This window comes from Lynx canadensis, chromosome A2 (assembly GCF_007474595.2).
Source record: "Lynx canadensis isolate LIC74 chromosome A2, mLynCan4.pri.v2, whole genome shotgun sequence".
Lineage (NCBI taxonomy): Eukaryota > Metazoa > Chordata > Mammalia > Carnivora > Felidae > Lynx > Lynx canadensis.
This window is the reverse complement of record NC_044304.2, coordinates 9529659-9666316: the sequence shown is the minus strand read 5'-3', so window position 1 is coordinate 9666316 and position 136658 is coordinate 9529659. Positions and strand designations below refer to the sequence as shown.

The following is a 136658-nucleotide window of genomic DNA, read 5'->3' as shown; positions in this document are numbered from 1 at the left end:
AGGTCACGATCTCGCGGTCCGGGAGTTCGAGCCCCGCATCAGGCTCTGGACTGATGGCTCAGAGCCTGGAGCCCGTTTCCGATTCTGTGTCTCCCTCTCTCTCTGCCCCTCCCCCGTTCATGCTCTGTCTCTCTCTGTCCCAAAAATAAACGTTGAAAAAAAAAATTTAAAAAAGGCAACAGCCCCTCCCCGACCAGTGGTTCCCACCTTTCCATGCCCCTTTTACGCCTCCCTCACTTAGCCAAATTCGACGTGAATTGGAGTTTGCAGGTGTGATTCATCATGAAGCAACCCAGGTCTCCCCCCTTCAACTATGACTTCCACGAGGTCCAGGCTGTCGGTCGGCCTCTTTCACTGCTGCGTCCCCAGCACCAGACCAGATCCTTTTTATACGCTCAGAGAAGTTAAGCTACTTGCCTAAGGTCACACAGCAATAAAAACCAGCTTCTAATTATTAAGCAACTTCTCTTGGCCAGTGCCTAACTCGTTGAACCCTCAAAGCCAAAGCTGGGAGGCAGGTCCCTTTATTCTGGCCATTTGGTGAGGGAGGAAAGAGAGGCTCAGAGAGGGAAAGTGACTGCTTTAGGGTCACACAGCAAGGAAATGCACAACCTGGAATCAAAGAAAGGGCTTGAGAGTGGGGGGAGGGGTCCTCTCAACTGAGTATGCTGGGACCTGACTGGCCACCCTTCCAAAGCCTCAGTTTCCCCACGTCAGCCGGTTGTACTCACTACTTCTGGCTCTGGAGGTGCAGCGTGGAGGGGGCTGCCAGATCCCCAAGAGGTCCCCACGAGCAGTTCAAGTCGCCCAAGGGTCCAACTCCATAGCACTGCAGTGGCCCGGGACTTCCTGGAGAGGGAGGTGGGAGGGTCCCAGGGAAGAGGGTCAATTCTCCCAGCCGCCTGCACATCCCGGAACCTGAACTTCCCCCGGACTTCTGCCAACTGGGGAGGGCGATCCAGGGTCCCTGCCGGAGGCGAGCAGTAGGAAGGGGGCGCTGGATACCCCTCCCCAGGCTTTGGGCATAACTACTCCACTCCCTCTGCCAGCCACATCCTGTTGCCACCCCAAGAGCCTCCACCCCACCCCCGGGCCTCGGGCTCCCACCTCGCTGCCGACCCCCGTTCCCCAGCTGCCCTCTTGGCGCGGTCCCCGCCCCAGGAGGTGCAGAGAGGCGGCGGTCGTTCCGCAAACTTGCGGTGCACCCGGAGGCTTTGCGCCCCCGGGGCGAGCGCGGCGCCAGAGCGCCCGACACGAGCGCGCTCCAGAACTCACCCTGGGGTCGACTCCGGTGGCACAGCAGCGACAACAGAGGCAGCAGCACCAGCTCCGGCCGCGGCCGGAAGGGAGCGGCCCGGGCCCCTCGCATGGCGCTCCCCCTACCGCGCCCCGAGTCCGGCCGGCCCTGCCCGGCGCGGCAGCGCCGCTCGCCTCGCTCTCCGGGTCCGGCACCCAGGCGGCCACGGGAAGCGCCCCTCCCCTCCCAGCCGCCTCCGCACCTTGCGCTCCGGGTCCCCGCCCCTTCCCGGTGGCGGAAAGTCCCCAGCGGCGCAGGCTGGGGCTGTCGAGAGGGAGGGGAAAACGGCCTGGGGCGTCTGGCGGGTGCTGAGCGCCTCGCCGAGCTCGTGTGAAACCCGTGCCCTCCCCACCGCGCAACAACGCACACGCCGCAAAGTCCTTTGGAACTTTTATTATTGGGGTCGAAGAAGGTTCCGATCGGTCCCCCCCACCGAGCCTCCCACCCCAGGATGGGTGAAGGGAGCCCAGGGGTCCCCACCATTATTCTAGGGTCCACAGCTCTAGAACCCCAGCCGGTGGAGTTGGAGGAGGAGGGGCTGGAAGGCAGGGAGAAGGCACCGAGCAAAGGCTGGAATGGAGCGGGGGCGTAATTTGGAAGAGTGGCCACAGTTGGGGCAAGAGAGAATCACAGTTTGGGCAAAGGTCTCAGCGTGGCCGGTTTCAGTACAATAGGGGCGCCACTGCGGCAGGGAACGGTATAGGCCAGGCAAAGGCATGATAGGACCTAAGGAGAGGTCAGGGGTCAGGATCAGAGGTTCCCATTTGGCCAGGTAGGGAAAGTTTGCTGGGGTTTAGGAGAGGCTGGTCAAAGGTCAGGGTCATTGGGTGGGGGTGGGGGGCGGCGTGTCCAAGTGCACAGTGCCTGACCCCTGACTTGCGGATGAATGAACGCATGAGGGGCCAGAGTCAGGTGCCCAGCTGGCCCCTGGGCCCCTGGCCACCCGGTCGCTGGTCTAGCAGAGGCTGCTGATTTCACTCTTACTGCACCCCCACTTGCAGCAGTTGCTGGAGAGGCCATCCAGGACATCACGGACAGCGCGCGGAGCCCCTGGAGTTCCCTGCCAGCCAGGTCGGTCTGCATACAAAGCCCGGGGGTACTTGGTCAGGGCCAGCCACTCGCTGGAGGCTACTGCCCCGTCCAGCTCGCTGTCTGTGTCAGAGTCTGTGTCTGGGAAGGTGAAGGATGAAAAGAGTTAGTGCTTGGGGCTCAGCTGCGATCACACCCAGAGGCTGTCTCAGCTACTTCTATTCTTGTGATGCAGCTTCATGGTCAAAAGTTTTATCCCATTCAGGCCTACCTTCCAGTTTTTGTTTTTTTTTTTTTAATTTTTTTTTTTTTCAACGTTTATTTATTTTTGGGACAGAGAGAGACAGAGCATGAACAGGGGAGGGGCAGAGAGAGAGGGAGACACAGAATCGGAAACAGGCTCCAGGCTCTGAGCCATCAGCCCAGAGCCTGACGCGGGGCTCGAACTCACGGACCGCGAGATCGTGACCTGGCTGAAGTCGGACGCCCAACCGACTGCGCCACCCAGGCGCCCCTACCTTCCAGTTTTGACAGGCAGATTATTCAACCTCACAGAGCTTGACTGTCCTCTCTTGTCATTTCTTTTCTCCTACTCTTTATTCACTGAGGACCTGATGGTTAAGAACACGTGTTTGGGAGCCTCTCTGAGTTATACTCTCGAGCACATGAATGTACTTCTCCGACCCTTGGTTTCCTTGTGTGCAAAGTGGGGATAATAATAATGCCTACCTTCTAGGGTTTTACGTGGAGTAGATGACAGAATTAATACCCATGGAAAAGCTTAGAACAGAGTCTGGCACACGAGAAGCACTCACCATATACTTACCATGTGCCAGCCACTGTGTTGTTGTTGGTTTTTTTTTAATGTTTGTTTAGTTTTCACGGAGAGAGAGAGAAAGAAAAAGCAGGGGAAGGGCAGCGAGAAAGACAGAGGATCCAAAGTGGGCTCTGTACCGACAACAGAGCACCTGATGTGGGGCTCGAACTCACAAACTGTGAGATCGTGACCTGAGCTGAAGTCACACACTTAACCGACTGAGCCGCCCAGGCACCCTCTGCCAAACGCTGTTTTAAAGGATTTAGTGGGCTAACTCCTTTATTCCTCACAATGACAACCCCATGAGGTGGGGGCACCTATTACCATGCCCATTTGCCAGAGGAGAATACCGAGGCACGGTTTCGTAAACCAACTTGCACAAGAACACGCAGCCATTAAGTTGTAGGTCTCCTACTTGAACCCAGGCAGCGTGTCTTCCAAGTCCACCTTTATATCATCACCATCATGAAAACTTCTGTTTAATTTTTTCGCCAGGCTCCTGCCCTTCATGAAACCAGGCCCCATGCCCCCCGCTTGAGCCCAGACTGAGCCCCCTGCCCACCGTCCTGATCTGCTTTGACTCAGTGTTGCCACTTAGCCATCCTGGGAGATTCAGGGACTGTGCCTCTCATTTGCAGATAAGGAGGCTCAGAGAGGGTAAGCAACTTGCCAGGAGGGTCACCAGCTAGGTGGCAAAATCTGGCCTTGTATACACCACACCCCTCACACTACCTTCCGCAGAGGGTTGAAAAGCGGTTCAGTGTCAGTTTCTCAATGGCGTCCCATCTCCCACCCGACCCCCCATCCTTAAGGGCAGGCTCATACACAGCAGGTGCTCCAAAAACAGCGGCCAGTTCTCTCACGACTCGGCAGGTCTGCTAACCGGCTCCTCCCTGCCTCGGCACAGCTCTGAGGCCTGGGCCAGTTTCCCCAGCTGTCCCCTAGGACAGGGACTCTCCTGCCCCAGCCCTTCATCTCATCTCCATCCCTGGCTCCTTAGACCATCCCATGTCCCATCCATTGTCCACCCCTCCCCGCCACACTACACCCCCCCCCCAGCCGCACCCCCCCAGCCTCACCCGTAGCTTCATGGGCCAGGATGTCTGACCGCCTCCATCGGGAGCCCCCGCAGGTGAAGATGACGGCCCGGATGAATTCCCGGCCGCAAAGCTTCACTCCGTAGGGTGATGCCCGGGCCTCGGTGCTCAGCCACAGCTCCCCAGCCAGCACCCACACGGCCAGCAGCAGCAGCAGCAGCGAGCGCTTGGCCATGCTGGACAGGAACACCTGGGACGCTGGGGCACAGCGACGCAACCTCCCTGGGAGTCTGTGTCTCTGCTGCCTCCTGGCCCCCCATTTATACACCCCGGGTTCCCCCCACCTGTCACGGAGAAGGCAAGTGACCTCCTTTATCTCCTCCAGCAGAGGGGAGGCTGGCATGCCCCCCCCCCAACCCCGACCTTTCCCGTTTCCAGGAGCAAGTGATAACCTTTAACCAGGGACGGAGTGACGTGCTCCAGCTCACCCTCATCTTCATCTAGAAGGGCGAGAAGGTCTCGATTCAGCAGAGACCGGGGACCCAGACCCCACCAGACCCGAAGAGAGGGCACAGCCAAATACAACCCCCGCATAGGGCCGGATCTCCTCTAGGATAACAATGATAATGAGCGTTTCTGCTTCCGCAGTGTGGGCTAGGCTACAAGGCCAGGCACTGCTCTAAGTATTTTGCATCTGTTTCATCCTCCCAGTGACCTATGATAATGGTTCTCAAATTTGAGCAAGCCTCAGTATCTCCCAGAGGGCTCGTTAAAACACAGATTCCCGGGCCCTATTTACAGAGCATCTGAGAATCTGCATTTGCAACAAATCTCCAGGCCGTGCTATTGCTGCGTTGCTCCAGAAACGGCACTTTTCTTTCTTTCTTTCTTTCTTTCTTTCTTTCTTTCTTTCTTTCTTTCTTTCTTTCTTTCTTTCTTTCTTTCTTTCTTTTTTACATTTATTTATTTTTGAGAAAGGGGATGGGGAGGGGCAGAGAGAAGGAGACAGAGGATCTGTCGCAGGCTCCTCGCTGTGACCGCAGAACCCGATGAGGGGCTCGAACTCACGAACGTGAGACCGTGACCTGAGCCAAAATCAAGAGTCAGCTGCTCAACCGGCTGTCACCCAAGGCACCCCAGAAACCACACTATTGAGACCCACTGGACTATGAGATTAGGACTAAGATTATGCCCATATTACAGATAAGGGGATATGGAGAAAAGGGCAGAAGGGTACGTCGCTGGAGAGTCGCTGAGAGAAGAGGAGGTGGGGGGAGCATTTTATTCATCAGCCCTTTCAAAGCAGTACAATCAGATATGACTCCTGATTACAGATAAGGAAACTGAGGCACAGAGTGGTGACAGAAGGGGCCCAAGCTTGGCTAGTAAGTGGGGGCGGGGATGGGGATTCAAGCAGAGCCACCTGACTCCAAAATCCATGCTCTCCAAGGGAAAATCTTAAAGATCACAAAGAATATATTATGGGTACAGGGTTGCAGTTTTGCAAGGTGAAAAGAGCGCTGGAGACAGATGAACTGGACACGTAAAAGCGACGAAGATGATCAATTTTATGCGTATTTTACCACCATTAAAAAATAACTTTAAAATGTTTAATTAAGGGGCGCCTGGGTGGCGCAGTCGGTTGAGCGGCCGACTTCAGCCAGGTCACAATCTCGAGGTCCGGGAGTTCGAGCCCCGCGTCGGGCTCTGGGCTGACGGCTCAGAGCCTGGAGCCTGTTTCCGGTTCTGTGTCTCCCTCTCTCTCTGCCCCTCCCCCGTTCATGCTCTGTCTCTCTCTGTCCCAAAAATAAATAAACGTTGAAAAAAAAAATTAAAAAAAAATGTTTAATTAAGATAACATACATCAAGAAACTGGGATGTGCTGGGAAGCGTTTACCAATGAGTTCTCCAGAAGAAAGAAAAAAAAAAAAAAAAAGAAATTAAAAAGACCCTGGTTTGTAGCAGCTGTTGGTTTCCGGCCAATTTCAAGCTACCAATATGACGTCTGCGTGGTCAGCAGAGTCCTGAAGAGTCAACCATCAGGTCTCACAAGCGAGTGTCAGCTGACTCGGCCAGAAGTGCAGTTGAAAGAATCATAAACAAGACACCCATGTTGTTACCGCTCAGGTCAGGAAATGGGACTGTGCCAGCAGCATAGACATCCCCCGCTGCATAATCCTGTCACAGGCCCTCCCACCCCCTAGGGGTAGCTTTAGTTGTCGCTTCTTTGTATTTTGTTGCGATTCTAACCCCAACATGTGCATTTCTGGGACAGATAGTTCTGTTTCCTTCTTTCCTTGTGCATTTCTCTTGCCTTCTTTGTTATTTTTTATTTTAGAGGGAGAGAGAACAGGAGGTGGGGAGAGGTGCAGAGGGAGAGGGAGAATCTCAAGCAAGCTTTATGCTCAGCACGGAACCCAACATGGGGCTAGCCCCCGTGACCCTGGGATCATGACCTCAGCCAAAACCAAGAGTCCGACGCTCAACCGAGCCACCCAGGAGCCCCATCAATTGAACTTTTGATAAGTATGACACACTTAAGGAAGAGCAAACAGATCATTCGTGGACACCCGGAAGAATTTTCACAGACCAAACATACCGCGTAACTATGACTCGGGTCCAGAAACACCCCTTCCAACCACCCCCCAAGATAGAGGAACGAAGCTCCACCTTTTGGGAAGGGAGAATTTGGAAGGATTTGTGGACATACGTCAAAAGTACAGTAGTTGAGGGGCGCCTGGGTGGCTTGGTCGTTTACGCGCCGACTTCAGCTCGGGTCATGATCTCGTGGTTCGTGGGTTCAAGCCCCGCATCGGGCTCTGTGCTGGCAGCTCAGAGCCTGGAGCCCGCTTCGGATTCTGTGTCTCCCCCTCTCTCTGCCCCTCCCCCACTCATGCTCTGTCTCTCAAACATGAATAAACGTTAAAAAAAATTCTTTTTTTACAGTACAGTAGTTGAGATACGCTTTGGATGAAACACTTTGAGGCTCTGCAAAGATCTTGTTTCCCAGTTTACCCACTCGCGCTAGCATTCTGGGTAGATTGTGTGCATAGAAGTGTTACTGTGGTGTTTGTTTATTAGTAATCTTTCACGTACCTCATCCCTTCCACATTTACTATTACTTATTATTTGGAATTCTGGAGGAAGAGTTGTTCTGTCTCCAGTTATTTGTTCATTCATTTATTTATACCAATATGGACTCGTGAACGGTTATTTCAGTCTTTGGGTTGTAACCCGACACTATTGTTATTTATTTTGTTCCTCAAACTGTTCCAGCTGTGGCCATTGGGAGCTCTTTCAGTTGGCTCCTGCTCTAAGCATTTTATTTCAGGCGCTGTTCTTTCGCCGTGACTCCGTATTTTTTGTTGGCTTGTTTTTGTTTTTTTAGCACTTCTTATTTCCTGGCACCTCAAGAAACGCGGGGCTTGCCTCGTGTTTTCCCTGCCCCAGTCCTAAAATCAGACGCTTTCCTAAGGAGTCAGGATTCCCTTTTATTGGAGTATCACAATGGGAAGTCAAGACCTGGGCACTGGGTGTGTCCATCACTACTGGGGGTGGGGGTGGGACGGGTATGTCATTGCTGCTAGGTCCTCTCAGCTGAGAGTCTTCCTTTTTTAATTTTTATTGATTTATTTTACTTTTTTAATGTTTACTTTTGGGAGAGAGAAAGAGAGAGAGAGAGCAGGGGAGGGGCAGAGGGTGAGGGAGACACAGAATCCGAAGCAGGCTCCAGGCTCCGAGCTGTCAGCACAGAGCCCGACGCGGGGCTCAAACCCACAAACTGTGAGATCATGGCCTGAGCCAAAGTCAGACGCGTAACCGACCAAGCCCCCCAGGCGTCCGGCATTCATTTTTTTAAAATACTGGGTAAAATTCATAGAGGTAAAATTAACCATTTCGGTGTTACATGTACATGTTTGTTGATAGCACTATTCACACAAACAGCAGGAACAACCCGTCAACAGATGTATGGATAGACAAAATGTGGTAGATCCATACAATGGAATATTATTCGGTCATAAAAAGAAATGAGGTTCGGATACACGTTACAGCGTGGTTGAACCTTGAAAACATTACAGCGAGTGAAAGAAGCCAGACCCACAAGGTCACATATTATAGGATTGCGTTGATCCGAAATACCCAAAATAAGCACATCCCTGGAGACAGAAAGCGGACTAGTGGGTTGCCAGGGGCTGGGAGGAGGACAGAGTGGGGAGTGATCACTACTGGGTATCCCTTTGTGGGGGTGAAAATGTTTTGCACAGAGGTAGTGGTCGCAGAACATTGTGACTATCCTATCTGCCGCTGAATTGTTCACTTTAACATAGTTTTGTGTCACGTCAATTTCACCTCGATTTAAATAAACAATACTAGGGGCTCCCGTGATGGGCTGAGCTGCGTTGGAATCCCACCCTTGCCTCTTTCCTGCTGTGTGACCATAGTAGGCAAGGAAGGCATTTAACCTCTCTGTACCTTAGTTTTCTCACCTGTAAAACAAGGAAGATTCAATGCGCGCATCTTAAAACATCCCGGGGCCGGCGGGCAGCGCTGTGTACTTCTGTTATTTCTACTTGACACATTCTCTCTGGATCCGAACTTTATCCCTTTGTCCTTTTCTTCATGACAAACTCCTGGCCTCTGTTGCCCCCTGTGGTGTCTTGGGCCCAGGCAATGCTCCAGGAAGCGGGAGTCATATCTGATTGTACTGCTTTGAAAGGGCTGATGAATAAAATGCTCCCCCCACCTCCTCTTCTCTCAGCGACTCTCCAGGGACGTACCCTTCTGCCCTTTTCTCCATATCCCCAGTGCCTGGCTCAAGGGCTGGCAAAGAACAAACTCGCTGGGAAATAATTGCTGTCTGTCTGAGTTTGACTGCCTGGCCCATAACCAGAAGGCTCTTTTGTGCTTCACACAGAATCAGAGTTTTGAGCCCAATATAGCTGCATTCAAATTCCAGTTCCTATGTGAACTTGAGAAAGGCCTTACACCTCTCTGAATTCATTGGGAAGACGGAGTTAATTGTCATATTTCCTGGGGCGCCTGGGTGGCTCAGTCGGTTGAGCCTCTGACTTCAGCTCGAGTCATGATCTCGAGGTTCGCGAGTTTGAGCCCCATGTCGGGCTCTGTGCTGACAGCGGTCCCCCATTCTCTCTGCGACTCCCCCGTTCACACACTCTCTCTCTAAAATGAATAAACATTAAAAAAAAAAAAAGGAAATTAAAAAAATAGGCCTATTTCCTTCCTGGAGCTGTTTGGGGACTTGGGTGAAATTCTGTAAAGTGCTGAGCACCACGCACAGCACACGGTAAGTGCGGTGGGTTGGGTGTGACCCTGCACAAAGATACCTCCCCGCGTCCTAACCCTCCGGAACTCTGAACCTGATATTATTTGCGGAAAGGGTCTTTGCATACGTAATTAAGGCCTTTGAGATGAGATGGTCCTGGATTATCCGGTTGGACCCTAGACCCAATGACACAGGAGAGATAAGGCCATGTGAAGACAGAGGCAGAGGTTAGAGTGATATACACGAAGAAACCAAATCATGTCTGGAGCCACCAGAAGCTGGAAGAGACACGGAAGGACCTTCCCCCAGAGTCTTTGGAGGGAGCATGGCCTTGCGGACCTTGATCTCAGCCTTCTGGCCTCTAGAACCGTGAGAGAATACATTTCTGCTTTTGTAAGCCCCCCAGTTTGTGGCAACTATCAAAGCAGCCACAGGAAACGAATACGTAAGAATTAGGAAAGCCCGCCTGCTACCAACATCATTATTATTTTCATTACCATTATTATTTTTGGTCAGCATACAAATGCACCCAAAGTTTACCAATCCTAAATAAAACCACTCTCTCCAAACTTAACTAATCCTATTTCTGGATGGTCGGTACAGCCTGGTGCATCAGGAAATAAAAAGTATAAGATCGGCTGCGGTATCTCCCTCCCAATCTCAGCCCCCACTTTCCCCTACAGGTAACTCACTGCTCTTAGTCTCCTGAGTATCTTTCCAGAATTTCTGTGCACCTGTACAAACATGTGAATATAGGTTCTTATTCTCCCCCCACCCCCCCACATACACACACCTACTTTTACATGAAAGGTAGCATTTAAAATTGTTTAATTGTGGTGGGGCGCCTGGGTGGCTCAGTCAGTTAAGCATCCGGCTTCGGTTGAGGTCATGATCTCGCGGTTCGTGGGTTTGAGCCCTGCGTCGGGCTCTGTGCGGACAGCTCGGAGCCTGGAGCCTGCTTCGGATTCTGTGTCTCCCTCTCTCTGCTCCTCCTTGGCTCGCTCTCAAAAATAAACAAACATTGGGGCGCCTGGGTGGCTCAGTCGGTTAAGCGTCCGACTTCAGCTCAGGTCGCGATCTCGCGGTCTGCGAGTTCGAGCCCCGCGTCGGGCTCTGGGGTGATGGCTCAGAGCCTGGAGCCTGCTTCCGATTCTGTGTCTCCCTCTCTCCCTGCCCCTCCCCCATTCATGCTGTGTCTCTCTCTGTCTCAAAAATAAATAAACGTTAAAAAAAATTAAAAAAAAATAAACAAACATTAAAAAAATGTTTTTAATTGTTTATTGTGGTAAAATATACATAACATACAATATGTCATTTTAACCATTTTAAGTGTCCTGTTCAGCAGCATTAAATACGTCGCATTGTTGTACAGCCGTCCCCACCATCCATGTTTACCACCCCTATATTTTTAAATCTTCTCAGATGTTTTTAAATTTTATTTTTAAAATTTATTTATTTTGAGAGAGAGCGAGGGAGCATGCACACACGTGCACAATAGGGGAGGGGCCGAGAGACAGAGAGAGAAAAAAAGAGAGGGAGAATCCCAAGCAGACTCCACGATGTCAGCACAGAACCCGACCTGGGGCTCAATCCCACGAACCCTGAGATCACGACCTGAGCCGGTATCAAGAGTCTGACGCTTAACCCACTGAGCCACCCAGGCGCTCCTCTTCAGAACTCTTTCATTTTCCCAAACTGAAACTCTGTCCCCATGAGACACTAATCTCTCACTTCCCCCCTTCCACTCAGGCACCCATCATTCCCCCTTTTGGTCTCTATGGATTTGCCCATTCCAGGTACCTCGTGTGAGTAAACTCCTATGACGTTTGTCGTTTTGTGTCTGGCTTCTTGAACTTGGCACAATGTTTTCTTTTCTTTTCTTTAATTTTTAAGTCTATTTCTTTATTTTGGGAAAGAGAGGGGGTGGGTAGGGGCACAGAGAGAGGGAGAGAGACTTCCAAGCAGGCTCTGAGCTGACACAGCGCAGAGCCTGATGCGGGGGCTCGAACTCACAAACCGTGAGATCACTGTGTTGAGCGGAAATCAAGAGTTGGAACCTTAACTGACTGAGCCACCCAGACGTCCCTCTTTTCCTTTTTTTTTAAGTTAATTTATTTATTTTGAGAGAGAGAGAGAGAGAGAACAAGGGAGTGTGTGCATGAGCAGGGGAGGGGCAGAGAGAGAGAGAGGGAAACAGAGAATCCCAAGCAGGCTCCACGCTGTCAAGTGCAGAGCCTGATGTGGGGCTTGAACTCACAAACCACGAGGCCATGACCTGAGCTGTAATCAAGAGTCAGATGCTGGACCAGCTGAGCCACCCAGGTGCCCCAGGCACGACGTTTTCAAGTTCATCCATGTTGTAGCATGTGTCAAAACTTCAATTCAGGGTGGCACGTTTTATACATTCTGCTACACCTTGCTCCCCCCCCCACCTCACTTAACAACAAATGCCAAAGATCTCCCCATATTGAAACTCTCTTCACACACCTTGTTGTTGCTCTACAGCTAGGTAATATTCTGCTGTGTGGATGTCCCATAGTTAATTTCACTCCCAGAGATGGGCGACATTTTTCATCCGTTTGTTCTTGAGCTAACACTGCAGTGAAAAACCTTGTAGAAATGTCATTTCGCACATATGCAAGTGTATCAGTAGAAAAATTCCCCAAAGTGAGATTTCTGGCTCGAACAATATGCGCATTTGTGCTTTTTATAGATATTGCCAAATTTCCCCTTTGGGGGATAGATTAATCCACACTGCCTCCAGCAATTAATGAGTGTTCTGCTCCTCTATGGCCTCACCCACAGAGTGTGTCAACCTTTGGATTTTTGCCAGCATAACAGGTGAAAAATGGTATCTCGGAATAGAGAAAATTTACACTTCCCTTCCATAAGTACAGTGGGACATACTCCATGTGTTCAAGAGCTATTACAGTTTTCTCTTTCCTCTCTGGTCACCTTCGTTGCCCGTTATTTTTTAGGTTGTTGATCTTTTTCTTCTTGATTTCTAGGGGTTCTTTATATATTAAGGAGATCTCTTATCTGGTTATCCGATGGGGGATAAATATTTTCTCCCAGGTTGCCGTTTCTCCAAACTTTTAAATTAATGAACACTGACATTTATTGAGAATTTGATGGACGCCTGGTCTTGTGCGGTGCTTTAAACACCCTAGTCAACCTGACTGACATCATTTTTCGTCTCTAAATACTACGTATAACATGCATCTCTAGAAAATAAGGATATTTATACACTGACAAATATACAATCATTCTTCGGTATCATCTTACGCCGAACACATATTCAAATTTCCCTGAGTCTGTGAAATGTCTTTTCAGAGTTGATTTACAGCCCAGACCAACAGAACTTTCTACGATGGTGGGAGTGTTCTATATCTGTGCTTTCCACGATGGTGGCCACCAGCTGGCTACTGAGCGCTTGAAATGTGTCCAATAGCGATGAGGAACTAAGTTGTTCGTTGTATTTTATTTTAGTGACTTTTATTTTTTTTTAAGGGTATTTATTTATTTTGAGAGAGACAGCGTGTGTTAGAGAGTGGGGAAGGGGCCGAGGAGGAGACAGAATCCCAAGAAGACTGCACTGTCAGTACAGAGCCCGACGCCAGGCTCGAACTCATGAACTGTGAGATCATGACCTGAGCTGAGATCAAGAGTCCGGCGCTTAGTTGACTGAGCTACCCAGGCATCCCAAGTTACTTTGAATTTTAACAGCATGTGGGAAATTACTAGTCAGGATCCCCGATGCACGTAGGTGCAAAAACCCTCAACAAAATATTAGCAAACTGAATTCAACAATACATTAAAAGGATCACACACCACGATCAAGTGGGATTTATTCCGGGGATGCAAGGACGGCTCAGTATCCGCAAATCAGTGTAATACGCTAGCAAAATGAAGGACAAAAATCATAAATGATCATCTCAAGAGATGCAGAAGAGCATTCGACAAAATCCAACATCCTTTCGTAACGGAAACTCTCAACAAACTGGGCATAGAGGAGAAGTAGTTCGAGGTAATAAAGGCCACGTACGACAAGCCCACAACTAACATCATAATAGTATAACACTGAAAGCTTTTCCTCTAAGACAGGAACGAGACAAGGGTACCCGTTCCCACTACTTTTATTCAACACAGTACCGCGAGTCCCAGCCAGAGCAATTTGGCAGAAAAAGGAATAGAAGGTAGGGGCGACTGGGTGGCTCAGTCTGTTTAGAGTTCAACTTCTGCTCGGGTCATGATCTCACGGTTCATGAGTTCGAGTCCCGCGTCGGGCTCTGTGCTGACAGTGCAGAGCCCGCTTCAGATCCTCTGTCCCCCTCTCTCCTTGCTCCACCCCCAGCCCTCGAGCCCTCTCAAAAACGAATAAACGTTTCAAAAAAATTAAAAAAATAAATAAAAGGTATCCCTTCCTCTGCCCCCCCCGCCCCCAGCAGCCACCATATTAGTGCAGATTTCAAATCTGTCTTCCTGACCCAAATACATCTAACCTACATTCACTGTCTCCATTCACCTCCCAATTGGCCCTCAGCCGTTTGCCATCTGCTATATGCTCCCCAAATGCCAGTGAACCTAGGTCTCACCCAGTCCCATCTCTCCCCAGACACTATCACGCCCTCACTGGTCCAGGCAAAGCGCCCACTGGTGTAATTTCATCCCAGATAACCAATTTCTTGCTCTTCCCAAACCACTGCCAGAATCTCTAAGACATTTGCCCTGTGTTCCTGAACAGGTACATAACCTCGAGCAATAGGATGTAGCACTGTGTATGTTTATATGCTCACTTTGTATGTGTGTGCAAGTATGTTGTGACTGGCACAACGGGACTGTGTACTAGATTTGCATCTGTACCCTTTCAGCTCAGTGATATATTGCATTTTTGTTAAGAGAGTCAAAGCGGGGGGCGCCTGGGTGGCGCAGTCGGTTAAGCGTCCGACTTCAGCCAGGTCACGATCTCGCGGTCCGTGAGTTCGAGCCCCGCGTCAGGCTCTGGGCTGATGGCTCGGAGCCTGGAGCCTGTTTCCGATTCTGTGTCTCCCTCTCTCTCTGCCCCTCCCCCGTTCATGCTCTGTCTCTCTCTGTCCCAAAAATAAATAAAAACGTTGGAAAAAAACAAAAAAAATAATAAAAAAAAAGAGAGTCAAAGCGGTTATTAACTTATTTCCTTCGGCCTCTCCCCACCAAAAATTGTCTTACCACTCGGTGGGGGGTGGGAATAGGTTGACACAAGTTCATGTGGATACGTGTGTGTCCCAAGCATTTTCTCTCAAAGCCCAAGTATTTAGGGGATCACCTCTCAGATTTTTAAAAAAGTTTTTATTTTGAAAGACTGGGGGGGACGACATGTGCCAGAGAGAGCAGGGGAGGGGCAGAGAGACAGGGAGAGAGAGAGAACCCCAAGCAGGCTCTGTGCGGTCAGCACAGAGCCTTACGTGGGGCTTGAACTCACAAACCTCAAGATCATGACCTGAGCTGAAATCAAGAGTCAGAGGCTTAACCAGCTGAGCCACCCAAGCGTCCCTCACATCTCAGATTTTTGTTTTTTAATTTTGTATTTATTTTAATTTTTTTTAATGTTTATTTATTTTTGAGAGAGAGAGAGAAAGAGCGTGAGCAGGGGAGAGTGAGACACAGACACAGAATCCGAAGCAGGCTCCGGGCTCTGAGCTGTCAGCACAGAGCCCGATGCGGGGCTTGAACCCACGAACCGTGAGATCATGACCTGAGCTGAGGTCAGATGCTTAACCGCCTGAGCCACCCAGGCGCCCCTGTTATTTTGTAAATCTCAGTTCATTCCTTTTTTTTCCCCCCAACTTTTCCTTCCGCTCGATGATGCAATACCTTCAACAATATTTTCCCAAGATCACCTTAACTCATCAAAACCCTGCTTGCAACATAGTTCCCCAAACCTGTTGGACTGGGCGTCCTCTGACACTAGATTCCATTTCATCCATGGCTACATCTGCACAGTATTCACACATTTATGATATTTTTTTTTCTCTTACCCCATTGTGTGGCTTGAAAAGTTAGAACTAGCCTGCTAAGCATAACACTTAATAATAAGCAGAAATGCACCGGCTTTGATGATGATTTGCCAGTGTAACAGGAGGATGTCTCGTTTGCATTCCAATGCACCGAGGGTCAGATTCTCCTTAGTAGCTGGCACATTCGTAGAGAGTTTTAAATTTCTTCTTTCTCTCCCTTTTAGCAAAACTCCACGGAGATCTCTTTCTCCCGCCGCTTGGGGGAGGAACAGGGTTGCGGGGTCTTAAAATGCTATGGTGTCTGGGTTTCACGCCCATTAGCACGATACTTTGTAAGCTACTTTTTGCTGCCGGGCTACTTGGCTGAGGAGTCTGGATCATGCGGCTTTCTTAGTTCATCTTGCTAGAAAAATGGACATGTACGTTGCCTCCAGTGACCCACCTCAGTGAGTATGCTCACCCGGTGCAAAACTTTCAATGAATACAAAAATTTGGAACAGAACCACCGAGGCGCGGTTCCCTTGGTTTAACAGAGACCTGATGACTGGCTTAAATGCGAGAGAAGGTTGGTCTCTGCTGGTGGATAGCTGGGAAGCCCGTGCCCTTCTGTCCCTTGATGTACCATCCTCTAGGGTAGTATCTCCAAGGACGTTTGTCTAGAGCCATCTTTGTGTCATACCTGGCTGGGGGAGGAGGCTACTGGCATCTAGTGGGTGGCGGCCAGGGGCACTGCTTAATATCATAAAACACACAGGACAGTTTCCCACCACAAAGAACAATTTGGCCCCAAGTGTCGACGGTGCCGCCTGCCCTAGAAAAGTCCCCAGTCCCTTTTTTTCATGACTGACTTATTGAAGACACAGGGACAGTTGTCATGTGGTACACCCCCCCCCCCCCCCGCCCCAACGCTGGATTTGTCTGTCTGTCGCTTCCTGATATTGTCATTTAACTTGTTTCTCTACCCTTTCCATTTCCTGCAAACTGGATGTGAGGTTGAGAGACTTCATCAGTCAGGTTTAACGTTTTGGCAAGACGTGTCCTAGGGGAAGCTGTGAACTTCCTTTCGCATCACATCGGGAGGCCCAGGGCCCTTTACTGTGCTGCTGAGCTGCCTGGCAGCTAATGCCGGTGACAGCCAGGCCTCCGTGATCAAGTCCACACCCCTGGGCTCCAGGAGCCATCCGGCACCCTGTGCCTAGTCTGTTCCCCGTCATTCTCTCACCTGCTGCTTTATGATGCCCATCGACGATCATTGCCCTGATCAAGGATTTCCTTGGCTTTTGCAAAACGGCAAATTTTCTTTTTCTTTTTCTAAGTTCATTTATTTTGAGAGAGAGAGGAAGAGGGAAGGAGGGGCAGAGAGAGAAAAGGAGAGCGTGAATCCCAAGCAAGATCTGCACTGTCAGCACAGAGCCCAACATGGGGCTCAAACTCACCAGACCATGAGGTCATGACTTGAACCAAAATCAAGAGCTGGATGCCCAAGCCCCAAAATGGCATTTTTTCTAATTCTTTCATTCTTTCTGCATTAAAAAAAAAAAAAAAAAGTTTATTTATTTTGAGAGTGAGCAAGCGGGAGAGGGAAAGAGACAGAGGGAGAGAGAGCATCCCAAGCAGGCTCTGTGCCATTATCGAGGAGCCCGTCATGGGGCCTGATCCCACGAACTGTGAGATCATAATCTGAGCTGAAATCAAGAAATGAATGCTTAATGGACTGAGCTACCCAGGCCCCCCTAATTACCAATGTTTCAGAAAGGAGTTGGTCAAGAGTGTAACTTGACTTCCAATGGTGTATATATAACGTGTGTTTTTAAGTTTCAAATTGGGGTATAACATACATAAAGGACATAGATTTCGAATGGAGAGGTCAGGGAATTTTTTATATCTATAAACCCATGCAAACACTATTAAAAAAAAATAGAACATTTCTAGCCCACACTGCCTTCCCTGCCACAAAGGCTTATAATGAATATTTGCGATTGAAGAAATGATTTCCAGGCTTGGCTGTGCTCACTGGGGGGTTAGGGACTTCAGGGAGGTGGGGAAGTGGGTGGGAGGTGGCAATAGGGCTTCTAGTCCCCCCCGTGGCCCCCATGCACACAGGGCTGGCCCTGGGACCTCCACCTGTCTCACAGACGCAGCTGCAGGGGCTGACTGGCTCTGCGGGCTGGGATTTATCCTGGCCACCTTATGCCTGCAAGTCGCATTCATTCTTGGGTGGACTTATCAGGGCTGGGGCTCTGCGAGCATTTCCAGGCTGATTGAAACTGCTGCTGATTTTCCTCTACCGTGTAGGGTCACACCCAGGGGCATCAAAGCACATCGGAAAGGCCCAGAAAAGGAGACAGGCTGTCTGGGCTCTGCTGCCTCCCAGCTGCGTGATCCCGGAAGAATCTCCTTCTACCTCTGAGACTCTATTTGCTTTTTTGCTTTACCCGTCTAGTGGGGCGGTGGGGGGGGGGGTGGATATTCCACTTTGCGGGGCTGTTGGGAGGTGGAGGGTTTCTGGGGAATCACCTGGCTGCCTTTGCTTCTCTGACCTCACCTCCTGACGCTTTCCTCTTTGCTCATTCTGCCCCAGCCTGATGTTTATCTCCCGCCTCCCCTCCTCCCCGCCGTTCCCTCCACCTGGGTTTTATGGAGTTGGCTTCTTTTCACAACTCAGGACTGCAGGACCCCTCCCTCAAGTGACACAGGCCACTGCATCCTGTCACTCCTCTCCCACCCCCTCCCATGTCACTCTTACAGCCCCTTAAAAACCTATCTTATGTAGTCATTTCACTAGTAAAGGTGTCTCTCTTTTTTTTTTTTTAATTTTTTTTTTTCAACGTTTATTTATTTTTGGGACAGAGAGAGACAGAGCATGAACGGGGGAGGCGCAGAGAGAGAGGGAGACACAGAATCGGAAGCAGGCTCCAAGCTCTGAGCCATCAGCCCAGAGCCCGACGCGGGGCTCGAACTCACGGACCGCGAGATCGTGACCTGGCTGAAGTCGGACGCTTAACCGACTGCGCCACCCAGGCGCCCCAAGGTGTCTCTCTTAATAAAATGCAAAGCCTGAGGTTTTGTCTGCTTTCTTTACTTTTACAGCCTGGGCCTTGCACACAAGAGGGGTGAAGTTGGTTGAACCAGGAAACAGCAGCTCAGAGACAGAGCGGCTTCGTCACACTGTCACACAGCAGGACTACAAGTAGAACCGTGGGCTCTGAGCTTTTTCGTTCATTTTCCTGTCTCTGGTGGAGACCACGGCGCAAAACTGAAGGGGGTGGCGGGGCAGGCGGGGGTGGGGGGGGGGGGGGGGGGAGGGCAAAAAACTCATTTATCAAGATAATTACTATTTTGAGAAATCAAAATTAATGCAAAAAAATTTGAGGATTAAAATATGTTTTTGAAAAAGTAAAAGACAAGATCCGATCCAGCACTTGCGTGACTCACTTCATCTTGATCCCACTCCTGGCAGGATCCTATCTTTATTTAAAATTTTGGTAGTTTGGTCATCAGGGATTTATTTTTTCCCCATTAATTTTGATACTTAAAAAATATTGGATAGAATGTCATTTATCTTGATGATTGAGTTTCTGCGCCCTCAACCTAGTCTCGACCCGCTTCTGTCTCTTCTCTCCTGGAGAAACTGAGGCAAGGAGGACGGTGAGGGGGCGGCGCGACGGAGGGGGAAGAGCATCGGGGTGCGGTGTGGAGCCTTGGTGAGCAGCCCGCACTCCCCTGGGGGTGCTGGGCGCCGACCTTTGCTTATCGCCCGCTCTAGAAGCCTCTAATTAAGTCCTCCGCTTGCAGGAGACCTTTCCCAGGGCTGTCCGCACCGCCTGCGGGGCGGAGATAGCCGCGGTTGTCCCGGCAGCGGTGACCTTTTCCGGCCCGATAGGAGGGGGAGGCGGGAGCCCTCGCGGAGGCCGGGTCTAGGCGGAGGTGGCGGGGGAAGTTTGCTCGAGGGATGGGACCCGGGATCGAACCCAGCCTTCACATCCCACGACCATCTTACCAACGTAGGGCAATAGGGGGGAGGGGAAGAGCGCCCAGTGACGTCACTGAATCCCTAGCCCAGCTCCGCCGCTGACGTCACAGACGAGCCGCGCGCGTCACTGCATTCCTCCCGTGACGTAAGCGCGCGAGGCGAGGAACTGACCCACCGGGGCAGGAAGAAGTCTGAAGGAAGAGAGCTTTCCTTTCTCGCCTTTTATAGTTGGTAAGGTTTTTAAAGTACGCTGAGCGGACTACCACTCCCAGCTGGCTTTGCGTGCTGCGCATGCGCACGGTTCCCAGCTGGAGAGCGCGGCAAACCTTTGGAATGGATTGACATCCCTTTAGCTGAACCATAAGGCAGGTTTTACAGCCGCAAGCCAATCCCAACCTCACAGACCCCACCCCTTTATTCTTAGGCCGCTGCTTCCTTGCGGGAGTGACGGGTTCTTCTGCCTTTGAGGGTTCAATTTCCTTTGATGGACATTCACACCGATGAATCAGAGCGCCGAGAAGTCGAGAGGGTGTTGAAAAGCGTGACTTAGGACCAATAGCTTAGCAGCAGGACCTAGCGCCATCCAATCACTTCTCCTGGCGCCGCCAATCACCCGGGACTCCGCCCCCGCTCATGACGTGTGTAGGGTGGGTAGCAACAGTTGCCCCGGTGAGGGAAACGGAGGCGCCATAGCCACGGTAGTCGTGGCGACCAAGCAACCCGGCAACGCGAGTCAACAACAACAACCGCCCGGCCGACCCCCACCCCCACCCCCCCCTGCCCGGCCCGGGGACCCCGGCACGTTCCGTCCCCCTCCCAACATCGCCTCCGAGACCTCTGGAAAGCCCTTCTGCGGACAGAAGTAGGAAGAAGCCGAGGTAACCCGGGCGGCCCTGGGGTGGCGGGCCCGGCCAGGGAGGGCGGCGGGGCCCGGGCGGCGGGTGTCGCTGTAATCATAGTCCGGGGGGAAGGGGCGGGCGGTCAAAATGGCGGCGGCGACTGTCGGGGCCGTGGGGGAGGGGGCCGGGGCCCGGCTGGGGCGACACCACCCGCCCCTGGGGTCCGGGGCCCAGCCCCCGCGAGGGGCGGGCGCTAGCAGGCCGGCGGCGAGTGGAGGTCGGTTGGACGGGGCGGGGGGCTTTTATATGTTGGGAGGCGCGGAGAGGCGGGCCTGGGGAGGCTGGGCCAATGGGAGCGAGGGAGGGGCGAGGCGGGGCGGAGGTGAATGGGCGGGGCCAGGTCGTAAGGTGTGGGCGGGGCCGGCGGGTGCCGGTGGCGGGGGAACCGGGTGGGGCAGTTGCCGCCAGGGCCTTACAGCCTCCCAAAGGGATGGAGAGCCACCTGTGCTGCGTCGCTTTAGAACCCACCCCACCCCAGTCATTCCCAGCACTCCGTGTCTGCCACATCTGAGGCCTCAGTTTTCCATTCTGTAAAGTGGGGAGAATCATTGCCATCGTCCCTTTTCTACATTTCAGCGATTTCTGACTCCTTTCAGGAATTTCTCTAGGCCTCATCTTTGAACTTTTACTGCTATGTGCTATTTTTGAATATGGTTTGATAGAACTGTTAGCTAATCTTGATTTCCACACTGCCGTCTGTTCCTAAATCTCCCTTATTCTCGGAGAGAAAGCAAAGGAAAACAAAGTTTCATGGCGAAACTGTGGGCTAGGAATATGGCTTCAGCCGGAAGGATTGGTTTGCAGAAGTCGAAGCCCATGGCAGGGGAGGAGTGATCTGGGGTGACTGAGGTAGTCGAACAGAAACTTGATTGCTTCTCTGTGCACTGCTCTCTTAGACCTCGTATCGTCCCTGGCCAGAGGACTTGTTTCTGGAGATGGGACGATTTCTAACCTTCTTGCCCATCAAGGTCTGCCTTTCTGGGAATGGGAAGCAAATGGCGCCTGGAGAAGTTTCTTAGATTTCTTAAGCTGCTTCTCTTGGCCAGACACATGTTTTTGTGTCAATCAAGTTGGTGTCAGCTGGGTCACATGTCACTGAGGAGGTACCAGCCTCCAGAGCCACGTGGGCAGGAGCGGCACATCAAGATTAGAGGAAAGGGGAAGTGTTCCATGTTGGTTACAGGAGAATCTGAGCGACTGCTTTGGCGGGCAACAGGATCTACCTGCTTGGGGAAGGATTTATTTTTTTCAGATAGCCAGCTGGGCCAAGTCCACTTTGCTTGTTCTCTGTCTTGCTTTGGAGCTCGGCATCAGCAGAGCTGAGTGGCGGTGTGCAAACTGTAGCCCTTTTCTTTTAAAGTCAATCAACTTCGAGGAAAAGGATCTCAGGCTCTCCTAAGGCTTTCCGTCAAGAATTTGAGACAAGGGGGGAGGGGTGGGGGGGGGTCTCACTTCTCGGGGACTTTTTCTAGACCCGTTCCTCTTTGAGAGGTGACAGGACCCCTTGAAAGTTCAGAAAGGCAGAGATTAATTTTCCGAGCCAGACTGGAAATACCAAGTCGCCAGAAAGGTCATCACCACCTGTTGGAAAGGCAAACTTTGAGCAGAAGGCGATGTTAGCAGTTATCTAGGCTTGTTAACTGCCCCCTCCCCCCCCATAACTTTTACATTTGAAGGGCCCAAGCCCAGAGGGGTCTTGTGACTAGGGTTGAGGGCACTGGTTTAGTTTGCTTGTGGAAGCAATCAGCTGCTTTCTCGCAATCAACTGTCGCTGTGTGCCCTTCGATGAGTTACTGTACTTCTCTAACCTCAGTTTCCTTTTGTCCAAGCGAGGGACAGTGGCCATTGGTAATACTCTTAATCTCATATTCCTGTGTTATGGACCCGATAAAAGAATCCATGTTGAACATCAAATACATAGTAATTGCTCAAACTGTGTTAGCGGCTACCCTTATTATCATGATTGTCCTTTCCTGCTCAGCCCTCCGAATTACACCGCTTGTATTTATTTTTATCATTTTGAATTGGGTGAGAGCCTAGTGGCTTTAAAGGTTGACTCACTTGTTGGGCTGTGTGGGCAGATGACAGAGATGACAGAGATCCCGGGAAGCTGGATACCAGGACTCGTTTCTAGTGGGAAAGTGTTATTCCCCTCGCTCCTGAATAGTCCTTCTCCCGCTTCAGGAGAGCAGCCAAACAGAAAAAATTCTCCTGGGCCTGGGCCCAGACTCAGCCCCAAGGCTTCCAGGAGGCAGCTGGGTGAGCCAGAGATGTGGGTGTCGTGGGAATGGTGTCCCTGGAGCTGAAGTCCTTGCCCTCCCCTCCCCATACACGTCTCAACATCTCGGGGATGGGCCAGGCAGACTTCCCCGGGGATGCAGCCTGCAGATAGCAACGGCACACTGCATGCTCTTCTTGGGCTGGGCAGCCCGTTCTGGACCAGGGGGCATTGCCCAGCCCTGCTGCACAAGCCTGCTGCTGGCAGGCAGAGGCAGGAGGCAGTAACTCTTTCACAAGGTCTCGTCCGTTGGTAGATTCACAGTGACCTTTGACACCCATTAACAGTGTGTTCCTGGCATGTGGACACTCACTTGACAGTAAAAGTTGAGTCCCTACTACGTGCCCGTCAGTGTTCTGGACCCGGAGGTCAGTGATGGGCAAGGCGGGCCAGGTCTCGGCCCTGGGAGAGCTTGCGTTTCTGGTCATGGAAGGAAGAGGAACTATGGATAAGAAAATGGGGGGGGCGGCGCCTGGGTGGCTCAGCCGGCTAAGCGGCTGACTCTTAACTTTGGCTCAGGTCATGATCTCACGGTTCGTGAGTTCGGGCCCCGTATTGGGCTCTGTGCTCACAGAGCAGAGTCTGCTTCGTATCCTCTGTCTCCCCCTTTCTGCCCTTTCCCTGCTCTCGCGCTCTCTCTCTCTCTCTCTCTCTCTCTCTCTCTCAAAAATAAAATAAATGTTTAAAAAAAGAAAAAAGAAGCAAATAAGGAAATAGAGGTCCAGGAAGAAAATAAAACAGGAGTCTGTGCTTCAGAGTACTTGGGGTGGGAGGCACACTTGAGACCCAAGAAGGTGACATATAAGCTGAGACCTGAATGATATGAGGCAGCCAGCAGTGGAGAATGGGAGTAGAGGTGAGGAGAGGATGTCAGTCAGGTGGAAGAGTTGGTGCAAAGGTCCTGAGGCAGGAGGAGGCATGGAACATTCTCGGAGCAAGAGCCAGTTTGACTAGAACATTCAAAGTGAGAAGGAGAGACTTGAGGGGCTAGATGCCTCAAGGCCCCAGAGGTCTTGGGACGGGCTCTGGATTTTATTTAATTTCTGTGATAGGAGCCTTGGAACCTCCTGAATACAAGAGTGACAAGATAGGATTTGTGTTTTCAAAGGATCTTTTTTTTATTTTTTATTTTTTAGACCTTTTTTTTTTTTTTTTTCAACGTTTATTTATTTTTGGGACAGAGAGAGACAGAGCATGAACGGGGGAGGGGCAGAGAGAGAGGGAGACACAGAATCGGAAACAGGCTCCAGGCTCTGAGCCATCAGCCCAGAGCCTGACGCGGGGCTCGAACTCCCGGACCGCGAGATCGTGACCTGGCTGAAGTCGGACGCTTAACCGACTGCGCCACCCAGGCGCCCCATGTGTTTTCAAAGGATCTTAAAGACTATAGAGGCGAGACTGGAGCTAGGAGCCAGTAATGAGAGTGTTGTGGGGGTCTGACAACTGAGATTGGCTGATGAAAGTGGAGAGAAGTGTCCAGCCTTAGGATCTGTTTTGGAGGAATTACAGAGAAGTCTTAAAAACTAACTGGCTATAGAGGATCAAGGAAACGCACATCATGATATTTAAATTCCCTGTTCCCCTGCAAGTTCCCCATTGAAGCCATTCTACGGATGAGGAAAGTGAGCTTTCTTTCCATTTCCTTCGGAGGGCCTTGTCCAAGATATAAACCATCTGGTTGTGGAATCTGGCATCCAGAACAGAGGTCGGCAAACTTTGACTGCCGCCTGGTTTTGTGTGGCCTGTGAACAAAGAATGATTTTTACACTTTTCAGAGATTGGGGGTGAAAAATCAAAAAGGAGAATATTGTGTGGCATGAATAAAATGTCCTGACGTGATAGGATATGAAATTCAAATTTCAGTGTCTATAAATAAAGTTTTATTAGCACATAGCTGCGTTCATTTGTTTACATATTATCTATGGCTGCTTTCACTGCAAGGGCAGAGTTGAGTAGTTGCAATAGAGGCTGCCTGCCCACAGATTGATTGATTCAATGATTGATGCAAACATTCTCCAAAAACAGATACTGACTTTGAAAGATAGATACAGCCATTGGTGACTTTCTTGGCAGTCTCATTGCCAAGGAACAGGTTTGCTGAGTGATTCCCTTGTTCTGTGTGCCCTGCTCTGTAAAGAACGGGGTCTCATGCCGTATAAATATTCGTGACTTATTTCTCTCTAGGGAGCACCTTGCAGAACAGTGCTTAACCTACTCATCCACGAATGGAAAGAAAAGGGCTTCCTGGTCACACAATTGTGGGAAACTTGGGATCCTGTATGGCCCTTCCTGGAGACTGATGGCAATGACAGTTGCCAATAGAGAAGTTGGTTTAACTGTTTCACTAATCTCCCCTTCTTTTAAAAAAAAAAATTAATGTTTATTTATTTTTAAGAGAGACAGAGAGAGAGAGACAGACTCCGAGTGGGGGAGGGGCAGAGAGCGGGAGACACAGAATCTGAAGCAGGCTGTAGGCTCTAAGCTGTCAGCACAGAGCCTGATGCGGGGCTCCAACTCACAAACAGTGAGATCGTGACCTGAGCCGAAGTCAGACACTTCACAGGCTGAGCCACCCAGGCGCCCCTCCCCTCCTCCTTTTCAATTTCGCTGTTCAGCCTTCATTGTCCCTTCCTTCCCCTGCCCCTGAGTGGAAGGAATGAGGCCTTCGGGCTTTGCACCTCAAGGAGGAGAAAGCACCTGCAAGTGTGGAGCTTTTAAAGTTCTTTCCTTGTGGGAGGTACCCCAGGAGCAAGCCGTGCTGGGGCTCAGAAAAGCCCGGGCCAGGGTTTCTCACAGACGTCCCCCAGAGCCACCTGCCTCGAATCATCTGGTGGAGAGTTAGCTCAAACAGCAGACTCTGGGGCCATCCCAGACTCTGGGCAGTGGGGCCCAGGAGCCTGCATTTAACTAGCTCCGTAGGTGATGCTGATGAACAAACACCAGGGTTGGAGTCCCCCTGGGCACCTCTTTCTAAGACCTCTTTCCCCTTCCCCCTCCATCTCTACGTGGCACAGATACTTGTTCAGTGAGAAGGAGAATAGTGTTTTCCACCTCTCAGGGCTTACTGGGTGCTGGGCTTGTCTCGTCGGACCTTTACACCAGCCCTATGCATCGGTGTCCTCCTCATCCCCAGGTACAGATGGGGAAACTGAGGCCCAGCGGAAGGTCAGTAACGTGTTCATGAATTAAGAGACCAGTCAGGGTTCGCGTCGAGGTGGCTCTGACCCCAAACAGACGGACACTGATCAGCAGCCGTGACTCGAGCCCCTGAGCTCGGCCAGAGTTTGGACCTGATGGTGTGAGGAGCCCCCATAAGGCAGCCCCTCTGATGCTGGCACGAAGACTTTGGGAGGGCAGGGGCTGCAGGATGATGACATCTTCTTGCGCGTGGCAGGTGTTTAATCTCTGTGCGTGGGGCTCAGGTGTCCCCATCTGGAAAACAGGGAACACGCTATGTACTGATTGAGAGAAGTAAGTGAGCCCTGCGCCTGGCTCCCGGGGTGGGGCTAGCAGTTAAGAGCACACATCTGGAGCTCAGAGAGACCTGGGTTCAAATCCTCTTCTTACCAGTTGCTGGGTACCCTTGGCGTGGTTTTGCTCATCTGTAAAATGGCCATGGTGGCTCCTCCGTCATGGGGCTGCTGTGCAGAGGTGATCGCAGCCAGGGCTCCTGGGGCTTCCGGTCAACCAAGAGTTGTCCCCACCCCCCCACCCCCCCCCCCACCCCCTGCGTCCTTCCCCTTGCAAATCCCACTCCTCGTCACCAGTGGCCGGAGGGCTGCCTGTTGGCGTGCGATGGCACACAGGTGCTCAAGGGTTAGCACAGGAGAGCCTCTGGTTCAGCGGCCAGCGGGGCCTGGAGTGCCCACGGGTGTCACAGGCGACTACGGGCAGGGCTGTCAAACTCAAATACTTCCCTGGGCTGGCAGGGGCCGCGAAGATACGGGGGCTGGAGCTTCTGTTAACCACCCCAGTGTTTGTTCCGCTGTCCTCAGATGTTCAGGGGCTGGGGATGGCACCCGTTAGTGTGGGCGGCGGCGGCCACCGGGGGAACCGTTTGCCCATCTTCTGGGCTTGGTGAGAGGGAGGTGGGGCTTGCGGGGGTGGGGCTTAGCACTGGGAGGGGCGCGGTCAGCTAGAAGGGACTGGGCTCATCAGGAGGGGCGGGGCGGGTGCCTAGCCCAGTACCTGGGAGCGGGACCCACGACCCCTCAGCAGCCAGAAAGGCTGCCTCTGCCTGGTTGGGCCGGCCCCGTTCTGAGGTCAGCGGTGACTGCTGAGCCTGCCCTGTGGCCGGGGCCTGCTCCCAGCCCGGTGCCCCTAGACTCGGAAGGGCACTCTTCCTGTGATGAGCTCACATCTGCTATGGTAACCCATTACGGTCCATTCAAGGGCCTGAAAGCCTCTGTGGCCACAAGCTGCTCTAAGAGCTTTTTGGACTCAAAAACACTCTTCCCTTGTCTGGCATCCCACTGGGAATGATACCCAGCCAAGAATCCAAGCCCAAATAGCAGGCATGTAGGGAACTGGGGCAGGCTGGCTGCGAGACAGCTTTCCCCACGACCTTACCTTCCAACAATTAGCCAGCTACTCAGGTGCTCAGAGTGCCCAGGACTCAGCCTCAGCCTGCTGTGTGGCCTGGGGCAAGCTCCTTAACCTCTCTGAGCCTCAGCTCCTCATCCGGCAGGAGCAAACCCAAACCCAGGCGTGGTTGTTGCAAAGTTTAAAATGAAATAATGGGGAGAAAGCACTCAGCACATTGCCCAGTCTGCAGGAGCCCTCAGGAGAAGTGTACTATTTGTCTCTGGGTGAGGGCCCAAGACCCCACCCTCCCTCACCCTCCTTTGACACAGGGGTCCCCCAGGCAGCCGAGGCTGGGAAGGAAGAAGGCAGAAGCCCTGGACAGGGGTGAGTGGAAGAAGCGTGGGCCAGCCCCAGTCCATAACCAGTTCCCCTGCAGTGATGGGTTGGTTGTCTCTGGCCACCAGCCTCAGGATTTAATTAAGTTAGCGATGAACCTAACCGTGTCTCTAGGGAGCCAGGAGCTGCCCCTGGTTTCCTCCGCCTGTAGATTAATTCTTGTTTTTCCTTCTTTTTTTTTTTTTTTTTTTTTTTCCCCCCCCTCCCCTTCTTCCCAAGGAAGAAAAGAAAAAAAAAAAGCCTTATTTATTATCATTTCCCCCACTGTTGGCATGGCAACACCAGCGTACGTTACTGAGCTCCAGGCAGCCCCACAACCATCCCAGCCACCACAGGCCCAGCCCCAGCCACCACCGCCGCCAGCAGCGGCGCCCCAGCCCCCCCAGCCGCCTGCCGCCGCGGCTACCCCCCAGCCCCAATATGTCACTGAGTTGCAGAGCCCCCAGCCCCAGGCACAGCCACCAGGCAGCCAGAAGCAGTATGTGACGGAGCTCCCGGCCACCCCCACGCCCTCGCAGCCGGCTGGCGCCCCCACCCCGACCCCGGCGTCCCAGCAGTACATCGTGGTCACCGTCTCTGGTAAGTGGACATGTCCTCGGAGCCGGGGGTGCTCTGAGAACGACTCGGACAGGACTTTGGGGAGCCCTGCATCCTGGATGGAGGGGGGCACAGGGACGCCCTCCCTCTGTCACTGTGCCTGTCAACAGCACGGCAGCTTTCAAACTTGCTGGGGTCCCCGGCGGGGGACGTGGTGGGGGGCATTTCTGGGGAAGGAGGGGTCAGGCCAAGCAACGAGGCTTCTGTGCGCCTGAACTCCTTTCCACCAGGGCGGCCCTTACAGCTGTTTCTGTCTCTGTCCCCAAGTAAACTGCCACTTGAGGAAAGGACTGGGCGGGGGACTTAAAGTTTGCAAACGTCTGTTGGAGACGGAGGGCGAACGGCCTGCCCTCATTTCATGCGAGGCATTCGTGGGGGCACTTTGGGGAGGTCAGCCGGGAGGCCTCCCCAGAGGTGCACCCTTTTTGTTTCTGGCAGGACCCAGGGGCCGAGGGAGGCTGTTGGTTGGGCAGTTTCTTGATCGCGTGGCCAAGGACCCCTGTTTCTCACTGCAGTCTCCCCTGTGGCTCTAGAGAAAGTGGCCGGGAAGCTTGAGTCGTGGTGTCCGTGATTCCTGCCTGGACCATCTTTCCCACGTCCTAGAGATGGGCCCAGCAGGAGGGACTGGGAGCAGAGGGTCAGGACAGGGAGTCACGCCCCTGAGGAGGCAGAGCTCAGACCAGGACTGGGCATCTTCAGTGGTTTCCAGTGTGCACCGAGGGGTGGGGTGGGGGTAGGACAGGGGGAGAATGCCTTGAAGCCCCTCAATCCTTCCAGAATGGAAAGGGAAGGAGGGGGAATCGCAAAGCCATCCTGGGAGGCTGTGGAAGGGGCAGGTCAAGGCCGGGTTTAGGAAGATAGGACAATATAGAGTGATACGTGGCAACTGACATGGCCCCAGGGGACCAGAGCGGATGTAGCCGGAGCCCCAAGCAGCATCCTTTAGGCTCCTGGCAGTGTCGGGGTCTCCAGAGAGGGGTGGGGGTGGGGGCAAGCAGGGGCTCAAAGTGGTGACTCTTTACCACAGGGACTGGCCTGGAGGGATGTCATGTGAGAGCCATGCTGAGAGCACCAGCCATGGACATGGCCAGGGTCCCCAGGTCGCAGATCTCCAGCAGGTTCCCAGCACTGCCCAGTTATCCTGCTGGGTTTTCTCACCAGCATACCCCACCTCCCAACTCTGCGAGAAGCCGACCCTCACCTCCATCATCTCATCTCACTCCTCCCTCCTGATCCCTGACCCTGCTGCCTACCTCACTGGGGACTGGGGACAGGCGCCATCACTTATCAAGAAGGACCCCATCTCCCCTGAGCTGGCCTCACAGCTCTCAGGGTGGGTCTGTGCCCACCAGCTCTGAAAATCCCAGGCCAGCCCCTCCAGGGCCTCGTGGCTCAGTCCCTCTCTTGCACATCTTTCCCACCAGCCTGCAAAAGTGAAACAGCTCCCATTTTAACCAGAAACCCCAGTTCCTGCACCCCTCCAGCTGCTGCCCACGGCTTCACTTCCTTTTAAGTTCAAATTCCTTGAAGGGTTCCCCCTCCCTTCCTTAACTCGTTTTCTCTCCTCTGCTGGCCTGTGCTTTTCCCCCACCCCCCGCCCAGGGCCCCAGGTGGGAGTCGCCCACAGCTCCACCTTGTCTGTCTGCTGGTCTGCTTCCTTGGTCCCTGGGAGCCACCTGACACACTGGTCCCCTTCCTCCCAGAAGCACCCTCCTGCCCTGGTCTCTGCCCACTTCCTGCCTCCCTTCTCAGCCCCCTTTGCTGTTTTCCTCCTCCCGTCCCTTCAGGGTGGCCTTGTCCAGTGTGTCCACTTTCACTCCCACCTCGGTGCTAACAGCACTCCGTGGGCCATGGCCTTGAACCCCAGCCACCTGTGACCCATCCATTCAGGGTTGAACAGGCCTCCCAAGCCAGCATGGCCAGATGGAACTCTGGATGTTTTCCCCTCATCCAGTCCGCCCTCTCCTGAGACTTCCTCGTCCTAATAAATACCACACCCGGGCCCAGGCCAGCCTGGATTCCCGTCCTACCCATCCCTGAGCAAGACCTCTTGGCCCCACCTCCTAAATGCTGCCAGCACCCACCATCTCTCCCACCTCCACGGCCCCCACCCTCATCCAGCCCCTGCCCTCACCCACCACCGTCCACCCCCACAGCGCCCAAGAGGGAGCCTGATGGCAACTATTGATTAATCGCATCACAACTCAGTTCAACCCAGATGATTCGGAGGCAGGTGGCCCTGGGAACCCTCTCTGAGAAACCCTGACCTTGGCTTTCTCACCTGAGGAGAGCCGGCCCCCTGTGGCCTCTCCCACAAGGAAAGGGCTTTCAAAGCTCCGCCCTTCCTGCATCCCCTGCCGACAATTGCCTAGCGTTCCAACTCTAGCTGGGAGATCTGCCAGCCTCCCAGCCCCACCTGGTCCCACCTGCCCCCTCCCACATCTGCTCCAGCCCTACTGGCCTTCCTGCGGCTCTAAAAACCCACAAGGCTCAGTCTGACCTCCAGGTCTTTGCGCTCTCGGCGCCTTCTGCCTGGAGCGCTGCTCATCCCAAACCTTCCCATGGCTTGTCCTCTCTGTTCTGGTGTCTGCTCAGATGCCACCTCCCTGACGCCCACACCTCCCCACCCTCCACGGCTCGCTCCGTCTCCTGACTTTGCTTTATTTTTCTTCTTAACACTCATCGTCACCTGAAGTGATGACGCCCATCCCCTTATCCCTGAGGGCGGGGCTCTGTCCCCTGGGTCTTTGTGGAATGATTGGTGAGCACCCGCGTGAGTGCCAGCCTGACCCATCACAGCCTTCACGTTCGGTCAGCCCTGGGCAGCCGAGAGCAGGCGGGAGGCCTCGCCTGTCACTGCTGGAGGACTTCGCTCAGCATACAGGGCATCTGATTGGCCCTGGACTTCCTGGGTGCTGGTTTTTGCTGCTTTGGGGGTCCAGGGCCCTCAAGGCAAGGGTTTGGAAAGGGCACATGGCTCCAGGCCCTAGGGTACCCCCAACTCCTGGCATGTTCCTCTCTCCCCGCCCCCAGCCTCTCCTGTGCTCCCTGATGCATGCCCAGGGAGCAAGCCCCTGGTGCTTAGAGGTCAGGCCTTTGCTCCCACTCCCCTGGTCCCCCATTATACCGTGGGGGCACTCTATGCTGGTGGGCTGCAGTGAATGGGCCGCGGGGGTGACACTAGGGATTCCTTCTTTGGTCTGTCTTTCACGGTGGTGCTGGGGGCTTTCTGTTCCTCGCTGCTCCCTGTTCCGGTGGCGGGGAGCCCGTCCCCCAGAGGGTTACTGGGTGATGCTTCCTTCGTCTGTTCTGAGGAAGAGGAGGTTGGCTGTACCTTGTCATTCCACTTGCTGCTCCATTGGCCCCTCCCCCATCCCTCGCAGTGATTTCCCAGGGTTCCTCCATGACCCTCTCCTGGGTTAGTGTCTCTTTTCATCTAAGGGTGGCCTCTGGGTCACGTGAGCCCATCCCAGGCGCGGCGGCGGGGGTAGGGGAGGTAACTGACACCAGTCAAGGCTGCGGCAAGGTGCCAGGGGCTCCTTCAGAGCCAGAGCAATCTGAGCTGACCAGGGACCCAGGGGGACGCAGGGAGGAGGCGGGGGGGGGGGGGGGGGGGGGGGGGGCCAGATCCAACCTGGAGCCCAGGCTGGAAGCCCAACTGAGAGCAACACCACACGCCAGACTTTATGGGCTCTGCCCGAAGGTGTCTTTGGAGGTGATGGGAAGGAAACTCGTTTCCCTGCTCAGGACCAGCCCTCTAGATCCATAAGTGCCTGTCCTCACAGGCTGCCAGCCTCTTGCCCGAAACTCGAGGTGGAAGGAGGGCACTGCGGGCCCTGGCTGCCGTGGCAGGAAGGTGAAACTGAGCCGGCCTGCAGGAGACAGGGCTGGGCTGAAGGAGGGTCTGCGGCCAGCCTGTCTTCCCTGCTTAGCTCACACTTGGAGTCCTTGGGAGTCCGGGAAGACCTGTGTCCGAAAGAGAGCTTTACAGACGGGGAAGCCAAGGTCAGGGCAGACGAGGGACCCAGGACCCACAGGCCGCTCCAAGAGCGCCTGACGGAAGTCATTTCAGGATCAAAGGATCGGGAGGGAGAGAGCCAGACTGCCCTGTCTGTCGTCCGTGAGGACGACAGCTTGTCATCAAGCCTCTGGGGCTTCCCTCAGTCTTCCCCCCTCATAGCTCGTGGTCCTGGAGATGTGAGTCGGTCTCAATGGGGAAGTTGCAGGGCCCGGGGAGGAAGTGATGCTCATCAGATTGAGGGACAGGAAACCAGCTGCCACTTCCTGACTATAGACTTGAGGCTGCAGGGCCCTCCCTGGTCTCATGCACATGCCCAGAATGGAGAAAGCAGACAGACAGATGCAGAGGCCCCAACACACACACACACACACACACACACACACACACACACACACACACACGAAGCCCCTCATCCAAATATTAGACTCTGGAATCTCACCTGCTTACTTCATGGTGCAGCCTGGCACCCCCTCCTGGCCTGGCAGATCCGGGGCTCCCAGCCTTGAGGACCATCCCAGACTGTTTCCTGGGGCTTCCCCATCCCCTGGTCTCAGCAGGTCCCCAGGCCTCCCAGCTGCTGAGGGTCCCGCTGAAGGTCCCACTGAAGGCGTTTTCATTGGAGGCCCCGGGCCTAGGAGGTAGCTGGGGCCAGCCCTCCGCTCAGTGGCCCACCATGAACTAGACAAAACCTGTCAGAGGCCTCTTCGGTTGGGTGCCATTCCTTGGGCTGGGCCTGGCTCCCCGTGTCCCACGGACGGCCAGGTGTGCCAGGCCCCTCACGTGACTCAGGGCTTTCTCAGGTTTCTCCCGGGGGCCCATCTCAGTGATGGCTGCCTCCCTCACTGCTCAGGGAAGCCTAAGTGGATACGAGGGAGGACTCTAGCCGGATCTAGGGATTGGTGTCTCCTGGAACTGGCTGCAGAGGCAGCTGGCCAAGCAGGCCTGAGGTTGTCCCAATGTGTGTCCCACGTGTGGCCAATGAGAGGCCTCCCCCAACAACCACCTCCCACATCTGGCCACCACTCCCCCTCCCCCCAATGCATAACACGTTCCTGAGCTCTGCTCCAGACTTGGTCCCTGAGGTTCTCGCTGCTCCCTGGCACTGCCCTTCTGCCCTGGCCAGGCTCTTCTCCCAAGCCTGCGTCCCCACATAGCCAAGGCCCGGTTCCCGATGCTCTGGTCCTTCTGGGGTTCCTGTTGACCGCCCCCCCTCACTGTTTACCACGGCCCTTGGGGTGTCAGCCCAAGCATGACCCGAGACTCTGGATTCTACGCACAATGTGAGGTTTATGTGGGCACAGATCTGGGCCAGCATCCTGTCTTGCCACTTCCCATCTGGGTGACCTTAAGCAGGTCATTTCCTCTTTCCCTGTCGCTTGCCTTATCTAACAACAGGGGTGATAAAAGTTCTTTCTGTCTCCAGCTACCCGGGAAGACTGTAGCGCAACACTTGGGGCACTAGAAGCACTATAGGTACCCCTCCTCCTTGCCCACCACCCTCCAGTCCTGCCAGGGACCCCCCGGGGAGGTGGCACTGGCAGCTTAGCTCCTGGTAGCACTTTGGAGGAAGGCAGGCACATATGCGCCCCACCACCCTACCCTGGCTTCTGGAACTGCTGGGACCAAGCCAGGCCACAGGGAGGGGGCAGGATGGGTGGTATCCTGACTGGGGCGGGGGGCTCCCAGCCAGCATCCCTCAAGGACAGTTGCCCCCCGTGCCCCTCCCCTTCTCAGCTCCCTTGTTAATCACTCAGCGAGATGTGCATGAAACTCGACCTGCGCCTGCCCGATAGCATCTCCGGGTACCAGCCTCCCTCCTGACTTCATAGCAAGGCCCCGGCCCAGAGAAGGCCCTGCTTGGGCCGTGTCTGCTGGGAGGAGAGTGTTTATTCTAAGAGGGCAGCCGGGAGCTCTGCATCCACCGGGAGGGATTAGCTCCCCAAGGTTGTGGGTAGAAAGCTGCCCACGCACCCTGCTGTTCCCAAAGAGGTGGGCAAGGAGTGAGGACCGTGGGGCAGGTTCCCCTGGATGGACGGGGGCAGGGGCAGGGCGGGGACAGGTGGGCACCATGTTCTACGACTGCCTCTTCTCGGCTGCCTGTCAGCGTGAGTACCTGCCTGCCCACCTCCAAGCCCCCCCGCTGCCCCCGCCCCACCGAGGACAGGGAGGCTGGGACAGTGGAGGGGGGGTGGTGCTTGGCCACAGGCTGGCAAGGCCTTCTGAGCTCACTCCTGACCATCTCCCATTCCTGGGAAGCCAAGAGTCCTCTTGAGGAAGGTGGCCCCAGCACCTTGGTCCTTCCAGGGCTGCTGAGACCCTGGGGAAGGGGGTCAGTCACTGGCTGTCCACAAGTCCTATCTGTTGGGGAAAGGGATCCAGCCCTCTGGGCCTGAGCATCACGGCTCCTCAGTCACCCCTCCTGGTCTAGCGTTGGGACGAGGAGGGGTGGGGTGGGATGGGGCTGCTTCTGCATGTCAAGGGCCACAGGTCCTTAAGGCTTATCCCAATGTGCACTGTCAGGGCCTGCCAGGAGACAGGCAGGATCTTGGAGAGACCCCGCTCTGTCAGAGGATCAGCTTCAAGCCACTTCGTCCCCTCCTGATGGGCTCAGGCTCAGGCTCAGGGTTGACAGGGACAGCAGGCGGAGCTGACCCAGTGACCCTTCCTCACAGAAGGCGCCATGCGGGCCAGTGAGACTGTATCAGAAGCCAGCCCGGGCTCCACAGCCAGCCAGACCGGAGTCCCCACTCAGGTGGTTCAGCAGGTGCAGGGCACCCAGCAGGTAGGACGTACTCCCCTCCCCCCCCAGGGGGCAGGGTGGGAGGGCACACGAGAGGGGCATTGGTGACGGTGGCCACAGGTACTTGGCCTCCCCTCCCACCCTGCTGCCAGAGCCATCTGCTCACCTGTTCTTAGCAAGATGTTCGCTTCAGCCACCACCCCCACCCCGCCCTGGGGAAGCCCGCATGGCTCAGGTCCTTACTCCCTGCCCCTACAGCATCTGCTGGTCCAGACAAGCGTGCAGGCCAAGCCGGGCCACGTGTCTCCCCTCCAGCTCACCAACATCTCAGTGCCCCAGCAGGTAAGGCTGCCACACCAGGCCCGGCCTCCCCCTGGGTTGCAGAGCCAGTTCCTGGTGGCCTGCTCGGATGTGCCTTCACCAGCATCAAGGACCTAGGCCCCATCCAGGGGGATGACCGCCGCCTCCGGCCAGTGAGACGGTGGCAGTCAGGGCCCGTTGGGGAAGGAGTTGCTGCAGAGGACATCTTAATAGACAGCCGAGGAGTAGCAGTAAGGAAGGTGGCTTTCAGGCCCGGCCCCGATATCTCAAAGCAGAGAACCCAATGCCAGTTAGGAGCCAAGAGCCCGTAGCCAGCACGGGGACCGTGAGTACATGGTGGCCTGTCCCCCAGAAGGCTGCCGGCGGTGTGATGGGGCTCCGCCCAGAACGGGCGGGCTTCAAGGGTGAGAGCATATTGCGCATGGCCTGTGGAGCCGGGCTCCCTAGACGTCAACCCTGGCTCGGCCACTTACCGGTTCCAGGGCCTCAGGCGAGCGCTTTCGCCGTCCCAAGCCTCGCTGTCACCCTGTGTGCGGTGGGGGTAGTAACAGTGCTGCCCGGGGGCCGTCGGGGCAGTTTTGTGAGCTGACGGGTGAGCACCACCAGGACATCGCCTGGTGTGGCGCAGATGCTCGCGGGAACCGGACGGGCTGTTGTGAGTGAACTGTGGTCCTTTTTCCTCCTGGTTCTAGGCTCTCCCCACGCAGCGTCTGGTGGTGCAGAGCACGGCCCCAGGCGGCAAGGGTGGCCAGGTTTCCCTGACAGTGCATGGCACCCAGCAGGTGCACTCGCCTCCTGAGGTAGGTGGTGGCCCCATCAGTTGCCCTCTCTGTACCTCTCTCCCCGGGTTGGGCATGTACCCCCAGAGTATACTTGGAGGGGTCCCTGCGCCCCCAAGCCCACTCGCTCCTCCAAAGTCCTTATTGAGCCTGGGTCGGGTGGCTTGGCTGCCTGACTCGTGGCCCTGCCAGCTCTGAGCTGCTTCCCACCCCAGGCTGAGATGGGCCTCGCAGCTCCACATCAGGACCCCGCGTCCCAGGAAGCAAAGCGGGTCCCCCTGCGCCCCTCAGGGCTGGTAGAGGCTCTTCCCCAGACTACAGGGTGGATTCTGGGGACCCCCTAAGCACTAATGAGTGTGTTGGAGGCAGGCAGACCACGGGTGGCTGGGAGCATAGGTGGCAGCATCAGGAGCTTGGGGTCAGACCCCCAGCTCAGCCATTTTTCCTGGGGGACTCTGGCCAGGCCCCTGGAGCCTCCTGAGCCCAGTGTTTTCTGTGTAAAACAGCTAATAATACCAAGTGCCGTCAGCTCCGTGTGGCCACAGCATGGCCCAGAGCTAACAGGGACTCTGTCACCAATCTGCCTGGGGTCAGTGCCCGGTGCCACCACTCAGCTGTGTGGCCTTGGGACATCCCTTCCCATCTGGAAAGTGGGGCTTGCCTCACCTACCCCTCCTCACCTCAAGGCGGCAGTCCCTCTGATTTCGGAGGCATAGGTGTCCTCTGAGCTGAGGCCATCTGGGCTGCAGAGGGTGGGTCCCCCCACCAGCACCTCTGAGCCGAACCCCTAGCCTTGCCTGGGAGTGAGCGGGGCTACGGCAGGGACTAGGCATTTGGATTCATGAAACGCGGCCAGTTACCGGCCTAGGAGACTGAGACCTCTGTAGACTGCCACCCTCCCCAAGTAGCTCTTGGGACAGCCCTCCTGAGAAGGGTTTTCCAGGGCCTGGGTGCCCAGACTACGCTCCCGTGTCTCCTTCCCTCGCAGCGGTCGCCGGGGCAGGCAAACAGCTCCTCCAGCAAGACGGCTGGGGCCCCCGCGGGTGCAGTGCCGCAGCAGCTGCAGGTCTGTGGCGTTCAGCAGAGTGTCCCCGTCACCCAAGAGGTGCCAGGCCAAGGCGGGCGGTGGCTGGGGCAGGGGGTCCTGGCCAGGCAGCCTCTGCGGCCTCCTTGGCTGTCTGTGAGAGCTGCGGTCGGGAAGGTCTGTGGGAGCCAAGCAGGTAGGGGTGCATCCTCAGCCGGCCCCCGGGGGCCTCTGGCAAGCACCTCGGCTCTCCTTCAGACTCGGCATCCTTATCTGCATAATGGCTTCTGCCCTGGGAGTCTGGGGGCAGGGTGGCCGGGGTTGCTGGGGGATGAGATGTGGTCCTCACAGGTGGCACCTAACACTGAATGGGCGCTGGAAACAACTTTGAGAAACAACCTTGCCTCTTTGGGCCCACTCGCCGGGAGGAAGCCCCGAGGCCAAGTCCAGGCTTACCCCTAAGGAGCTCAGGGAGAGGCCCAGCCTCCAAATGCACGGCCAGCCTTTGGGAGGAGGCTATGCTCTGAGCTGCTGGAGCAGGTTAAGTGGCAAGGGTCGTCTGCCATCTGGTTGTGGGGGACCTCACGTTGTGGGGTCCCAAACCCCTCGCAAAACCAGATGAAAGGCACAGACCTCCCCCAGAGGAAAAGCAGAAACCCCATCCCGAAGGATTCGCAGATGTCCTGCCGAGCACCACGCACCCTCTGAACCTCCAGGCCTGGGTCCGAGTCCTAATCCACCACTCGGCACCCCACCCCACCCCACCCCCAGCCTCTGCCCCTCGCTCTGTGCCCTGAGGGCGATGTCAGTATTCCTGCGGTAGCATGAAAGTAAGGAGGAGGAGGCATGGCGGATGTGGGGGTGTGCGATAACTCATGTCCAGAGTAGGGGTGGGTGGCAAGGACTCCCGCAGTCAGTCCCAAGTTCAACTTCAGTTCTGCCACTTCCTGTCAGCCTCACTTTGATGAGCCTCTGTTCACGCCTCTAACTGAACGCCCGGGGTCAATGTGGTCCTGAATCTCAAAGGCACTTGGTGCAGGGCCGGCAGGGAAGAGCTGGAGAATGGTGGCCTCTTTCTCACCGGGCTGCTGTGAGGCTTACAGGAGTTCATGTGGGCATGGGGTGGGTGCTCAGGGATGGGTGGGCCTTTGGTCGCCACGGTTACCACAGTCTGACTTGCCTTTTCCATCCCAGAGGTCCGTGGTCCAAGCCACTCCACAGGCGCCCAAAGCCGGCCCCGTGCAGCAACTTACGGTGCAGGGGCTCCAGCCAGTTCACGTGGCTCAAGAGGTGCGTGTCTTCTCCACTTACCTCTGGGCAAACTGGGACTGGGGAGGCCCCGGGCTGGGGAGGGGTGGGTGCGGGCCCATCAGGCTGCAGGGAGGGAATGGGGCGGGGCGGGGGGCTCGGGGGCGGGGGGAGGGCCGGGGCGGGGGGGGGGGGGGGCGGAGTTCCTCAAGGGCTTGGGCTGTGGGCCGTAGACTCTGTCTTGGAGCCTCCCCTCTCCCCGGCACCTGGCGGTTCAAGGGCCCAGGTTTTGCTAAGAGAGATCTGGATTCTCCCCTCCCTGAGGCACCGGGCGGGATCTTCTGTGGGGTTGCCGCGTGGGCTCAGCGACCCGGTGGGCGGCGGAGGCCTAGAGCCCCGCCCGCGGCCGCTCCCGGTGACCCCCCAGTGTCTCTGTTTGTCCTCCAGAGCTCAGGCAGTCAGTTTCCCGCTAGGAAGGCAGAGCAGCAGGAGCCCCGGCCCACGCCGCCGCCGGAGCCGCCGCCCCGGCCACCCACGCCCGGGCCCCGGCCGAGCGCGCTGGCCCCGGAGCCGCCGCCGCTCCCGCCCGCGTGCAGGGGCGAGGTCCGGCAGCTAGGCAGCCCCCAGCCGCCGCCGCCCCATTACGAGCCGGGCGCCGAGCAGTGGGTGGAGCTGGTGGGCGTGATGCCCCCGCACCTGCTCCTGCCGCAGCAGAAAGTGGTCTTCGAGCCACTGCCCGGGCTCCCGGCCCGAGCCAGCCCCGACCAGAGGGTCAGGATCCAGAGAGTCCCCCAGGTGCTAGTGTTCGGCACGGCCGCCACGGCCCTCAAAGTAGGTGGCCGACGCACGGGCGGGGGGCATCGGGCGGGCGGGGGCGGGATCCGCCGGCCCCGGGCCGGCGCCCGGCCCCAGGCTGCCCGCCTGGCCCTGCTGGCCCTGAAGACCCCACCTCCGCCCGGCCAGCGTGGGGACCCACCTCCGACCCCACCCCCACCCCCACCCCCAAGACTGGCGGTCCCAGGTCCCAGGCTCCACTCCAACAGACGGGCGGGGGGTGGGGGTGGGGAATTCAGGCCCCGCCCCCCAAACCTTGTCAGTAATTCCAGGTTGTGTCCCGCCAACCGGAGCCCCACCCCTGGCCTCTGGCTCCTCCCCTGACATCCTATACTTAGCTTCCAGGCCCCGCCCCTACAGACGGGGATCCTTCCCTTGATGCAGGCTCCACCCCTGAGGCCCTGTTTGTATGTGGTTTTCAGGCTCCAGCTTTGGCTTTAGCTCTAGTGACAGCCTTGTCCCAGTGCTTGGCTCTACTTGTGGGGTCCAGCTTTCACGCTCAGAGTAGGACTCCGGGGTCTCCTCAGCCCGCCTCACGTCAGGCCCCATGCTTGCCGTCCGTAGCCTAAGCACAGAGTCCTGGCTTCTGACACAGCTCCACCCGATTCCCAGCCCTGACCAAGGCCACAACCCCTGGGCCTCTGACCCCTGGCCCTGTCCAGGATGTGTTCAGAAAGTCCAGAAATGCAGCCTCCCCGCCGGGGAGCCAGGTGTCCTTGCGAGCTTGGACAGCTACCAGCCCTTTAGAGACAGAGACAGAGGCAGAGGAACCGCCCCACCCCTGACCTCCTGTGTGCCCTTCCTCCCACACCAGGTGCAGCAGCTCCAGCAGGTGCCCGTCCCACACGTGTACTCCAGCCAAGTGCAGTATGTGGAGGGTGGTGACGCCAGCTACACGGCCAGTGCCATGTGAGTGGGCGCGGGGGGGGGGGGGGGGGGGGGCCTAGGTCGGCTCAGGACCCTGCTGGGACTTGAGGCCTGAGAGTCCCTGCCCCTAGCCGACCAGCCAGCCTTCAAGGCCTCAGGTGACAGGTGATAGGTGCTTCCCCAGGATAACCAGCAGCCATCAGGCAGGGGCAAAGCAGAGGGGGCCCTCGCAGGTTGGGAAAGGCATCCCAGTATAACTTAAGACCTTGGGGTCAGATGAGCCTGGTTTTTAGAAAAGAAAAAAAGAAACTTTAATTTTTATAAGACAAACTTTCTGAATTAGTAGGGAATGTTAAAGAAAAAGAAATCTTCCCTGTTGACCCCCAAGCTTGCTCCAAAGGCAGTGCTGTGACCAGTTTCTTTGTTTCCTCCTAGAGACACCCTGAGAATAGAAACTAGCCCCTTTTTTGTTCAGAAACAGGCAGAATGTTCTGTCCTTTATTTCTTCCCAGTTGTGTGTCTCAAAGCTCTTCCCTGTTTCTCTGACCGGGTCCTAGTCACCCTGTTTAATGGCTGCATAATACTCCACGGTGCAGACATAGCGTGAACGTCGTAGCCAGTGCCGTCAGCCAGTGCAGACGCTTGGGGGCCCTCCTCTCCCTGCTGTCGCGTGCCCTGCAGCATTATCAGCACCTGCCACGTCAGGCACATGCCATGCCCGAGGCCTGCCCGAGCCTCCGCTCTGGCTCACTGTTGTCCGGGAGACCCCTCACACCACCTTCGCTCTCTCCTCCTTCACAGTAATAGTTCCAGGATCACGGTGATTGTCGGTTTAATTGTCGGAAGCTTCATTCGGTTTTCTTTGCATTGTGTCTGACCTTTTTTCTTACATCCCCCACCCACCTGTCCCATAAGGGCGTGATGCTGGGGATTAGCTCATAGAGCAACTCAGTCCCTGGATCGTGGTGCTGTGGCCTATCCCAGGGGGCTTGACCCTGGCACCTGAGTCATGGTCGACGGCCTCCAGCTACCTCATAGTTCCGTTGACTTATTTCCCATGCTGCCACTCTCTGAGCCACGCAATTAACCAGAGTGGGTAGGGACCATACAGGGCATTCCGGAAAGAAGAGTGGCCCCCATAAGGCCCCCAGAAAGTAGAACTGAGGCACAAGCCCAGGCCTTGTGGTGCCGGGCTGGCTCCTTCTGCCTCCCCTGGTAGTGTCTGTCCTTGCTTCTGTTTGAATTCTCCCCTCCGTGGTTATCGCGTGTGGGATCACACGTAGCCCGTCACTGCCATCGGATTCTGGTGAAATTGTTAGTAGCACTGTGTCCCCTGTCTGTCTCTTGCAGTGGATTTTAACTGGCTTCCCAGCCCTTTGCCAGCCTGGACCCCCTCCCTGGCCAAAGCCACAGTCCCTGCACCTCTGGCTCTGGCTCTGTCCAGAGACGCACACGTTCATTCAATCATGCAGCAAATTGCTGCCAGAGCACCATTTTTCGAGCACGTGTGGCTCCAGATGTGGGGTGGGGTGGGGTGCTGGGCTGGGCTGGCTGTGGTCCCTGCCTGGGGATGGGGTGGAGGGCACTTGCTGGTGCCACCCAGTGCCACTTCAGTAGACGTGGACCAGGATGCCGCAGTCAAGAGCTGCCTCTTGGTGTCCAACAGGTAGGGCGCCCGCTTCGGGTGACCAGCCTCCCCCCCCCTCCCCTCCCCCCTTGCCCCTCCCCCCGCCTTCTCCTTGCCGCCCTGGAGGCCTGCAAGTCTCCTTCCCCAGCTTCCTTCAGGAGCCTGTTACAACAGAGCCTTCTGCGGCGGGTCCCAGCTGGCCGGCCTTGCTCCCTTTCTGGATTTTTAAAATTTGATGTTGTTTTGAATCACTAATAAGTTAAGAGGACTCAGAAACCAAAACTGTGTCCAACGATGTCTTGTGAGATGCCTACTCCCCATCCATGGGGCCTCCACCCGCATGATGCAGACATAGATAGGAAATGGGGCACAGTCTCCCCCCTGTTCCGGAAACCCCATCCTTACCTTTCCCCACCTCTTTCGTTCACCTGAAAAAATGTTCTGGAGCTGCTTCTTTGGCAGGATCTTCCTCTCTCTTACCCTTTCTTAGGATTCTGTCACCTTTCACTTAACTGCCCTCCAAAGAGGACTGTCCTCCAGTTGTTTTTGCTCTCTTGCTATGAACTGCAGCCTTGAGACCCCGCATCATCTGACGCGGGTCCTGGGACGGCTGGAGGAGAACGCTCCTCTGCCTCAAAAGGGACATGCTCTGCACTCCAGAAGTCGTCGCTGAATGGCCCCCCAGGGTGGCCACCGGATTGAAGGGAGGCCACCTCCCCTTTCTCCAGCCCCCTCTTCCCGGCTCGTTTACTACCTGGGCACGGACCACGTTCTGCGATGCCCTTGATTCACCTCTGTGCTTGCTTCTCCTCTGGCTTCCCGCGACCACGTGAACTCCCCCGGGCAGGGCTTTTTCTGTCTTACCCACTGTTGGGTCTGTAGTGCCTGCAACAGTGTCCAGCATACAGTAGGTGCTCGATGAGTTGGTTGTTTTGTTTTGTTTTTAATTGAGTGAAATGTGTGCCCTATTCCAAGTGACCTAGCCATTCTGTCTTGGCTTCTTCACATCTGAGGTGTGGGCTCCCATGCCAGAGGCCGTTCTGATGATTACATGGAAAATTGCGCCCCATCAGGCACTCGCTCAGAGTGGTGCCTGGTCCGGCATGGGTAAACGTTGGCGGCCTCTGGCTCCCATCCTGGGAGGACCCCGGCGCCACAGGAGCCCCCTCCGCCCCGCCCCTCGGCTGCCCAGCTCCTGCCCGCTGACTCTTGCCTCTGCTTCCCTCTCAGCCGCTCCAGTACCTACCCCTACCCGGAGACGCCGCTGTACACGCAGACAGCGGGCGCAAGCTACTACGAAGCTGCAGGCACAGCTGCGCAGGTCAGCACGCCCGCTACCTCCCAGGCGGTGGCCAGCAGCGGCTCTGTGCCCATGTACGTGTCCGGGAGCCAGGTCGTCACCAGCTCCGCCAGCAGCGCGGGTGGAGCCAGCGGCGGCGCCGGCGGCACCGGCGGCACCGGCGGCGGCGGGGGCGGCGGCGGCGGCGGCGGCGGGGGCGGTGGCGGCGGCGGCAGTGGCGGCGGCGGCAGCGGAGCAGGCACCTATGTGATCCAGGGCGGCTACATGCTGGGCAGCGCCAGCCAGTCCTACTCCCACACCACGCGTGCCTCGCCAGCCACCGTGAGTGCCGACTCGGGCCCCAGAAAAGGCATGCAGGGCCGGAGGCGGGGGGAGGTGCTGGGCGCGGGCGGTGGGTGGTCACTGGTCGCCGGCAGCAGGAGTCTTCGCACCCTTGCGCCGGAGTCCTCAGATGAAGATGTCCGGGGATCAGATCCTGGCTGTGTAGCCTCAGACAAGTTACTCAGCCTCTCTGGGCCTCAGCTCATATGCATGAGGCTGTTAGACCAGGGCCCGAGAAGTGTTGTCTCCTGTGATCAGAACCGATGATGGCAGGGGTATAGCAAGGGGAGGGAGAGGCAGGCACCAGCATGGGGGGAGCTGCCCTGAGCAAGGCACTTTGTCCATCTAGAAGGCGACAAGAAAACCTCTCTCTGCCCAGAGGTGGGCTGTATGGAGTCACTTGGGCCGGGCCTCTCACTAGCTCTGTGACTGTGGTTGGATCAGGGCCTAGTAGTCTCAGGGTGGTCCTTGTCCTCTTGGAAGTTGGGGTCTGGAGTGATCTTTTTTATTTTGATTTTGATTTTTTAATATTTATTTAGTTTTGAGAGAGAGAGAGAGAGAGAGAGAGAGAGAGAGTGAGCGAGCAGGGCAGGGGCAGAGAGAGAGGGAGGGAGACAGAGGATCTGAAGCAGGCTCTGAGCTGTCAGCACAGAGCCCAATGCAGAGCTTGAACTCAAGAACCGTGAGATCATGACCTGAGCCGAAGTCAGGCGCTTTGCCCACCGAGCCACCCAGGTGCCCCGGGGGTCTGGAGCAATTTTAAATACTGCCCCTTGGGGGGCGCCTGGGTGGCTCAGTCGGTTGAGCGTCCAACTTCGGTTCAGGTCGTGATCTCACCGTTCGTGAGTTCAAGCCCTACGTCGGGCTCTGTGCTGAGAGCTCTCGGAGCCTGGAGCCTGCTTCAGATTCCGTGTCTCCCTCTCTCTCTGCCCCTCCCCTCCCCTGCTCACTCTCTCTTCTCTCTCCTTCCAAAATAATAAACATTAAAAAAAGCTTTTTTAAATAAAATAAATAAATACCACCCTTTGACCTAGCCACCCATCATGGACCACATAACCGAGACGGAAGCTTTCTCAGAAGGCAGGCTGAACCTCCCTTATACCCCCATGTAGCCCGGCTTCAGGTCTATGTTGTTCGAATGCTGGTTGTGACCCACCCAGCTGATTTCATGACCCTGTAACGGGTCCTTACCCGAAGTTTGCAGACACGCTTCACTAGAACACTGCCGTCCTCTAGACATTCCCCATTGATAGAAGTATTCCCTCTGTGCTGTTCAATACAGAGGCCTCTGGCCACATGTGGCTATTGAGTGCCTAAGATGTGGCTGGGGTCACCAAGGAACTGAGTTGTTTGTTTTTCCTTACGCTATTTTGGTATAATTGTAGATTCATAGGAAGCCGCAAAAATAGTACAGGGAGACCCCCGTGGGCGGCTCACCCAGGTTACCCCGCCCACTCAGATTACCCCACTAGTTACGTTTTACATGACTGCAGTACAGTATCCAGCCAGGAACCTGGCCCTGGTACAACGCGGGGGGTCTACTTCTATCTTTTTATCACGGGTGTACATTTGGAAAACCACCGCTACAATCACGATGCAGAACTGTTCCACTGCCACAAAGATCACCCCCCAACTACCCCTTATAGTAACCCCCGCCCTCCTCCCTCCCAACGTCTCTAACCCCCAGTAACCATGAATCTGTTCCCCATTTCTATAATGCTGTCATCTCGAGAATGCTCTATGAATCATACTCCACATGACCTTTTGACATTGGCCTTTTCCACTCAGTATAAATTAATTTAAATAGCTACGTGTGGTTGGAGGCACCTCTGTTAGACGGTGCAGTTCTAGAGAGTTCCATGAGATTTAGTTCCCACCGGTGATTATGCTATGATGTGACCTACAACGTGGTTGTCAGCGTCACAATTGGAAATGGGCACAGAGAGAAGGGACGCCTGGGTGGCTCAGTCAATTGAACCTCCACCTGCAGCTCGGGTCACGGTCTCAGGGTTCGTGAGTTCACTGCTGTCGGCGCAGAGCCCGCTTCGGATCCTCTGTCCCCCTCGCTTGGCCCCTCCCCTGCTTGTGCTCTCTCTCTCTCTCTCTCAAAAATAAATAAACATTAACAAAAGAAAAGAAAATAGGTACAGAGAACACTTCACAATGGGTATTCCAGAAACTAAAGCAATTCCTCATGCTCTTCGGTCCCTGGTCCGGCCCCAGGTTCAGTGGCTCCTAGACAACTATGAGACGGCCGAGGGTGTGAGCCTGCCACGGAGCACCCTCTACTGCCACTACCTGCTGCACTGCCAGGAGCAGAAGCTGGAGCCCGTCAACGCCGCCTCCTTCGGCAAGCTCATCCGCTCCGTGTTCATGGGCCTGCGCACCCGACGGCTGGGCACCAGGTGGGCCGTCCACCCCCGACAGCCGCAAAGCCCGCCCCGGCTCCCAAGTCCTCCAGGGCCCCGGCTACCCCTGTCACGCCCTCGCTCACTGGCCCCTTCCTGTCACACCCACACATCCCCACCCCAGGGCCTTTGCACCAGCTATGCCTTCCCCTTCACGCACTCTTCCCCCGTAGTCTTCCTCAAACGCCGCCTGGCCCCGGTAACTAAAACTGCAGCCTTCCCGCCTCCCCCCTCCCTGACTCCGCAGACCACCCCCTTCCCCGCTTGCTTTTTCTCCTTACGGAGGAGCACCATCCAACATGACTCTGGGTTACTCCCTTCTCTTGTTTCTGATCCGGCTTCCAATGCTAAAATGCAGGAGCTGCACCCGGTTGGTGCTTAAATCAGGGCCTTCGAGTGAATTCATGTAGGGCGGAACAAGGAGCCATCCCACGAACCCACTCTTCCCTGCTTCTCCTTTGCCACGCCCACACCTCCCTGGGGTGAGCCCTGCTCATCTCTCCGGTCCAGTTCCCAGCTTAGGCCGTTGCCTCATTCGCTTGCACGTGCCTGACCATCTCTCTGTGCCGCGGTTTCTTCTTCACCTGTCTGTGGAGGGTGCCAGGAGCACCCTTCAGGGGAGAGGGCTGAGGAACACGGGCCTTTGTGCGTGCGGAGCGCTCAGGCCAGGGCCCGCGGTGTCCTTGTAACTACTAGTCTACGAGTCCGTGCTGAGCTCCCGGCCCGTGCCAGCATCAGGGGCCCAGGCGTGCCCTCCGATGCCGGCCCCGCCTTCCCAGAAGGCCGTTGGCACGTGGGGACCTCGCCTGGCACCCACAGCTCCTGTCCTTCCCCAGCGCGGCACCCGCTCGGCTCTGCGGAACACGGGTCTCGCCCCCGGGCTGTTTGTCCCCCAAGCAGAGAGGAGGCAGGGGGGACGGGAAGGGCCCGGCGAACAACCAGAGCCCCCCACTCCCACCCCAGGCGCAGCCTGGCTCTCACCCTCTGCCTCCCCCCCAGGGGCAACTCCAAATACCACTACTACGGCCTGCGGATCAAGGCCAGCTCGCCCCTGCTGCGACTGATGGAGGACCAGCAGCACATGGCCATGCGGGGCCAGCCCTTCTCACAGAAGCAGAGGTAGCGGGAAGGGGCGGCCCCGCGCGGGCGGGGGCGGGGGGCAGGGCTTGCTGGCCTGTCTCAGGGCCCCAACCGCCCCCTCTGCAGGCTCAAGCCCCTCCAGAAGATGGAGGGCATGACGAACGGCGTGGCTGTGGGGCCGCAGCAGGCCGCGGGGCTGTCGGACATCAGCGCGCAGGTGCAGCAGTATCAGCAGTTTCTGGGTGAGAGTGTCCTGGCCCACGGGGCGGGCTCTGGGGCAGGTCCGAGGCCTCCGGGGAGCATGCACATGGTTCCCTTGTCCCCCCGCCCCCGCCGCAGAGCCTCACCGTCCCCCACTGCCTGCGGGGCGGCGGGGGGGGGGGGCCCTGCTGGGGAGGAGGGTGATGACAACCTGATACGATCCCCGGGGAGAGGTCTGGGGGGGGGGGGGTGTGCATGCAGGTAGAGGATAAAGGCCTCATGGTGTCTCCTCCCGCCTCCAGATGCCTCGAGGAGTCTCCCTGACTTCTCGGAGCTTGACCTCCAGGGCAAAGTGCTCCCCGAGGGCGTCGGGCCTGGGGACATCAAGGCCTTCCAGGTCCTGTACCGGGAACACTGTGAGGTAGGGCAGCCGGCTGGGTGGGCAGGGGTGAGGGAAGGCCATGCTGCCCCACCCCCACCCCGTCCCTGAGCATCCAGCCTCCCCAACAGGCCATTGTCGACGTCATGGTGAACCTGCAGTTCACCCTGGTGGAGACGCTGTGGAAAACCTTCTGGAGGTACAACCTCAGCCAGCCCAACGAGGCGCCTCCGCTGGCCGTGTGAGTCCCTCAGTGGGAGTGAGGAGGAGGGAAGGAAGTGGGGCACCGTGTGAGTCAGCAGCACCCGGGGCCGGGGCAGCCAGACCTCGGCCATCATGTAGAAGGGGGGCAACTGCCCGAACCCCTGCAGTCTGGGGGTGTACGTGGCCTTGTGACCCCCACCCCAGAGCGTGCCTGTGTGTCGGTCTGACGGCGCGGGGGGATAGCGCGCCTCGCTGGGCCGTCTCCTCCCTGCAGCGGGTCGGTGCCTGTGCCCGTGTCAGCCTGACCTCAGGGGCGGGGTGGGTGTCCACAGGCACGACGAGGCTGAGAAGCGGCTGCCCAAGGCCAGCCTGGTGCTCCTCTCCAAGTTTGAGCCAGTGCTGCAGTGGACCAAGCACTGTGACAACGTGCTGTACCAGGGCCTGGTGGAGATCCTCATCCCTGACGTGCTGCGGCCCATCCCCAGTGAGTGCGCCGCTGCCGCACCCCCCACCCCCCGCCCTCCCGCCTCCCCCCTGCGGTCCTGATACGCCCCCGCTGCCACCCACAGGTGCCTTGACCCAAGCGATCCGGAACTTTGCCAAGAGCCTGGAGAGCTGGCTCACCCACGCCATGGTGAACATCCCAGAGGAGATGCTGCGTGTGAAGGTGAGGGCGGGCCGAGCGGCCAGCCTGGGTGCACAGCCCAGCTCCTCCCTCCTGGCCATGGAACTGTGGGCTGGGGGCCTTGGTCTCCCCTGCCTGTTAGAGAGGCAGTTCCTGTTCCCTCAGAGTGAGCTTTGGGTGTTGTCTTTACAAACCGGCTTCCTCAGGTGCCCACTTCTGAAACACAACCCCTTGGTGGTATTTTTGTACACGATCCGACATCTTAAAAAAATAAAAACCAAATGCAGCTTGAAGCAGTTCTCTTCAGATGGTTTCAACAGGGGGGGGAAAGCACCATCTATAAGGTAACAGAATAATGGCCCTCTGCGTCAATGCTGCACATTCACTGCGTACATGTGAGGGATTAGATGCGACGTGCTTGCTCTTGACCAAAAAAAGTAAAAGGAAGAAAAGGGTTGTTTTGTTGTCCTTAAAATGGTAACAAGACAGTCGTACAGAACCAGACATCTGAAGCATCACCCCTGAGCACACTGCACACTGGGGGGTGGGGGGTGGGGTGGGGGGTGAGGGGTGGAAAGAGTAGAAGCTGGATCCAGGGGGAAGCCCTTCAGAACTGGCAAGACTCATGTATTCATTCATTTATTCAGCATGCATTTATTGAGCACCTGCTGTGTGCCAGCATGGTTCTCAATGCTGGGAGCACAGCAATGACGGAGATGAACAAAACCCCACCCTCCCTGACACTCAAAGGAATAACAATCCAAGCAATGGCCTTTCTAGGCAGTGCCCTCAGAGTTTGTATTGTGTCCTTTAATTAAAAATAATAACACGGGGCACCTGGGTGGCTCAGTCGGTTGAGCTTCTGACTCTTGATTTTGGCTCAGGTCATGATCCCAGGGTTGTGGGATTGAGCCCCGTGTCTGGCTCTGGGCTGAGCGTGGCACCTGCTTGGCATTCTCTCTCTCTCTCTCTCTCTCTCTCTCTCTCCCTCTCCCTCTCCCTCCCTCCCTCCCACCCTCCCTCTGTCCCTCTCCCCTCTCTCCCCTGCTCGTGTGCACAGTTTTTCTCTCTCGCTTAAATAAAATTTAAAAGAAAAATAATCTGGTCAGACACATTGCATTGATTTTTTTTTTTTTTTTTTTGTCCCATACTTTGGGTGTCCACCCAAAGTTTGAAAATCCCAAACCCCTTGATTTCCCAACAAAAACGACAAGATACATCCCTCCCTTTTAGGAGAAAGAAAGGATCAGAGAAGTTGCAGTGTGTGGGGCAGGGGATGGCGGGGGTGGAGGTGGGTTCCACACAAGCCACAAGCCTCCCCCCCTCCCCCCGCCCCGCAGGTGGCGGCGGCCGGTGCCTTCGCGCAGACGCTGCGACGCTACACGTCGCTCAACCACTTGGCGCAGGCGGCGCGGGCGGTGCTGCAGAACACCGCGCAGATCAACCAGATGCTGAGCGACCTCAACCGCGTGGACTTCGCCAACGTGCAGGTGAGCGCGCGGCGGAGCCGGTGAGCGCGGGGCGGCCCCGGGGCGGTGGCTGAGCCGCGGGCACGTGCCCGCTGTATTGCAGGAGCAGGCCTCGTGGGTATGCCGCTGCGAGGACCGCGTGGTGCAGCGTCTGGAGCAGGACTTCAAGGTGACCCTGCAGCAGCAGAACTCACTGGAGCAGTGGGCGGCCTGGCTGGACGGCGTCGTGAGCCAGGTGCTTAAGCCCTACCAGGGCAGCGCCGGCTTCCCCAAGGCCGCCAAGCTCTTCCTCCTTAAGTGGTCCTTCTACAGGTGCGCTCAGGCCCTGCGCGATCCGGGCGGGAAGGGGGCGGGGTGGGAGGACCCTGATCTGAGGGCGGGGGCTTAGGGACGGCTCCTCCCCTCCGGGGGCGGGTCAGAATGGGATCACAGGAGGCCCCGCCTCCTCGGGGAATTTGGGACGGGAGAAGACCTCGGCCCCCTCCCCGCACCCGCCTTCCCTGGGGCTCAGGTGCCCTTTTACGAAGGCGGAGGCCCCGTTGGCGGTGGGCTGGGTGATGACCGTTTGCTGTCACTGACGGAAGCCCTTGGGGAGCCAGCGCGAGGCCGGGCCCGGTCGCCGGGCTTGCCGGCGCTTGGGGTCTTTGCGGTACTATACGGGGGCGAGAGGCGGGGCCGGGCCTGACGGTCTCCTCTCCCGCCGCCGCCTACAGCTCCATGGTGATCCGGGACCTGACCCTGCGCAGCGCTGCCAGCTTTGGGTCCTTCCACCTCATCCGGCTGCTCTACGACGAGTACATGTACTACCTGATCGAGCACCGCGTGGCCCAGGCCAAGGGCGAGACCCCCATCGCCGTCATGGGCGAGGTGCGCGCGGCGGGGCGCCCAGGGCGCGGGCGGCCCCCCCCCCCCCCCTTGGCGGGACCCTCACCCCTTGTCTTGCCTCCTTGCAGTTCGCCAACCTGACCACCTCGCTGAACCCCCTTGACCCGGACAAAGGTAGGCGGGGCGCGTCCCTACCCAGGGCCTGAGTCCAAGGGGCGGCGACCCAGGGGGATTGGGGCGGAGGAGGTGCCCACGGTGCTCTGGGGGTGCGGCCGCCACACGCTGAGCCGGGCCTGCTCTGTGTGCCCCAGACGAGGAGGAGGAAGAGGAGGAGGAGAGCGAGGACGAGCTGCCACAGGACATCTCACTGGCGGCCGGCGGAGAGTCACCCGCGCTGGGCCCGGACGCCCTGGAGCCGCCGGCCAAGTTGGCAAGGACAGACACACGGGGCCTCTTCGTGCAGGCGCTGCCCTCCAGCTAAGCCCGCGGCCTCCCCCCGCCCCGCCCCGCCCGCCCCCGCCGCCCATCCACGCCAGGGTCCCTCACAGCTTCTGTGGCTTCGCTGTCACCGTTCCAGCCTCGGCCAGGGCCGGGATGGGGGCCTCCAAGACAGGGAAGGCTAGGGGGTCCCCGCCCCCAGTGGGGCCGGCACCAATCACAGGGCCGGGGCGGAGCCGCAGCTGCAAACTGACACAAAAGACGTGCCTTAAGGAACCCGCCTCCGTGCCCAGGTGCCCCGTGGGACAGCCAGCTTGGCTCCTTGGCCTCCAAGGCCTCAGCATCTCCCTCTCCCATCCCAGGGGGCAGGCAGGCAGGCCCCCCTCCCCTGTGGAACCGTTAACTTATTCAGCTCGCTGGCTTTGCACAGTCTGTCCTGGGCCCAACCCTGAGCCCCAGGTGGGCACAGGTGGGCGTCACCTGGGGACCCCCAATGTCAGCAGCAGCCCCGGGACCCCTCCCCCAGCAACCCCACCGCTCCCCACTCCTTGGTATAAGTGCAATTAAAGCCGTGGGTGTCGCATCTTCTCCAGAGCTGGGCCCTCCCTTGCCCCGCAGCCCTAGAGGGGGGCACTGCCTGGCCTGGTCGGGGGTAGGGTGGCCGGGGGATGCCGCCTCCAGCTTCCAAAGAGCAGCAGGCGGGGCTGGGCGTGGGAGCCCCGAGGGGCCTGCTGCCGGCAGTGGGGTCCAGAAGTGCCCGCGCCCGTCCCGGCCCAGGCTGGGGGCTCCACTCCCTCAGATCCAAGACCCCAGTGTCCCAGGCCGCCCGCCTCTGGTTTGTAATGGAACCTCCGCGCTCCTCCTCTCCCAGGAGACTGTGCTTCTCCTCCGTGCAGTGCGCCCCGCCCCCCACACGACTATTGTGCGATTTTTGTGAGCCGCCTGAGCGGAGTTGGTAACTTGTTGGTTTTTTTCCAACCATCATGGCCTTATCTGTTCCGGTTTTCTCAGTGTCTTCAACCTGTGAGATAGATGTTTATGGCAAAAAGCAAAAAAAAAAAAAAAAAAAAGGAAAAAAAAGAAGAACCTGAACCTATTGTATAAAAATCACTATTTTGTGTGCTCCGCGTGCTACAGCTTTTGGGGTGGCCCATCCCCACCCCGTCCCCCCCCACCCCGCCCTCGGGGCCTCCCCTCTCCTGGCCGTGAAAGTGTCCACGCGTGTGGTAGTCTAGTGTGCCGAGCTGTTTTCTACCTTTTTGTAGTCTTTCTTAAAACACAATAAATTCCGCTGTGATATTTGGCTACTGCTGACTCGAGGGGCCTCGGGGCTGGGGGCTCCAACTGGGCCCTGAGCGGCAGTAAAGGGAATTCAGTGAGGCTCAGAAATAAAACATTTATTACATGAAGAGGAATGACGGGCAGGGGGAGGGGATGGCCACGAGGTCTGCCACCTCAGGTGGGGGAGGCTGGGACGGGCAGGGCAGGGGAAAGGGGTCCATTCGGCCTCCCCGGGGGGCAACGTCCACACCTGTAGCCAAGGAAAGGGGCGGACGCGCAAAGAGCAAGGGCCTGTGCCCAGCGCGGGGTGAAGGTGGGCGCTTGAGGCTGGTGGGGCAGGGGGCTCCCTCCCTCTGCCCCTTCCCAACTTAAATAGGCATAAATAAGAAGCGTCCAGACTCTCAGGCCACCAGGGGCTGCCCCACCCAGCCCCCTTCCCCGCAGCCTAACACTAGTGCCGGTCGTCAGTCGGTCACCGGTCGGCCGGCCAGCCGGGGAGAGGCTGCCGGGAAGGCGGCCAGCTCCCAGGCCGCGGAGGTAGTTGGAGTCAGTGTCCAGAGCGGCCGGGCCCTCACAGCACAATCCACGTGTACCTCTCACTGTCTGCCAGAACCTTCAGCGAGCACCCTGCAGGGAAGGGGCAGAAGGGAGCCGTGGAGTCTCTGCGGGCCCAGGCTGTGGGAGGGGTCTGCCTCTTTCCCCGACTTGATTTGGGCCACACAAGGTTCCAGAAGGCAGTGAGGCCTGCAGCCACCCAGCAAAGCTCTGCTGAACGCAGGACTGGCCGCGGTTCCCCAGGCGCCACGCCTGCCGGGTCCTCTCCGAGCCGGCCCCTCGCCTCGCTGGGCCTCCTGCCCTCCTCCCCTCACCCCCATTCCACCGTGTCCAGTGGCACAGCCAGCGGACTCCTCCACTCAGGAACACTTAGGAATCAGCACCCGCTCCAGGCCTGGCATGGCACCAGGGTAAGGACCTCAGTCCTGACCGCCATCGGGTCGCGGGGCCCACCTTTGTGCAGCGCCTCGTTGGTCATCCTATTGACGTAGCGGCCGCTGCTCTCAGGCACCAGCCACTTCATGACCATGTCCACGCAGCTCTTGCGGTATGAGCTCCAGACACTGCCGCTGAGGGCAAGGGGGTGAGGGCTCTCATCACCCAGGCCGCCCACCCCCGTCCCAGGCCCCCCCCACCCCGGCCCTGGCCCCAGTCCCACCTCACCTGGTCTGCCCCTTGACCTCGGTCAGGTCGCCTACACTGACTGTCACGAAGATGCCTGTGTTGAGGTCCCATGCCACTTTGAGGCTGGTGTGATAGGTCTTTGGTCTGCAGCGGATGAGGAGCAAAGGAGAAAGGGACGGGACCAACGGGTCCCTCAGCTGGGACCCAGGCAACCCTGGGGGGCTTCTGTCTTTGGAACAGTAATGGAATTTGGGGGGCAGGGGAAGTCTTCTCACATCCCCACTCGCCCACTCCCCTGAAGTATCCAAGCGTGGCCCGCTGCTGGGCGGGGGCAAGGGGCGTCCCGCTCACTCACCGGAGCTGGCCCTCCTCAGTGGGGGACGGGAACGCCAGGAGCAGCAGGCCGATGTTGATGAGGACTTGATTGGTTTCCGGGCAGACCTGGGGGGCAGGGGCGCGGGGGAGGGGGGCAGGCAGCGGGACAGTGACAGTTATTGAGGGTGATGCCCAGAACAGGGAGGCCCTGGGCACCCCTCCCCACCCCATTCCCTCCCTGGGCCCACCTCGAGGATGACAATGTCATAGTCACTGAAGGAACAAAACTGGTGGGCCCAGGTGGCATCATGGCGGATGACCTCATTGATGACATATTCGAAGTCCAGCGTGAGCTGCTCCACCGTCAGGTACTGACCCTGTGGGCAGCGGGCGGAGGGCAAGACTGCATCAGCTGTCACCCCAGCAGGCTCCCCAGGGGCTGCCCCTAGGCCTGCCCCCCCACTGGCACCAACCTGGACGGCAGCCCGCTCCCTCATGGGCCGCAGATTGCGGCCACGGAGATCAGTCACCACAAAGGGCAAGGAGATCTTGTCATCCTCGAACTCTGAGGGGGCAGGAAGTGGGGGTAGGGGTGGTGGGAGGCCTGGCTGGCCTCCCATGCCTGGGGCCCTGCCCACCGGGTGGGTTCCCAGCTCACCATCCTCCGCTTCGGTCCCTTCGCTGGACCCCAGCACGTAATACAGCTTGGTGTAGTTGACGTAGCCGGGCTCAGGGGCTGGTGCCTCCGCCGCAGGGGGGCTGTCTCGGGGTACCACCTCCCCACATGGGGCCAGGGGCTCTGAGGGCGGGCGGCAGCGACTGCCCGAGGGCCCCGGGCAGGGGGGCAGCCGGGCTTCCTCCGAGGTCCCGCCCTTGGCCTCTCTGGCCCTGCGGAAGATGTCGGCCACAAACTCCTTGGCTTTGGCGATGGCGGGCGAGGGCTCAGGGGCCCCAGGGACCCGGGCGGGGGCTGTTTCGGGACAGGGACTGGGGAGGGTGGGGGGCACCTCAGGGCTCTGAGGCCCAGGGGGGCTGGGAGGGGCCGGAGGGGAGGTGGTGTGGTCATACAGGATTTGGCAGAAGTTGTTCTCGCCTGAAACGAAAACAGTGAAGGGGGGGGGGGGATGTCAATAAACAAGTTCAAATCTAGGGCACTGCAGACCTCCCTCATTGCCCGGGGGCAGGGCGGTGGGGGGTGGGGCGGGTGGTTCTTAGAAATCCACCTTGGGGACACCCTTCTAGAAGACTTCCCCATGCTGAAAGATCAGTTGAAAACACTCAGAAGGGGAAAAGGCCTTACATGCGCGTGCAAACACGTGCATAAACAATACCTTCAAGCTTTATTTTTTCTGAGCATCTACCAGATGCCACACTGAGGACGCGAGGGAACGAGACACAAAAATCCCTGCCCTTGGAGAGTTCACGGTTTACAGTGACAAAAGCTAAAAATCACCAAAGTCTGAAAACTTACTCCATAGCCCTCCATCCTCCCCAACGGGAGCCTGACTGACTTGGGCACCATCTATGGGCACCATCAGGAATGTGGGCTCGCCACAGACAACCCCAGTGTGTTCAGGGAGGAGCACTGTAGCTGAGCCCTGGGCCCTGCCTGCACCACCTCCAGAGGACCCCCCCCACAATCAACACTGAGAGGGCGGGGGCTGTGTCCTCCCAGTTCAGAGACTGGGGAACGAGGCTCAGAGGGAAACTTGTCCAAGGGCACGCTGCATGACAATGCGAACCAAGGCACTCCTGTCCACCAGAGTGGACGACGGCCAAGTCAAAACTCCCCCTTTGTGTAAACACTGTCCTATGGCGAGGTGTTAGACACGGGTGACGATGTCCCCCTCACCCCAGTGTGCACAAAGCTGAATCCTGTCCCATGTGACCCTTCCTACAGGGACCCATAGCCACAAGTACCGGGGGCAGGTATCGGCCTCAACCAGGCCTGGGTTCTGGAGAGGGCCCTGCCCACAGTGGCACAAGCAGCCAGGGAAGGAGGCCCCTGCACGGGCCTGGGGACAGGACATCCTGGCCCTTGCTGGTTTGTGGCTTAATTGTATACATTTAATCCTTTTTTTATATCCACTCCACTCCCTCTCCCAGGGACAACCGTTTTAATGTACTTAGTGGGTGTCTTCTTATTGACTCCATTCTTAGGAAATCGGGACGTAAGTGGTGTCATTGACTGGTGACAGATCTCCTTGGTTTCTTTTGCGTTTGGATGTGTCTTCAAGGCATGCTCCACAGACACGCGTGCTGGGGCGCTCAGTGGACTGCCGATCCAAGGGAATCACTGCCTTGTCCTACCTCCCCGATCCCCAGGGACGGACGCCAGGTAGCCCCTACCACCAAAGCCTTGGACGTGCCCGGGCTCAGGCCGGGCTGCGGTCACATTGTTGCCCTGTGGCCCTGAGGGTGCAGGTGAGGCCCCAGGGTCCCCCATCGCCGCCAGTGGTAACATCAACCAGCTTAACATTAGCTACTCTTAACATTAGCTACAAGGGACATCACCTTGTGACTTTCACTGGCGTTTTTCCTATTCCCGAAGACATAAGATGGCCTTCTGTCTACCAACTGAAATTTTAAGTGACCGTTTCTGCTCGAAAAGGGCACTGCACTGTCCAGCATGGTAGCTGTGGCCACATGGGGCTACTTGAGCTCAACTAAAATCAAATAAAATTTAAAAGTCAGTTCTTGGGTCACTCAGCCGCTTCCAAGTGGCTACCAGTGGCGGCTGGAGCGGACACGGCAGATATAGACCATCACACCCCTACGGAAAGTTCTAGTGGACGGTGCCGGGGAGGAGCAAGGCTAGCTTCGGATCCCGTACTCCTGCTGTCCAGCCGTGTGGCCCTGGACAAGGGACTCCACCTCTGCGTACCCCGGCCTCCTCATCTGCCGTGGGGGGCAGTGACAGGACCACCCTCGGAGGGCCGCTGGGCGGAGTCGGCAGGTCACAGGCTCTGAGGCTTACAGCCCGTGCTCGGCCCATCGTCGGGCCCGGGGGCCTACCTGCCGAGTGGACCGAGACCGCACAGGCCACCAGAGAGTAGCTGGTGTTGAGCAGCACCACCTGGTCCTTCTTGAGCTGGAAGGCGGGCTGGAAGGTGGGGAAGGGGTAGACCACCTGGTACTTGGTGTGCAGCATGAAGCCGTGCCGCAGGCACTGCGCGCTGGGGTCGCCTGCAGCAACACAAGCCACCCAGGCTCACTCCCGGCCTCGGGGCGGGGCGGGGCGGGGGGGGGGGGGGGCAGCCCGCACCCCGAGGCCCCCGGCCCGCTCACCCGGGTGGGCCCGGCTGGCTTCCCGGCAGGCGGCGCAGCGGCCCGGCGACGGCACCGCCACGGTGCTGATGTAGATGTCTCGGTGGTTCTCGTCACTCATCATCATCATGTTCATGAGCATCCCATTGGCCGAGCGGGTGCTGGGGGCCGGCACACCTTCAGCGGCCTGGCCCACGCACCACCCTCGCCGGGCCTTCCCTGTCCCCGGGTCTTACTTGAAGCCGAAGACGATGACCTTAGAGGCATCGCTGGGCCACTCGCACACGGTCAGGTACAGGTCGCTGTAGATCTCCTCATCCTGGAAGAGCCGCACCTGCCGGACCTGAGCAGCATGGTCGGGGTCGGTATGGAGCCAGAGCAGGTAGGGTGGGGGGAGAGGGGGCCCGAGGCTGCACGACGCTGGCCTGGAATCCGAGCTGGGGCTGAGCTGGCAGGAGCGCCCTTTCTGGGGGTGGGGGTGGGGGTGGGGGTGTGTGTGACTCCAGCCAGGGAGTCTAAGCAGCCCCTGTACCGTAGCCTCTGCCTTCCTGAGGACGGGCAGGGGAAGCTACCCTCACAACTAGGGGAAGCAGGGCCCTGGCCCAGCAGGGAGGAAGCTGACAGAAGCCCTGCCTCACAAAAGGGGACCCTGCTAGACACATCGGTTCCAAGCCGGCTCCACCCTGAAACCTGTCCACCTCCCTGGGCTCACGGGTCAGCTGGTCTGACGGCACTCACCTGCTGGAATGGGGGGGTTCAAGGAGTCAAAGTCAGGGTTAAGCGAATGGGGTAGCAAAGCTAACGGCTCCCCCCTGGCCTGAGCCCGCCGTGTTCCGCAGGCTAGATGTGGAGCCGAACCTCACGAGGGTGCTGCTGTCTACCCGCTTTCAACTATAAAAACGGCAATTTCGTGTGGCTTGACCTCACACATGGTAAGTCCTGACAACGACCTTAGGAGTACGATTTCTCTGCTTTACAAACAAGGAAACTGGGGCTCAGGGGTGCTGTGATCTGCGGGTCCTGCTGCTGGAAGGGACAGCCCAGCATCGGGCCCAGCCCTACCAGCTTGAGCTTGCTGTGGACGTTGAACTCCCACCAGTACAGATGGTAGATGTAGAAGGAGAAGTCGTCATCCCCGCTGCTGCTGGTGTAGGAAAGAACGTAACGGCCGCACTTGGAAAAGCCCAGGAAGATGTGTCTGGGGGGGGTGGGGGCAGAATGGCCAGGTCAGGGCCAGCCTGCCACCCCACCCAGCCACCCCCCTGCTCGGCCCAGCCTCACGCAGCCTCACCCTGCGTAGAGAAAGTCCTCGTCCACAATGTTCTTGAGGGAGACGCAGACCCTGGGCGGCAGCTTCCGGAAGAGGCGAGGGGAGAGCTGCCCACTGATCTGGGGAAGGGGTGGCCCTGGCTCTTAAGGCACCATCGCCCCCAGTCCCCTCACCGAAAGCAGAGTAGCACCCCCAAGTCCTCGCCCAGACACATAGCCCCCCCCCCCCCCAAGTATGACGGTCAAGAGGGGTCCGAGCTCCGGAAGGTGGGAATAGCTAGGGAAGATGGCTCAGCTGGGCCTCATTTGAGCCTCACTCTCCACGAGGGACCCATGCCACCCTCCCAGCCTCACACCTCTTCAGTCTCAGAGCCCCTCTTGCCCAAGCACCCAGGTCCTGAGGACCAGCACTGGCATCACCTCCTCCAGGAAGGTTCCCCAGTCAACCTTGGTCACACGGGGCCACACTGGCTGCCTTCCTAAAGGCTGTTTCCGGTGGGTGTCCTCCACCACTAAAGAGGCTTGACCAACCGCACTCACTTATTCCTCACCCACTAGCCTACACACAGTGTACTCAGGGCCTTTGGGACAGCCCTGGCCTCAGGGACAGGTGAGGCAGCAGAAGGGTGGGGCTGACCAGTGACCTTCCAATTTCTGCCCAATTCCCCCTTCTCAATTAACCTAGCCGCCTTCCAACCGACTCCCTCATCCCAAAAACTTCAAGGAAGAATTTGGGGGGGGGGGGGGACAGGCAGGCACAAGCTGAGTGCTAGGGGATCAGAGCACCCGGGTCCTACAGCCCAATCTGAGTGAGATACTTGGCCTTGCCCTCAAGAGGTTACAGTCTGATGGGAAACACCCCTATCTGGGGAGCTCTCTGGCACACTCTTCAAGAAGATCCCCGTCTGATGGAACAGCCCTGTTGGGGAGGCCCAGGCTGACGGGAGACACAATCCCAGTCCAGGGAGCTTCCAAGCTAAGGGTGGAGCCACAGACCAACCCAGGGAGCAACCAGGCTGAGGGTGGCGGCTATCCCTGCCCAAGGAACTCGTCAAAAGGAGGAGACACAGCCCTGCCCTCACAGAGTTCCCAACCTAATGGAGAAGGCACTCTCGCTACCCACAGGGAAACAGTTCTGCCCAGGTTGCTGCTGACCTCACAGCAGATTCACATGTCTGCCCTCCCGGAGCTCCCAGACTGATGGGAGATAGATACGCGGACACATTATAAGTTTACAGTCTGATGGAGAAGACAGAGCCCTGCTCAGGAAGCTCCCAGTCTGAGGGAGAAGACCAGGCTTTCTCCAGGAAGATCCCTCCCATTCGATGGGGGAGGCAGACACAGGTACAGGAACTCCCAGCTCCCGTGTGGTCAGAGCCGGGACAGAGAGAGGAACACCAGGCAGAGGAAGCCCAAAGCCGGTAGCAGGGGTTCTGCCAAGGGGGCGGAAAGGCTCCATAACGGAGGGGCCATGGGAGCAGGGTTTTGAAAAACGAGTCTGACCCTGGATCGCCCCCTTTCTCCTTATTCCTCTAGCGACCCCCCTCCACCCAAGCTCTTTCCCGGCCACCTCCAGCAGCTCTTCCATCCAAGCCCCCTACCGCGGACCCCGCCCCCAGCCCACTCCATCCAAGCCCCCGTCCCAGCCCCCTCCGTCCAAGTCCGCTCTCCTGGGCCCCGCCCAGCCCCCTTCCTCTGAGCCCCCTCCCCCGGGGCTCCGCCCCCAACCCCTCACCCCGCGAACTCCCTCCCTCCCTCCCTCCGCCTCCCTCGTCCCTTTTCCCCACCCTCCAGCGAGCTCTCCCCAGACTCCAGGCCTCACCTTGACCCGCTCCAGCTGCTTGAGGACGTGCTCCCGCCGCCGCCCCGCTGCCCGCTTCCCCCCGGCGCCCCCGGGGCCGCCGCCGCCGCTCCCGGCCCCGCTGTTCCGCTCCGATTTCGAGCTGGGCGCCATTTTCACCCCCTCCCTCCACTTCCGGAGCAACCGGCCTTTTCGTCCCACCCCCGCCTCCTCCTCATTGGCCCTTTCTCGGCATTGCGGCCAGTCTGTTGGGTGAAAGCCCGCACTTGGGGCCTCTTCCCGCTACGCCTGTCCATCAAAGCGATCTCGGCACTTGATTGGTAGAAACGGCACAACCCCCGTGGTCCGCCGCCGTATCCCCGCCTTTCCGCAAGGACGCACCCATCAGAGGCCCCATTTGCGCCCCTTGCCGAAATGACTTTGACCGGATAGGCGAAGGCCCCTATCCGTCTCGGCGGCGTCACGCCCCCCTGCGGCTAGTGGGTTTCCATGGAGACCGCGGGCGGTCCAGGCCTGTGGGCGGGGCGATGGGAGTCTGTGGTCCACAAGGGCCAGAGTCCCCAGCCTAGTGATGTCGGCGCTCTCTACGGAGGTGCAGAGGCCTGACAGTGTCCTGAGACCACCAGGGCAGGCCGAAGAAAGGGATTTGCAAAAAAAAAAAAAAAAAAAAAAAAAAAAAAAGAGATTCGATTAAAAACATCTTTCGTTGAAAGTAGGGACGGCCTGGTGGGATGACGATGACGATAATGATAGAATCTATCGCTTATATAGCACTTCACATGTGCAAGACACGGTTCTGAGCTTACAAACAATTCTATGTAGTAAGTCGCTGTTGTGCCCATTTTACAGATAACAATACTAATAATTGTTGAATGCCTGCTGAGTATCATTTTCATATGTGTTAGCTCATCTAATCTTCGCAACAGTTTTGTAGATAGGTCCTATTTAAAAAGATTTTTTTTAATTTTTTTTTTTTTTTTAATTTTGTGAGAAAAAGACAGGACGTGAGCAGGGGGAAGGGCAGAGAGAGAGGGAGACACAGAATCCGGAGCAGGCTCCAGGCTCTGAGCCATCAGCACAGAGCCTGACTCAGGGTTCAAACCCGTGAGCAAGATCATGACCTGAGCTGAAGTGAAACGCTCAACTGACTGAGCCACCCAGGCGCCCCTAGATAGGTCCTTTTATTGCGTCCATTTCACACAGGGTGAAACTGAGGCTTACCGTGTAGTGCTCCTGAGTACCTGGCACGCATATGCCTCAATTATGGCTGTAATCAGAGAGGGAGTGAATGGATCTTGCTCTTTGTACTCTCCCAGCCTCATGAATGCATTCCGTGCATTCATTTATGCAGCAAATATTTCTTGAGCACCTACTATGTTCTAGGTTCTAGGGGTACAGCAGTGAACAAGACAGATGATAAACAAAGAAATAGATTTCAGTTACCTAATTCCAGGTGGGATTAGAAGTCAAAGAGAAGGAAGAAGACTGCTCAGGCCAGCTAGAGAGAGGTCCCCATGCAGGTGAGGAGGAGGAATATTCCAATAAAGACAAAGCCTTCAGAGGGATGAGGGTGACATGACTGAAAGACCCCAAAAAGTCCAGTTGGGCCAAAGCAGGAATAAGCAAGGAAGAAAGTAAGTAAGTCAAACAGACAAGGACCAGGAAGTGGGCAGGGAGTGTCGGGTGAGCAAGATAGTTGGATTTTACTCTTAAGCATAAAGTGGAGCCTCTGGAAGGTTTTTAGTAGAAGATGATGGAATCTGATATGAGATTTAAAAGATCATTATGATCCCTGGAGCGAGCACCTGGCTGTCTCAGTGGGTAGAGCATCCGACTTCTGATCTCCAGGTCTTGAGTTCAAATCCCACACTGGGCGGAGAGATTACTTTAATTAATAAATAAACAAACAAAGAAATGATCATTGTAATCCAAAGAATTAAATAAATACCCATGAGTTCATACTGGTGTAAATAAATGATTGAATAAAAAATGGGCGGGGGGTGGGGGGAAGAGACCACTCTTCCATATAGAAGATGTTCAATTAATAGATGTTCAATTAATAAGTGTAGAAAGAATGAGGGAAATAGGAAATTATCATCAGGCAAACACCACAATTACAATTTGCAGCAGGCGAGATCTACCAATGAGTGCTAAAATTTGTGGATGAAACTGGAAGGAGAAACACCTACCCTAAAAGTATCTCTCCCAAAATATTTATTAACTACTGGGTTTTTTTTAAATATATGTCCACAGATTGTTTGATATGCCTCCTTCCGGGAGGTGGAGCTTAATTCTCCACCTTGTTGGGTGCGGGCTGGATTTAGTGACTTGCTTCTAAGGAATAAAGTCATGGGAAGGGAAGCAACGAACTTGACAGTGGAGAAATCTGGCAGACATTACCTCAACCAGGTAATCAACATTGTCATCATAGCGATGAGTCATGTGCCCGGACCCTTGATATGATGTGATGAGGAGGACACATCACCTCCTCAATATCGTCACTTAAACCCCCAAACTCAATCTAGTCGTGAGAAACCATCAGATGTTTGTCCCAACTCGAGGGAGAGTCTACAAAGACCTGACTAGGATACTTCAAAAACGTCAGGATCACGAGAAACAAAGCCTGACCAAGAAACTGGCACGACTTAGAGAAGTCTTAGGAGACGTGATAAATAAATGAAATGTGGTGTCCTGGATGGGACCCTGGACCAGAAAAGGACATCAGAGAGACAACTGGTGTCACTCATATTAAGCCTGTAGTTTAGTGAACAGTCTTGTGCCAAAGTTAGCTAACCTCTTAGTTGTGACAACTGTACCGTGGTTATGCAAGATGTTCCCATTCGGGCCAGTGGGTAATGGGTAGACAAGAACTTTCTGTGCCTCCTTTGCAAATTGTCTTAACTCACTGAGCTGCCATATTAAAAATGCTGTACACTGGGTGGATTTACAACCAAATTTGATTTCCCATAGTTCTGGAGGCTGGGAAGTCTAAGATCAAGGCACTGGCATAGCCAATCCTGGATTGTACATCCTTGCTATATCCTCCCATGACTGAGAGAAACAGCGAGAAAGAGGAGAGAGCAAAGGCACACGAGCACTGGCTCCTTTATAGGGCGCTAATCCCATTCATGAAGTCTCCATCCTCATGACATAACCACCCCCAAAGGTCCCACCTTCCAGTACCATCCCATCGGGGCTGGATTTCAACATATGCCTTTAGGCAAGGCACAAACATTTAGTCCATAGCACAAATCTTCTGTAAATTGAAAATTATTTCAAAATACCAAGGTTTCTGAAGAGAAGACTCTTCAAAAGTTCATTTGGCTTCCGTGTGGAGGATGTTGAGGGGAAGAGGGGTGGTGGGGCAAGAATGGCCTCAGGGAGGCCAGAGGGAGAGGTTATGGTGGCTCGGATTCGAGTAATAGCAGTGAAGACGGAGAAAAGCGGCTGTATTCGGGGCCCATGGGTCATGTTCAAGGACTGGGTATCGGGGTAGAGATAAGAAGTAGGTTTCAGGGGCGCCTGGGTGGCTCAGTTGTTTGGGCCTCTGATCTCGGCTCAGGCCATGATCTCGTGGTTCGTGGGTTTGAGCCCCGCGTCCGGCTCTGTGCTGACAGCTCGGAGCCTGGAGCCTGCTTCAGATTCTGTGTCTCCCTCTCGCTCTCTGCCCCTCCCCCGCTCACGTTCTGTCTCTGTCTCTCAGAAATAAATAAAAATGTTAAAAAAAAAAAAGTAGGTTTCAGTTATTCTACATCCTTGCCAATATTTGTTATCTTCTGGGTTTTTTAAAAAAGTATTTATTTATTTTGAGAGAAAGAGATAGAGAGCAAGCAGGGAGGGTCAGAGAGAGGGAGACAAAGAATCTCAAGCAGGCTCCGCGTTGTCAGTGCAGAGCTCCATGCAGGCCCAAACTCACAAACTGCGAGATCATGACCTGAGCTGAAACCAAGAGTCTGACACTTAACCGACTGAGCCACCCGACTGCCCTGGTTATCCTTTTTTTTTTTTTTTTTTTTTTTTTTGATAGAAACCATCCTAATGGGTGTTATCATTGACGTTTTTAAAAATGTTTATTCACTTTTGAGAGAGAGACAGAGACATAGTGTGAACAGGCAAGGGGCAGAGAGAGGGGGACACAGAATCCAAAGCAGGTTCCAGGCTCTGAGCTGACAGTACAGAGCCCGACGTGGGGCTCGAACTCACGAACTGTGAGATCCTGACCTGAGCCCAAGTCGGACGCTTAAGTGACTGACCCACCCAGGTGCCCCTCCTTTTTTTTCAAGTTTATTTATTTCGAGAGGGAGAGAGATTGCCCATGTGTAAGGTGGGGAGGTGCAGAGAGAGAGGGAGAGAGAGAATCTCAAGCAGACTCCACACAGTCAGCACAGAACTTGACACGAGGCTTGAACCCACAAACCATGAGATCATAACCTGAGCCGAAGTCAGACGCTTAACTGACTGAGCCCCCCGGGCGCCCCCTCACTTATTTTAAATAGGCATTACCTTTATACAGTCTTAAATTCAACATGGAGGAGACATAGAATGGGCCGTGAGCACGTGAAAAGATGTTCAACATTGTTAGTCGTCAAAGAAATACAAATAGAGTCACAATAATATAGCAGGACATACCCACCAAAATGGCTAAAATTAAAGACTGACCACAAGTGTTGACAAGGACTTGGAGGAACCCTAACTCTCACAGCCGCCAGTGGGGGTGCAAAACGACACAACCACGTTGGAAGGCAGTTTGGCAGTCTCATAAAAAGTGAAATGTGCACTTACTGTGTGATTCAGCGCATTTCACTCCGATGTATTCACCCGAGAACGTCTTTTTTTTTTTTTTTTTTAGATTTTATTTTTTTTTTTTACATAATCTCCACAGGCAACGTGGGGCTCAAGCCCACAACCCCGAGATCAAGAGTCACACGCTCCACCGACTGAACCGGCCAGGCACCCCTACCCAAGAGAACTTTTAAATTTTTTTTTTCAACGTTTTTTATTTATTTTTGGGACAGAGAGAGACAGAGCATGAACGGGGGAGGGGCAGAGAGAGAGGGAGACACAGAATCGGAAACAGGCTCCAGGCTCCGAGCCATCAGCCCAGAGCCTGACGCGGGGCTCGAACTCCCGGACTGCGAGATCGTGACCTGGCTGAAGTCGGACGCTTAACCGACTGCGCCACCCAGGCGCCCCAAGAGAACTTTTAAAAAAGACATGTGTCCTCAAAGACTCGCTCAGGACTGGTCGTGGTCGTGTTATTTGTTAATCGCCCAAAGTGGGAAACGAATAAAAGTGTATCAACACGTGATAAATAAATGAGTAATAAACTCACGTAATAAAATGAAGTACTGTGCACCTAAAACTCACGTTGTATCTCAATTATATCTCAGTTTCTAAAAAAAAAAAAAATGTTCAGACACTTCACTGACCGAGCCACCTAGGCGCCCCAATATCTTTTTCACTTTATGAAAATGATCAAAACTGTCAGCCTCGCTCTGTACCCTTTTTCTCCTCACGAGATTAGCCCTACCCACACTAATCCATGTAATGGTTTGAACAGTGACCCACAAAAGGGTATCCTGGTGTCCTAACCCTCAGAACATGGAAATATGACCTTATTTGGGGGGGGGAAAAAAGACGTAATTAAGTAAAAGATCTTGAAATGAGATTATCCTGGATTAACCAGCTGGGCCCTAAAGCCCACGGCCAGTGTCCTTATAAAAGAGAGGAGGAGGAACGCAGACACTCTCGTGGAGGAAAAGTCCACATGGAAACCGAGGCAGAGATGGTCCTGACACAGCCACAGGCCCAAGAACGTCAAAGATTGCCAGCAACCACCAGAAGCTGGAAGAGCTACAAGGAAGGAGCCTCCAGAAGGAACAGCTCTGCCAACACCTTGACTTGGGACTTCCAGGCTCTCTCCACAGGTCCAAATAAATAATCTGGACTTCTGAAATGAATAAATGCCTGCCGTTCTAAGCTACCTTGTTTGTGAGCATCGGTACGACCATTCCAGGAAGCTGATACGTTACGTATATAGAGTGAGTCCCTTGTGTGTCCTAGATCTGATTCTCTATTTTTTTTTAATGTTTATTTATTTTTGAGGGAGGGAGAGAGAGAGAGAGAGGGAGACACGGAATCCGAAGCAGGCTCCAGGCTCCAAGCTGTCAGCACAGAGCCCCACATGGGGCTTGAACCCACAGACTGCGAGATCACGATCCGAGCCGAAGTCAGACTGAGCCACCCAGGCGCCCTTGGTTCTCTATTCCCCTCTTAGGAGGTTTGTTTATTCCCCTCTTAGGAGATTATTTTTCACTTGTTCACACGACATATGTTCACCGCTCACCTGGTTTGTATTTGACATTGCTCTAGGTGCAGAGGGACAGAGGTGACTATGGCCAAGTGCCCCCCTCCACAGTGGGGGAGGACAGTGGACGGTGGGCAGATATGTAAGTCAGGATGTGAGAAATGCCAGGAAGAAAAGTAAGGCAGGGAAGAGGAGAGAGAGAGAGACAAAAATGTTGCTTCTGATTGGGGGTTCTGGTGAGGGGCCCTCCGAGGAAGTGACGTGAATTAAAATCACCAGCCGTGTGTGATCCCACGCGGCAGAGAATTTTCACTGTAATAAACGAGCCTACAGGGAACTCTTGTATGTATCTGTTACCGGCTGTGTAAGAGGTTTTCCAGAGCAGATTTCTGGTCCTTGGGTGTTGCAGAGAGAGTAATACTCCAAATAGTCCCCTTGCTCCTCCCCAAGCCCCTACCCCGACCCCCACCTTCTCTGTCCCTTGCAGTCAGGCAGGACCACGTGACTAATCCTGGCCAGTGAAATGCAAGCAGAAGGTACTTCTGGGTGGAAACCCTGAAAAGCTGACTTGGGAGTCCTCTCTTTTCCACAGAGCCAGCAACTGTGGGGGCTGCTGTTCAAGACGGTGCGGCTTCTGGTGGACTGGATCCCTGAGTGACTGTGTGGCTCAGAGTGACCCTGCTGATCCGTTGAGATCATATTGTGTGGATGACCAACTCTGGGGTTAGTCGCTGACCCTTGGGGCTGCTTGTTACACAGAATGATCTTGCCTGCCCATCTAATACCCACGGGAAACTGAACCAATAACGAATGTATCTACATATATGTGTATCCGTATGTGATATATCTTATCATGTATATATATTCTTTATATATAGATAGATAGATATGTGTATATATATCTATCTTTTTATATATGCACATGTGAAACAGAACCAGTAAGATATCCATATCTAAATCATCTATATCTATCTTATCATGTGTATGTTTATCCTTTATTCTTTATATATATATCCTTTTGTATGTACATATGTATATATCATTTTATATATATATATCTTCCTCTTTCAATCTATTTATAGACATAGAATTCTATCTCTATGTATTGATTGCTCTATCTATACCTATATCTACACCTATTAATCTATAGAAAGATTTAGGGGCACTTGGGTGGCTCAGTTAAGCCTCTGAATTTGGCTTCGGGTCATGATCTCACGGTTCATGACTTCAAGCCCTATGTCAGGCTCTCTGCTGTCAGCGCAGAGCCCATGTCAGATCCTCTGTCCCCCTCTCTCTCTGCCCCTCCCCCGCTCTCTCTCCTCTGTCCCCTCTCTCTCTGCCCCTCCCCCGCTCTCTCTCCTCTGTCCCCCTCTCTCTCTGCCCCTCCCCCGCTCTCTCTCCTCTGTCCCCCTCTCTCTCTGCCCCTCCCCCGCTCTCTCTCTCAACAATAAATAAACTTTGGTTTTTTTAAGTCGAGAGTGATGCCAAGGCCGTGATCGATTTGACCTTCAGTGCTCACCTGCATGCACCCACCCACCTTTGCCCCCCATCTTCCTTATACCGACCTGGAAGTATTTTTGGCACTTGGGAGACAGTCTTCGAGAGCTCGTCCGCTGTCTTCCCGGTGTTGGCCTCACTGACAGAAATTCCTTTCCTGTTTCATCACCACTGGTTTCCCTGCCTTTGGATTTTGTCGCCGGCGAGCAGCGGAAGCCGGTGTGGTTGGGAACCCTTGGAGCCCGGTCTTCTAGCACTCCTGCGCCCCTGGCCTCACTTTCTCTGCTTTCTGTTCCGTTCAGCCCCTCCATGGACTGGATAATGCCCATCCATTTGGGGGAGGGCAATCTACTTCACTGAGTTCACAGATTCAAGCGCTAATCTCTTCTGGGAACACTGTCACAGATGCACCCAGAAATCAGGTTTAATCTGCGCAGCCCATGGGCCAGAATCACTTTATAGTATAACCTTTCACTGGACCTGTACGGTTAACCATCACAAGTACACGACAGGCACATTTTCGGTTTTACCAGATACTTCCAGGTTCGTCCTCTCTTCCGGACCCTCCTTCTCCGTGATCTTTGCTGGCTGTCTTCTGCCCACCCCTCGGCCATCAAGCTTTTCTCAGCAGTGTCCCTTGGGTCTCCCTGCTCGTTTTCTTTCCTTTTTAAAAAATGTTTATTCATTTTTGAGAGAGAGAGAGAGAGAGGGAGTGTGTGAGCAGGGGAGGGGCAGAGAGGTGGGGAGGGACAGAGGATTCGACGAGGGCTCTATGCTGACAGCAGAGAGCCCGACGTGGGGCTCAAACTCACGAACCTTGAGATAATGACCAGAGCCAAAGCTGGACGCTCAACCAACCGAGCCACCCAGGCGCCCCTCCCTTTCCATTTTATGCTTCCTCTTCGGCCAATGCCATCCACACCTTGGCTGCGACTCTCATTCTGTAGATAGCCTCCGTATCCGTTAGGACTTATTTTTTTAAGGATTTTATTTATTTTATTTTTCAAAAGAGAGAGAGAGAGCAGGGAAGGGGCAGTGAGAGGGAGGAGAGAGAGAGAGAGAGAGAGACAGAGAATCCCAAACAGGCTCTGCACCACCAGTGTGGAGCCCGACATGGGGCTCGAATCCACGAACCACGAGATCGAGACCTGAGCTGAAACCGAGAGTAGGAGGCTTAACCGACTGAGCTACCCAGGCGCCCCCATTAGGATTTAGAGTATGTTGTTTTTTTGAAGGAGAGGAAAAGGGAAACAGTGGCCTACCCAAGAGAGACATCTGTTTCTCCGTCGCGTTCGAGACCGCTGGAGCCGGGGTCTTGAAAAGCCTGAGACGCCGTGGCTCCTCTCCTATCTCTGAGCCTCACAGGGCCCCGAAGGCCCAACCAGGAGTCTCCCTGCTTTTGTCAGACATGTCCTCCATCCGGAGGGAGAGGCTCCCCACCCAGCTACCTCCTCTATCAGCCAGACCACCTGCACCCCATCGGGTCCTCCGCCTAATGGGTCACCTGCCTGGCAGCCTGAGAAATCATCCAAACATGCCAATCACACCCCCTCATGGGAACCAGAGGTCACCTCCCCCTTTTGTCACTACAAAGCCTGCCTGCCACAGCGCCTGCTTTTTCATTTTTTTCTTTATTAAAAAATTTATCCCAGGGGCGCCTGGGTGGCTCAGCCAGTTAAGCGTCTGACTTCGGCTCAGGTCATGATCTCTCAGTTGGTGAGTTCGAGTCCCGCGTCGGGCTCTGTGCTGACAGCGTGGAGCCTGGAACATGCTTCGGATTCTGTGTCTCCCTCTCTCTCTCGGCCCCTCCCCTGCTCGCACTCTGTCTCTGCCTCTCTCTCTCTCAAAAACAAATAAACTTAAAAAAAAAAATGTATCCCAGCTTCTTGGTGATTACTTGCAAAATTTGCACTAATTTGAGCATGTTGTGTTATGAATAAGCAATTTTCATTCTAAACTTTGGAGGCCACAACTTAAATAACTATGCTAATTTTAATCGCGAATTTGGTGACTATTCTAGTTGTTTTGACCCTGTTTCTTGACTTGGCTCCCACGTGCGCCACCCCCATGTGGCTCCCCACGTGGCATGCCGTGTCCTGCCCTCCTCCAGGCTGTGATTATATGTGCATAATAAACCAACACCAGTTTTTTCTATCCAGGGTTGGCTGTCACGTGCGTGGCTATCTTGTATCATTTAGAGCAGACCCCTCCTTCACCAACAGGGTGGGTAGGAGGTGATCAAAACACTCATCATTGCAGGGATGGCCTTCCATTGTATGTGACACCCAGGTTGCTTCTATCTTGTCCCTCCACCATTCAAGAATAGTGGTCTTGACGTCATGGCCCAAGATGGCTGATGGAGTTCCAGCCATCACATCCACATTCCAACAGTAGGGAGGAGAAACGCACTCCTTTTTCCTCAAAGTGGCACATACCACCTCTGTTTACACAGTCATATGGTTGTACCCAGCTGCAAGGGAGGCTGGGAAATGTGGCACTTTATCTTAGGCAGCCATAGGCCCAGATAAGTATCAGTGATTTTATGAATTTGGCTCAGATCTTGAAGGGCTAATTAGCCAGATGAAGGCTGATTGAGAAGTTTGGCCTTAGCCTGGGTCTTGAGGTTGAATGCCATCAGAGCATGAGGGGCAGGCCCAAGGCGTGCCTTGGGATCATTAGTACGTACTGATTTAAGGCCCCTCCTTTCCTTTCCTTCTTTCTTTCTTTTTTTTTTTTTTTTATGTGAGAGAGAGAGAGAAAGAGAAAGAGAAAGAGTCATCGTGAGCAGGGAAGAAAGACATAGAGAAAGAGAGAGAATCCCAAGCAGGCTCCACACTCAATGTGGAGCCTGACATGGGGCTCGATCCCACGACCCTGGGATCCTGACCTGAGCTGAAATCAAGAGTCGGACGCTCAACCGATACCCAGGTGCCCACCCTGTTTTTTTCCCCTTTCCTTTTCTAATTGGGAGACTACATTTCTCATCATCCTCTTGCCCTCTTTAACATCAACCCCCACCTCCTCCCCATACGCCCCAGCAAGCAAAATGAGACCAGATTGCTGCCCTAGCTGCCCACAGTGTTCCTGCAACTGTCCCTTGTCCCCATGACCCTACAGTCCTCCCTACTCTGAGATCAGAGCCAACGCTGCCTCCCCATGCAAACCTCTCCCACACACACAGACACCATCCTCCACGCATGCATTCCATGAAGGTGTCATAAATGCTGATTATGCCGGGCCCTATATTCGTGGACCATAGTCCTCCAGTGCTGTCCCTGCAGAACTCTTTGCTGGGTAGGGGAAGGCTGGACCAGGCAGGGCAGGGCTAGGAAAGGCAGGGCAGGGCTGGGCAGGGCAGTGCAAGGTAGAGGAAACGGAGTTTGTCGCAGGGAGATAAGGCCAGCAGGTCATTTACAAGAGCGGTGATTAGGTTCCTAGCTAGTCAGTGCGGTCCATCCTTCTGGCCACGGGGACTGGTTCCAGACGGACATGTGACCAAAGCGAGGCCAATGAGATTGAAACTTGAGACTTTTCAGTTGGAGTAAAGCTCAGAGTGTGCCCATGTTGCCGCTGGGGATATCTTGGCACTCGACAGAGAAGCCTGCTGAGAGAGCTAAGAGGCCAAGGATCAAACGAGGATGTGATTTGAGCCGCTGGATCCAGCTATGCCTGAATGGTACGTCCACTGAATGTTTCTGTTCATGAGTCAATAAATGCCCTCGTTTGCACCGGCTAGTTTCGTTTGGGTTCTCTGTCCTTTGCCACTGAGCTCTGTGAGGCTAGTCCCATTACTCTGCTGGGGAGACCGAGGACATTCCGAGCTAGCAGCCACTGGTTCCACATGGAGATCTTGGGCTGAGGACTGTTTCTCTCTTCTGGCTGAAACTCAGACCTGTCTCCTGCCCTAGCCCTGAGGGACCCTGAGTGTCTCCTGTCATGAGTGCACGTCGTCCTGGGAAATGTGGGCAAATGATCACCTCCAAGCTTCTTCCTTTGTGGGAGGGGGATTAACAATGCAGATACCCTCTCTGTCCGTCATTCCCCCACATTGGTCCCTTCCTCCCACTCCCCTGATGTACTGCCGTCTCTCCGTGGCTCAACCTCCCACTCTCCCTGGCAGGTGATGTCTGGAGCCTGCCAGGAGCCCCCAAGCCTCACCATCAGGCATTTATATCTATTTAGGGCTGGGGGCTGTTCTACCCAAAGTGCCAGGGAACTCAGATCCTGCAGCCTCAGCCCTCAACCAGTGCCTGCGGGAGGGAGTTGGAGAATCAATATCCCAGCTCCCTCACCCCTCAGGTAGGACGTGTGTCCTACAAAATCTGCCAGCACTCCCCAGCAGGACCGAGCCCTATGCCTCTGGTGGGAACTTGTTTGATGACAAGCGTGACAAACCGTCCCAATTTGCCCAGGACTAAGGGTTTCCTGGGACTCAGGGTTTTGAGTGCTAAAACTGGCGAGTTCTAGGCAAGTTGATTACCCCGGAGATGACTCGTCATTGACTACTTCTTTCCTTCCCTCTGTCATTTCCCTGCTCCCCGACAGCGTCTTTGTCCAAGACAAATGCACTCAATCCTTGTCTCAAGCTCTGCTTCTGGAAAACCTCCCTCCCCCCGCCCAAACTTCAACCTCCTTCATGCCCTTCACACAGCCCATCGGCTCGGCCACTTCTGAGCTGAGGACTTGTAAGGGGCAGATGTGGTGCTTAGAATTTTCTGTCCGAAACCTGGTTTTGCCTTTGAGGAAGGAAGGGTATTCTGTCATCTCTGTCCTACGTGTGGGAAAACTGAGGTTTGGGCAGGAAAACGATTTGCCTGAAGACACCTTGTGGGTAAGTGGTGCATCCCGGGAGATGGGATCTGGGGCAGAGGTTGGCTTCTTCCCCCACGCTACTGCTCTGGTGTAAAGGCCGAGGAATGTGCCGGGAACCTTCTCACCCACCTCAAATGCGTTATCTCATTTAATCCTTATACCACTCCTGGGAGATGAGAAGACCACTCCCCACTTTGCAGAGTGGGGAACCAAGGCCCAGAGAGGTGCCAGAGCCCAGGTTCAAGCCCAGGCAGGCTGGCGCTGAGTGCATATCCTTAACCACCCTTAACCACCGGGCTCGTGCTTCAATACGTGTAATTTCCTTTCAGGCAGCTGCGGCTGTGGCCATTCAGGGAGGAGGAGGAGGGGCCCAAATGGCAGGCCTGGCTGAGAGCCCCCAGGCTGGCGTCTGGGCTGGCAGGCTGAGCCCAGGCCTGCCCTGACCCCTTGCTGCCAGCCCCAGTTCCTTGGGGACCCTCCTGTGGCCTGAAGCATCTTCCACTCCTCTGCCCCCACCCCTGTTTCTGCGGTTGGCCCAAATACCAGACAGGGCGAATCTTAGCTTTCCCCCAAGCATTCCATGCTCCTGTGGCCCGGCCCAGGCTGGCCGAGGTTACGCAAGCTGAGCAGGGGTGGTTGGTGGGGGTGGGACCGAGGGGACGGGCTGGCCCGTCCTCGCCACCCCATCCGGCAGCCCTCCCACCCTCCCCAGGGCGGGGAAGGGGGTGGGCCGGCTAGCTCCCCACCCCCACCCCCCAGCCCCTGGGAGAACAAGCCCGGTGGAGGGTGGCCTGTGCCAAGAGATGGGGGGGCGGTGGCGGCCGCGGAAGAGGCTCCAGGAGGTGACCGCCTGGTTTCCATTAGGGAGCCCTGGTCGGCATTCCAGGCGAGACGGCAGAGCTGGGGCTGGCCATGGTAAGGTGGGGTGGGGGCGGGAGGGCAGGGGAGGGAGGGGAGCCTGCCCGCTCCCCCCTCCCCTGCCCCCCCCGCCCCACGCGGGGATGCTCCTGTCGCCATGGTGACCTGGTGCTGGGCCTGGGGCCACCGTGACCCATCAGTCCCTCTACTCCCAGCGGCCCCCCACCCGCCCCAGGCATGGAGGACGCCGCCTTCCCCCACCTGGGGGAGAGCTCGCAGCCCCCGCCCCGGGCCTGCCCCCAGCGCTGCTCCTGCCCCCGGGCAGACACAGTGGACTGCAATGGCCTGGACCTTCAGGTGTTCCCGGACAACATCACCCGGGCAGCTCAGCGCCTCTCCCTGCAGGTGGGGCCCCGGGGGGGCCGGGGTGAGCACGCCAAGTGCCGGGTTTCAGGGTGATGGGGTGATGGGGCGTTGGGCGTGCAGGTCTTGGCAGCGATGGAAGCTGGCCTGGGTGAGAGCGTCGGGGTCTGGGCATTGGAGGCGAGGGCAGGTCGGGGGGCGGACAGACACTGGAACTTTTAGGAGGGGCTGAGCGTTCGGAGGTGTTAAAAGGTCAATGTCTTGGCAGTTACGGGTTTTGGGGGCGGTCAGAGTGATGGAGCATGTGGGTCAGGTGTGGGGGTGATGAAATGTCAGACAGCATCTTTTTGGTTTATAGGGTTGTTTGGGGTCAGGGTGATGGGTGTCAGGGGTCAATTATGGGGGCAGATGGGGTGTCGGGGGGTCAACATCTTGGCGATCACAGGGTTGTTTGTGGTGACGGGGTTGTTTTGGTTGCAGGGTAATGGGGCTTTGGGGATCAAGTGTGGGGGTGAGGGGTGTCAAGGCTTACTTGCTTAAGGCGATGGGGAGCTGGGAATCGGGGCTCCGGCCACTTGCGGAGGGCTCAGGGGTGTGAATCCTCCCCCCAGAACAACCAGCTCCAGGAGCTCCCCTACAATGAGCTGTCACGCCTCAGCAGCCTCCGGACCCTCAACCTCCACAACAATCTCATCTCTTCTGAGGGTGAGGGGTGAGGGGACCTCGGGAGGCGGCCCCTTCCCTCCCCTGCTGGGTCTGTGGGTAGTTCTGCGGTAGTTCCCAGAACTGCCCTTTGCTGAGCAGGATGGAAACTCAGGCTGTGGCTTTGGAGGACGGGTGGGGAGGCGTGTGGGAGGGTGCCTGGAGGAGCCCCTGCCAGTCGCCAGCCAAGAGCCCTGGGGCAGCTGGGAGCACAGACTCCCCCACTGCCCCCTCCCGGGGCCCCGGGGCCGCGGTGGGGGGGGGGGTCCCCTCACTGCCCATCCCGCTCCCAGGCCTGCCCGATGAGGCCTTTGAGTCCCTCACGCAGCTGCAGCACATTTACGTGGCCCACAACAAGGTGAGCACCCCTACCTGACCCCTGCCCCGGCCCTGAGGCCTGGCCCGCAGGGACATACAGCAGAGCGCGGAGGGCACGGCGGGGGTGGGGTGGAGGGCAGGGCTCCCTGACCAAGCATGGCCGTGTCCCCACAGCTCTCGGTGGCCCCCCAGTTTCTGCCCCGCTCCCTCCGAGTTGCGGATCTGGCTGCCAACCAAGTGACGGAGATCTTCCCGCTTACCTTTGGGGAGAAGCCCGCGCTCAGGTAGCCCCTGGCCCAGCCCGGACCTCTCCGACCTCAGATATGCCTGGGGTCACTCCCTACCCCTGGAGGCCTGAGGGGATCATGAGCCTGCCCTTGAGGGTCTGCAGGGGCAGAGTCCTACCCTGGGAGGGAGGTGCGGGGTGGGGGGGGGGGGCGGATCTGAGGCAGGACACCCTGGATGCCGTCTGGAGAACCGCGACACGAGGCGGAGACAGTGCGCGGACGCGTGCGCACCCTCGTGCGCATCCTCACACTGGAGGCCGCGCTGGGGTGCAGGGGGCGGGGGCGGAAGTGGGGACCGGTGGGAGGGCCGGGGGCAGGCTGGTGGCCGGAGCCTGGCTCCCCTCAGGTCCGTGTACCTCCACAACAACCAGCTGAGCAACGCCGGCCTGCCCCCTGACGCCTTCCACGGCTCTGAAGCCGTGGTCATCCTCAGCCTCTCCAGCAACCGGCTCAGCTACTTGCCGCCCAGTCTGCCACCCTCGCTGGAGCGGCTCCACCTGCAGGTGCCCCTCCTCCACCCTGCCAGCCCCCTACCCGCCCCCTTTCCCTCTCTCCTGGGGGAGCCCCCCCTCCCGAGAATGCCAGTAGTCACAAGTATCTTCGAGTCCTGCCCACTGGCGCGGGTCACTCACGGGTGCTCTCGGACCCGCGTTGCCAAAGCTAGCTCCCTGCTACTCCCTTACTCAAGAGCCTTCCATAGCTCCCTGCTGCTGTCTGTCCCCCGACCCCTGGTCTCGCCGTCTCCTCCTTTCCCAGAACAACCTCATCTCCAAGGTGCCCCGAGGGGCACTGAGCCGCCAGACACACCTGCGGGAGCTCTACCTCCAGCACAACCAGCTGACGGACAGCGGCCTGGATGCCACCACCTTCAGGTGGGGCCTGAGACAGGGGAGGACACAGGTGCAGCCTCCTGCTGGCAGGAGGGGTTGAAGGTTCGGAGTCCAAGCCCCACCCCCAGCAACCCTCCAGCCCCCTCCGGGGTATGACCCCCAAACCGAGGCCTCATTTGCTGAGCACCTGCTGTGCACCAGGCTCATCGGAGCACCTAGCAGCCATCCTTTTGCTCCCAGCTCCTCTGTGCCTGGGTTCTAGTATCCAAACGTCATCACCGCCGCATGCAGACTTGCACCCAGAACTCTGTCCTGGTCACCTCCACATCCAGCCCCGGGGGCCGGACTCTGCCCTGATCTCAGCAGGTGCCCCTCCCACCCAGATCTCGCGACTCGCCCACCCCCAAGTTGGGGTCTCCGGCTTCTATCGCGGGAGCACTCCTCAACCCTCACCCCCAAGGTTCACCTGTCCCCACCCCCCCCACCCCCCCACTCCCCCCACACCCCCCGCTCAGCACCCAGCCCCACGCCAGCCCTCTCTCCCACCAGCAAGCTGCGCCACCTCGAGTACCTGGACCTGTCCCACAACCGGCTAGCCTCGGTGCCCGCGGGCCTGCCCCGCACCCTGGCCGTGCTGCACCTGGGCCGCAACCGCATCCGCGGGGTGGAGGCGGCCCGGCTGCGCGGGGCGCGGGGCCTGCGCTACCTCCTGCTGCAGCACAACCAGCTGGGGGCGACGGGGCTGCCCGCAGGGGCGCTGCGGCCGCTGCGGGGCCTGCACACGCTGCATCTCTATGGCAACGGGCTGGACCGCGTGCCCCTGGCGCTGCCGCGCCGCCTGCGGGCCCTGGTGCTGCCCCACAACCACGTGACCACGCTGGGCGCCCGGGACCTGGCTGGCACACCGGGCCTGGCCGAACTCAACCTGGCCTACAACCGCCTGGTCAGCGCCCGCGTGCACCGCCGGGCCTTCCGCCCGCTGCGTGCCCTGCGCAGCCTTGACCTGGCCGGCAACCTGCTGACCCGGCTGCCCGGCGGCCTGCCCGGCGGCCTGCACACCCTGCGGCTGCAGCGCAACCAGCTGCGGGCCCTCGAGCCGGAGCCGCTGGCCGGCCTGGACCAACTGCGGGAGCTCAGCCTGGCGCACAACCGGCTCCGGGTCGGAGACATCGGGCCCGGCACCTGGCACGAACTCCAGGCCCTCCAGGTCAGGCGCCGGCCGGTCAGCCACACTGCCCCCACCGCCCCTCCGTCCCCTCCATCCCCACGCCTTGCAGCGTCTTCCCACAAGGCCCCGAGATGCCTCAAAGAGAGCCCGGCAGACGGACCCGGGGTGGGTGAGGCAGAGCCGGCCTCCGGGCCTTGGGCCGGGCCGTCCCTGCCACCTGGTCCTCGGCAACCAGCCCCTCTGCCTCCCCGGGGAACACGGCCCCCCTGGTTCCTCCTGAACGCGGCTGCTTCCACAGAGTTTAGAGCATCTGGGGGTGCAGGCGCTGTCCTAGGCGCTGGAGAGGTGGGCACAGAGCGACACAGCTCCGGGCCCGTGGCACCGACGCACTAGTTAGGGAGAAAGCGGTTGGTCAGTAGACGGTGTCGGGAGGGTGCCCGGTGAGGGAAGTGCCATCCTCGCGAACGACTGCTTCGATCTCTCCCGCAGCAGGCAGGTCCCCATCTGTCTGGGACCCCGGCACCTAGAGCCCAGCCTGCCCCAGAAGGAACTCCCTGTACCTCTGTCGGGGCTGGAGGGAATTTGGCAACGCGGAGGGGGTTGAGGGGAGGAGGCCCAGGCTGGTGTGGAGTGCCCGGGCAGAGAGGTTTGGGGCTCAAGGCCCGGGGCCGCCGTGGCATCATCTCTGCCCAGGTGCTGGACCTCAGCCACAACGAGCTGTCCTTTGTGCCCCCTGACCTGCCCGAGGCCCTGGAGGAGCTGCACCTGCAGGGCAACCGCATCAGCCACGTGGGTCCTGAAGCCTTCCTCAGCACTCCCCGCCTGCGCGCCCTCTTTCTCAGGTGCCCCGGAGGCGGCTGGGGAGAGCGAGTCCTGGGGGCAGGGGGCCCTGAAGGGCTGTGATGGGCTCCAGCAGGCCTGGGTGGGCCAGGACGGTCGTGCCCCCACCCCCTTCCTTTGCACCCACCCTCACGCCCGCCTCTCGGTTACAGGGCCAACAGGCTTCACATGACCAGCATCGCACCGGACACCTTCCTGGGCCTCCTGCACCTGAGTGTGGTGGATACGGCGGGCAACCCCGAGCAGGTCCTGGTCCGGCTGCCACCCACAACTCCACGTCAGCCACGGGCAGGGAGCCCCCGAGCCCGGAGGGGTCCAGCAGTGTAGCCCAGACCCCTGGGGCTCCACTGGGTCACGGACCGAGGAGACGGTGCCCATCCGGGGCCTCAGCCAGGCTCCCCCAGGCCTCAAAGGCCCGGCCAGGAAGCTGGGGACAGGGGCACTGCGTCCACACACAGGGAGCCCCGGGAGAGACTCAAGCATGCAGCCCGCACACCAGGCACGCAGACCACACCAGCCCCGCCGGACGCGGTCCCCACTCCCCGCACAAGTGGAGGCGGCAACAATAAAGCCTAATAACCCTGTCAAGTGCTCACCACCTGCCAGATGCCCTTCACCTTGCAGGAGGGGCTCTCACCATCCCAGCATCCAAGTGAGGAAACTGACGCTGTGGGATGCTAAGGGGGTCAGGCAATCTGGTCCAAGTCCCGGGGCCAGTGAGCGGCCGGGCTGGATTTCGAGGGGTCAGCAAGAACCACCACGTGACAGCTGACCGTACGTATACACCCGAACACACCCAAGGCCACCAGCTACAGAAACACACGGCACGGCAGACGCCCTCAAGCAGGCCACAGCCCTCACACACGTCCCCGGAGCAAGTGTGCGAATCGAACACATCCTTCACGGGCACTCTCCCCCCACGGCCTGCCCCTCTTATGGGCACCTTGCCATCAACCCCCGGGGGACTGTGGGAGAGACCCAGCTGGCCACAGGGCGGGGGCAAGAAACATCAACAGGACAGAGTGAGCCAGGCGTGGCCCTGGCTGTTTATTCCCTGTGTCAGCCCTGGGGAGCCAGCTGGGCTCTGGCTGACCTCAGTGGCTTCTTTGGGGTGTGGGTGGGCTTCAGGGTTAAGGCTGGGGAGGGATAGGAAGTAAAGTGCTTGCAGGGGCCCTCGGGGCTTGGTCCTAGCTGCCCCCCCACCTCTGGGGCAGGCCAGGGGCCAGACACCCCAGGCTGTGCAAACGGGACTCTCCAGGGCCCACCCAGCCAGGCCGGGGCAAGGGGCACAGGCTGGCTGGTGGTGCCATCCTCGGGGCCCCCCGCCAGGAAGAACCCGGCGGAGGACATGTCCATCTGGAGCTGACGGTCTGCTGATTGTCTGCTTGTCTGGCCTCCGGCTGTGGCCTGGTCAGCTCCTCCCGGTGCCAGGGCCTTGGGCACTCTCCAGGGGCCGCCCATCCGGCCGACCCCTCACCTGCGGAGCCGCTGCAGCTAAGGAGGAGGCCGCCAGGGTCAGGGAGGGGGTACTCATGGCCACAGCCGTGCCCCACACCCCCCGGCCTGGCCGCTCACACACCCCGGCCGCTCACCTCACTCTCCACCAGGTTCCGCCTGTAGAGTGCCTCCTTTGCAGCCTCCTGGGGGCCGAGAGGCGGTCAGCGGGCAGCCGCGGGCAGCCCCGGCCCCCCAGCGCCCACCCGGCCCTCGCCTGGCTCACCCTGCTGCCGTCGTTGCCCAGGCGCCGGGCCGCCTCTGTGTAGAACTGCAGCTGACGCTCCAGCTGGGCCGCGTACTCTGAGGGTGGGGAGGGGTCAGGATGGGGGCTGCTGCCCTGCCCTCCCCTCCCCCACGCGCCCATCCCCGAGACCCTACCCCTCCGGATGCCCGGGCCCCCCTGCTCCAGCTGCGCCCTCTGCCACTGGCTGCGTTGCATGATGTCCTGGTACTGCTGGGCCACCTCCGGGGGCACCGGCCGCCGCGCCTGCCTCAGGGCCAGGATCTGGGGGGTGCAGAGTGGGGGACTGTGACGGCCCTGTCCGGGGCCTACCGAACCCCCAATCCTGCCCCAGCCAGCCTGTCAAAGCAGGCACCCACCTTCCGCTCCAGACGCTCTTGATCAAAGGCCAGCACGCTGAGGCTGTGCAGGGGCCGGGCCGATCTGTGGAGTTGGGGAGGGATGAAGGGCCGCAAGGACCCCCCAACCCTGACCCCGTTAATTCTCACAGACGCACTGGGCGCTGGGGAACAGCAGGAGATAAGCTAGGCCCACCCTGGTGTTGCAGAGCCCACGACCTAGTGGGGCTGAGGGCTCTACACTCAGGCAACTGCCGTGCCCGGTGGTCAGGGAAGGTTTCCCAGGGAAGAACGCAGCCAAGCTGGGAGCCAGAGGAGTTAGAGCCGGGCAGGGGAGTGGGGAGCAAGTGCTGGGTAGGGGGGCTCATGGCATCATCAGAAGACAGAAAAGCCCAGAGGCCAGTGAAAACGAGGTGTAGATAACCATGAACGAACAGGAGGAAGTGGGGTGAGACGAGACTACTGGATATATTGATAATGGTCCAATCACAAAAGATCCTAAAAATCAGGCTGAGAAGTTTCAGGACGTTTCAGGAGACGGGGAGCCAGGAGACGTTTTGGAGCAGGGAAGGGATGCACTACAATTCGTGCCTGATGGGAAACTGTCCAGGAGGGGCTGAAACAGGAAGAAGGGACTTCTCTCCAGCATGGCTTGACCCAGCCACCTACCTGTTCCCTGGCTCCCTCGAAGGGGTGGGTACGGGAGGGGCCTTCCCTTTGGGCCCAGCAACCTGCTTCAGTGGACAGAACCAGTCTTGTGATTCCCGGCCCGCTTGAACCAAGCCTCCCTCCCTGGGGTTGCTGATGGGCAGGAGTCTCACCGTGGGCGCAGCTGCTGGCACGGGGTCAATGACCAGCCACCTCTCAGTTGTGGTCTCCAACTGCTGGGCGGTCAGTGGCTCCCGAATCCGGACCATCACCTCCAGCCGCCCCCCGGTGGGCCTGCGACCATCCAGGACCTGGGTGGAAATGAGGGGAGGCTACTGAGAAGCAGGCAATGGCTGGAGGCCCAGGGCCGGGATCAGAGAGAACCAGGGTAATTTCCAAAATCTGAGCCCCTAGATAGAGCTGAGACGCCAACTGGTCAAAATGGAGCAGGGTGCTGGGAATATTTAGGGCTGGGTAGTATGGAGGTCTGGGATCCCTGGGGGAGAAGCTGGGTCAGCAGAAGAGACCCCTAGGAGGCCCAGGGCCTGTAGGGAGCTTTTGAATAATGTTAACAAGTGACACAGCCACACCAGAGCCTGTGGGCAAATGTCCACATCTCACCTCAAGGATCTCCCGGACCTCACACGCGGTCTCCAGGGCGTCCAGCTTCAGCTGGGCTGTGCCCAGCACCCGGTCCGTCTTGAACAGCCCCCTGTGTGCGTGAGGGGGACAGGACGGTTGGCCCAGGGCAGCTCCCCCTCCCCCAGAGTCCGCCCAGCACCTGCACCCCCAGCTCACCCCTTGTGGACCACTTCAAATTTGATGCCTTTGGTCTGGATGGCCCTTCGGAAGCCGCGGTGGCTGCGGTTGATGCAGAGTTTGAACTGCTCCTTGAACTCTACTCCGGGAATGAGGACAGGCCCAGGAGGAAAGAGGGAGGGGTCAGGCTATGGTTTCAGGTTCTCTCTGCACGGGGCTGGGGTGCCTCCCGGCAGCCACGGCCTCCTCCCCCTCCTCCTCCGCTCACCGGGGGAGTCTGTGTTCTTAATCACACTGGTCTTGTCTTTCTGAGCTTCTTCCTAGAGCCAAATCAAATAGGAGGCAGGAAGGCTCAGGGGCTGGGGCCTGCCCTCGGACCCCTGCCGACCCACTCCCTCGGATGAGGCTTGAGCCCATCTTTCCTCTCCTGGGCTCTCTACATACCACGTTGGGATAGGGGAAGTCAAACCGAACAAAGACATCCAGGTCGCTGGGAGACAGCCCTGTGGGCAGACAAGGGTCAGAGCCGGGCAGGGAGGCAGTCCCGCAGCCCTGACCCCTGCCTGGCGCCCCTCACCTGGGGGCGTGGGCAAGTTGATGCCCTTCACGATGAACAGGAGCATGTCGTTGCTGCTGAGGTCAGGGAAGATCCTTCCGGGAGGGCAGGTGGGGAGACAGAGGCACGTCAGCCCCAACGCCTGCCCGCCTTCTTTTCCCTTTGTGGATCCAGGGAACACACCCCATGCTGGCCTTTGTAGCTATATGGGCTCCTGGGCTCGTTTTAGGATCTGGACAGACTGGAATTCTTTGTCCAGATCTGCCAATGGCTTATTTTCGAGACTTTTCTTCAGTCTGGGACCCACTCTGCGCCAGCCAGTGGCTTCACTGCTGGGGGACCTTCCCTTCATTTAACAGTACTTCTGGGGGGGCGCTTGGGTGGCTCAGTCGGTCAAGAGTCCGATTTCAGGTCATGATCTCAGGGTTCGTGGGTTCGAGCCCCACGTCAGGCTCGGTGCTGACAGCTCAGAGCCTGGAGCCTGCTTCAGATTCTGTGTCTCCCTCGCTCTCTGCCCCTCCCCCGCTGGCACTCTGTCCCTCTCTCTCTCTCTCTCTCTTTCAAAAATAAATAAACATCTTAACAAATTTAAAAGAGCAATATTTCTGCAGCCCCTACTATGTGCCTGCTGGTGTCCTCACTGATGGGGATATAGTGAGACAGACCCCATCCCTGTGCTCATGGAGCCCAAGCTAGCTGAGTGAAGAGAAGACCAATGCATATATAAACAGAGGAAACAAAGCAATTCTGCAGAAAATTAAAATAGGGGAAGAGTGTGGAGCATGCTCAGGATGGGCTGTTGTAGACGGGAGTGGTCAAAGAGGGCCCCTCAAGGGAGGCGACATCATAGGTGATTCTGGATGCCAAGAAGGCGCTACTACACGGAGACCTGGGGAAGAGGGTCTGTGCAGAGGAAAGAGCCAGTGCAAAGGCCCTGAGGATGAACATGCTTGGTTTGTCTGAGGGACCAAAAACAGGCCTGTGTGGCAGGAGGCAAGCAACGTGGGGACAGTGGGTGGGGACGAGGTGATGGGGAGCCAGGCTGGGCAGATGTGGGAGAGCCAAGGTAAGGGGTGTGGGGTATCCTAGGTTGTTGCAGTGGCTGTGCCTAACCCCATGTGTAAGTGGGGAAATGATCCCAATTCCCCACGGTGTGGGAAGGCTTAAGAGGAGCAGGACCAACAACAACCACGCTGAGGGCTCGCCCGGGCCTTGGGACAAGGCACATCTCTGCACTCACTCGGTCTTCCCCATTTCTCAATGTGTCACTGGCAACTCCCCAACACCATCTTTCACTTGCACCTCACGCCTGCCTCAGGACCCTTGCATATACTGTGCTTTCACCGCGCAACCCAACTCTCCCCCAGAGGCAAGTCCTCTGCTGGCTTCTGGGGAGTGCAAACCCCTCTCCAAAGGGGCATCTGGGCCAAGGGGCATCAGGGCCTTACTTGATGACGCTGAAGGTTCTCTGCTCAAAGCGGGCAGTGGGCGTGGGGAGACCTCGGGCGAATGCCTGCTTCAGAATCTCCATGCTCCGCTTACAGTCCTCTGCCAATTTCTCAAATCTGCCGGCAAGAGAGCCCTGTTCAGGTCCCTGGTCCCGGGGATGGGATGGGGGTACAGACGTCTGGCAGAGGTACTTACTTGCTGGTTTCGGCAATGTTGCCCAGGTGGGTGAACTGGTTAGAGTGGTTCAGGCACATCTGAAGAGCAGAAGGCAGTGAGGGGAGGGGCGGGGGGCCATGACCCTGAGGCCTGCTGATCTGGGCCAGGGGCCCACCTCACCTCATGCTGCTGCCTTATGAGCTTGGTGAGTTCACCGTAGCGCCGGGCAGACTCCTGAGACAGACCTGGGCCAGGCCGCTGGACCAGAGAGAAGTCGTCTTTGTTGACGGGGGCGGGTGGCACCTAGAGAAGACAAGCCTCATGGGGAGGGGCCTGCTGGTTAGCAACAAACAGGCCCGCGCGTGGAAATGTCACCCCTTCTTGGACAGGCCTTCCTGGACCACTGCTTTGCCCCAGCCCTGGTCTCTCTTCTTCCCCGAGGAGAAAAGTGGTGCTCAGAGAGAAGTGGATGGTCCCTCCCAAAGTGGCACACAGCCCAGGTACTACGTGTCCCAGCATCCCTTGCAGCCGGGTACCGCCATGGGATTCAGCTGCGGCCAGTGGAAGGTGAGAAGTGATGGCATTCCATGTCACTTGCTTTAAATGGAACTGCTTGCCTTGCCCTTTCTTTCTCTCTCACTGCTTCCCACGGACTGAATGCAGGAAGGGCATCAGTCCACTCTGGGCACGTGGACAAAGATGACCTTCCGAGGTGTGACAGAGCAACAAGATGGAAGGAACCTGGGCCCTGGAGGGCTCTGTCTTCTCCAGAGCCCAGACTGCCCTGAGTATTCCATGCGAGAAACATATCTGTCTTCTTTCAGCCACTGAGTCGGGGGGGTACTTATCTGTTACAGAAGCTTAACCTGGATCCTGACTAATATACTCCAAGTTACATGGCTGCTAAGTGGCCACAGCCCAACAGGGGGTGCCTGGGGAGGTCCAGCAGGCCTAGAGGGTTCACCTTGGCGATATCCACAGGCAGCCCATTGCGCGAGGCCTCCAGCATGGGCTCCAGCCCCTTGGCCTGGCGCAGGTGCATTTTGGCACCCTCCACGTCATTCTTCTGCTTGGCTCTCAGTGCGGCCTGTAGGAGCTGCTTCTTGCGGCCCTCCAGGAAGGCCAGTTGCTGCTGGGCTGTGGGTACAGGGGGGTCTGTGGATGCGGCCTGGCCCACAGCCAAGCAACAGGCAGCCCAGGAAGGGAGGGCATACCTACCTCTGGCGGATGCGCCCTTGGGGGCTGTTTTGGCTGCTGGGGTGGAGCCTGATTGGGGTGCCCTTGAGGGTGGGGCCTTGGGCTGGGCCGTGGGGGCCGGAGGGCTGGTGGGCTGCTGACAGACAGGGAGGGAATCAGAGCTCTCCCAGCACTCGCAATGGTTCCACTCCCCAAGGGGCCGGGGCCCGAAACTGACAATGGTGACTGTCTTAGTTTCTGTTTCCTCAGCAACGAATGCCCCATATAGTCTCATTCTCACTGAATCTTTGCAGAGACAAAGACAGCCCCTGTACCCACTTTACAGATGAGGAGGCAGGATGAGAGAGCAAAATGGCTTGCCCACGGCTGCACAGCCAGGAAGTGGCCAGGCCGGGAGGGAGGCCAGCTCTTCCCAGGCTCTGTCAGGGCTTTGCTGCCACTCCCGTCTCACCCCAAGACCCCAGCCCCTCCCACCTTCTTAGGTTCCTCATCCTCTTCATCCTCTGCGCCTTCATCCTGGTTAGCCAGCTTCATGGCGGTCTCCAAGACCCCCACCAGGCTCTGCTGGGTGGGCTCGGTGGCCTCCAGGCCCTGGATGGGGGGAAAGCCTGGGCGGCCAGTCAGGGCCCAGTCAGGAGGGAGGGACCCATGCCCCGATGGCGGAGACGTGGGTTCCTCCCCTTCCTAAGGAGCCTCGGGGCTTTGGATGTACTTTGAATCCAGGAAGGAGCTGCTGCTGGTTCTGTGTAGATGCCAGATTATTCCAACCTAATCTCCTGCTGCCTCTCACCTGACCCCGGGCCTTGACCAGACGCCAACAGGCAAGCACGGGGTGAGGCGGGCCACCAGGCACAAGAGGCGGTCACAGGCCTGGAGGGATTCCCAGGGGACCAAGGTGTTGAGGAATAATTGCTCTCCCGGGGGTGCGCGGGCAGCTCTGAGAACCCAGAGGAGGCCCCCAACCCACTGGGAGGCTGATGGAAGGCTGAGTAGAGTGTAAGGCCGAGAGCTGATGCGAAAGGAGGAGTCGAACACAGAAGAAATGGAGGAAATCACACAGACGATGGTGGGCTGGTGAACAGGCTCTCCAAGTAAAACCCCCTGATTTTTAGCGTCTGCCGATTTCCGTGGTACAAACACTCCGATTGGGACCCAACCGTAAGGTACCAATTATCTAACAAGTTTGCAGAATTCCCGAATGCGGAGCACACAGCTCCCTGGGCCTGTGCGGTCAGGAGGAATAGCACCTACGGAGGCTCAGAGGCCAGGAGGGGCAGGGGAGGGGGCTGTGCCTACCTGGGGGCACCGGCAGCTCGGCCACATCTACCGTTCGGCCCGCCTTGTGGGCTCGGATGGCATCTTGGTATTGCTGTAGCGGACACAGGATTAGGGCTACCTGGGCAAGGCCTCCGGGCGCCGCCTGCCTGCCCACTGGGCCCCCACACACCTTGACGATGCGCTCATGCATGCGAGCCTTCCGCTGGTCCCCTTTGGTCTTGGCCTGGGCCGCGGCCACGTGGTATCGCTCCATCCGCTGCTCCAGTGCCTCCAGGAGAGTCCGTGGAGGTGGGGGAACCTCTGGGCCAGACAGGGGCCGAGGGGGAGCAGAGGGGCAGGGTTAAGAGTCTTGGGAAGGAGAGACTTGTCGCCCTGGCCTGCCCACCACACAGGGTTCCAAGAGCCTACCTGGCGTGGAGGGCACCGTGCTGGGAGCCGGAGGCTGCGGTGACGGCGAGGGTGGCTCTGGGGGCAGCTGGTCTGAGGGCAGAGAGGTCCAGTCCAGTGAGGGGCTTGCTTGGGGACCCCCTACCCCACGCTGGTGTGGTCTGAGGGGGTCCCCAGGTGACCAGAGAGGGTGGCAGCACCAAGTCCCGGAGGCTGGGCAGGGTGGTGGGGTCCTCACCAGGGGGAGGTGGCAGGCGGGACAGGTCCACAGGCTCCCCCCGGCTCAGGGCCTCCAAGATGGCATCGAAGCTCTGAGAGAAAGGAGACGAGGGGAAGAGGCTGCGGTCGGGGGCCAGGACCCTGTGGGGAGCCTCTGTCCATTCCTCTGCAGCATCTTGCTTAAGCCCCTTCCAATACTGACGCCCATTTCACAGGCAGGGTAAACCGGGGCTTTAAGAGATACGGAAAACTACACGTACAGAGTGACTAAGGGTCAGGAGTCAAACTGGGGTCCGTGTGACCACAGCGCTCCTGTTCTTTGCCACCACGCAAAGTCGGAAGCGTCGTGTCTTCTCCCACCGGTCTGGACGCACCTTGGCCACACGGAAACGTCTGGCAGCAGTCGCAGTATCTCCCTGCTGCTTGGCGTGGAGGGCGGCCAACTTATATTCGCGCTGGCGGCTCTGCAACTGGGCCAGGAGGTCAGGGCTGCAGGGACCTGGAAGGGGGAACAGCGTACGAACCGCCTCTGTTTAACCGTCACAACGAAGCCTGTTCCTTAGGCCTGACCTACAGATGTGAGCACCGAGGCTGAGAGGCCATGCCGTCTCCCCAAGATGGTGTGGCGGGGACTCTACCCCGGGACCTGAGAAAGAGACAGAATCCGCAGCAGGCTCCAGGCTCCGAGCTGTCACCACAGAGCCCGACGTGGGGCTTGAACCCTCGAACTGTGAGGTCATAACCTGCACCGAAGTCGGACGCTTAACCGACTGAGCCACCCAGGCGGCCCTCATCTTAACTTTAAAAAGTGGCCACAGTTGTCATTCCCAGTGTCGTGCAAATACTGACATTCACAAAACAGAACTATCACATCACTCTTTAAAACTTAATGTACTTTAAGGGCGCCTGGGTGGCTCAGTCAGTTAAGTGTCCGACTTTAGCTCAGGTCATGATCTCACGGTCTGTGGGTTCGAGCCCTGCATCGGGCTCTGTGCTGACAGCTCAGAGCCTGGAGCCTGCTTTGGATTCTGTGTCTCCCTGTCTCTCTCTCTGCCCCTCCCTCACTTGTACTCTCTCTCTCTCTCTTAAAAATAAATAAACGTTAAAAATTTTTTTAACGTTTTTTAATCTAATGTACTTTAACTACCATGGTGATTTGAACCTCACCAGTATTCACTTATTTTTATTTTTTATTTTTTTGCAAGCTCTATGCCAACTGTGGGCCTCGAACTCATGACCCCGAGATCAAGAGTCACACGCTTTACCGAATGAGCTGGTGGTGCCCCTTGTTTTCTTTAATTGCGGCAAAATACACATGAAATTTACCCTCTTAACCCTTTTTAAGTGTACAATTCAGTACATCAAGTACAGTTGACCCTTGAACAATGAGGGTGTCAGGGGCACCAACACCCCCTGCCCCCGCCATGCAGTTGGAAATCTACTTTGGACTCCCCCCAAATTTGACTACTCATAGCTTGTTGTTGACCGCGGGCATCACCAATAAAGACAAACGATCGACATGTTTCGTACGTTATGCGCGTTATATGCTGTTCTTATAATAAACGAAGCTGTAAGAAATGATGCTAGGAAAGCCACGAGGAAGAGAAATACAGTGCTACACTGTGTTTATCAAAGAAACAGGGGGCCTGCTCAGTTTAAAGCTGCCTTTTCTTTTTTTTTTTTTCATACTGGGTGGGGGGAGAGAGAGTATGAGTGGGGGAGGGGCAGAGGCAGAGAGAGAATCCCAAGCAGGCTCCACCCTCAGCGCAGAGCCCAACGAGGGGCTCAGTCCCACGACTTGGGGATCATGACACAAGCCAAAATCAAGAGCCCGACGCTCAACTGACTAAGCCACCCAGGTGCCCTGTTAAAAGTCTTTTCCTGACCACCCTATGGTATATTTGTGCAACCAAAATCCATCTATGAGGTTCACTGGCAAAGTGAGGAAATGGAGAGTTAAACTGCTTTTTTTAAAAAATTTTTAACGTCTATTCATTTTTGAGAGAGAGAGAGAGACAGAGTGTGAGTGGGGGAGGGGCAGAGAGAGGGAGACACAGAATCCGAAGCAGGTTCCAGGCTCCGAGCCGTCAGCCCAGAGCCCGACGTGGGGCCTGAACTCACGGACCGCGAGATCGTGACCTGAGCCAATGTCGGACACTCAAGCGACTGAGCCACCCAGGCCCCCCTAAATTGCTTTTTTAAACAGTATGCTAATTACAGTATTAAATGACACATTCGATAGGTTTTCAGGAGAAGTATCATTAAATTTAGGGCAACTGGTGCAATTTTTGACATAAAAAAACAAAGGGCTATTGCACTTACAACCACCGGGGTCCATAAATCCTAGAAACGCCTGGCAAGCTACATGCATCGTACTTTTTCAGACTGACAACTGCACCTACAGCTTTAAGTTCAGGTGTATTTGCCTGAAAAGGTATCTGTGAGTGGAAGCAAAAGAGCGTTGACATTTGATCGGTTTTATCTCCTATCACAGTGAGTCTCTCGGAGTCAAGAAAATGTCCTTCCGGGGGCACCTGAGTGGCTGAGTCAGTTGAGCGCCCATCTGACTCTTGATGTGGGCTCAGCTCATTATCCCAGGGTTGTGAGATCCAGGCCACACTAACAGCTTAAGATTCTCTCTTTCCCTCTGCCCCTCCCCTGCTTGTGCTCCCTCTTGGTGGGGGGGGGGGGGGGGCAGCGAAAACATTCTTCCAGGTTGAATCATTGGTATTATTAGCATAGCACTGAACAAAGCCTAAATATATCAGGCTTTTTGATAAAGAATTTTTATACGCCAAGAGCACAATTTTATCGCACTGGCACCTCTTGCTGACAGGGCTGGGGCTGGGTCCGCCTTCTACCAATTAACTCCGTTTCCCTGTTCATTGTTTCCCAACTTCCCTTTTTTCTTTTTCAAAGCACCAGGAAACCTGCTTCATACCAACAAATAGACGGGAAGACACGGGGTCCTGTTATCACCATGTTGCGGGCTTCCCTGGACCCTACCCAAGTCGTATGCCAAAACCCCATCGTGAAAAAAGCTTTGGTGATTTTGGCTGAGCATTTCGGGTGACGATTTCCAACAACCTTCCCTGAACTTTGCCAAAACAATAGCTTAGAAACCAGCCGGGCTGTGGAAAGATTTAGACCTGGTGTTTGCTTTCTCAACCGGGCCAGCCCAGTTTTAAGTGTCTCTTCGTATGTTTGGGGAGCGTTTGCCCCTGGGGCAGTGCCTGTGTTGATATTCTAGAAGGGACAGAGGCAGGCACTCCTTTCGGGTAGTGGGAGGAAGGCCACCGGAGAGGGAGAGGTTGGGAAGGAAAACCTCCCGCAGGTGAGGGTTTGTTTGTTTTCTTTAATGTTTATTTTTGAGAGAGAGACAGAGAGACAGAGAGACAGAGACAGAGTGTGAGTGGGGGAGGAGCAGAGAGAGAGGGAGACACAGAATCCAAAGCAGGCTCCAGGCTCCGAGCTGTCAGCACAGAGCCTGACGTGGGGCTTGAACTCATAAGCCCGCAGGTCAGTTTTAGAAGACAGACATGCTGAGGGCTGGGGAATTATCCACTTATAGCTCTTACGCGTTAGCCCTCAAAAGGGACTCCGACGCATGCTGCAAGGTGACACTAAGTGAAAGAAGCTGGCACCAAAGGACAACTCGTGTGTCGTCCCACTTACGTGACGTGTCCGGGAGACGCAGACTCATAAAGCATGGATGGCGGCTGTCAGGGGCCGGGGGAGCAGAAATGGGGAGCTAGTGTTTCGCGGGAAGAGAGTTTTTGTTCGATGAAACAGTCTTGGAAACAGAGGAGACCGGTGCACCACATGGTGAACGTGCTACTCAATTGCATACCGAAAAAGGGTTCAAAGGGCCAATGTCATGTTGTACGTATTAAACCACCACACGTACAAAAAACGGCATTCGTGAACTCCAGAGACATGAGGACCTGGGGAGGCGAGGGGCGTTAAGGATATCTGACAGTCAGTGCAGGGCCTGCACCCCCACAGAATGGCCAAGTGCTGAGTAAATCCCACGCCTGCAACATCCCATGTCAGCCCAGCCCTGCCCCCGGCCTACCTGGCGGAAGCTGGGGCTTAGCCAAGCCTATGGATGAGGCTGGGGCAGAGGAAGGCGGGCCTTCTACCGTGACCCTGGGCTCCGGGGCTGGCTGGCTCGTGGTGGAGGCCGGCTGGGAGGGTGCGGGCGTGTGGCTGGGGGTGGCTGCCGGACCCTTCCCCACTGCCACGGGCGGTGGGATGTCCCCTTCGTCGATGGCGTTACCTTTCCGGACCGAGGCCAACAGGTTTTCAAGCGTCTGAGAGAAGGTGTGAAATGGGTTTCCGAGGAGCCTGACAGCTGGGTGCAGTGGGCCGGCGGTAGGGTGCCAGAGCCCTCCCGTCACCCGCCCGCCCGCTCACCTTAAGCCCCCGGTCGTAGCGCCGCATCTTGGCTCCACCTCCAGCTTGCCTAGCGCTTTCGATCGCCCTCTGGTAGAGAGCCAGCCTCTCCTGCAAGGTGGCCTCCACCCCGGGGCTGGGGGCTGCGGCTTTGGGCTGCAGGAGGGACCGGGGCATAGTCTGGGTGGTGACCCCACTTGGGCTCTCCCCAAGGGCTTCCCTGGGCGAGTGCCTATCACACGCCAGGCATGGTGCCCCGGGGGCCAGCTGTCCCCGCCACCTCCCCCATCCCCCCCCAGGAAGAAATCATCATCATTGTTCCGGGTGCAGGGAACTGGGTCTCAGAGGTGTCATGTCACCTGCCCAAGGTAACATGGCTGAGGGGCAAGGGAGGGCCTTGAACCCTGCACTACGGGGAGCAGGTTGTCGGGCTATACCTGAGCCACAGGAGGGTGGGACTCCAGAGACTTCTGCTCCTCCCCAAGGACCACATTTAGTTCTGCCTGCAGGGACACATGGCCATTGGCCAGGCATGAGGGCCTGCTGCACGGGGCAATGACAGCATGGGTGGCCCCCTGCCCTGCCCTGGGTGCTCACCAGCAGGTCGTCGTCAGCCTCCACATCCTCCTCGTCGTCGGTACCTTCCTCCTCATCCGGGTCTCTCATGCACAGGCTCGCCATCTTCTCAATGGCCTCCATGGGCAGGGGACCTGGTGGCAGTGACAGGCCCCAGATGGACTGGGATCCTTCAAGAGTCCCCATGGGGCGCCTGGGTGGCTCAGTCAATTGGGCGGCCGACTTCAGCTCAGGTCATGATCTCGCGATTGGCGGGTTCGAGCCCCACGTCCGGCTCTGTGCTGCCAGCCCAGAGCCTGGAGCCTGCTTCGGATTCTGTGTCTCCCTCTCTCTCTGCCCCCCCCCCCACTCATGCTCTGTCTCCCTCTCTCTCTCAAAAATAAATAAACATTAATAAAAAAAAAGTGTCCCCAGCCTCCTGTCCCAGTTACCCATGGCCCTAAAGAATAGGGCAGCATGCCCCCCTACTGGCCCTTCCATGGCACCCTACTGCCCTTGGGCCCACCAGGTATGATCCCGCTAATCCTGCCGGCCTCCTCTCGTGCTTATCAAGCCGGACTTCCAACCCTGGCTCTGCAGCTTTCTTACTGTGGAGCCCTGGGCAAGTCACGTGACCTCCCTGGGCCTCAGTCTTCCCACCTATTAGACGAGGGCAAGTTTCTCCCTCACACACGCATTGTGAGGACTCAAGGTAAATGAGGTTCTAGAAAAGCACATCATCAGCACTTTGTCATTCGAATTATTCTCATTATTTGCGTTACCTACGTCCTATAAACGTGCCTTCAACACTGACTTAGCAAGTACTGGACCACTGCCCCTAGAGGAAATACAAGGTTAGGATCCCATGAGCCTCTGGGCACAGTTTCGTCAACCAGCCGATGCATAATCTTGTTCAATGTGTGCCTCTATCTAACTATACCTTTTTAAATATATGTTGTTGGTTTGTTAACATTGAACTCAAGGCTACTCGTGTTTGAATGAAGCTTATCTGCTAGCGTATTTCCTCCATAAGACGCATCACAAACTTCTTGCCCTTAAAGACACGAGACAGCTCTAAGCGCCACACTTTAGTGCCATTCTGAACAGCAAAATGTACCACACAAAGAGTACCCACAAAGAGTGCCAAAATGAGCAAAATGCAGCCTTACACAGACTGTGAGAAGGACCCGTGTTTACTTGAAGCCCTGAGACAAGAAGGCCGACGGTCATCTTGCTCTCTCTCAGCTGGGACTGCATAAGGTGAGCGACTCAAACTTTCTGCAGCTCTGTGCACGCCCGCAAGGAATTGCCAAACCTCCCCGACTATTGATTTTGGTGTTACCAATAAAATTTAGCCCGTTGGTGAATTCACAAATATGGAATCCGTTAATAATGAGAGTGGACTGAATTAGCTAACAAGTATAAAGGTTCCGTCTCCCCTTGGAGCTCCAGCCCCAAACCCCACTGCACTGTTGCTGACCCTGTCACCTCCCACGGGGGGAGGGGGGAGGGCTTTGCATGCGCTGGGCCTCCCAGCCGTACTTTTTAGCTCTTCTGCTGACCATCCTTATTGTGGGTGTCTCTTGCGGGCACCTGGCCCCAGCTCACAGGTCTCCCCCATCCCTCTGTGCTTCCCTCACCCCAACCTGATCATGGGACAGCGTGTTGGAGGAAATGTGAGACCCTGTGTGAAGTACTTTACACACACGAGAAGATGAACTACTGTGACTAAGGGCAGTTATTATTCCCATTTTACAGACGGGGAAACCGAAGTCCACACAGGTGCTGGGACTCATCAGTAACACAGCCAGTAAGCAGCACAACTGGGATTTGAACCCTCACTCTGGGTCCAGAGTTGATCGCTTAACCTCTTAACCCAGGCTGCGGGTTCTAGGAGGGCAGAGACCTTCTCTGTCTCCTTTCCCCCTTCTCCCCAGGGCCCAGGGCTGAGTCCTGCCCACAGCAGGTGCTCAGAGAATGTTCAGGGGTGTGTTGAGAGTCTCACCTTTGCCTTTGAGCTTCTCCAGGACTTGGGGCTGGCCCCCCACCAAGGCCAAGAACTCGGCCTCCAGTTCCTCATCGTTAACTCCGTCCTCGGGGATCATAAGGCCGTCTGGGGAGAGGTCAACCAGCAGGCCCAGCTGAGGGAACAGTAAGGGTCCAGTCAGACTTTGGAATGCACCCCACCTGTCCAGAGGCAACCAGGACAGACCCAGGTTTCCCTCAGGAAGGAAACCCAGGTCTCGGAGGGAAAGTAATTTCCCCAGGGAAGTGCCAGGAGGCTGGAATGGGTTGAGAATGCAACAGGTGTTCCAAGATGGGCCAGGCCCTCTGGCCTAGATCAACCTGGGGCAAAGGGCAGGCAGAAAGACCCTGCTCCCTGCTCCGAGCCCACACCCACAATGTGCTGCTGACTGAGTTCAGTGGGAAAGACAGGCCCTACACCCTGCCCAAAGCTAAGCCACTCGGTACACCTGGGCTTTTCCTTCCAGCATACTCAGCAGAGGGGGCCACGCAGGAAGCCTGGAGTTATCAAGAGCAAACAGCAGCCCGGACAACATAGAAACTGAAAGCGGGGTTTTCATTGTGTAACAGACCTGTCTTCCTATCCTGTCCCAGCTAATGACCAATCGTGATGTGATGATATTACACTGAACTACACAAAATGGCCTTTTCTGTCGGTCAGAATGGGCAAATACTGGCTACTACGTATGGCTCCTTTCAACAGTAATAAGTTACGCGTATTGGCTCAGTCGGTTGAGTGTCTGACTTCGGCCCAGGTCATGATCCCGCACTTTGTGGGTTCGAGTCCCGCATCAGGCTCTGTGCTGACAGCTCAGAGCCTGGAGCCTGCTTCAGATTCTGTGTCTCCTTCTCTCTATGCCCCTCCCCCACTGTGTCTCTCTGTCTCCCCAAAATAAATAAACATTAAACAAAATAAGTTACGCTTATTGAGTGTTAGGTTCTAGCACTTTCCATAAACTATTCCAGTGAATTTTCACAACTGTGCTGTGACATAGGGACTCTTAGGGCCTCCATTTTACAGACGAGGAAACAGGTGTAAGAGCTGTGAAGCTGAGTGTCCAACATGCAGAGGCCAGCAGGGAACTCCAGGTTGGCCAGATTCTAATACCCGGGCACTAAACTATGGCCTGAGCTCCTTCCACCAAAGCTAAGAAAAATCAAACCTTCCAGGTGCCTGGGGCAGAGGAAACGGAAGAGGGAAAAGGACGACCAGACACAGTCCCGTGGGCTCATGGCAGCCGCTCTGGATTTTGCACTTAGCCCTGGCCAAGCTGTTAATCCCTATGACCTTGGGAAGCTGTCTTCACCTCTCTGGGCCTCAGTGTCCTCATCTGTACAGTGGGGATAGAAAGTCTGACTTGGCCTGGCTGATGCGAGGTTCCATGAGTGTCCAAACCAGGAGTACATTAACTATCCTTATCTCAGGTCCCAGGCCTTCCCCTCCCAAACTGGAGAGGCTTCGGCAACAGGTGGCTCTGAGCCCAGGGCGGGGCGCCAAGAGCTGAGGAGCTGCGGAGCCGGGGCCACTAGGCCCCACTTTGGGGGCAGAACCTCATCTGGAAGGCGGGGACCGGGGCTCACCTGGGGGTGGTGATCGGTTCCCCTGGTGGGTGGGGCCCTCCTCTGAACCTGTGATAGGGGTGAGAACGGTTCTCTAGGCGGGGCCGTGGGGTATAGACTCACCTGGCGGGCGGCGGCGGCACCTCGGCCGGGGGGCCCCGGGGGGCCCTTCCTCTTGTGCATCTTCCAGGCAGGATGCCCAGACCACTGGCCACCTCGCCTGGCCTTGCCCTGCCTCCTCCCCTGGGGCCTATCGCCGCGCACGCGCACTTCCTGAGCCCTGCGCCCCTGGTTGGCGCCCCGCGACCGCTGACCCCGCGCCCTCGACCCCGGGGGTGGCCGCCCCACTTCCGCCTCGGCCTCGGCGCCGCGGCACCGGAGCGCAGCCACTGGACTTGCTGGGCCCGCCGCACTGAAACTACAACTCCCGGCAGGCAGTGCGCGGGCACGCGTGCGCACTGCCGGGCGGTGGGCGGGCCGCGGGCCGCGCGGGAAAGAGGCGGGGCGTGCGCGCGCGTGCGGGGGGTGCGGGTGCTGCCATCGCGCCTGCGCACGGCGGTGCCGTGAATGCGCGGGAAAGAGGTGGAGCGCGCGCGCAGGTGTGAGGGGCGGTGTCCGCCGCGCGGTTCGCGGTGTCGCGCGGCCACCTGCAGGCTCTGGCCTCTCCTGGCGGCCCGGGTCTGGACATTCCATATTTTTAGGTGGCTGGGGTAGGGTTAGTGTGGGTCCGGCCCCCGGAAGTCGGGCCCACAGCGCTCGGGCTTCGGGCCTTCTCCGCCCTTTCCCCCCCCCACAGTCAGCGCCAGACCCCCGGCCTCCGTGAGGGCCAAGTTTTGCCCTTCATTTTCTCAGAAAATTCTAATGCAAGTAATTTAACCGAGTTGTTCCCCGACAGATCCAGGCAGACCTACCCAGTTCCTGATAAGGACAGAGGGACCTTGACAACTTCTGTGGCCCAGGTCGGTGTCGACTTGTCTGGACGGCCCCAGGCATCCCCCACAGGGCTCCCTGACCCTTTGAAGGGCCCCAGGTGGCTCCTTCCAGGGTCCTCGGGTGTCCCTGGAAGGGCCTCCGACCAGAGCGGAGAGGGACGGGGCTTCCCATGTTCTGTCCCGACGTGGGGACTAGAGCCGTGTCCCCAGGGCTTCCCAGGCGGGCGGGCGGGCCGTGGCCTGAGGTGGCTGTGACTCCCCCCCAACCATGTTCCCTCGGGGCCCAGCTTGACCTCCCCCCCACCCCCCCCCCCGCTCCCGTCCCCCCCACCCCCTGCCCCCACCCCGCATCCCGGCAGCCTGATGGGCCAAGGTGCGGGGAGGGTGGCTTCTGCCCTCAGCCAAGGTCACTGGGGCTGTACCCAGGGGCGAGGACTGCTTACAACGATGGGATTGTGCTCATTTTCAGATTTCTCAAAGGAGGGATAAAATGACCAAGAGGAAAAAGCTTCGGACTTCAGGTATTTGGACACTCAAGTTGACACGTCTTTATTGCTGCTTCCGGTTACAGGAGGATGTGGGCCTGTTTGTTGTAGAAATGCTAACACGACCCCGCCAAGCCCCTGGGCGGGGGGAGTGACTTCATACGAGCTGGTGAGAAAAGGATGAATTGTGGAAAGTGCATATGGTAAAAAAAAGTGAGAGCTTTCTGGAGTTTCCTCCACCCTCGGGTGGGATCCCACAAGCTTAGGGCAGGGGTGCGCTCTCTCTCAGAGACAACCTGTGAATAGAGCTACAAGGTCTTTTTTTTTTTTTTTTTTTTTTAACATTTATTTATTTTTGAGACAGAGACAGAGCATGAACGGGGGAGGGGCAGAGAGAGAGGGAGACACAGAATCGGAAACAGGCTCCGGGCTCTGAGCCATCAACCCAGAGCCCGACGCGGGGCTCGAACTCATGGATTGTGAGATCGTGACCTGAGCTGAAGTCGGACGCTCAACCGACTGAGCCACCCAGGTGCCCCGATGTTTTGTTTTTTTTTTAACGTCTATTTTTTTTTAACTTTTTAATTTTTTTTAAGTTTATTTATTTTTGAGACAGAGAGAGACAGAGCATGAACGGGGGAGGGGCAGAAAGAGAGGGAGACACAGAATCCGAAGCAGGCTCCAGGCTCCGAGCTGTCAGCACAGAGCCTGACGTGGGGCTCGAACTCATGAACCACAAGATCACGACCTGAGCCAGAGTCAGACGCTCAACCGACTGAGCCGCCTGGGTGCCCCCAACTACAAGGTCTTTGATATACTACAGGGTCATCGGTTGGTGGCTAAGTGTTTTACTCTGGAACCAAAACCCTGGGTTGAGGGCAGCCTGGGTGGCTCATTCTGTTGAGTGTCCAACTCTACATTTTGGCGCTGTGCTGGGATTTGCATGGAGCCTGCTTGGGATTCTCTCTCCCCCTCTCCCTCTGCCCCTACTCTGATCGCGTTCTGTCTCTCTCTCTCTCTCTCTCTCTCTCTTTCTCTTTCTCTCTCAAGACAAACAAACGTTAAAAAAAAAAACCTGGGTTCATCCCAGCTCTCATGCTTGCCCTGTGATTGCAGATGACTTACTTTGTGCCTCAGTTTCCTCTTTCTGTAAATAGAAGATAATAAAGGCACCTACCCTGTCCATTCAAACAATGATTCTCAACCTGGTGGGAGGATTTTTTGCTCCTCGGAAGACACTGGAAATGTCTACAGACATTTTTGGTTTTCACAACTGATACATGTGGGGAAGGTGGCAGGGACTGGCATTTAGTGGGTTGAGGCCTGGGATGTGCTCAAAATCCTAGAATGCGCAGGACAGCCCCCCACAACACAGAATGATCTGGCCTCAAATGTCAACAGTACCGAGATGGAGAACTCTGCCCTAGAGCTCACATGTGGATTAGTATTTGTAAAGCACAGAGGATAGACCCTAGGTATACACAAGTGTATGCTGCTGTTATGATTCTCCCCCCAGACTTAAAAAAAAAAAAACAAAAAAACAACAACAAAAAAAACCTTCATTCTAAAGTAATTTTGGTCTTACAGAAAACTTGCAAAAATAGTTCAGGGTTCTGTCTACCCTACCTCCAGCTTCCCACGAGGTTAATGTCCAACAAAACCACAGGACAACGATCAATCATAATATTGCGTAAGAAGCCAAGAAATGAACCTCGCTACACTACTTGTTCCAAACTTTCCTATATATACGCTAATATAGTGTTTTCACTGGAAAATAGAATCATCACACATATCGATCTATAATCTGTTTTTTGCTTTATGGGATATCACATCCTCTTTACTTGTCAACCTACATATACGTTTCTTCACTTGAAAAGAAAAATACCCAACATTACATGGTATAGCACCACCTCCCTGTCATTGTCTAAGATAACTTAAACCTCGTAGAAGTTTAGAAATGATTACTTACTGGCTAATGAGCATAGGGAGTAGCACTCATTTCCCGCCCCACCCCCCCAACTATGTGGGACGAAAATTAGCAACGGACTGAAAATGTTTTGTGTAGAAATGAGCAACAGGCTGCTTGGAAACACAGGAATTTCACTGACCTTGGAGGCGGAAGCTGGGGACAGCCAGGCCCACCCACAGCATGTCATTTGGGGCCTCTCTTGGCAGTGGCCTCCCTAGCTCGGTGGACCCCAGGCTGGCCCAGGACAGCTGTTTCTGTGTGTCCTGGAAGGGGTGGGGACAGGAAGAGGATTCTGGCAGGTGGTGAAAGAAGCCCTTCCCTCCCAACGTCTTTGGCCTTTGGCGTTGAACATAAGGTTCTGCCTTAGTTTTTCTTAAATTAGTCCTGTGGGGATAGATCACAGGAAGGAAATGGGAGGCTCTTCACTTCTGTTGATATTTTTGTTTTTTATTTGGTACACATGTCCATTGGATGAGTAAAGCGAGCTGGTGTTTGGGCATCGTAAGAAACCAAATAAACAAAGCTGCTCGATTTTGCCTTTTTTGGCAGACCACAGGGTGGGAATATGCTTGTGTGAGAAGCATTCGTTGGAGCCTTGCTAGTCTAAGTACAGCACTGGCGCGGGCACCTAAGCAGGGTGCACCGGCAGGCGGGGCAAGGATGAGATCAAAGGGTGCTGCAGACTCAGGTCCTGCCCTCATGACCCTCAGGGTCTAGGCAGGGGAGAAAGAAAATTGCTTCTCGCCGGGAGCACTAATTCAAATACACAGCAGTAAGGTAAAGTTCTAAAAGGGTACACGTGAACCATAACAGAATCAAAAAAATTACAGAAAAGTCACAGTGGTCTACTGGAGCACAAACAGCCAAGTGAATGCTAACGAGGACCCTCGTGATAGATGTGGGGGATGGGGGGCTCATTCAGTGGGTTTACTTCTAGCTGAGGTTGGAAAGGATCTACCTGACTGAACTCCAGAAAGACCACCTGGTTTGCCTTTTTGTTCTCACTGGTCAGAGGCACGGTACATAGTAGGTACTCAATAAATGCTCAAGTGCACTTAAGTATGCAGGCTCTGGAGTTGGACTGACTGGATCCCATTCCAGATTCCTTGGCCTCCAGGTGCCTCAGCTTTCTTATCTGTAAGATGGGCAGAACAGTGGGATCCTGCCTCAAAGTTTTATCATAACATACCCAACTTCTCAGGATAGCGTCTGTCATGGAGTTGTCTAGGTTCAACCTTTATCATTTGTTTTTTGAATAAATGAGTAGGTTGGGGCCAGGTTTGGAGAGGTATTACAAGTCAGCCACTACTGGCAGTTTCCGTGTAAGGGTGTTTCCTTCATTCAGCAAATAGGTGTTAGGCTCTTAATTGCTTTCAGTGATGGGGAAGGTATTGCAGATATTCAAGGGGCCGAGGAGCAGCTGAGATGTCACCTCCCTAGCACTCGATAACTGTAGGTCCCAGTTTTCCCAGGATGGATATTCTGCAGGCATCACAGAAAACTAGAGTGGTACATAATCTAGTCCTATCAGTGTTTCCTGGTGGTGATCTCTGTTTTACACGTGTGTTTATTTGATCATGTACCAAGTATTTATTGAGCACCAGTGGTATACTAGATGATCTTCTAGGCACTTGAGACTCAGTAGAGAGTGAGATAGACCCCTCTTTGTATGGAGCAGGTTGTATTGAGGGAGACAGAAAATAACCAGTACATCAGATACTGGCAAAAAAAAAAAAAAAAAAAAAAAAAAAAGCCGTGAAGTGAATGAAACAGACCATGGGTCTCTATAGGGGGTGCCCTATAGAGAAGTCAGGGATGGCCCTCTGCAGGAATATTTGAGCTGAGACTCAAGGAAGCCAGTACACATCTCTCCCCACTTTCCCAGAGAGACAGGTGGCTGGACCAGGTTGTCTTATGTAGTTTGGTGCCAGGCCACATCAGGATTTGGTCTCAGTCATGACCAGTCCTTAGGTAAAAAGCCTTTGAATCCCATGGCTACCTAAGCTCCTAGACAAGGCTCCATCCCATCTCTCTCTCCAGGCTAGTGTCAGAGCAAGGGTTTCCTGCTCTTGGAACAAGCTTGTTCATGTTGCGGCAGTGGCCCTGCCATGTTGGTTGTCAGCCGTGGAAGTGCCTGCTCCCTGTACCTCCCATCCCTTCATTTTCCTTTCTCTCTAAACTAGGTGGAGAAGGAATCCGTCCTCCAAAACTCCCAAAGAACCCAAGGCTAGGAGACTCTGGCAGGCCCCCCCAGAGTTCTGAGTGGGGCTGTTTGTGTCTCCCTGAAGCGTCAGAAGGCAGATCAGGACCTGTTCCCTCTGCCGAACAGAGGACAGAGGAACCAGTACAGGCAGCCTCCAGGTAGGTGGCTTGGAACATTCCAGCAAGCCTTCCCACCAACAGTGGGCACAGCACAGCCGTCCAGTAGGCAGGATGCAAAAGCGTGGGGACAACCATGACCCATCCAACGCCACGCCTCCCTCTGCGGGTTCAGGGCCCCTCAGGTTGCTTCTCAAAGCCATTCCTAGGACTCTCCTTTCCAGAGAGAAAGGTTGATATTTTAACCACGGGCAAGGAAAACCTTGAATGTTTCAAGGTCACTTGGTAATAGAATGCATCTTGTCCTCTGCTGGTCAAATCCATGTTTATCCCACATTCCTTCTTAACCAAGAAAGGATCGATGGAGTTGTGGGTCTGCGAACTAATAAGCCATGAAAGGGGATGGCAAATATTATGTGCCAGACAGTGTGCTAATAATAAACAGTTTACGTCTGTCTGTTCGTTTAATCCTCGTGGCTATGTGAGGTAAGTTTTTATCCCTGTGTCACAGGTGAGGACTCCGAAATTTCAAGAAATCAAATGGCTTACTTGCCCAAGGCTACTGAGCTCGTGCAGGGCAGGCTGGGGTCTGGCTGTGTCTGGCTCCTGTGTTCCTAACCACCATGGTTTCCCAGCTTCCTTATTTTTATTTTCAGGAATATGTAATTAAGCACAATGGGGGAAAAAGAAAGATCTGGAGCATAGTCTATTCATGGGGTTAAACCACATGTAACTACAACAAAGTAGAAAGGGTTAGCAGGAGTTAAGAGGAGGATTCCTGCTACCAGAAGTCTTCAAAGAAAGTATCATGGATCAGTGTACCAAATTTTCTGAGTAAACAATTGCGGCACATGGTCTGACCAACAGAGCTGTTTTTGGCGGTGGGGGCTGTGTGGTCGCAGGTCATTGCAATCTTAAGACTAAAGGCAGCCCTGTGGTGTGTGGGATATGAAGAGGGGCCGCATGTCACAGCTAACCCGTTCTCCCAGACAGGTAGCATGATGTCACTGTGCTTCACGCTCCTGGAGAGGCCAGCAGGGCTCATGGGGTCCCAGGCACTGCCCACCCTACTGTCTTAGTCCATAAGAATATTCAGAACCTACAGAAGTGGGTTCCCACTCTCTTTTTTCTGTTTTTGTTTTCAGAATGTTTAATTAAGAAATACCATGTGCATAGAAGTACAACAGAAAAAAGCAAAGCCAACAAGCTTAACACATTTATGTTGAGAAATGAAATCTTTACCAGTACCCTAGCAGCCACCCAAATAATCCACTCCAATTAAAAATTTTCAAACTCTTGGGGCACCTGGGTGGCTCAGTTGGTTGAGCATCGAACTTCAACTTAGGTCATGATCTCACAGTTCGTGGGTTTGAGCCCCATGTTGGGCTCTGTGCTGACAGCTCAGAGCCTGGAGCCTGCTTCAGATTCTGTCTCTCTCTCTCTCTCTCTCTCTCTCTCTCTCTCTCTCTCTCTCTCTGCCCCTCCCCCACTCTTTGTTTCTGTCTCTCTCGAAAATAAATAAGCATTAAAAATTAAAAAAAAATTTTTTTTTCAAACTCTTGCTGTCAGTATCTAGATTTATTCTGTCTCCATAACCTCCTGACATGGTTTAAACCTGTTACTGTATCTTCGTGCTTTTTCCTGTTCCACTTGTAAAGGTGAAATCATGAAGGTTTAGTTCCAGATTTTGATTTTTTTTAACAACACATACATCCACATTTATTTCGATATAACCATAAGTCTCACAATCTTTTTAAAAAGACCTAATATTTGGGGGGGGCGCCTGGGTGGCTCAGTTGGTTACGTGTCCGACTTCGGCTCAGGTCATGGTCTCGCAGTTTGTGAGTTCAAGCCCCGTGTCGGGCTCTGTGCTGACATTGCAGAGCCTGGAGCCTGTTTTGGGTTCTGTGTCTCCCTCTCTCTCTCTGCCTCTCCCTTGCGCGCGCTCTCTCTCTCTCTCTCTCTCTCTCTCAAAAATAAATAAACATTAAAAAAAAGACCTAATTTTTTAAGGTCTTTGGGTTTATAATAAAATTGGAAAGAAGGTAATGGAGAGTTCCCATATAGACCCCTGGCCCCACACATGCGTAGCCTTACCCATTGTCATGATCACTCACCAGAGCTGTGCATTTGTTACCCAGGATGAACCCGCACCGACACAGAATAATCACCTGCAATCCACAGTTTACTTTAGAGGTCACTCTGTGTTGTATGTTCTGTGGGTTTGGGCAAACATAGAATGACATGTATCTACCATTATAATCTCATGCACAGTATTTTCACTGCCTAAAAATTCTTTGCGCTCCACCTGTTCATCTCTCCTCTCTCCAACTCTGGCCCCACGGATCTTTTTACTGTCTTCGTAGTTTTGCCTTTTCCAGAATGTCATAGCGTTTCCATCATACGATATGTAGCTTTTTCAGGTCACTTATTTCACTTAGTAACACGCATTTAAGCTTCCTCTCTGTGTTCCATGGCTTGATAGCTCATTTCTTTTATATTTTTTTTTAAATTTTTTTTTTTCAACGTTTTTATTTATTTTTGGGACAGAGAGAGACAGAGCATGAACGGGGGAGGGGCAGAGAGAGAGGGAGACACAGAATCGGAAACAGGCTCCAGGCTCCGAGCCATCAGCCCAGAGCCTGACGCGGGGCTCGAACTCATGGACCGCGAGATCGTGACCTGGCTGAAGTCGGACGCCCAACCGACTGCGCCACCCAGGCGCCCCTAGCTCATTTCTTTTAATGCCGAATAATATTCCATTGTCTGGATGCACCACGGTTTATTTATCCATTCACCCACTAAATGCAATCTCAGTTGCTTCTGCATTTTGGCAATTAATGAGTACACCTGTTTTTTCTGACATTGAGTCTTTTGCATCTGCAACTTCCTTTCTCTGGAATTTGCAGAGTTGGGGGTTAGAGTGTCATTCCAAATGTGAGATCCTATTCTGATTTCAGGAGCCAATTCCTGGGATTCTAAGGGTAAAGTGCTGCCAGAGCAGGAAGCTTGGAGTCTGGGTGTGAGACTCTGCACCCTTCTTGGCAGCCACATGTCACCCGAGGCGCAGCTCCCCTTCTCCACCCCACCCTCTGCAAGCAGGTGCTCCAGGACCTCCCTTGCAGGAGACTGAGCACTACTTTGCCTTTGGATTCATTCTGTTTGTCTTACCACGCGCACAGACAGCTTTCCAGAACTTCAGAACCACCTCTGTTTTGCCTTTCTCCACCCAGCTCCCCTGCTGAGGAAGCACAAGCTCCCGCCAGTCTCCTCGGGGAACCAGAAAAGGAGCCAGCACCCCTTCCTCTTTCCCAGGTGAGCCTGTTCTATGGCCTCATATATGTACTACAAATGCTGCCTCCCTTAAGCTGGAGTTCTTATCTCCATTCAGCATCAACAGGCTGACAGGTTGGTGAGACTGTGTGCTGGGGATGGAGTGGAGGGCAAGGACTGCATTTGAAGCTGCAAGAAAGGAACTGGTTTGGTGTTTGTTTTCTGAGACTTCATTCCGCCCTTATCTTTATTGCTGCTTTGTTCTTGTATCTGGTCCACAGAATTCAGCCAGGAGGTTTGTCCCCCAGTTTGCAAAGTCCAGGAAGACAGTGACAAGACCAGCAGAGTTGAGGGAAGAGGACCTCAGGAGTAGAACCCCTAAAATCAGCCAGGTGAGCCCGTTAGACACCCAGTAGCTGCTTGGACCAGCCTTGGCTACTGAGTTCAACCTTGGTTTTCTTTGGCATTGGCTAGACCTGCATCTGTCTGCATGCCTTTTTCAGTGCGTGATGCTACAGATGTGTGTGGAGCGTGTGCCACGCCTGTGTGAGGTGCTCAGGACAGCTGTGCCTGCACCCAAGTGGTCAAGGCCACAGCCCTTTTCCCCAGGTTGCATGATAGTAGTAAAAATGCAGAAAGACAGGGGTGCCTGGGTGGCGCAGTCGGTTAAGCGTCCGACTTCAGCCAGGTCACGATCTCGCGGTCCGTGAGTTCGAGCCCCGCGTCGGGCTCTGGGCTGATGGCTCGGAGCCTGGAGCCTGTTTCCGATTCTGTGTCTCCCTCTCTCTCTGCCCCTCCCCCGTTCATGCTCTGTCTCTCTCTGTCCCAAAAATAAATAAACGTTGAAAAAAAAAATGCAGAAAGACAATCCACATTCTGTCCCTGAACCCCTTTACTTCTTGGAAGCTTTTGTGTGGTTGGGGGTAGGGGATGGGTCTTACAGCGTACTTTCTTGTCCTTTCTACCATGAGCTCCCAGGGTGATGATGTCTCTGGCAACAGGGACCCCTACAAAAGTGAGGGATGGGCATTCCCAGCAGCCACGTTTGTAATCATCCCCAGCGAAGAACACCCGATATCCTTTAATGGGCGAAGGGCTGAACACACCATAGAGCACAACCCAGCAATGAAAGAGGAACAAACCAGTGATACACGCAACAATCTAGATGGATTTCTAGGGCGTTATGTGGAGTGAGAAAAGCCAGTCCCAAGAGGTTATATACCGTAGGGTTTCATTTACATAATGTTATTGAAATGAGAAACTTATAGAGATGGGTTGGTTAGTGTTTGCAGGGAGTTGGACCAGGGTGGGGTGGGGAGGTGAGTGTGGCTACACGTGGCAGCACGAGGGACCCTGTGTTGGAGATTTCCCATATCTTATTTGTGTGGTGGATGCACAGCCTCCACCACTGAGAGAGCTTTGTAGAACTTCATACACACACACAAACAAGCGTAAGTCAAGCTGGAAAGTCAAATAAGGTCGGTGGACTTGATCAGTGTTGGTATCTGGACTGTGATATTATACTCAAGTTATATAAGATGATACCACTGGGGGAAACTGGGTAAAGGGCGTGACGAATCTTTTTCTGCCATTTCTTTACAACTGCATATGAATCTACAATGATCTCACAAAAAGTGTAATTTAAAAACAAGAGGGGTCGGGGGGTGCCTGGGTGGCTCAGTCAGTTAAGTGTCTGACTCTTGGTTTCAGCTCAGGTCATGATCTTGCGGCTTTGTGAGTTCTAGTCCCATGTTGGGCTCTGTGCTGGCAGCGCAGAGTCTACTTGTGATTCTCCCTCTCTCTCTGTCCCTCCCCCGCCTCGTGCGATGTTTGTCTCTCTCAAATAAACTTAATAAATAAATACATACGTGCACACGTACATACAAACGAGAGGTCGGGTGCCTGGTTGGCTCAGTTGGTAGAGCATGAGACTCCTGATCTTGGGGTTGTGAATTCAAGCTCCATGTTTGGTGTAGAGCTTATTTTAAAAAAATAATATTAACTAACTAATAAAAGGGGTCTTAGCTTCACTGTCGACTGAAAATGTGCAGGAAATGCTATGTGTAACTCAGCGGCTGGTTGCCAGTGGCTTTACTGAAGCCAGACTGACAGGCCATGACCTTCAATGCTCTGATATTTGCAACACTCACCCTCCTAGAAAGGTTGGACTTGACTGATGTAGGGAGGTAACTGTGGAGGAGGCATCTCCCTCAGTGCTGATAACCGTATGGAAGAAGCATGGGAAGGGGGGGGACAATCGCTGTCTATAGGGTGCCCTTGGATACAGACCTCAGTCCCTACCTATCAGATGTAATTACTTGTAGTCCAGTTTGAAAGAGTTGATGGCATGGTTGTGAGAGGAAGGGAGGTGATGGGTCGACTCCAGGGTTTGGGGCCTGAATAGCTTGAAGGATGGAGTTGCTGTAGTTGAAACAGGGAGCCTCTGAGGGCATACTCAGGAGCTGGTGTCGGTCATGTGACATTGGATGTCACCAGGAGATACCAGAGGGAGATTCCAGATACCAGTGTCTCGAGTTGGGGGAGATCCAAGGGCTGCAGTGATTCTGCAGGTTTAGGTCTGAATGCCTGGATTGAGCTGCCATCTACCTAGGGGACAATATCTATCTACGTCCCAGTCAGAACCCTCTTTCCCACCCTGTTCTGGTCATCTCTGTCTCCGTTAGGGACATTTCGCTTCTCCCTCTCTCTTTTAAGTTTTTTTTTTAGTGTTTGTTTATTGTGAGAGAGAGAGCGGGAGAGGGGCAGAGAGAGAAGGAGAGAGAAAGAATCCCAAGCAGGCTCTGTGCTGTCAGCATAGAGCCTGATGCAGGGCTTGAACCCACAACCGTGAGATCATGACCTGAGCCAAAACCCAAGAGTTGGATGCTTACCCGATTGAGCCACCCAGGCAACCCATCTCTCTTTTAAGTTTTTTTTTTAAATGTTTGTTTATTTTTGAGAGAGAGAGAGAGAGAGAGAGAGACAGAGTGCAAGTGGGGGAGGGGCACAGAGAAGAGATACAGAATCTGAAGCAGGCTCTAGGCTATGAGCTATCAGCACAGAGCCTGATGTGGGCTTGAACTCACGAACCCACAAGATCATAACCTGAGCCAAAGTCAGATGCTTAACTGACTGAGCCACCCAGGTGTCCCTTAAGTTTTTATGTTGAAATAATTATAGGCTCATAAAAAATTGCAAAAATGCTATGGACCCAAGTGTCCACTGATAGATGAATAAACAAAATGTTGCATATCCATACAATGGGATATTATTCAGCCTTAAAAAGCAAAAACATTCTGATAAAGGCCACAACATAAATGAAACTGGGCAATATTATGCTGAGTGAAATAACCCAGCCACAAAAGGATAAATACTATAGGATTCCACTTACAGGAGGTCCCTAGAGAAGTCAAATCCATGGAGGCAGAAAGTAGACGCTCGATGCTTGGATGCCCGGGGCTGGGAGACAGGGATTAATGGGGACAGAATTTCAGCTTGGGAAGATGAAAAGAGTTTTGGAGATGGAAGGTGGTGACGGTTGCACAACAGTGTACATGTATTTTATGCCACTAAACTGTATACTTACTGATTAAGATGGTGAGTTTATATAATGAGTATTAGACCACAACTGAAAACAAAAACAGTACAGGGGCGCCTGGGAGGCTCAGTCAGGTAAGCGTCCGACTTCGACTCAGGTTATGATCTCACAGTTCTTGGGTTCGAGCCCCGCATCGGGCCCTGTGCTGACAGCTCAGAGCCTGGAGCCTGCTATGAATTCTATGTCTTCCTCTCTCTCTGCTCCTCCCCTGCTCATGCTTTGTCTCTCTCTCTCCTTCAAAAATAAATAAAAACATTTAAAAATAAAAAAAAAAAAAGAAAAGAAAACAGTACAGAGAGGTCCTTGTGTGCTCTCCTCCAGTTTCCTCCAGTGGTAACATCTTCTAACTAGTATCCATTGCCAACACCGGTCAGTTGACGTTGACACAATCCACAGGCCCCTTGATTTTTATATCCTTGATCTGTCCAAGAGCCTCCATGTGCCCAGTGTTGGTGGGAAGAAGGAGCTGATGGAAAGAGGGATTCCTCTGCTTCTGGTCCCCATTCCAGCCCCTGGCTCTAACTACGCCCAGCACTGGTACTGAATGGTACTGGGTGCACCATGTGTAACATCTGAGACTTTGTACAGGTATAGTTACAACTAGAAAAAATTTTAGTTGATTATTGAAGGCTCAAGGCTGAGTCTTTTACTCTCCATAGGAAACACCGCCAGGGCCCGGTAGCCAACAGGCCAGAAGCCGACTGCAAGAGGAGTCACTAGGGCTTGCTTCCTGGGAGGCCAGGGAGCTGGGAGCCCAGACCCAGGTAGACAGCACTCACGCTGAACACAGAGACCAAAACCCCATGACACCTGTGCCTGGAAGTGGGGATTCTCCGCCCTCGGCTTCCACCAATGTCTCTCCAGAACGGGGGATGGTACCCTTGGCCTCAGAGAGGGCCAGCCAGGACCACCTGTCGGAGCAAGGAACCAACACACCGGATGGTGAAAGCAGGAAGGGATGTTGGGTTCTAGGCTATCATGGCCAGAAAGGGCTCCTGCTGAGCAGTGATGCTGAAGAGAAGGAGCCAGACCGAGGAAGCCTCCAGGAAGCAGGTGTCCAAGGGGGAGCAGAGGCTGACCTGCCTGAGGGGCACAGAGGAAAAGGAGACCGTGTCCTGGGTCCCTCCTCCACTCAGGGCCCAGAGCCCGGATCTGCAGACCAGGCCCTCTCTGACCCCATGCAGATACCCAGCAAGACTAGCAGGGAAGCAGAACAGAGCTGTAGTGGCCCAAGTCATTCCTCCCTTGGGACCGTTGTCATCACAGACAGGAGGACAGACCCCACTGAGCCAGAACGGAGGGCTCCAGAGGTGGCCAAGCCAGATGAACAGGCCAACACCAGGGCACCTTCCTCTCCCAGTGGGAAGGCCCCTGATGGAGGCCACAGTGGGGTCCTGCTCAGCTGCACACTTCTCACTGGGGAGACAGGAGGCAGAAGGGAGGCAAGATGGGAAGACAAGCCCCCTGGCAACATCCTGGGGGGCCCTTTAGGCTCCCTGGCTCTGGATCGCAGGATAAAAGAGCCCATAGTAGGTGCTGGAGATTCCAGTCTTCTAGCCTCAGAAGTGGGCCCACCTGTTGATCAAACAAGGGCGCCTGGCCTGGATGAAGAGGGACTGGGGGGGATATGTGCACTGCCTTTGCTGTTGCAGCCTGAAGGTGAAAAAGCAACTGAGTTAAGGAGCCAGAGCCCTAAAGAAGACCTTGACTGGTTCAATCTGTCTCTTGGAGCCTTTGCTCCTCCAGTGCACAGAGAAGCAGTGGGTGGCCCTTCCCAGGAGACCAGGGCCTGCCACGACCACCCAGATGCCCCTGAAGATCCCACAGGCTGGTCTGAACCCCCTCCTGGCTCTGCAGACCAGGCTCTCTTGGGGGAGTCTCCAGCCATGGAACCTCACTTCCTGCCAGACAGCCAGATACGGGATGCCCTAGAAGTCCCTGACCTTGCAGCCTCACCTGAGCAGGTAAGAGTTTCCCCACATGATAGCCAGACCATCCCAAGATAGGTGTCAAGTGGCCATGAGCCCTGTCACAAACCACCCACCGGTGGGGAATTTGGGGTGTGTGGTCATCTGTTTATACAGCACACGGGTCTAGGCGAATGAGGTTTAGCTTCAGTATGTATGGAGTCAGTGATTTTCCAGATAGGACAGTCCTGCCTTTCTGTAAGGAGTTTGTGTGGGAACTGCAGAGCCCCCGGCAGTGACACACATGCATTCCGTCAGCCCAGGCAGAGTTGATGGAGGTCCTCCATTCCTTGACTGGAGCCCCCAGGTGTGCCCACCCTCTCCACGCTTCAGGGCCTGGCCCTGGCTGCAGGTTTCTGAAGGATATAAAGAGGATGCCTGAAGCCTTGAGGGTACCTTTGAAAAAGCCAGTGTTGTCAAAGCTGGGCATGGGGGAGAGGACTTCAGTCTGCAACTGAAAAGAGCCTTTGCCCATCTTAAGGGTCGTTTCAGGGTCCTGATATGAATTTTTTTTCCAAATATATACAAGAATTTTGCTTTCCTGCTGGAATTCGTAGGGACTTTCTTTCCTTCAGGGATCTGCCTGCCCAACAGGCAGTGGGAGAGCTGCCCCAAATCACCTTTCCTGGCTACTGAGCCTACACCGGCCATTGGCATTCCACCTGTCTAGGGCAGGTGGCAGCCTTGCTTCGGCCCCACCCCCAGGGAGGCACCACATCCCTGACCACTGGCACACCTGAATCTGGGCTAAGTGCTTTGTGGTCACACCCTGGAAGGTAGGTGGTTCTCTTTCCACACACTGGGTGTGGATAAGAGGCTGAAGGAGGTTGGGCACCTGCCCAAGGTGAAGCAGCTGAGTGAAGCAGGCTGGGTCTGTTCCCAGGTTGGCCTGATTCTGCAGCTGTGCCTGTCCTGGAACACAGAACCCAGCTTGCTTCACAAACATTGGCCTCTGTTTCTTCGGCTGTTATGTTGAAATGTTTAAAAAATTAGTTCAGTTACATGCTTATCAAGAGCCTGCTCTTCCAGGAGTCAGCACATCAGGCGTGGTGCCTGCCCCTGTGAGGTTTGTGGTTGTACTGTTCCCACCTGCCTCTCCCAGAGTAAACATTTTGTACCGTATCATTTCAGCACTTAAAGAGTTTTTTTATACAATATGGCCCCGAAACACAAGCCTAGTATTTCATCTGGTGCCTACCTGAAGAAAGCCAGCTGTTCCAGCCACAGAGGGGAATGTGGCTGGGTTGAGCAAATGTGAGTCTCCAAGGTGCTGCCTTCCCAGGGGATGGCCAAGGGTCATCTTTGGCCCTTCACCATGTTTACCTGCAAGGTAGCTTCAGACCAGGCCCCAGGTGCCACCCATTTCTCAATCACCAGATGAGTAAGATCATGGAAAGCCAATCGCCGTGCAGTCCACTCATAACGTTTGAAGACAAGTACCTGGGATAGATGGGCGTTCAGCTCCTGGCACAGCTGAAATTTTATAATTGAAGCCCCATCCCTTGAAAAATACAAACCCCTCCCTTGGAAAGAAGAGCAGTCTAAGTTACCCCCAGTCTCTGGCTGCTGGGCAGTGGCTAAAGGAGCAGTTGGGCTATCTAGTGGCATCCAGCAGGCAAAGAGCAAGCCCTTCCTGATCGGCCACCAGTGACTTTGGGCTTTGAAAACACCAAGGAATCTGCAGTGGTGGGACCCAGCAGACAGCCGGGGTGGTCAGACCTGACAGGCCCCCCAGGGGCGGAAGCGCTGCCCTGACAAGGCTGCTGACGCCTGGGCACGTTTCGTTTAGATAATGGGCGTTCCCAAACAAGTTGGGGCGACCCCGGCACAGGCAGGTTCCCACGGAAAGCTTCTGGATGGGGCCCAGCAGGAAGGCTGCGTGGACAGGCACACTTGGGAATAGAGTGCAGGTAGATGGAGAGAGTGGCAGCAGCGGCCTGCCCACTGTCCCTCACGGTGGCACAGCCATGAGCACTGCTTCAGAGGAGGCAACTCGGGGTGTCCCAGAGGTTACACAGCAATGACAGAGCAGTTTCAAACCCAGGTCTCCTCACAGGAAACTATGGTGTTTTCTTCTCATAGTAGCTCCCTTAGGATGTAACACTCCCCACAGAGACACTGGGGCCTCTGTAGGCCACTGCCACGTAAGCCACTTAAAAAAAGCTGATTCCAAGTCCCTCTAGGGTCCTAGAGTGGTGGCCTCCAGCACATTCTGGAGGAGAACTGCCCTCACTGTGTCAAACATTCACAGAACCCTGGTGGAGGCAGTAGTACCTGTCAGGAGGGAGAATATTCCTCATGGCCAAGAACAGCACAGTGAGTTGAGTGAACATGTGATGCCAAGTTGTATTTTAAGCCACAGAGTCACTTACATGAAAGTCAACCAGATGCCTGGGAGATAACTGGACGGGCTTCCCAACTCGGCACTGCTGGCATTTGGCCCCAGATAGTTCTGTGTGGTGGGGCTGTCCTGTGCACTGTAGGATGCTGAGTGGCCCTCCTGACCTCTACCCACAGCATGCCTGTAGCACCTTCCCCAGTACCAAAGTGTGCTGACCAGCGTGAAGTGCCTAGGGGTGATCCTCCCTGGTGAGAGCCGCTGGGCTACAAGCAGCTCTTCACGTCTGTTCCTTGGGATTCAGGGACATTTGCAGCTGTAAGCTGTAGCTCAAGCACTTCATCCCATCCCCCACTGCTGTCAGGAGAGAGGGGCTCGGCTCTGAAAGGATGTCTTTTGGAATGGGTCCTGTCTTACTCTAGGACTTTGGTCCCCCCAGAAGAGGCCCTGGGCCGGCCACTCTGCCCCAGCCTCTTTGCCTCTTTTCAGAGGGACATATGTCACCTCCATGATTGAGCCTGACATTTTCCATGAAAGTTAAACCACCGTTGACATTTAGAAACTTAAGCTTCTCAGGGTTATCTGGCTTTCTCCCCATTAATTATAAATTTTCCCTTAAAATGTATTTGCAAAATCTCTCCCTGACATGAAACCTGGCTGACCTCTTCCCCTCAACACCAGATGCCCACCTCGCCCCAGTCACCATTACTGGGGGTCTTCTCTGTATCTTTCCAGATACTGCAGGATGAGCAGGAGACAGTGCTACACCTCAGCCATCAGAGACAGAGCCAACTGCCAGCACAGATCAGCCCTTCAGAAAGCACAGGCCCAGCAGGGGACACCAAGGTCAGGCCCCACATTGCCCTGTCTGTTCTTTTGGAATGGGGAGGTGGGGAGAGCAGCTGGGGCTGGCGGCCCCCGGGTCTAGCTGTTACGGCATCCCGTCCCTTTCCTACACCACTGTTCTGCAGGATTCTCTGCCTCCGTGTCCCTGACATGGCCCAGAGGAACCGAGAGGTCCCCTGCATGACCCTTCCCTGTGCAGGGCTCACAGCTAGGTCATTCATAGGTGTGCTCTCTCTTCACAGTTGTTTCCTCTGGGGAGCAGGCTGGACTCTCGTTGGCCTGGCACAAGCCTACATGCTGATGGAGGCCCCCTCACTGACTTCCAGCTGAGGTAGACATGATGGGGGGAGGCTGACCCAGGACCCTTGCCCCAGTACCGGTTGTCCCTAAGTGCCTGGGAGGGGAAAACATCACTGCTTTCCTGGCACTGGCGCTTCCCACATTCTCCCTCACCATAGGCCTGCCTTGCCCTGGATGGGCCTCAGTAAGGGAGCCAAGCCCCATCTTTCAAACTGTGCGTGTCCCCTGATCCCCATGAGTGGAAAAATCGTGATCATCGATCTACAGACAAACCACAGTCTCTTCCCAGAACCCCTGGGAAGGTGCCCCCAGGTCCATGGGTTGTTGTGACGTACCATGTACTTTTTGTGGAGAGAAGTTCTAGAGCTTTCCCTAAATCTCTAGAGGGGAAGAGGACCCAGACAGGGCTGAGAACCGTTGGCCCATGTGACCTTGGGGTCTGTCCCCACTCTGGCACCTTCTGGACCTCCAGGGTCCCTGACTGGTCCCATCTCCTCACTTGGCTCTGTGCCCTAAGGCAGGCCACTTTCTCCCTCCTGCAGGCCATGGAGTGTGTGTGTGTGTGTGTGTGCGCGCACGCGCGCGTTGGGGGGGTCCTCTGTCTCTACCCCAGAGCCTTTCACAGTCCCATCACCTCCCTTTGTGTCCTTTCTCCCCACCCTGCCAGGCGCTAACACTGAGCCAGTCCTCTCCTGTTACCTTGTACTTGAACTGGCCTCTCTGCAGAGGCTGCAGCTTATCGATTATTCATGGCCAAGTTTCTGTTTCTGGCTGGCAAGTGTGGAGGAGGGGTGAGAGACACAGCCCTTGGCAGAATTTGTCTCCTTCCTTTTTCTCCTCCTCCCCCTCATCCTCAGGATAGAGGTGGCCACGTTCCCACCTCTTACCCATGCATAACATCTGTAAATAGTACCTGTTGTACCACTTGTTGCCCCCCACACACACACACACACACACACACACACACACACACACTGCAAGGGGATCAGTGGCAGTTTAGTCAAAGTGGCCTTACTATTGCTTGAGCAAAGAGGAGAGAGATTCATGTTGTGAATCTCCAGTGGCCTCTGATATGACCCACATGGATGACTGGAAGCCCCAGGCAGGTCATGGGTCTGGTTCAGTGTCCTGTGGCTGAGTGGGACGTGCAGAGGCTAAGGCAAGCCAGCTCAGGGTGACCGAAGCGGGTGGGGCAGAACTGGAGTTCCCACAGTGACAGCCCGGCAGACACTGCTAAGCTGGGGTGTGGGAGGATTTAGAAACAGCTGTTGGCTCGAGTCCAGGAGGGCAGCCCACTGCCCACACCCGCAGGCCACATGTGTTAGATACAGTGGGTGCTGTGGTGCATCTACCCTTCCATAGATACTAATGCCATCCAGTGCCAGCTCTTCCAGGAATTGCTCTGGGCATGGGGGAGGCCATGTGGGACAAAACACAAAACTTCCATCTGGTGGGGGTGGGAGGGTGAGAGACCAGCAAATTAGTCAGATGGTGAAGTGTTGAGAAAAACACTGTGAGGAAGGGGTTAAAAATTTACAGTGGTGATCAGGGAAGGCCCCCTCCCCCCACCAGGAGGAGATATTTGGGAAAGAACATTCCAGGGCCCTAAGAAGTGCTCAGGGAACAGCCAGGAATTCAGTGTGGCTGGAACAGGGGGGGAAGGGAATGAGAATGAGGGGATGGGGTCTGGAGGTGCTGGCAGATGGTGCAGGGCTGCAGGGAGGGGCACTGGGCCCGACCCGGTTTCCATTTTCACAGCCCACCCCACCCCAGCACTGAACGGGGGACAGGCTGTAGGGGCAGGAACTGGGGGCCAGGGAGGCTGTGGCAGCTGTGCAGACAAGGACCAAGGTGGTGGGGAGGCGGCTGGATTCTGAGTGTGCTTCTCATGGTACAGCTAGCCAGGTTGGCCATGAGGGCTCTGCCTGTGGTGGCTTCGTATCTGTAAAAGGTGTTAACATCCAGAGAAGACCGCTCCAGGCCCAGCAAAAGCCCCCAGAACAGACTTTGACAGAGCTGTCCAGTGAGGTCTGGACATCCCTCCCTTCACATGATCCCTACACATGTCATCCCTCCCTTCCCCCCCAGGACATGTGTAGGGATCAAAGCTTGCGAAGCTGCCAGGATGGAGGACGCAACAGACACCGTGCGTGGCCTTGTCGTTGAGCTCTCCAACCTGAAGTAAGCATTGGGCAGGGATCCGTGGATGAGTGGGGTGGGAGGGGTGGCAGAGGGGAAGGGCCTTGGAGGGTGGTGGGGAGGGCCCAGTGCCAGCATCTGCCTGTGTGCGTGTCCATGATCCGTGAGTGTGTAGGTGTGTGAGCTTGTGTGGGAGAGTGAGCAGCCACTTGTGCCCAAATGAGAGGTGGGGTCCTCGCACGGACGTCTGGTGGAGCACAGCTCCTGCTGGCACTTCCTGCAGCCGGCTGATCATGAGCACCCACCGGGACCTGGAGGCCTTCAGGCGCCTCAACTACAGGAAGGCAAGGCCAGCAGGGAAAGCGCCGGCACCCTACACATCAAAGGGAGCTGGGAATCTCCCTCCAGGGGAGCGATCCTGGAGGGATTTGTAGATTACTTCCAGACCACCTCAGGAGCGCCCTGTGCGCACACTTGTGTGCAAGCTCACAGTGCCTATGCGTGTTTCCTCTGCGCTGGCCCCCAGAAGTGCCTGGTACTCCTGCCAAACAGCTGGAAACAATCCCTCAGCAGACCCCGGAAAGCCTGCAGGCCATGTGTGCCCCCTGGTTTACCCTAGAAGATGCTCCAGCGTTTCCCCAGTGGGCCCCAGAAACCTTCCCTCAGCCTACCTAGAAGTCAGCTTTCCATGGGAAACACAGGAGGCCAGGCCTCAGTCAATAGCCTCCCTTGGGAGTTGGTAAGGGAGGGGACCTGCTCCTCCCTGGGGCTGCAGCAAAGGCCAGAGGCAGGAGGCTGGAGGCTGACTGTGCCCCCAACACTCAGAAAGCCAGCTGCTCTGAGCAGGGCCTAGAGCTGCCCGGATGTTTATCTGGATTTGCAAATTTCAGTTCTTTAGCTCAGGTTATGGGAGGTTCAGAATTTGTTTCTTTCCTGGAGGAGAAAAGGGTTCCCTTTGTTGGCGGTACCTTTGTTTTTCTCCAGATTTCCATTTTATTTGTTCTGGTTAGAGCATTAATAAATGATTCCCTAGTGTGGATCTGTGACCTGTTGTTTGGGGTTTGAGGCATTTCAGTTCCTTATGTTTTGCCCACAAACCTCCCTAACCACCTCTTTCTCCTTTTACTTCTCATCCTCCCCAGGAAGGCTGGTTGGGCCACTGCCGGGCCCTGTGAATCAAGGGGTCCCCACAAGATGCTAAGTGTGTCAGTCTCCAGGAGTGGGTGGCTGTGTGTCCGTGTGTGTGTACACATCCAAGCACACACACACACCCGTATCTGTGGGGCAACAAGCCCACTGAGACATCATAGTTGATCACTCAACTGCGGAGTTGGTAGGTTCGCTTTGAGAGCTCAGATGGCCTTACCCATCCCCCAAGGAAAAAGCTGCTTCTAGGCCCCAGAATGGAAGGAGGCAGTCCTGGGGGATTGTTACTGATACAAACACAGCTAGTGTCTGCAGGTGCTGCTGTCCAACCCATTTTACAGAACACGATGCTTCAATTAAATTGGTCACCAAAAGGTTGACCAGACTGGAGACTTCATTAGTCCTTTGACCTGTGACTCCTGCACCCATTTCCTATAGTCAAGGCAGAGATCCCCTCCTACTGCCTTCTTAGACCCCAGGAAACCCCATGCTGGAGGAGAGCAAGGTGGGTCATGGTCCCCCTTCTCCTGGCTGGATGTGCAGCTTCTTCCTTGAACCTGCCTGGACATGCCCCTTCTCCTGGTACCCTGGATCTCAAGTGCCAGCAGCTCTGGCCTATACAAGGAGCACTTACAAGCAGCTGGGGGTGGCTGGGATGTTGTGTCCCCTAACGCAGTTTGAAACTCTTGGGGCTGCTAAGGAGCCTTCCTCTGGGTCTTCTTTCTCCTCCTTCCCTCCCCTCTCCAAGCAGAGGGACCAGGCTGTCCTCAAGGACTGTCTCCCATCCCCAGCCCTCCTCCTGGGTGGCCTCGGGTCCTGGTCCACGTCCAAAAGCCAAGGGCCAGAGGGGACCTGCAAAATCCAAATCCCGCTTCCACCCAACTCTGGGAGACCGTGTGAGCTAGGGATGGAACCCCAGACCCCAGGCCAGCCCTTGGCTTGGGGGAAGAATTTAGACAGACACTTGCCACCTGCTGCCCTCTGGAGGCCAGGGGAGCAGACAGGGAGTGGGGATTCCAACAAGCTCAGCCTTTGCCCCAGGAGAACTGGATCACATTACCTTGTAGGGACGGATCTCCCTCCCCTGCCCAAGCAGAGCCAAAGCCATGATGCCTTCTGCCCAAGGCCTTGGCTGGCCCAACCCCCCAGGACATATTCCCATTCTTTGCCAACCCCCTCAAGAAGTCCTTCCCTGTTCTGAAGGGTCTGGCATGTGACTTCATGGCCTTGGTTGCTAGGACATCTGTGATGACCTAAACATTCACTGAGGGCCTCCTTGGTCAGGATGATTTGGGGAGGAGGGGGAGGGACAGTCTCCTATCAAGCCCCCACCTCCAGGGTGGAGGATTCTGCCCATTTGGCATGTCAGTGTGTGAGAGATGGCTGGAAGGGAGTTCGAAAATACCAAACATCACAGAAATGGCTTCAGGGTGCTAACCGGGCAGCAAGTGCCATGCTCAGGTGCCGGGCTGTCACCCTGTGGTGCCCACTCCCATTTCTCAGCATAAAGCAAGCTCACCCCAGCGCTCCAGGATGAACCAAAATCCAAATAACAGTTGGGGAAAGTGGGGGTCAGAGTAACATGTGGGGGCTGAAAGATGCAGTGAGAATAGAAAAGAGGTGCCCCATCCCCTCTGGAGCTGTTCACACTACCTTGTCCCAAGACCTGGCCTCTTCTGACGCTGATCCATTCATAAGCATTTATTGAGTGCTGAATGGGTGGCCAGTGCTGGGGAGGGAGGGCCAGGGTGACCGACGGCCACCTCCTTCCTCATGGGGGGGGGGGGGGGCTCTTTCAGCTGTGCTCCCAGGCCCTGCTCTCTTAGCCAGGCCTCCGGGCTGGGGGAAGGGCCCAGGGGCAGGTCCTTGCAAAGTGGACCTTCCCCAAAATACATCTTCCATCCAGCTTGGGTCCCCACACCCAGGGGAAGGCAGCATCTCCATCCTCCCTGCACCAGTCTCCTAGGCAGAAGTGGAGGGACAGCAGGAAGAGGGTGAAGGTCCAGAAGACTTCCCAGCACCTTTGGAACCTGGATTTTAAAAAGCGGAGGGAAGGAGAAAAACGATAATAGGGTATGATTCAAGGCTCTCAAAGTCCTGGTTCAAACTTCAAGGCTGCCGGGGCTCTGGCGCCACCTGGGGGCCTCTCCTGGAATAGCATCCCTGTGACCGCCAGATCAGGACAGCCCAGGGTGGGACCCAGAGCTGGATACAAAGCCCAGGAACTCCCACTCTGGCTGGCTGCGCTGCCCCCTTGCGGCTGCAGGGCTCTGGGACTCCACATTTGTTACACCCAGAATGTTACATACAGGAGGCTGGCCTTTCTGCCAGTATTGCGGTGAGGGCTGCTCCACCCCACCCTCCAAACCTGGGGAGTTTTCCTATTCCCTCCCACTTAAGAAGGGAAAAAAAGCAAATTCTGAGGCCATCATTTCTATGTACCCTCGGCTTCCCCCATTTCCCAGTTGGACTTCACTGCATCTCTTGGGGAATATGGTCTTCTCCTGGAGGGACTCATCTCTTTGGACAAATGCTCCCTGCACAGCTTCTGGGGGTGAGGGTGAGATGGTCCCGCCCAGTCACTTCCCTCAAGGAGCTCACACTCTGATGGAAGAGGCCATACCCACATCGGGCACCCAGATGGGCAACAACATGGCCCAGTCAGACCTGCCTCTTCTGTTAGCCATCTTCCGCAAAAGCAATTAAAGTTGCTAAAACGATTTGTTTTAAAACCCCACAGGAGCTGAGGCCTTTCGCATCTGTAATAACTGCTGCCACGTAAACTCAAACTACACCAAGCCTGCGGCCTGCCTGGTCCCTGGCCTTCCTGCCTGGCTGGGAGCTCGTTAGAAATGCAGGTGCTCAGGCCCCACCCAGACCTGCAGAAATGGAATCCACGTTTGATGATCGCTATGGGGTGACCCATGGGGTGAGCCAGGCAGTGTGGGGCCAGTTTAGACCTCAGGGAGGCTTCAGCCAAAGCTTTCATAAACTTATGCCCCCGCTGCCCTCCTGAGCTGATCCACACACAACCTGACGTTTCCCTGGATGCTGGGTCTCTCCCTCCTTGCTACCTTGACACCTTTGCCTGGAGGACCAGCCTCCTTCCTGCCTTCTAACACTCTGAAATCTGTCCCGACAGTCCAGTCTACCACGGTCTAACATACTGTTAACATGCAGACCTGGTCTTGCCCCTTCCGTGGCTCCCTAGTACCCAAGTCCAAGATTTATAAGGCTTTTGTGCTGTTCCCCCAAGTCTCTGACACCTCTTCCACCATACATGCACACACATTCTGTCCCAGATACATTAACTTCACTGGGTTCCTGAACGAGTTCCAATGCCTGGGCCACACTTCTCAGCACTCCATCAAACTGAATTAGACTTTCAAAAGTCACTTCCCCCAGGAAGCCCTCCTGGACCCCTCCATCCGGATCCAGGTGCTTCCTCCAGACTCTCCCATTCAGCAGTCATCACACTCTCTGAAATGCCGCTCTCCCATCTACATTTTCACATCGCTGACCCAGCCCAGCACTCAGCACAAAACAGACACCCAAGCTACTTGGCGCAAGAGTGAACAAAGGAGGAGCATGAAGAAGCCAGGGTTCAGAGACGCTGAGCACTTCTCTCAGGCCACACAGCTCCTAACTGCCAAGCAGGGCTGGAGCCCCTGCTATACCTAACTGCAGATCCCACTACTAGTCCCCACAGCCTCCGCGACAGATCACCCCATGCCTGGAAAACAAGGCGTTTCCCACATGGGCCCGAAGAGGGAGAGTCTCGCCCAGGCCACAAGTTAATCCCAGCCCCAGTTTACTCACATTGGGCAACACTTCTAGAATATCGTTCTGAAGTTTCTACACAGATCGTCTCCCCCCGCCCCTCTAAAGTGGGTGCTTGGGCTAACCCCACTTCATAGAGGCCCCGAAGGACTCAGCCACAGCCTGGGGCAGGTCCCCTCCACAGCGGGTCTCCCCAGCCACCTGCACAGGCCGCCGCCGCCGCTCCCGCGCCTGCCGCTCCCGCGCCTGCCGCTCCTCCTCTGCGATGCCCCGAGTCCTGCATCCTCGCCTTATCAGGCCGGGATACCCTCTTGCCAGCTGAGTTGCGGGTGGTATAGCTGTAGACGGAGGTGTAGCCCTGGCCAGTGAGCGGGCAGAAACGACGCGTGTGGGCACGCTCACGCGTAGCGCCGCACTGAGGGCACACGTAGTCACGAAGGATGGGACACAGCACCCGGCCGGCCTCATCCTTGAGCACGTGGGACTGGTAGATGGCCCGGGACTCGCCGTTGTGTTTGCAGAAAGAGCACAGGCGTTCAGGAGCTGCTGAAGATTCCGGGCTGGGCCTCTGACCCCCAGGTCCTGGAGCTGGCTGTGGCTGGGGATCCAGCCTGGTCTCAGGCTCCCCTTCCCCACGCAGAGCCCCGACCAGGCGTGCCAGACCCAGGTAATCCGTCCACAGGTTGAAGGTTCCCATAGCTGGGCAGCGTGTGTGCCAGGTAGAGGGGCAGAGAGAAGCAGCCTTGCCTGCCCAGAGCTCCGCTTTCTAACCCGTCCTCTGCCCCTCCCTTCCCCTCTGTGGAGCCTAGGAGTCTGGGCTGTCAGTTCCCTCCTTATACCTCCAAGGGAGTGTGAAGGGGGAGGAGCAGGCCATGGGAGGTTCCTTATTGTCACAGGGGGGCTTGCTGCCGCTCCCCCATAAAGGCACCTGCCAGGGGATACATGGTCTCTAGGTGGGCTGGGGGTGATGGGGAGTGACAGGACACAGGCTGCAGGGGGCACCCACAGTTGGGAGCCACCCCCCACACAGAGGGGCATGGGGAGGGCTACCCCTGCCTACCCCTCTTGGAGGCCTGTGAGGCCAGCCAGTCCTGCCCCACAGGGAGACGGGGAGGGGAGGGGGAAGCCCCACCCCAAAGACAAGCACCGATGTAGTCAGTAACTTAGTAACTTGTGTCTTCCTTCCCCTGGGCTGGGGGAGGGGCCGGGTGCCCCTGGGCTCTTTGGGGAAGGTGGGGAGCTGCTGATGCTCGGCTGTCTCTGCAAGGGGGATGGTGCCTGGTTCATGGGGAAGGCCAAGGATCAAGACCCCCAGCTCCGGGAGTCCCTCAGGGAGCTTTCACACCTATTTCAGTGGAACCACTTTCATGGATGAACACCCTGAGGTATGAGGCCACCTGCCCATACTTCACAAAGACAACACAAAAGCCAGTCTCCCCCATCCAGTTACCATAGCCCCTAAGGCTAGGTGCTGGCCCTGGGGTGGACAGGAAGTGAGAAAACATTATGGGGGCAGCAGAGGCACAGGCTGGGTTAATGGAGGGGGGTCCCCCCAGCACCTCAATCCCCACCCACTCCCTCAAATGAGACCCTCAAGAGGTACCCAGGTGGGGCAGAGACTCGGCAGATGAAGGGATGAGCAGGCACCAAGGTGCTAAGGGGCAACCACAGGTAAAGCAGAGGTCTGTGGGTGCTGGGCCCAGGACCTAGACACAGAGAAGAGGGGCTCTGCTGCCTGCCCGCCCCATTCATTGGTTGACTGACTCGTTCAAGAAATCCTAGTCCTGAGTCCTCTGGGAACAGGGCTATCCCGTCAGAAAGGTTTTCCAGGTGCCTCCCAACTCCCCCCCACTCCCCTGGATTTATTCCCCAAATCAGGCCTGTGTCCATAAGGATCCCAGATGCCAGCCCTCCCCAAGGGGTGAGGAGCTGAGGTCAGGGCATCGCGTGAGTGGGTCTTGTCCCCTAGTCCCTTCCCCTCAGGCTGTGTCCGGCCCAGCCACAGTGACATTCATCCCTCGGTGGGTCTGGCCTCCGTCCTCACAACCCACCGACAACAATGAATGTTGATTGTGACCTTCGCTGTGGCCTAAAGGAGGGGATGCCCAGGCTGGATCTGGGAGCTACCCCGGCCCTCCAGATATAGAAGGCAGGGGTCATGATGGGTGGATGGCAGTTCCAGGCCTCGGGGTCCACTCAACGGTCGATGGTTTGCCTGAGCTGCCCAAACTCACCGACAGGTTGAATGTTCCCCCAAACCCTTGGCAACTTCTCCAGGGGGCGCAGGACTGGACAGTGGGGTCGGGGCAGGAGAGACTGGAGGGGGTGAGGGACCTATTAACTCAGTAATTCAGCAAGCAGGACCTGTCTGCTCCAGGACCTGGAAAAAGCACAAGATAAATATAAATAATAACTGTAGATATTTACGTAGGCTTTGCTACACAGAGGCAGCAATACTGGGCGGTGGGCTTGTTTCTCGGCGCATCTACTCAAATCATCCTCAAAACGGTCCTGGAAGGTGCAGAGTATTTGTCAGTTGGGAGACTGAGGCCAAAGGGCACCCACTGCTAGTGAGAGGCAAAGGAGGGATTCCTAGTGGCCCCAAGAGGTCTGGCTGCCAGACGGTTATTGCCCCAGGACATTGATGCAACAGCGATAAACAAGTCATTTTAATACAATGTAATACCTTCTGTGAGCTTCACTGTGTTCCCCGCAAGGCAAGATTGTTGATGAATCACAACAACCCCAGGGGGTTGTTCCTCTTTGCAAATTTGGGGCTAGCAGTAGGGCCACTTGGTCCACCTGACAGCGGAGAATCCTGAGGACTAGAGGAGAGACCCCCCTGGCCATCTGCCCCCTTGATGTGGGGGTACAGGGTCGCTCACCCTGGGGCTTCAAAATAGGCATCAGTCAGATCCCTGCTCAGACTCCCAACTGCACCAAGATGCTGCCCCCTCCCCATTCCCAGTCCCTCCCTCCAGGGGCCCACAGATTTGGGCTCCCACCCCCTCAAGGTCCCCCACCCCAACCCTCCATGCACAGTCTCAGGAAAAGCCACCTCCAACCGGGGTCTGGGGACTGCCTGGGGAGAGGCCTTCAAATCTCCAGTCCCTTCTCAGTTTACTGGGAAATACTGAGGGGGTCAGGGATCCCAAGTGTGCTGAGCTTAAGTTAACCCCAAAACGCCCCTTGTCAAAGGTGGACTGAGCCAGCACAACTCTCCAAGCCAGGTCCCCAGATCCCTACCCAGAGCCAGCCCCCAGAGACCCTTGCACCCACCCCGGCCCCTCCCTAAAGCCTGACTCTGAAAGCCCACACTCCTACGGCCAGTTCCGGGACCCGTCCTCTAAAGCCCACCCCCAAAGTCATCCCTCATAAAACCACCTTCAAAGCCCATCTTCAAAAAGCCCATATCCTCTAAGCCCTGCCTCCACACCCCGCCCTCTGAACCCACCCCTTCTGGCACCCCCATATTCCAGCTTCAGGAGCACCCAAGGCCACTAAGCCCCACCCCTCAGTCCCGCCTCTAAAGTCAGCCTGCCTAGACCCCCATAACCCCGTCCCTACAGAGGCCCCAAGGCCACCCCCTTGAAGCCCACGGTCCTTAAGTTCTGCCCCTGTAGGACCTGTCCCCAAACAGGAAGCCCTGGGAGGGGATCCTGGAAAATGCTCGCTCCTGTGAAATTCCCCTACTTCATGAAGCCCCTTCCCTAGAGCCCACATTCTTGACCTTGGCCAGGGATCCAGCCACGTTCCCACACCAGACTGGAGTTCAGAGTAGGGAGCCCTCCCCCACCACCCATCAATCCAGCCAAAAGGGCCCCATTCTGGGGATAGTTTGAGGGCCCCCCTTTACCAGGCTCAGGATATCTAGGTCCTTCTGAGAGAGCCATGTGGGGTCTCCTGCAGTGAAAATCAAGGTCCTAAAGAACAGAATGCCTAAAACTATGGGGGAGAAGCATGGTTCAGGAAGGGAAGTTTATAATAATAATGCTTTACCTACACCACTATTATTAGGATACCCATTTTATCGATGAGGATGGTGAGGCTCTAAGAGTTTGGAACAGAACTCACCCAGGTTCCTCAGAAGCTTTGTTTGTGACGATGACTATGGAGCTAGAATGAGGGGTCAGCTGGCATAAGGTACTGGGCACAATGGTGGGGAGACTCCTCAAGACACCCTTTTCCTTCTGTGTCTCCTCTCTGACTTGATTCCTTGAGGGCTCTGACCTTGACCTACCAAAGAGGGAAGTCCCTAAAGAAGTTGTCTCCAAGACAAGGACCATCAGAGGGTGCCTGGTCCGGAGGGTCAGAGCCCAGGTAGGAAGGCAGGGTTTCCAGCCAAAGGAAGGGGCAGGAGGAAACCCAAAGCCCCTATAGGCCCTATGGAGGAGGGGTTGCCTGGGGCTTACCCTGGGTCTGCCTGTCTCTCTGTCTATGGTGGTCAGTGCAGGCTTCTGCCCTTGCCTTTGGTGTCTGTCTGGGTCTGACTGTGCCCCTCATGGGCCAGTATTTGTCTGGATCTCCTGCTCTGTGTGTGCTCCTGTCTGTTGCTGTCTGGGTCTGCCTGTGTGTGTCTGCCTCTTTACATCTGATCTGTTAGCCTATCCCCTCCAAGTCTGGGTCTGGCCCTTGGTGAGGGATGGCTCTGCTCTGTCTGCATCTCACTCTCTGGACTTGGGGCCCTTGCGGAGGTGGGAGAGCGGAAGCTGACCGTTCCTCCCATCAAGCGTCCTACGGCTTTCTGAAGGGCCAACTGGGCTTCCATCTGATTTTTTTTTTTTTTTTTTTTTTTTTTTTTTTACAGAGAGAGAGAGAGAGAGAGAGAGAGAGCAAGCTTGCACGGGGGAGAGGGGCAGAGGGAGAAAGAGATAATCTTAAGCAGCCTCCACGCCCAGCACAGAGCCCAACACAGGGCTCCATCTCCCAACCTTGGGATCATGACCTGAGCGGAAATCAAGAGTCAGATGCTCAGGGACGTCTGGGTGGCTCAGAAAGTTAAGTGTCCGACTTCAGCTGAGGTCATGATCTCATGGTTAGTGAGTTTGAGCCCCGTTGTCTGGCTCTGTGCTGACAGCTCAAAGCCTGGAGCCTGCTTCACAGTTTTTGTGTCCCCCGACCCCCTCCCTGCCCCCCACCCCTCCCCCGCTCATATTCTGTCTCTCTCTCTCTCTTTCAAAAATAAGTAAAACGTTAAAAAAAAAATGGACTGAGTTCAATGGACTGAGCCACCCAGGCATCCCCCTATCTGACTTTGAAGCCCAGCAGAGTGAAGATGGGGGGCTGTTTCCTACCCCAACCCCAGACCCTGATGCAAGGAAGGAGGACTTTTCAGGGCCATTTTAGCCCTCATTCTCCCTCTTCCTGTTCCTTAGTCCTTGGGACAGCACCCCTACCCCCCTCCAGCTCCCATCCCAACTGGGAGGATCTGTCTAGGCAGGGGGTTGGGAGTGATGGGTGAGGGGAGCCATCCCAAAACCACACTGACCTGCCCCCACACCCACCCTCACCCTGAGCTCCAGGAGGGCAAGGCAGCAAGGCAAGGCAGCTGGCATGGGTCTGGGGGTCAGAGTTGGAGGTGAGAGGTCCCAACAGAACCAGATGGGTAGAGACGGAAGGAGGCAGGTCTGTCAAGCTGAAGAACAGGGGCCAGGGGCACGAGGTCAGAGGTACAGGGCTTCCAGAGGGTGTCTGGCAGCCTGCACGTCTTTGTGCGCCCCTCTGTGTATGTCCATGCGAGTGTTCCTGGTTGCATGACCCCGTATTTGCTCCAGTGTGCACGTGTCCCTGTGTGTGTGCCCTTGTGTGTGTGGATAGACCCTGGTGGGGCACGTGCAGGAGGAGCTGGTCAGGGCCTGGCCGACAGAGCCCATTATGGAGTGTGTAGCAAAAGTGCACTTGGAGGTCCCCAAGTGGAGTCCCATCGATGGCCCAGGCTGTGTAGACTGGGGGGAAGGGGACCGCTCATCTCCCTGATACCTCCATGATCTCTCAGGTTCCCACCTGCCCTCCCCATGGCTTCCTCTCCACCTGCCCGCCCTTTCACACAGGGTCCTCAGCCAAGGGGCTCATCTGTCCCATCAAGACCTGGGGGCAGCCAGTGGGCTCGGACCCTGGGCTTCTATCCCAGATACGGGGCCAGAGATGGAGGAGGTGGAAGGGTCCAGCTTCTCCGCGGCTAGGGTGGGGGTGGGGGGGGGGGAGGGGGAGGGGCCTAGGCAGGTCGATGGGAAATTCAGACACTTCTAGTGAGGTTCATGGTGCAGGGTGACCCTGGGTCTGGGTCAGGGTGGACTGTGCCTGCCAAAACTCGGGCAGCAGCTACCAGTGGACCTGTAACTGGGGGTCTGCAGTGGGCTTGGGCTCCTACCTACTCTGCTGGGCTATTCGGGGGGTTCTGTGGGTGTCTGTATATCCAGGTGGGCGTGTGCTGTAGTGGGTGGCTGTCTACGCCAGTGGTGTCTTTGTGTCGGCACAAGTGTCGGCACTCCCGTGGGCTTCTGTTTGTGTGTGGATGTCAGTATGACTGTGGGTGTGTGTCAGGCTAATTGTGAGTAACTGCAGGTCGACGTGTGAGCCAGCGTGTGTGGGTGTCTGTCGTCTGTCAGTGTCACTGGGGGTGACTGTAGTCTGTGTGTCATCTGATCATGGTGCCCCCCGACCGCCCTCACTAAGATGTCAGCTCCAGGAGGACAGGGATTTTGATCTCTTGCATCCCAGTGCTAGAACAGTGCCCGGTACATAACAGATGCTCAATAAACAAGTGTTGGCTTTACATCCAGGTGACTGTAGATTTCTGCTTGTCCCTCTGTCATTTTCCCGTGGGTCTGTGGGCCATTGCACGTGTGTTATTCTGTCTGTGTGTTGGTACCGTAGGTGTCGAGGTGTATAATCAAGTGTTAGGGTAGGTGACTATAGGTGTAGGTACTGCTGAAGGGTTCCCATCTGTCTGTGGGTGACGGTGTCATAATGGGGGTCTAGGAGGTCAGTCTTACCATGGGCCACCGTGTGTCCTCATGTGCAGCTGTGTTACTGGGGATCTGTACGTGTGTACGTCACGATTATGATGGCCTGATGTCAGCGTCCACACAGGCCTCATACCAGCTGTGTGTGTGTGTGTGTCCAGTCATCTGGGGGACTGCAGATCCTTGCTTGGGCTGGCACGTGGATGTCTACATCGTGTACGTGTGTCTGCTCCAGTGCTCATGGATGGTGGTATCTATCAGTACATGGGGGGGGGGGGGTTTAAGTATTTGCGGTAGTCATGGTTACCCTGGGTGACAGCCTGCGGGTGCCCGTGCAACACTGAGCACCCGGGTGTGTGTGCGCGTGCAGTAGAGAACTGTGTGAATGTCCACGTTTTAGGTAAGGCGGTGCCTACACTGCGGCCACCGTCGGCGATGGCTGCATTTTTCAGCGTAGCAATGTTTTCCAGCTGTCAGCCCTGCGCGTCCTCGTCATCGCGGGTGATGTGTGTGCCCACGTGGCAGTGTTATCGTGAGTGACTGTGTGTGCGAGTGTGCGGATGACTGTTCCCGCAGGTGATGGGAGTAACAATGGGGATGATGTATGTCCACGTATAACGTGTGGATTGGGAGACTTCATCGGGGATTTGGGAATATCTAACTGTGGCTCCCTAAATGTATCTGTGAGTAGTCCAGGGCAGGGGGATGGGTGGGAAAGGAGATGGGGGGCACTTCTCAGCTCCTATCAGCCAATAAGAGGCCTTCATCCCCCCACCCTCAGCATGCCCACCAGGGCGAAGTCCCTGTGAAAGGGGTCCTGTCGCTTTAAAAAGGCTCCCCGGCAGTGGGATTCTGGGCCATTTTTCCCTTCTTCGGCCAGTTTCGGAGGGCGTGTTCCTGTTAGTAAACCTTGGCCCCAGTAAATACCCTGCAGCCTCCGCAGGTAATGACAGGCCGGCGGGGAGCCCGCGGAGGGCGCCGGGGCTCCTGCAGGCGGCGCCGCTGCAGCCGCGGGGCCATGGCCACAGCCAGGCCCTATGCCCCCCCCCCCCCCCCCCGCCGCCCGAATCGCGCCTGGATCGGTCTCCGCAGGGCCCGCGCAGGCCCGCGCGCCCGTGAACTTGGCCGGGGGAGCCTCCCCGAACGCGTGCGCCGGACCTGAGCTTCTCCCAGCCCTGGATATCGGAGGCCCCCACCCGCTCTGCGCCCCCAAGAACAAAGCTCGCCACCGCCCGGCCCCGGGGCCTCCCCGTGGTCAGGTGTCGGGCGGCCCAGGCACCGCTGCCCCTACGCCCCCCATCATGCAGCCCCTCCCGGCGGGGGCATCTCGGCCTGCCCTCCCCCTCGGCGGCCCAGCCTCGGGTACTTGAGGGCCTGTCCTCTATAGGGCGTCTGGTCTCCCCGGCTCCCCTTCTCGGGGAAGGCGAGATGCAGAGATGCCGCCGGGGCCTCCCCGCCCCCCTTCTCCAGCCTCCGCAACAATGGAGGGCCGGGCTGCAGAGGCCAGGGCGCCGGCCCCCGGGCCGCGAGCAGGTGCGCGAGGGGGCCGCAGCCGGGTTCCGCCGCCGCCCCGCCCCGCCGCGCCCCCTCCCCGCGGGCGGCGCCCCCGCCCGCCTGGCGCCCGCGCTCACCTCGTTTTGGGCCGCGGCCGCGTCGCCCCTCTTCTTTCCAAACCCGCCCGGAAAAGCCCCCTGAGCCGAGGCGCCTGCACGGGAAATTGCATTTCGGCGGCTCCCGGGCTGGGCGGCGGGGGGCCCCCCCAGGCCGCGGGCCGGGGGAGGGGGCCGCGGGGCTCCGGCGCCGGCTCGAACCCGCGGCCGCCGCCTCCCGCCCGCCCGCCTGTCTGTCTCGGTGACGTGCCCGCGCTCCCCGCCGCTGCCGCCGCCCCCTCCCTCCTCCCCGCGCCTTGCCGGGCGGTGGGTCCGGCGGCGACCGTGTGTGCCCCGAGGCCTCCCGCCAGGCGCACCGGGACGCACGCGGGATACCCATGGGGCGTCAGGACGCAGCTCCCGGGGCCCGCGCGGGGGACACGGGGGCGCGAGCGGGCACACGCAGGGACCCAGACGCACGTAGACCTCAAAGGCGCACGGGGAGCACACGCGCACAAAGGCACGCGGACCACAAACACAGGGAAGGGTGTGCAAGGGGTTTCCAGACACACATACCCGCAGGAGGGGATGTCAGGACACGCGGGGACACCGGGGCACCGGCCACGCGAGGATGTCCATAAAACTGAGCTACACAAATAGGCCCAGGGAGCACACAGACACATGCAAAATACAGACACATCGCTTCCACAGGACAGGATTGTTCAGAACTGAAATATAGGTAGAGAGGAGCCCAGGGGCATGCACAGAGAATACCAAACGGGCACATACACAGACTCACCTCGAAGGGATGGCCACAGAACACACACAAGATACACAGACATACAGGGATACACAGAGAACCAACATACCTCCCCACCCACCAGGTGCAGTCATGGGAACACCTGGAAACACAATACCCCAACACACATGGATATACACACAGAATAGAACACATCTATAGAGATATGCCAGGCACACACAGTCTCAGGGACACACACAGACACACAAAGTTCACAGACACACAAATATATGCGCAATGACTCATGTACAAAGGGCAGAGGCATGCTAGAATTCATAAAACCAACAGTCATACCCACACAAAAAAAACCCCAGACAGGTCCCCAGGGCGCAGGGGTCCATAAGGACACAGTAAATACAGGGATATTTGGGGACACGTGTACCTCTGACCATCTGGCATAGGCATGCACACAGGCCAGATACACAGGCCACATACAGAAGGTAAACTTAAACTCAAAAGTTATACACAGGTGGGGGGGTCCCCTCATCACCTAGAGATGCTTACATGGAGCTCCCCTGTTCCCTCACATGCACGCACATCAGGTACACAGGCACACCCAGCAGGAAACGGACGCTCGCTGAGACTCCCACCAGGGATCCACATTCAGGTATCCCCATATACTCCGAACACACACTCAGAATCCCTGTCTGCTGTGGCCATGATGGCTGCTGGTTGGTGGAGGGAAGTCACCTCACTTCAGGGACCGTGAGGGAGCCAGGCGGCCTCCCCATGTCCAGGGCTGAGCTGACAGATTTCTCATTCTACTTATCCCCCCATCTCAGTCTGACAAGGCGTCAGAGAAGCCTTTGTGCACCCCACGCAAGCCCAGACTTTAACCCTCGTGGAGCCATGGCCCTGCTCTACCTGGCCATATCCCCCCCCCCGACCCCCGACCCCCCTGCTTCGGCCCCCTCACCATAGTCCTGCCCGAGTTTCCCCTTCACAGGTCCACCTTCCCCACACCCTGCACCCTTCCTCAGGTCTGCCCGGAAAGCCAAGCTCCAGCTGGCCCAGGCAGGTGGATGTCCCTAGGATCCCCCAGAGGCTATGGGGGTCCAGGTCTATTCTATGCCTGACTCCCCCCAAAATGGGGGATAATTCCCTGAGAGGGAGAGCATGTAAGGAAGAGGACAGGAGTAAATAGTAATTGGGCCTTCGTGGGTGGGGTCGCCTCCCGCGCCTTTCCCTCTGATAACTGAAAAGAGGGAGAGGGTTACTCTGAAATGTACAATATTCATTAATTCATTCACGGACAATCATCTCAGACTCTTCCCAGCAAGCCAACGAAATGAATATTGTGCTTTTTACAGACGGGCAACTGAGGCCCAGAGAGGGGCTGCCCCTTGCCCAAGGTGGCAGAGCCTGGACAGCAGCAGAGCTGGAATTCTGCCCGAGGCCTTTCCCCATCTCCTTCCCTGCAAGGATTGGCCCGGAAAAGCGCTCCGAGTTCTGCCCGCTGAGCTTCCCGAGGCCACCAGCAGGGGGCAGCAGACTCCAGAACCCTCCCCTCCGTGAGGGCAGGCTGGCGCTCAGCTCCCGTCGCCTCCCACACCCCCTACCTCTCGGCACCTGGGACCCCGCCTGCACCCCCAGGCTGGAACCTCCACTGCCGAAATGCAGAGGCCCCAGAAATAAGGAGCTCTTCTTAAATAGAACCGACGTCCCCACAAATGCCTCCCTTGCACGTGGTCCCTCTTAATGGCTAGCTCTACTCCTTCTTGCTGCAACATGTTGTTGGGCGGGCGGCCTCTGCATTCCTGAACCGGGTCAGATCGGGAGAGAGGATTCCTGGAGCCCAGTCCAGTGGTCAGCACCCTTCCCCCGCTTCCTGCCCCTAGAGTCCTCCGAATATCCCCCCGGGGACCAGCACAGGATGGGAGAGGCAGTAGGGGAAGCCCCAGTGCCCCAACCGCCTGGTTCCTCTGGGCGTGGGAACTGCCCTACCCACCCCAGCCCCAGCCCCCAGTTCCTGGGGCCCCTGCCAGTGCTGACTCATAGGAGACCCAGGGCTGTGACTCAGCAGCAGCCCTTCTTGAACTTCTTGAGAGATTTCCCACCCCATGTCACCTCCTGTCCCCCCGGGGGTCTTCTTAGAGACCCAGATGTACGCCAGGCGGGTGCCTGAGCCACCCTTCTCAGCCATGACAGCTCAGAGCCCCAGGCCCAAGGGGTCCCCAAGTTTGTGGCCATGGGTACGCATGCCAGGTCAGCGGGGGTCTTGGGTGGTGGCTGCACGTGCCCAGATGGGTGCGTAGCTCGCACACTCAGGAGTCAGCCAAGAGAAAAGCTTGAAAAGGCAAGGCCCAGAGTGTGAGGATGCCTCCCTTTGCACCCCCACCAAAGACTGGAAAGGGACAGTCCAGGGCCAGGACGAGGCCCTGGGCGGGAGTTTTGCTCACTCCAACCACAAACCAGCTTCTCAGCCATCTTCTCAATCTGTGGAAATGGTAGCTCCATCCTTCCAGCCGCTTGGGGCCAAAACCCTTCTTAACAAAATGCAGCCCGTTAATAAATTCAGTTACTGTCCCTCCTAAATGCATCAGAATCCTACTCGCCCCAGGGCCCCCACCAGGTCTCCTCCTGGTCCCATGCAGTCACTAGCTCCCTGCTCTCCTGCCCCAGCTTCACACAGTCTGTCTGGTCCACCCCCAGCAGCCCGAGGGCACCTGGGATCAGCCGAGTCAGGTCGTGTCCCTCCTCTGCTCGGAATTCTCCCTGCTTCCCATTTCACTCAGAGCACACTCCTCCCCACAGCTCTGCACACGCTATCCTGTCCCATCCCCCCACCCCCGCCCTCACCTCCTCCCTCGCTCGTTCTGCTCTGTGTACACAGGCCTCCTCGCTGTTCCTCAAACACACCAGGCACAGTCCAGTCTCAGGGCCTTTGCACTGGCTGTTCCCTCTACTAGGGACTCTCTTCCCCCAGATACCCACATGGCTGCCTCCTTCAGGTCTGTGCTCAACGATCACCTCCACAGTGACACCTTCCCTGCCTGTTTAAAATCACACCCCCTTGCTTTATCCTGCCCTGTTTTTTCACCCATCACCCTATCACCTTTGACCACACTCTATGTCTTACTGCATATCTCATTTCTTGTCTGTCTCCTGTACTCACGTGTCAGTGTCAGTTTCTTCAGGGCAGGAAGCTTTGTCTTGATCATTGTTGTGGCACCAGAGCAGAGTCTCAGACAATTATCTGTTGCATCGATGTATTGATAATTACCATATTCCTGGCATGCCGGGGAACAAAATAGACATGGCACCTGCCTGCCACTGTTTGGGGGTGGGGGGGGGGACAGTCACATAGCTAGCTGATAGTAATGAGTTCTCAGGGCTGAGAGCTGGAGGCACGAGTGAGTATGGGGGGGAGGGCATGGGGGCCAGCCTAAGTATGGGGTGCAATCAGGGAAGCCTTCTGGAGGAGGTGGGGCCATGCAGTGGCCAGGGAGGAGTTTGGATTATAAGTAAGACAGGAACATTTGGAGGGTTTTTATTTTTAGTTCAGTTTATTGAGGTATAATTTACAGAGAGTAAAATTCAGCCTTTATACAATTCTATGAGTTTTGATAAATAAATATAGCTGTGCAGTCACTGCCTGGATCATGAAAAAGCAGAGTCTTTGGGAGGTTTTAAGCAAAAATAGGTCACATGTACCAGGTCATGCACCCTGCAAAGGGGACAAGGTTGGAAGCAGAGGGCCAGCGGGGAGACCAGTGTGGCTGTCCGGGAGAAAACACACGGGACTGGATTAAGGTAGGGGTCTGGGGGAAGATGGGAATGGGGAGCCCAGGAACTGGGGCTGACAGGGCTGAGGGAGAGAGAGAGGGAGAGCGAGAGGGAGAGCGAGCGAGCGAGAGGGAGTGAGGAACCAAGGACGTGCATGGGGACAGGGTGAGTCAGAACACCTGTAGGACTTCCTGGAGGAGATATTCAGAGAAGGGGTCATCAATACACGGTGAGCAGAGCTATGCCTGGGGAGGATGGCATTTGGGAGGTATTTTACAGAAAGGACTGAAGAGGAGGAGGGACACCAGGAGAAAGTAGTGTCCCGGGGCCAAGGCAGAAGAGAGCAAAGGTGACAGATGTTACCCAGAGATAGAGGACAGCGATGGCTGAGGAAGTCGGGTGGGCTGGGCAACTTGGTGTCAGCGATGTGCCCAGGCAGCTCCTTGAGAAGCAAAAGAGAGGAAGGGCGCCTGGGTGGCTCAGTCGGTTAAGTGTCCCACTTCACCTCGGGTCACGATCTCACAGTTCGTGAGTTGGAGCCCGGAGTCAGGCTCTGTGCTGACAGCTCGGAGCCTGGAACCTGCTTCAGATTCTGTCTTCCCTCTCTCTGCCCCTCCCCCACTCATGCTCTATCTCTCTGAGTCTATCTCTCTGAGTCTCTCAAAAATAAATAAACATTAAAAAAAAAAAAAAAAAGTAAAAGAGAGGGAAGGAAACCAAGGCAGTGGTTCCAGCACAGCGCTCTTCAGCAGAAGGCTCTGGCAAACCACAAACGCAAGCTGTCACATGTGGAATTCTAAAAACTTCGAGCAGCCACATTAAAAAAAAAAAAAAAAAAAAGGGCAAAAGAAACAGGTGAAATGAATGTTAATCATATATTTCATCTACCCAATATACCCAAAACAGTACCATTTCAACATGCAATCAGATAAAAATTATTAAGCAGATTGTTTACATTCTTTAAAAAAAAAAAATCCACACTGGGGGGCACCTGGCTGGGTCTGCCGGAGGAGAGGCGAGACTCTTCATCTCGGGGCCGTGAGTTCAAGCCCCATGTGGGGTGTAGACATTATTTAAATAAATGAAAACTTAGGGGCACCTGGGTGGCTGAGTTGGTTAAGTGTCTGACTCTTGATTTCAGCTCAGGTCATCAGCTCGTGGCTTGTGAGATCCAACCCCAGGTTAATCTGTATGCTTCCAGCTCAAGCCTGCTTGGGATTTTTTTCCCCTCTCTCTCAAAATAAATAAACTTTTTAAATAAATAAGTAAGAAATAAATAAAATACTTAAAAGATTTTTAAAAATCCACGCTGACAGCATATCTCAATAGCCCTGTGCGATCAGTGGTAACCTTCCTGGAAGGCTCAGGTCTACACCCGAGGGGCGCCTGGGTGGCTCAGTTGACACAGCATGTGACTCCTGATCTCGGGGTCGTGAGTTCAAGCCCCCGTGTTGGAAGTATACTTACAAAAAGTTTATTTTTCTCAAATCTTAATCTCCCACACAAAACTTACACAGAATGTTCACAGAAGCATTATTCATATCAGCCCCAAAGTGCAAACAACCCAAATGTCCATCGACTGATGAATAGATTTTAAAATGTGATGTAGGGGTACCTGGGTGGCTCAGATGGTTAAGTGACCGACTCTTGGTTTTGGCTCAGGTCATGATCTCACAGTTTGTGGAATTGAGCCCTGCGTCGGGTTCTGTGCTGATGGCTCGGAGCCTGCTTGGGATTCTCTTTCTCCCTCCCTCTCCCTCAAATGATTAAATAAACTTAAAAAAAAGGGGGGGGGATGTGTCCATACCACATATTATCTGGCAATTAGAAGGAACGAGGTAGTGATACATGGTCTAACACGAATGAGCCTTGAAAAGTGAATGAAGCCAGTCCTAAGTCACACAATAGGAGTCCATTCATACACAGGGATAGAAAGTTGATTAGTTGTGTCAGGGGCTAAGGAGGATGAAGGGGAAATGGGGGGTGACTACTAATGGGTACTGGGTTTCTTTTTAGGGGGATAAAAGTGTTCTAAAATTGATTGTGGGGGTGAATATACTAAAAGCACCTAGTTGTGCATTTTTTTTAAATTTTTTTTAAATGTTTATTCATTTTTGAGAGAGAGCACAAGCAGGGGAGGGTCAGAGATAGAGAGGGAGACACAGAATTCCAAGCAGGCTCCAGGCTCTGAGCTGTCAGTGCAGAGCCGGATGCGGGGCTTGAACTCTCGAACCGCAAGATCATGACCTGAGCCAAAGTTGCACGCTCAACCGACTGAGCCACCCAGGCGCCCCCGATCCACCCAGGTGCCTCCCCCCCCACCGAGTTGTATACTTTAAATAAGGCATTTGTATGGCATATAAATTTTATCTCAATAAAGTGGTTGTAAAAAATGATTCAGGGGGTGCCTGGGTGGCTCAGTCGATGGAGCGTGACTCTTGATCTTGGGGTTGTAGGTTTGAGCCCCACACTGGGTGTAGAGATTACTTACAAATAAAATCTTTTTTAAAAAAGTTTCATCTTGATTACTGAGTGTTTGGGTGTTGCTGTGAATTGTGGAACCCGACCCTGCAGAGAGAGCCTCACTCTCCTCAGCCACAGGGCCCTGCTGCTCCTTCCACACCAAGTTCAAGGACAGCTAAGGTGGGGAGAAGTCCCCACTGCAGACAAGGCAGAGGGGTGGTAAAGCCAAGGAGACACGGCCAGATGTGCACCCCTCTTCCTGGCAAAAGCCATGGGTTTCCCTGAGCTGCAGGTTCCCAAGCCCGGTGGGGGGGGGGGGTTGGCTGGAAAGATGGCTCTTCCTGGGGTTTTCACAAAGCCAGAATCCAGGCCCCCCCCCCCCCCCCCCGCCTGCCAGCCTTACTAGACAGCCTGACTCAGTTTGTCCACTCTGTGCATGTGACCCTCTGCTGTCCCCGGAATGACTCAGGCAGCCTGGAACCCCCTTCCGTGGGGGGGGGGGGGACACCCGGCTGCCCACGGTGACTTTTCACAGACATGGCGGAAACCGGCTGTCGCCTCCCAGGCCAGGCAGGGCTCCTGGGGGTAGCCCATCAGGGTCGCGGCCCACATCCCACCCTCCAGAGGGGCTTAAGGACTGGAGGAGGGGGTGGGGAACTCTTCTCAAAGGCCCTTTGTGGGAGCGGCTGGGGGGGGGGCTGTCGGGGGGGACCCCGCCCTGCGTGACTCACTCCTCATTGCTGGGCGGTGACTCAGCCCAGGCCCCCCTCTGGCCAGCTTGCAGCAGGTGCTGCCAGCTCCGGCTTGGGGATGGGGGCCTCTGCAGCCGCCT

At 56.0% G+C, this 136658-nt stretch overlaps 8 protein-coding genes across 22 annotated transcripts in view; 3 read left to right on the top strand and 5 right to left on the bottom strand.

The window, feature by feature from the left end:
• IL27RA (interleukin 27 receptor subunit alpha) overlaps positions 1-1474 on the bottom strand; it is a 16537-nt gene extending 15063 nt beyond the window's left edge. Inside the window, 2 exon segments of the mRNA XM_030302055.1 lie at positions 732-849; positions 1276-1474. Coding sequence (XP_030157915.1) covers positions 732-849; positions 1276-1369 — 212 coding nt within the window. The 5' untranslated portion in view covers positions 1370-1474.
• Positions 1475-1707: 233 nt separating this feature from the next.
• On the bottom strand, positions 1708-4415 carry RLN3 (relaxin 3). Its single transcript, XM_030302064.1, has 2 exons — positions 4219-4415; positions 1708-2478 (listed from the first exon to the last, which is right to left on the bottom strand). The coding sequence occupies exons 1-2, from the start codon at positions 4413-4415 to the stop codon at positions 2253-2255; spliced, it is 423 nt and encodes a 140-aa protein (XP_030157924.1). The 3' UTR covers positions 1708-2252.
• Positions 4416-20080: 15665 nt separating this feature from the next.
• On the top strand, positions 20081-52135 carry RFX1 (regulatory factor X1). Of its 12 annotated transcripts, none has more exons than XM_030301946.1 (23): positions 20081-20311; positions 27464-27518; positions 27754-28109; positions 34821-34930; positions 35147-35230; positions 35902-36009; positions 36977-37093; positions 38207-38302; positions 38708-39091; positions 39909-40003; positions 42819-43209; positions 45433-45614; positions 46617-46736; positions 46824-46939; positions 47201-47319; positions 47409-47518; positions 47814-47965; positions 48051-48148; positions 49447-49596; positions 49679-49887; positions 50289-50442; positions 50529-50574; positions 50712-52135. In XM_030301946.1, the coding sequence occupies exons 3-23, from the start codon at positions 27803-27805 to the stop codon at positions 50879-50881; spliced, it is 3318 nt and encodes a 1105-aa protein (XP_030157806.1). In that variant the 5' UTR covers positions 20081-20311; positions 27464-27518; positions 27754-27802; the 3' UTR covers positions 50882-52135. The 12 variants fall into 12 exon arrangements, with proteins under 12 accessions (XP_030157806.1, XP_030157793.1, XP_030157817.1 ...); XM_030301933.1 differs by having other exon boundaries at positions 27750-28109; XM_030301957.1 differs by lacking the exon at positions 27464-27518.
• A 79-nt stretch (positions 52136-52214) lies between these two features.
• On the bottom strand, positions 52215-60139 carry DCAF15 (DDB1 and CUL4 associated factor 15). The gene is made up of 13 exons (XM_030302031.1): positions 59972-60139; positions 58172-58269; positions 57943-58078; positions 57117-57223; positions 56902-57041; positions 56629-56799; positions 54272-54706; positions 54087-54178; positions 53862-53990; positions 53654-53739; positions 53338-53442; positions 53128-53243; positions 52215-52746 (listed from the first exon to the last, which is right to left on the bottom strand). Exons 1-13 carry the CDS (start codon positions 60101-60103, stop codon positions 52691-52693), a joined length of 1803 nt encoding a protein of 600 aa, XP_030157891.1. The 5' UTR covers positions 60104-60139; the 3' UTR covers positions 52215-52690.
• A 13442-nt stretch (positions 60140-73581) lies between these two features.
• Positions 73582-78582, top strand: PODNL1 (podocan like 1). Its single transcript, XM_030335480.1, has 10 exons — positions 73582-73592; positions 73640-73829; positions 74399-74492; positions 74783-74847; positions 74982-75091; positions 75441-75597; positions 75851-75966; positions 76474-77131; positions 77786-77934; positions 78085-78582. The coding sequence occupies exons 1-10, from the start codon at positions 73582-73584 to the stop codon at positions 78257-78259; spliced, it is 1725 nt and encodes a 574-aa protein (XP_030191340.1). The 3' UTR covers positions 78260-78582.
• A 368-nt stretch (positions 78583-78950) lies between these two features.
• Positions 78951-95597, bottom strand: CC2D1A (coiled-coil and C2 domain containing 1A). Of its 3 annotated transcripts, none has more exons than XM_030301859.1 (29): positions 95316-95597; positions 93613-93748; positions 91650-91762; positions 91490-91555; positions 91074-91208; positions 90733-90970; positions 87032-87156; positions 86677-86749; positions 86460-86531; positions 86221-86351; positions 86070-86142; positions 85248-85381; positions 84795-84909; positions 84541-84713; positions 83757-83879; positions 83616-83674; positions 83420-83536; positions 81993-82066; positions 81860-81918; positions 81684-81735; positions 81455-81554; positions 81278-81368; positions 80830-80967; positions 80678-80742; positions 80030-80093; positions 79808-79934; positions 79653-79729; positions 79525-79572; positions 78951-79426 (listed from the first exon to the last, which is right to left on the bottom strand). In XM_030301859.1, the coding sequence occupies exons 1-29, from the start codon at positions 95373-95375 to the stop codon at positions 79406-79408; spliced, it is 2859 nt and encodes a 952-aa protein (XP_030157719.1). In that variant the 5' UTR covers positions 95376-95597; the 3' UTR covers positions 78951-79405. The 3 variants fall into 3 exon arrangements, with proteins under 3 accessions (XP_030157719.1, XP_030157733.1, XP_030157726.1); XM_030301873.1 differs by having other exon boundaries at positions 80678-80739; XM_030301866.1 differs by having other exon boundaries at positions 84795-84906.
• Positions 95598-95733: 136 nt separating this feature from the next.
• On the top strand, positions 95734-120398 carry BRME1 (break repair meiotic recombinase recruitment factor 1). 2 transcript variants are annotated; one of them, XM_030301894.2, is made up of 11 exons: positions 95734-95791; positions 96088-96151; positions 96594-96645; positions 100762-100939; positions 104131-104212; positions 104452-104562; positions 108428-109732; positions 112809-112919; positions 113162-113250; positions 115308-115400; positions 119245-120398. In XM_030301894.2, the coding sequence occupies exons 1-11, from the start codon at positions 95760-95762 to the stop codon at positions 119249-119251; spliced, it is 2124 nt and encodes a 707-aa protein (XP_030157754.1). In that variant the 5' UTR covers positions 95734-95759; the 3' UTR covers positions 119252-120398. The 2 variants fall into 2 exon arrangements, with proteins under 2 accessions (XP_030157754.1, XP_030157747.1); XM_030301887.1 differs by lacking the exon at positions 119245-120398 and adding an exon at positions 115642-116397.
• Positions 120399-120432: 34 nt separating this feature from the next.
• Positions 120433-128971, bottom strand: NANOS3 (nanos C2HC-type zinc finger 3). The gene is made up of 2 exons (XM_032591361.1): positions 128881-128971; positions 120433-122664 (listed from the first exon to the last, which is right to left on the bottom strand). Exon 2 carries the CDS (start codon positions 120979-120981, stop codon positions 120436-120438), a length of 546 nt encoding a protein of 181 aa, XP_032447252.1. The 5' UTR covers positions 120982-122664; positions 128881-128971; the 3' UTR covers positions 120433-120435.
• Between the last annotated feature and the right edge of the window lie 7687 nt (positions 128972-136658).

Coding starts and splice junctions, on each gene's coding strand:
- RLN3 (XM_030302064.1), bottom strand. CDS start 4,415: ATGGCCAAGCGCTCGCTGCTGCTGCTGCTGCTGGCCGTGTGGGTGCTG. Junction 2,479..4,218: donor GCCCATGAAGCTACGGGTGA/GGCTGGGGGGGT, acceptor CTTTTCATCCTT/CACCTTCCCAGACACAGACT.
- RFX1 (XM_030301923.1), top strand. CDS start 27,347: ATGGGGAGAAAGCACTCAGCACATTGCCCAGTCTGCAGGAGCCCTCAG. Junction 36,010..36,976: donor AGGTGCACTCGCCTCCTGAG/GTAGGTGGTGGC, acceptor CTTCCCTCGCAG/CGGTCGCCGGGGCAGGCAAA. Junction 38,303..38,707: donor CAGTTCACGTGGCTCAAGAG/GTGCGTGTCTTC, acceptor TTTGTCCTCCAG/AGCTCAGGCAGTCAGTTTCC.
- DCAF15 (XM_030302031.1), bottom strand. CDS start 60,103: ATGGCGCCCAGCTCGAAATCGGAGCGGAACAGCGGGGCCGGGAGCGGC. Junction 53,991..54,086: donor GGGAGCGGGCTGCCGTCCAG/GTTGGTGCCAGT, acceptor CGCTGCCCACAG/GGTCAGTACCTGACGGTGGA. Junction 53,443..53,653: donor ACTGAGGAGGGCCAGCTCCG/GTGAGTGAGCGG, acceptor CATCCGCTGCAG/ACCAAAGACCTATCACACCA.
- PODNL1 (XM_030335480.1), top strand. Junction 75,092..75,440: donor GGGGAGAAGCCCGCGCTCAG/GTAGCCCCTGGC, acceptor GGCTCCCCTCAG/GTCCGTGTACCTCCACAACA. Junction 77,132..77,785: donor ACGAACTCCAGGCCCTCCAG/GTCAGGCGCCGG, acceptor ATCTCTGCCCAG/GTGCTGGACCTCAGCCACAA.
- CC2D1A (XM_030301859.1), bottom strand. CDS start 95,375: ATGCACAAGAGGAAGGGCCCCCCGGGGCCCCCCGGCCGAGGTGCCGCC. Junction 86,750..87,031: donor GACGTTTCCGTGTGGCCAAG/GTGCGTCCAGAC, acceptor CCTTTCTCTCAG/AGCTTCGATGCCATCTTGGA. Junction 84,910..85,247: donor AGGATGAGGAACCTAAGAAG/GTGGGAGGGGCT, acceptor CCTGTCTGTCAG/CAGCCCACCAGCCCTCCGGC.
- BRME1 (XM_030301887.1), top strand. CDS start 95,760: ATGCGCGGGAAAGAGGTGGAGCGCGCGCGCAG. Junction 96,646..100,761: donor GAAAAAGCTTCGGACTTCAG/GTATTTGGACAC, acceptor TCTCTAAACTAG/GTGGAGAAGGAATCCGTCCT. Junction 115,401..115,641: donor GTTGAGCTCTCCAACCTGAA/GTAAGCATTGGG, acceptor CACTTCCTGCAG/CCGGCTGATCATGAGCACCC.
- NANOS3 (XM_032591361.1), bottom strand. CDS start 120,981: ATGGGAACCTTCAACCTGTGGACGGATTACCTGGGTCTGGCACGCCTG.